The following is a 144179-nucleotide window of genomic DNA, read 5'->3' as shown; positions in this document are numbered from 1 at the left end:
CCATGATGTTCCACACTTCCCCATGTTATAACAGCTTTGCCTATATGTATCCTCTGCCACAGCCTTCTAAAGAAGTTGTCAAAAGCTGAGTCTCACTAAATTAATCTGATAAAACAATTTCAAACCTTCCTAAGGAAACTATATCAACCACCCATTAGAATTGTTTGTGTGTTCAATAATAAAATTGATGTATTTATGGGCAAAACTATTTTTAAAAGATTGGAGAAGTTAGACATTTATGTCACTGTTAAATCACTGTGCTTTAAATAATAAGAGAAATATATTTAAAGGCAAAACATCTTAAAAGAAATTGAAAATAGTCATTTATATCACTATCAGTCATTTTTATTTCCTGTTATTCAGCAAAAGATGATATGTGGTATAAAAAGGGGGAAATTATTTGTATAAATTATCAACGCCAACTCTCTTTCCAAAATCAAAATGAAAACTGATTCATCCTACCCCTCTGATATATAGCTCATGCACTGAAGAGCATATTATTGGCATTTTTCATTAGGCAGGGTTTCCTGATATATTCTCCTCTTTCTATGGCCCCATGGATTAAGGGGAACAATTTTCATTATAAAAACAACCTCCATTTGAACATTGGATTTATCTGTTCATTCATTTAGCACTAGGGATTCAAAGATGGATATGGTTCTGTCACTACACTCAAGGAACTCACAGCCCAGAGTGGGAGCCAGACATCTAAAAAGATTATTACATACAGAATGAGATATGCAATGGCAGAGGAAAGCAGGTGCTTCAAGAGAAGCCAAAAGGGCAGCTCATCCATTTATAAAGGTCAGGGACCTAGTCTGTCTTCTTCCACCATTGTACCCCAGTTTCCCCTCAATATATTCTGATCAAACTGAAGTGAATTTAATTTAGACATAAGCTACATCTACAGGAATTCTGTAGCCTTAAATGAGATGCTTCTTGCCAGTAAAATGAAGAAACTAATATTTACCTCATAAGATTGTTTTGAGAAGTAAATGAAATAAAATATATAGAGTGCCTATACATAATAAGGACTTAATATATTAAGGTTCCCTTACCTTCTCTCTCCCTTCCAACAATGACATCACTACTATATTTTAGCCTTCAAGCAAGAAATATTAATGTATATTAGATTTATTAACAATTATTATATTATATATAATATAATACATAGTATATATCATATATTATATATACTATATATAACAATTATTATATCTAATGTATGTTAGAATTATTAACAATTTTCCCACTTTCACTGATTTCAGTAAATACTCTGCCATGTATTTCTAGTTTCAGTCTATAAAACCCTTGCAGATATATGTTCTAATAGTTCATTACCTTCTATAAGTAATAGTATTTCCATATAATGGGTCTAAATTTGCATCATCAAGTGTCTTTTTTTAACACATTTATTAACTTATTGCACAATTCTGTTCACATGATCCACTCTATAATTTCATCAACTAAGTCCAGACACAAGGAAAACAGTCTATCTTCATTGACATCAGAAAATCTCAACCCACCAGCCCAAAACTGCAGCATAAATTAGTCACCCAACTCAAACCATGAGTGGAGACAATAAGCTGAAAGAAATCAGATCTTGTACTATGTATGGGTGAAATTCAAATGTGGAACAGTAAACATGTAATCACAGAAACCAATATGAAAACTGATACAAAAATGGAGTTCCAACCAAAGCAAAAATGAAATTGCCCTGCAGAGAAGCCTCCACTAATAAAAACATACACAGGACACACACACACAACACATATAAACATGTATGAAAGATAACTTCCTTTAAAGAACTCATAGAAATTATAAAATATAGAAGATATTCATGGTGTTATAAAATTCTGGTGCCAAAAAATACATAATAGATTATGCATTCATGATATATAATTGATATGATATGATTTGATAGAATAGCTTGTGGAAAAACAACTCTTCCTCCAAGAATTAATTAGAAAAATTGAATACAACACCAAAACAAAACCTATTTAAAGGCTAAGAGAGCCACCAACGCAATTTGGACTTGAGAGGCCAAGATGTCAGAAAGGTAACCCAGGATGGACACTTTTACCTTCAAAACATTTGCAAATACTTTGTATGGTATCAGAATTTGGAAAAAGAACTATAAAAGTAGGACTTCTGACAAACTCATCAGTGTAAAGAGACAAAAAGTAGAACTTGGGCCTCCATGGCAGCCAATAATTGAGCACCCAAGTTCCTAAAGAGAAAGAGAAGGGAGAGAAATTGAACACATGATGGTATTCCACCCGAGCATTTGTTGGATGCTTACCCTGCATAGGGCAAAAATCAAGAAGCTAAATATAAAGATGCTGAAAAGAAAATAAGAATTGTTGGCAGTCTCAAGTGCTAAGGAAGCAAAAATAAGAACTTAAGAACTGAAAAGTATAGGGCCCTAGTAAACACCTCATCTGGACTCTCAACTGGAATCTTAAAATGGCAATATCCCAGGGATAGGAACAAACCCATGTTTGTCCTCCATAGAAGGAGCACATCCTGAACTTGTGAGCACAGTTCCTAAATTGATGAAATCTGCACCCATCCTATCTGCCTACCAGACAATGGTGTGAAGTCTCTTTGGATAAAGACAGCATCATCAAGAGCTTCTATAATTTTTCATATATAATACTCATCATTAAATTGAAAATGACCAGGAATGCCTAGAAGTAAAAATAGAGGGGCACCTGGTGGCTTAGTTGGTTAAGCATCCAACTCTTGGTTTTGGCTCAGGTCATGTTCTTGGGGTTGTGAGATCAAGCCTCACCTCGGGCTTCCTGCTCGAGGAGTCTGCTTGGGATTCTTTCCCTCTTCCTATCCCTCCCACTCTGCCCCTCCCTGCACACACACACACACACACACACACACACACACACACACATACCACACACACACACACACAAACACACACACTTTCCCTCTCTAAAATAAGTAAATAAATAAAATCTTTAAAAGAAATAAATAGACCCACAGAGGAGCCACTTATTGGAGTTATCTAACAGAGATTAAAGTAAATGTGATTAATATGTTTAAGAAAATAGATGACAAAATGGAGAATATTAGAGAAATGGAACTTATGAAAAATAATTAAAGGGAACTTTTAAAACTGAAAAATGTAGTAATTCACATTAAGAACTTGGTATCTAGGGCGCCTGGGTGGCTCAGATGGTTAAGTGTCTGCCTTCGGCTCAGGTCATGATCCCAGGGTCCTGGGATCGAGTCCCGCATCGGACTCCCTGCTCCTTGGGAACCTGCTTCTCTCTCTCTCTCCCTCTGTCTCTCATGAATAAATAAATTAAATATTTAAAAAAAAAAGAACTTGGTATCTATATTTAAAAGCAGAAGAGAGGCGCCTAGGTGGATACGTTGGTTAAGCATCCAACTCTTAGTTTCAGCTCAGGTCATGATCTCATGGGTTGTGAGACTGAGCCCCGGGTAGAGCCCCTTGCATGGCTCTGTGCTCAGCAGGGAGTCTGCTTGAAAATTCTCTCCCTCTGCGCCTCTCTTCACTCGTGCACACATGCTCACTCTCTCTAAAATAAATTTAAAAAGCTTTAAAATATGAATTAATAATAAAAGCAAAAGAAATTGTGAATTATAAGGTGGGTCAGGGTAAAGCACAAAAGATAAAAAATAATAATAGAGAAATGAATGCAAAATATATCTGAAACATAATAAAATATCTAATTTATATGTCATTAGAGTCCCAAGGAGGGAGAAAAATGAGAACACAACAGTAGAAATATTTGAAAAGGCAATGGCTCAGAATTTTACAAAACAGATGAAAGACATCAAGCCATCAACTGAAGACATATTACAAACCTCAAAAAAGATAAATATATAGAAACCCATAAATAGACCCATCATAGTAAAACTGCTGGAAACCAAAGATAAAAATATTAAGTCAGGGGCACCTGAGTGGCTCAGTCAGTTAGGCATCTGCCTTCGGCTCAGGTCGTGATCCCAAGGTCCTGGAATCGAGCCCCACGTCAGGCTCCTTGCTCAGCGGTGAGCCTGCTTCTCCCTCTCCCTCTGCCTGCTGCTCCCCCTGCTTGTGCTCTCTCTCTGCCAAGCAAATAAAATTTTAAAAAAATATTAAGTCAGTCAAAGATCCAAATTCTCTACAACACACTCTGTTGGTGAAACTGTGGGAAAACAAGCACTCTCATACACTTCTAGTAAGAATTCAAAATGGTACAATGCCAATGGAGGGGAATCAGACAATATCTAGGAAAAGTACATGTGCTCCTAAGAATCTAACCCAAAGATATAGTGGACAAAATATGAAAAGACATATACCCTGTGTTATTCATTGCAAAAATATTTGAAACAGCAAAAAAAATAGATACAAATGTGCATCAATAATAGAGTGGTTGAAAAAACTGGTATATCCATACAATGGAGTACTCTGAAGCTATAAAAGTGAATGGGGAATATGTCTCATAGAGTAATCACAAGGATATATTAACTGGAAAAAGAAGGGTTTGTACAGTGTGTTACTGATTATCTAAGAAATGAGAGATTTGAAGAATATATTTTTAATTAATTTTTAAATGAAAAAGAAAACCATAAAAATATAAATGATCATCTACATGGGAAGAAGGGAAATGGGTGTAAGGAAGAGGGATATAAGCTAGATTTTGTTAAATATAACACATTGTATAGCTTTGATTTTAGGGCCATGTAATTATTTTACACAGTAATGACACAAGGGTTGTGTGAAAATGGCTCAGGGAGTAACTTTAAAAATCTACCAATGGGCAAATATGGCATAATTTGAGAGTCAGTGCAAATTATAAGTACATTTGTGTGAAATTATACCTAAAAAAAAGTGACTATCATTCAAGGAAATGAGTAAAGCACTAAATTATTTTGGAAAACTTGTAAGTAAAGGGAGAGAATCAAGCATTTATCTGCATTTCTTACATAAACTGTATCACTGGGTTATTATACAATAGAATTCCAACTAAAAAAATTAAAAATGATAGAATTTCATATTTTGGCAACCTCTAATTAATTATATACTCTCTGTACATTGAGCACCAATGGCTGCTAACATCACATAGACCACCATACATTATGTAACTTGCAATGAAAGAACTTAATTCCACCCATGGAGTATTCTTGCCCAAAAACATAAAGCCTGAATCTGCCTCCAACCACCGTATTACAGGAAACACAGATAACTGTGGAACTGTTAAAGAAACCACAGGGCTAGGGACACCTGGACGGCTCAGTCAATTAAGAACCTGCCTTTGGTTCAGGTCATGATCCCAGGGTCCTGGGATTGAGTCCCGCATCAGGCTCCCTGCTCAGCGGGGAGCCTGCTTCTCCCTCTGCCTTCCCCTCCCCCTGCTTGTGCTCTCTCTCTCTCTGACAAATAAATAAATAAATAAAATCTTAAAAAGAAAAAAAAACACAGGGATGCATTTAGCAAAGTACAGACTGTATAAAACTCCACACACACACAAACGACCCCATTTCTTTAACAAATTGCACAAGATGAAAGAAATAAATAACGAAGGAGAGAGAGAGAGAAAGAGACAGGAAAATATCTATTAAAAAACTTTAAAAATATCTCAACCAATCCCAACAATAAATCTTATCTGATTCCTGATTCAAATCAAAAGAATGTTAAACATACACACATATTCACATATGTTAAATATATGTTAAGAATGTATGTGTAGATATGTAAGAATGTATATGTGTGTGTGTATATATATATATATGCACATATTCCCTATATTTTCAAATAATTTGAAGTAGTTATTTGGTCATACTAAGGAACTATTATTTTCAGGCATGATAATGGTATTGTGGTTAGGTGTTTTTAAATAAATCCTTAGCTTTAGAGATACATACTAAAATATATACAAATTAAACGATAAGTTAATTAGTTGATATGTTGACATTGACTCAAAATAATAAGAAAAAAATTGGTGAACTAGAGATTAAAGAAGATTAGCCACAAGTTAATAGTTATCAAACCTGAATGATGGAGAAATGGGGTTCATTATAATATTCTGTAAAATTCTGTAGTTGCTTGAAATTTCCCACAATAAAAAAGCTTTGGCTAAAAGCAACCAGAAAAAGGTGGTGTAAGATATTATCTTCAAAACAGCAAATAAGACTGGAAGCTAGAATACAATGACAAGATTTTTTTTAAGTTTTTATTTAAATCCCAGTTGGCCAACATACAGTGTAATATTAGTTTTAGGTGTACAATATAATGGTTCAACACTTCCATACATCACCAGGTGCTCATCACAAGTGTGCTCCTTAATGAGTGAAGTCATATGGTATTTGTCTTTCTATGACCAACTTGTTTTGCTTAGCATTATACTCTCTAGCTCCATCCACATCATTGCAAGTGGCAAGATTTCATTCTTTTTGATCACTAAGTAATATTCCATTGTGTATGTATGCCACTTCTTTATCCATTCATCAATCTATGGATATTTGGGCTCCTTCCATAATTTGGCTATTGTAAATAATGCTGCTATAATCATAGGGGTGCATGTATCCCTTTGAATTAGTATTTTTTTATTCTTTGGGTAAATACCTAGTAGTGTGGACAATCACAAAATCTTTAATGTGGTAAAGAAATTTTTTAAAAAATGACTGCCAACACAGAATTCTAAGCCCAGTGAAATATTCTTCAAATGTGAAGATATTTCCAGGCATCAAAATTAGAAAATCCGTGGTTAGAAAAAAAAAATCTGTTGTTACCATACTAATACTAAAATGTTTTTAGACAGAAAGAAAATGACCTCAAATAGAAATATGAAAATAGAAGAATAAAGAATAAATTAAAGGATAAAATATGAGTAAAAATGAATACTGACTGAACAAAATAATAGTGATAACCTGTTTATGGGAATTAAAACACATGTAAATTTAAAATCTATAACAAGAGTAACATAAAAGGCAAATGAAGTTACAATATTCTTAAGTACTAACATTGTCATTTTAGTGATAAAAGTACCAATATATATTAAATATCAATAAGTTAAGGATGTATGTTGTCATTTCTAGGATATCTGATAAAATAGTAAAATAAGGTTTGACTAACAAGGCAGTAGAAAAAATGAAATATGAAAATAAATGTTAGATTAAGACAAAAGAGGAAAACAAACAGGAGCAAAAGTGACATAACACGGGAGGAACAAATGAAAAATAAATTGTAAGAAGATAGGAATATATAGAGATATATCATATCTCTATATATAGATAGATAGTAGTTACATTGAATAAAAATGGACCAGTTATGAGGCAAAGATTATGAAAATGGAAAAATCAAAGAGCTTACTACATGTTTAAAGAGAATCATTTTAAATATAAAGACACAGAAAAGTAGATTTCAGAACAAGCAATATGATCAGAGATCATTATATAGTGATATATATATAATGATATATCATTATATAATGATAAAGGGATCAATACACCAAAAAGACATAAAAAGGTTAGAAGTATATGCACTTAACAACAAAATTTCAAATACAAAAAGCAAAATTAATATAACTGAAGGAAGAAATAAGTCCACAATTATATTAGAGAATTTGACACTACTCTCTCAGTAATTACAGAACAAATGGATCAAAAAAATAGCAAATGTATAAAAAATCCTGAATAGCATTACCAACCAACTTGACATAATTGACATTTATGGAACATTGCACCCAACAAAACAGAATTCATTTTCTTTTCAAGTGCACATAGAGCATTCTCCCAAACAGACCATATTCTGGGCCATAAAACAAAATTATACAAAATACCTGACCACAATAGGATTGAACTAGAAATCAATCACTAAAAGATATCTGAAAAGTCCCCAAATATTTGGAAATTGAACACATACCTAACAAACTCATGTGTCAAAGAAGTCTCAGTGGAAATTAGAATACAAAATAAGTCAGTCAGAGAAAGACAAATACCATATGATTTCACTCAAATGTGGAATTTAAGAAACAAAACAAAAGAGCAAAGGGAAAAAGAAAAAAGAGAGAAAGAAGCAAACCAAGAAACAACTCTTAACTACAGAGAACAAACTGATGGTTACCAGACGGGAGGTGGGTGAGGGAATCGGTAAAATAGGTGATGGGGATTAAGGAGTCCACTTGTGATGAGCACAGGGTGATGTATGGAAGTGTTGAATGACTATTTTGTACCTGAAACTAATACAACACTGTATGTTAACTAACTAGAATTATAATACAAATTTAAAATAAAAACAAATAAATAAAGGAAATTAGAACACATTTTTAATTGAATAAAAATGAGAATACAATATATAAAATTTTGTGGGATGCAGCTAAAGCACAACTTGAGAGACATTTATAGCATTAAATACTTATACTAAAAAGGAAGAACAGTTTCAAACCAAATGATCCAACTTGAGAAATAAAAAGAGAGAGAAAATTACATCTAAATCAAATCAACTAAAAGGAAAGAAATGATAAAGATAAAAGCTAAAAATTAATAAAATTGAAAACATAAAGCAAACAGAGAAAAATCAATGAAACCAAAATGGGGTTCTTTGAAAAACCCCAAAATATTGATAAAGCTCTAGCCAGTTTGATCAAGAAAGAAAGACAGGAGACATAAAATCAATACCGGGAATTAAATGGAAGTCTATCAAAACAGATACACTAATATCAAAAGTTTAATAAAGAAAATGTATAGGGGTGCCTGGGTGGCTCAGTCGGTTAAGCGGTTAAGCATCTGCCTTTGGCTCAGGTCATGATCCCAGGGTCCTGGGATCAAGCCCTGCATCAGGCTCTCTGCTCAGTGGGGAGCTTGCTTCTCCCTCTCCCTCTGCCTGCCTCTCTGCCTACTTGTGATCTCTCTCTCTGTCAAATAAATAAATAAAATCTTTAAAAGAAAAAGATTTTAAAAAAGAAAATGTATGGATATATTATTTTCCAATAAATTCAACTTCTTAGATACATTGAACAAATTCCTTGAATAACATAAATTAGCCTCTAGCCTTTAAGCCATCCCAGTTGATACCACAGAACCAAGACAAACTGTCCTCACTGAGTTCGGTCCAAATTTCAGATTTAAGTGCAAAATAAATGATAGTTTTAAGTCACTAATGTTTGGGATGGCTTGTGATATAGCAACAGTAAAACAACAAATGCTGTATTCAAGCACGAGAGAAATATTTGAGTGAAATAAAATATTTACTCAAATGGACAAAAAGCTAGTTCATAAAGCAAGTCAACAAATTTCAAAAGAATTAACATCATTCAGAGTATATCTATAAAATTAATCTGTAAATAACAAAAAATAATTAGAAAATCTCAAAATATTTGTAAATGTAGATTACTTTTCTAAATAACATATGCACAGAGAAAAATTATAATGAAAATTATAAAATATATTTAACAGAATGATAATGAGAATATGACATATTAAAACATATGAAATCCAGCTAATGCTGTGCTGGGTAAAATTTATAATTTCAAATGCATCCCTTAGAAAAAAATAAAGGCTAAAGATCAACTACTTAAGTATCTTCATGAAATTTTTAAAAAAGGCAGAAAATCAGTCTGAAAATAGAAGAATGATGAATACAAGAGCATAAACAAGGACGTATAAGACATACGTATAATAGAGAAAATAAACGAAGACAAACGTTGGTTCTTTGAAAAGATTAATAAAATGGATTAATCTCTAAGAAGATTAATCAAGAAAAAAATGGAAAAGTTACAAATTACTATTGTCAGGAATGAAAGACACAGACTTTAAAAATTGAACAGACTATTATGAACAAATTTAAGCAAATAATTTTAAAATTTTAAAAAAATAATCAAATTTCTAGAAAACACAACTTACCAAAATTGACATAAGAAGAAAGAGAATATCTTAATAGTCTATATCTATACTGATTTGGATGCCTTTTATTTCTTTCTGTTGTCTGATTGCTAAGGCTAGGACTTCCATTACTATGTTGAACAACAGTGGTGAGAGTGGACATCCCTGCGTGTTCCTAACCTTAGGAGAAAAGCTCTCAGTTTTTTTCCCCATTGAGGATAATATCCACTGTGGGTTTTTTGTATATGGCTTTTATGATACTGAGGTATGTTCCTTCTATCCCTACAGTGCAGAGAGTCTTTATCAAGAAAGGATGTTTTATTTTGTCAAAAGCTTTTTCTGCATCTATTGAGAGGATCATATGGTTCTTGTCTTTTCTTTTATTAATGTGGTGTATCACATTGATTGATTTGCAGATGTGGAACCACCCTAGCAGAAGTCATACTCTCACTCTTCACAGATGACGTGATACTCTATGTAGAAAACCCAACAGCCTCCACCCAAAAATTGCTATAACTGATACAGGAATTCAGCAAAGTTGCCGATCTAAAATCAATGCACAGAAATCAGTTGCATTTCTATATACTAAGAATGAAGCAGAAGAAAGAGAAATTAAGGAATCAATCCCATTTACAAATGTACCAAAAACCATAAGGTACCTAGGAATAAACCTAACCAAAGAGGTAAAGGATCTGTACTCTGAAAACTATAGAACAGTCATGAAAGAAATTGAGGACGACACAAAGAAAAGGAATAACATTCCATGCTCATGGATTAGAAGAACAAATATTGCTAAAATGTCTATGCCACCCATAGCAATCTACACATTCAGTGTAATCCTTATTAAAATACCATCAACATTTTTCACAGAGCTGGAACAAATAATCCTAAAATTTGTATGGAACCACAAAGGATTCTGACTAGCCAGAGGAATGTTGAAAAAGAAAACGAAAGCTGGAGGTATCACAATTCCAAACTTCAAGCTGTATTATAAAACTGTAATCATCAAGACAGTACAGTACTGGCATAAAAACAGACCCATAGATCAATGGAACTGAATAGAGAGCCCAGAAATGGACCCACAACTCTATGGTCAACCAATCTTCGACAATGCAGGAAAGAATATCTAGTGGAAAAAAGACTGTCTTTTCAACAAACGGTGTTGGGAAAATTGGACAGCCACATGCAGAAGAATGAAACTGGGCCACTTTCTTGCACCATACACAAAAATAAATTCAAAATGGATGAAAGACGTAAATGTGAGACAGGAATCCATCAAAATCTTAGAGGAGAATGCAGGCAGAAACCACTGCGACCTCAGCCGCAGCAACTTCTTGCTAGACACATTTTCAAAGGCAAGAGAAACAAAAGCAAAAATGAACTATCGGGATCTCATCAAAATGAAAAGCTTTGTACAGCAAAGAAAACAGTTAACAAAACTAAAAGGCAACCTACAGAATGGGAGAAGATTTTTGCAAATGACATATCAGATAAAGGGCTAGTATCCAAGATCTGTAAAGAACATATCAAACTCAACACCCAAAAACCAAAAAATCCAGTTAGGAAATGCACAGAAGACTTGAACAGACATTTCTCCAAGGAAGACATACAAATGGCAACCAACACATGGAAAAGTGCTCAACATCACTCCGCATCAGGAAATACAAATCAAAACCACAATGAGATACCACCTCACACCAGTCAGAATGGCTAAAGTTAACAAATCAGGAAACGACAGATGTTGGCGGGGATGCGGAGAAAGGGGAACCCTCCTACACTGTTGGTGGGAATGCAAGCTGGTGCAGCCACTCTGTAAAACAGTATGAAGTTTCCTCAAAAAAGTTAAAAATAGAGCTACCCTATGACCCAGCAACTGCACTACTAGGTATTTATCCAAAGGATACAAGTATAGTGATTCAAAAGGGCACTTACACCCCAATGTTTATAGTAGCAATGTCCACAATAGCCAAAATATGGAAAGAGCCCAGATGTCCATTGACAGATGAATGGATAAAGAAGAAGTGGTGTGTATATACATATATATATACATATATATATATATATATATATATATATATATATATATACACATACACACAACGGAATATTACTCAGCCATCAAAAAGAATGAAGTCTTGCCATTTGCAATGACATGGGTAGAACTAGAGGGTATTATGCTAAGTAAAATAAGTCAGTCAGGAAAGACAAATACCGTAAGATTTGATTTCACTCATATGTGGAATTTAAGAAACAAAACAAATGAACACAGGGTAAGGGAAGTAAAAATAAAATAGGATGGAAATTGAGAGGGAGGCAAACCATAACTGACACTGAATTTTAGGAAACAAACTGAGGATTGCTGGAGGGGAGGTGGGTAAGAGAAGGGATAGTTTGGTGATAAATATTAAGGAGGGCACTTGATGTAATGAGCACTGGGTGTTATATGCAACTGATGAATCACTAAATTCTACCTCTGAAACTAATTTTAAAAAGCATTAAAAATATAGTCTATATCTATAAAAAATAAATACACTCCCACAAAGAAATCTCCCAGCCCAGATATATTCACTGGTGAATTTTGTCAAATATTTAAGAAAGAGTAACAATTTTACAAAAATGCGCCTATACCCTAAGAAAAGAGAGGTCCATTTCTTTCAGGTCAGCATAACCTTAATACTAAAACCTGGCAGAATTCTGATTTAAATAATTATAAAATAATAATTTTATGGCATTTAAAGCCACTAAGTTTGGGGTACCTGGGTGGCTTAGTTGGTTAAGCATCGACTTTTGATCTCGGCTCGGGTCTTGATCTCAGGGTCATGAATTCAGGCCCCCAGATTGGGAGTGAAGCCTACTTAAAAATAAAAAAAAATAAAATAAAATAAATTTTAAAAAGAAAAAGAAAACAGTCCTGGGGGTTATAAAAGACAAATTAAGGAAATTCCAAACAACATACTATGATAGCAATGACCAATCAAATTAATGATAAAACTCTTACCAAACTGAGCATAGAAATGAAATCCTTAATCTGAGAAAGAGTATCCACCAAAACTTTAGGACAATTCACATATTTAATGATGAAATGTTGAAAGCTTTCTTTCTTAGGTTGGGAATGAGATAAGGATGCCTTCTAACATTATTTTTATTCAACATTGTACAGGAGTCCCTATCCATAAGACAAGGTAAGGAAAAATATTCAAACTGGAAAGGAAAGGAAAGGAAAAAATAAAACTACAATCATTCACACATAAAATGATCATGTTCACAAAAAAAGCAAAACAACCTAGAGGCAAACTATTGGAATTAATAATTCAAGATAAAAACACATTAACAATATGCAAAGAAGATTCTAAGGTGCTGGACATGTATTGTTCTTTGATCTGGGTACGAGTGCATTCATTTTGTGAAAATTCACTAAGCCATTCCATTATGATTTTTTAAATAATTTCATATATGTATGTTCATACTTCAGTAGAAAGATTATTGGGGGGGAAGACACATAAAAGGCTGCATTGAATAATGATTATGAGTGTGTACTCTGAATCTAGACTTCTTCCTGACTCTGCCTTTTCTATCTATGTGTCCTTATAGAAGTTACTTAATTTCTCAACTCTTCAGTATCCCTATCTAGAGTATGGGATGATAGTATCTACCTAATAGCTTACTGGAGGATTGAGATAATGCAAATAAAGTGCTCAAGACTCCCCAGTGAACAATCAGTAATTATTAACTATTATATCCCATAGTCAAGAGATAAACCACAAACTTAAGAAATAGAAGAATTCACACTAGAGGAACAGAAATAATCAAAGAATCCAAAAGTGACTTCAAAATAAGTATAATTAAAAACTTCAAAGGGAAGCCTGGGTGGCTCAGTCAGTTAAGTGGCTGCCTTCAGCTTAGGTCATGATCCCAGGGTCCTGGGATCAAGTCCCATGTTGGGCTCCCTGCTCAGCAGAGAGCCTGCTTCTCCCTTTCCCTCTGCCTGCCTCTCTGCCTACTTGTGCTCTCTCTCTACTCTCTGTCAAATAAATAAATAAAATCTTTTTTAAAAAGTTTCAAAGTATTTCAGAACATAAAAACAGAAATTTATGAAGGACATTTGTAAAAAAATAATCAATTGACTATTTAAAACTTTTTTTACTTTTTTTCTTTTTTTATTATTATGTTATGTATATCACCATACATTACATCATTAGTTTTTGATGTAGTGTTCCATGATTCATTGTTTGTGCATAACACCCAGTGCTCCATGCAGAACATGCCCTCTTTAATACCCATACCCAGGCTAACCCATCCCCCCATCCCCCTCCCCTCTAGAACCCTCAGTTTGCTTCTCAGAGTCCATAGTCTTTCATGGTTCATCTCCCCCTCCGATTTCCCCCCTTCATTCTTCCCCTCCTGCTATCTTCTTCTTTTTTTTTTTAACATATAATGTATTATTTGTTTCAGAGGTACAGATCTGTGATTCAACAGTCTTGCACAATTCACAGCGCTCACCATAGTGCATACCCTCCCCAATGTCTATCACCCAGCCACCCCATCCCTCCCACCCCCCACCAGAAAAGCATAATCATTGAAATAAAAATTTTAGTATACATATTAAATTAATTACATGTAAATTAATTATAGGTGAAAACAATTAATAAATTAGAAGAATAAACTAAAGAAAAACCCTAAATGAAACAAGAAGGATAATAAATTTAAAAAATGAACAAAAACCATGGAAACTACATTTAGATGCTCCATATTACATCTAATCAAAATTCCAGAGGGAGAGAATAGGGAAGAGGTAATGGCTATTCCCATTATTCCGAGATTTTTGAAAAGCAGAAGAAAAATTTGATTCCTTAGATGAAAAGGCATACTGGGTCCCAAGTAGTACAAATAAAGGTAAATTCATGACAAAATATCATTTAAGGGGAGGTCCCTGAGTGGCTCAGCTGGTTAAGTGTCCGACTCTTGATCTCAGCTCAGGTCATGCTCTCGGGGTCGTGAGATTAAGCTCCCGTTGGGCTCCAAGCTGGGTGTGGAGTCTGCTTGAGATTCTCGCTGTCCCTTTTCCTCTACCCTCCCCCCACACACTCTTTCTCTCTCAAATAAATAAATAAATAAATCTTTAAAATATATAGTCTAAAACTTCAGAACATCAATAGTAAAAGAAAGCCTTAAAAGCTCCCAGAAAATTACCTAGAATAGAAAGATAATCATACTGACATAAATTCTATTCAACAACAATAGACGTTATGACATGCTGGAGCAGGCCTGCACCAGCTCAAAAACCTGGTCATCAAAATTCTGGGAATCTTGTGAGCCACTCATTAAAATGTCAGTAGCTTGAAATAACCATGTTGGGAATATTTATACCACAAAAACTGACAAATGCTACAAATCAGGATTCTTTCCTCAACCTCCAGAAATCATTTACCAAAACATTACTGAATAAATATCAGAGATAATAAAAATCTCCAAAATACTGATGGAACATGGATCCTAATATCCTATACTACTTCAAACCATCATTTGAGACAGAGGGGGAAAAGAAAGCATTTCCAACCTAACCGAGACTAAAAAACTCTTTTATCCACAGATCCATGCCAAAAGAAATACTAAAAGCTATATTTGGGTAGGAAAAAAATAAAGCCAGAGGTAAGGAATAAAGAAATCAGCAAACTATATTCTTAAATGCAAACAAGTATTAATGATAAAAGAGTATAAATAATTAAATTTGTATTTAAAAACAATGTGGAATCAAAATCGTTCGCAATAACATGGAAGAAAACAATAACAGTAATCAAGGGGATGTTGGAGGGATGTTTAATAGGCTAAAACTTTGTTGTTAAGGAAGAGGATAAAGCAATTGATTAATTTTTAGACTTTGTTATAAAAAGTTTCCTATGTTTGAGAATACGTTGGAGATAGCCTAACATATAGCACATGCTTAATACATATTTGCTGCATCTACCAACAAAGAAATGAAATCTTTCTTATTTTTCTTGAGTTTAGAAAACAGCACTGCAGAAAATAATGAAGGATTGAGTGCACCATATTCTGTACAAGCACAAAATGACATTAAGATTTGCTGTTCATGGGGTGCCTGGGTGGCTCAGTTGTTAAGCGTCTGCCTTCAGCTCAGGTTATGGTCCCAGGGTCCTGGGATTGAGTTCCGTATCGGGCTCCCTGCTCAGCGGAAAGCCAGCTTCTCCTTCTCCCACTCCCCCTGCTTGTGTTCCCTCTCTTGCTATATCTCTGTCAAATAAATAAGTAAAATCTTTAAAAAAAAAAAAAAGACTTGCTGTTCATTATAGCCAAAAGAGATATGAACATTTAACATCGTAACCATCTGGACATGAAATTATGATAACATGCAATCTTGGTCATTTGTATTCAGTTTTCAACTTGTTCTATTCCTCTTCCATGTCTACATCTCTGAGATGGACTATAAGAGCCTGTTATTCTCTCAAAACAAAATAGTTCTCAGAACATCATGGATCTGATTTTTTTCTTTACCAACCATACTTTAAGTCGTTCTATACAGGATGAGAATTTTTGGCATTGCTGATCCATTTCCATTCGGATGTACAGAAATATAATTGTCTCTGTACCAGATTCTGATAACATGAATTCTCCTAGTCAATTATTCTTTCCTAGAATTATACATTTAATAATGCTGAGATTAAAAAGGGATCTAGAGGGAAAAAAATAGTTGGGGAGTAGGATACAGAGGTAGAAAGTGCTTTCGAGTGGATTTGATTAATTCCCCTGTAACTTGGGTTTTTTTTAACCTTCATACATACAAAGATAAATTTGCTATGGGATATACCATCACCAACAAAGAAATGTAGGGTAATAGAAAATATTGTCCTGCAGTTATTCTGAATTCTGATTTCCTCTTATGAGCTTTCTCATCTACATTATAATGCCTTTAATTTAAAGCAAATTTAATAATATTTAATATGAACAGACTCTGCAAAGTTCTCATTGAAAGCATCAGCTATTGCCCTGTCCTTGCCCCATCCAGCAGTTCCTTGCAACCAGGGTGACCCAGTTTGCCTGGGATATTCCCAGCATACGACTCTCATCTGGCATAAGTATTAATAATGCCTCAGTGCACACTCAGAAGTGTCCTCATTTAGACAAAATTTTATGGTCACCCTCCTTATGAGCACACATCTCTGCCAAGGCCTGCCAGGATTTCTTGACCCATAGAATTGTAAGCAATGAATAGGTATTGCTTTAAGATACTGAGATTTGGGGAGGTTTGTGATAGACACCTGATAAACCATGTCTTTCCCCACCTCCTTATCTCTATTACTCTACTGCACACCAGATCTCATCTTTCTGAGTCTTTTAGGAAGCCAGGAAATGATGCCTAGGAAAGGCTGGCTTGGAACCAAAATGGACCAGTAGGCTTATCTACTGTCAACATTTCCCAAGCCAGCCATGTTCCACTTCTACTTTCCTTTGTCTCAGATAAAATTCTAAGGATTTCTCCATTTCTGCTTTATTTTGCTATACCTCTACCTCATAATTCCAAGGCCACTATCATATCCAGTTTGGTTCTTCCCTCAAGGATCCTAAAACTACAATTTTCATATGGCTATTTTTTAGCCTAAGGAAGATCTGTAAATGTGTGTGTATATATATCTGTGTGCATGTACAGTTTTCATTTATATTCCCTAAATCTCAAAGTCAAAATTACATTTAATTCTATATATGGTGGATTCATACAACATAAATGTCTAATCTCTTTATATGTCTCCCAGTGCCAATTAATAATGTGCCAATTTCCAATAAGAAGCCGCTTTTATTTCTCTATAAAAAATTTTTTAATCCAATTTGATTCATTCGGTAGTCACAATATGAATATGGTACATTGACCTGAAGAGCTTATTCAGTATTTTAAGAGATCTTAACTGTTGTCAATGGCAACCAGAGAATTAGCTTTACATCTCAGACTATAAAAACCTTACAGTCCATCTATATGATGAGCCCAGCAGAGAACTGGGAGGTTTATGACATTTTAATCATTGATAATTTTGGTTGTTGCTGATGAGAACACTTTTTAATGTGAGGAACTTGGAAAGGGTTCCAAGGAGAGTTGCCAAGGTAATTAAAACAGCCTTGTAAATTGGTTTGAAAAATATGCCAGGCTATCAAAACGACCATCAGCCTATCTGACCCTCCCTTCCCTGGCCACCCCATCTATTCATCAGATGTTCTCAGCCTTAATTGAAATTGACAACACAATGATGACAAAAATGTTCTATGGCTCATGCAGCACATACTACTTCATAATCCCATAGAGAATGTGACAATAAATAATGAGATAGATCATTTATGCCCTGCAGACTTCTGAAAGTTTTAGGTAGCTTATGTTAAAAGTGCAATGAGAATAATGCACAAAATTAATATAAAGCAAAAGCCAGGCTTGGGCATTTTAAAATGCATAAGAGAGGAAGTAAAGGAGTAGAACTTAACCCCCCCCAAAAATGCTAAATAAAGAGATATAAGCTACATGGATATAAGTATAGCCTTGACTATATAGCATGGAGAAGAGGTGGTAGGAAGAGAAAGGAAAAATACACTCACAGTGAGATATCATGGGAAGATGGGAGGAAGAGAAAGTGGAAGCAGAGTACCAAAATACACTGGGTCCCAGTCTCCATAAAGTGCAGTTTTAAAACTTCCAAGTGTCTCATTTAATCTTCACAGGAATTGATAAAAAAAAAAAAGTTGATTCCCAGAGCCCTAGTGACTTACCCCAAGTCTCACAACCAGAAAGTACCCAACCTCTATGTCCAATCTAAAGCCATATGACTCCAAAACCAATATTCCTTCTTCCCAAACATTCTCAGTCAACAAGGAATTCATTCAAGGGTACTAAGCAATAGGATAAATAGTTCTATGCAAAGCAATTCTTTCACCCATGCAAAGGTGTTCCTTATGGGTCCATTTTCAGAGGACAAGTATGCTCCAGTGGTAAGACATTTGTATACAGTGATTAGGGCAATAGGATACAGAGTAGGCAAAGAAAATTTGAATCCCAGTAACATCACTTCCTAGCTGTGTGACCTTTAGCAATTTACTACACCTCTTGGAGCTTCTCTGTCAAAGAAGTGAGAGCCATTATGACTAGTTGATTAAATGGTGAAAGGATGACATAAAATAACATGATGCAAATTGCCTGGCATAGAGTTCTGAACACAGTAGAACATAATAAATGTAAACTACAATAATCTATTTTATCTTCACCCCCATATCTATGAGTATTAAGCTAAAATGGTCAATGATTTTATTGAAGTATATACAGGTAAAATGACATGCTCTCTGGGATTTGTTTCAAAATACTTTAGCTTAAATAGGGAGGTGAGGGGAGTATTATGTGAGAATAGAGAAAACAAAACCAACAAATATTGATGACTGTTGAAATTAGGCGAAACTGGTACAGTGAGTTCATTATACTATTCTCTCTACTTTTGTGTATATTTAAATTTTTCCACAATAAAAAGTTTTGAAAAATGTTCATGGTTAATACCTAAAGGACACACATACGTTGGTTGAAAATTGCCAGGACTAAACACTAAGAAAAAGATAAGACTGAATTCAGTGGAAGCCTGGCCTCTTCTCAGAAGGCCTCATGGATCTGCTCCAGGCCTGGAATGAGTACACTCTTAAACCCAAGCTGTGCAGCATGATATTGGAAAGGGATGACATTGTCCTTCAGAAGTTTGAAGATAGAAGTTACCAGACAATCTCCAGAGCTAAAGCTAATTATTTTCCCAACATCATCAACTTGGTTTACCTTCTCCCCATTTGTATCCATTGGCATCATCCAGCATTTTTATTCTTTCTGTTCCTACTATGGACCCCTCCTCCCAAAAAGACACAGCTTCCCTGTCCCATAAACATCCTTCTACCTGCCCAGGATTACCGCCAAAGTTTCTAAAGCAGGTCTTTCCCAAAACTCCTGCAAATGATCTTTTCTCAATGGCTTTGAATATTTGCAATGCATTTCTTGAGTTAAACAAAGTAGCATCTTTTAAAGGCATATGTGCTTTTAAGAAGGAAAACACGTTGTTACCCATTTGTAAAAATTAATTGATCATAAATTAAACAGCATGAGAGTCCAGAGTGTGGAGATTGTGGAAAGGAGAATGTGTTCAGAAAGAGGAGGTCATATTGAGAGGCAAATTTCGCAGTTTAGTTCTACTATGCTTCCCCAAAACTGTCTTGTGTCTATATCCTATACTCCTGCTCCTTACCAAGACTTACCCGTGCATTGTCACATAATAGTCCACTTTGTGTTTTCTGAGCTAGATAATAATGACCAGCTTATACTTGGTAAGGTAAAAATGACTAACACATGGGGGCGTCTGGGTGGCTCAGTCATTAAGCGTCTGCCTTTGGCTCAGGTCATGATCCCAGGGTCCTAGGATCGAGCCCCACATCGGGGTCCCTGCTCCGCGGGAAGCCTGCTTCTCCCTCTCCCACTCCCCCTGCTTGTGTTCCTGCTCTCACTATCTCTCTCTCTCTGTCAAATAAATAAATAAAATCTTTTTTAAAAAATGGCTAACACAGTATACATATCAAGATGGGAACCTCCTAGGGAGACATTGGGCCCATGGATTAAAAACATAATACCTAAGAAAAGATAGAAAACAATTGGTCCTCTATTTCATTCATTAGTGGCATGAGATAAAATGCTAGACTTTTATCTGTGCATTTGTTTCCTGAAATTAGATTGGACTATGAAGGTGCAGCCCTTCACCAGCTAATTTTACCTCTTCATTTCACCATGTCAGTGTGTCATTATACAGCCATATGGGAACTCATCTTAACAAAGTGGATTTTTTTTTAAAGATTTTATTTATTTGACAGAGAGAGACACACAGAGAGAGGGAACACAAGCAGGGGGAGTGAGAGAGGGAGAAGCAGGCTTCCTGCCAAGCAGGGAGCCCGATGCGGGGCTCAATCCCAGGACCCTGGGACCATGACCCGAGCCGAAGGCAGCAGCTTAACAACTGAGCCACACAGGCGCCCCAACAAAGTAGAATTTAATGTATCCCGTTCCCTTTAATATTTTCTCACAAGCATGAGTAGTGACAGGACTAGTATTTCTAGAACCTCTGTAATGATTTGTAGCCAATAGAACAATATCATTATTTCAGATTCATCCAAATTCTGCAATTTATTCAATCATTGTCTCTGGCTCTTTGCATAAGTAGATTGAAGGTATTTGTTTCCAGTTAAATTCTTTTATGAAATTTGAAATTACTTTCAGTATTAGTGATATCTTTGGGAAATCAACAGCTTAATAACAAAGAAAAAATAGCTAAACATCATCTTACTTAGAGATTTCAGCCACAAAAAAGGTTTATTTATTTATTTATTTATTTATTTATTTATTTATTACCAACCCAACCCATCCATTCTCTATCCCTTTTTTATTTTTTTTATTTAAATTCAATTAGCCAACACACAGTACATCTTTAGTTTCAGATGTATTATTCCACAATTCATCAGTTGCGTATAACACCCAGTGCTCGTCACATCTCTATCCCTTCTTTTAGACAGAAGCCATAAAAGGTCAAGTCAAAGCATTGTATTAAGAAACAAGGGAGCTTGGACTTAGAATACACATGGCCAGAGACACTGCCAACCAGGGACTTGGAGCAGATCAGAGGCAGTGAATAATAGTTCTTCAAGTCTGCAATAAGAAATGGCATCCAACAAACCAAAAAAGAGACTCTTAACTATAGAGAACAAACTGATGGTTAAAGAGTACACTTATCTTGATGAGCACTGAGTAATATATGGAATTGTTGAATCACTATATCGTACACCTGAAAAAATATAACACTGTGTATTAACTATACTGAAATTAAAATAATTTTTTTTAAATGTCATCCGATTGGGACACCTGGTTGGCTCATCAGTTAAGCATCTGCCTTCGGCTCAGATCATGATCTCAGAATCCTGGGCTAAAGTCCTGCACTGGGGGGTCCTTGCTCAGCAGGGAGCCGGCTTCTCCCTCTGCCTGCCACTCCCACTGCTTGTGCTTGCTCTCGCTTTCTTGCTCTTTCTCTCTCTCTGACAAATAAATAAATAAAATCTTTTAAAAATAAAAAAAATCTTAAATGGCATCCAATTAAACTACATTGCAAAAAATGGGAGAGAAGCAGAATGGAAAGAGTAAAACATGGAAGAGGCAGAATCTTTAGAATCTTGGTGGAAAAAGTACTGTACCGATGGGAATGGGAAGGTGGAGTATTTCCTGCAGTGGAAGGAACTTACTGACAATGCCAACAATACTTGTGAACCCGAAGAAAATTTAGATTGTCCAGAGTTAATTGAAGCATTTACTAATTCTCAAAAAGCTGATACAGAAAGAAAACCTTTATCTGAGAGTGAATGTAATAATAGCAAATCAAAGAAAAGAGATTCTGCTGACAAACCAGTCTTGATCCCGAACAATTAGTGCCACAGACAGCAGTGGTGAATTAATGTTCATCATGACGTGGAAAGATTCAGATGAGGCAGAGCTGGTGCTGGCAAAAGAGGCAAATATGAAGTATCCTCAAATTGTAATTGCTTTTTATGAAGAGAGACTAACTTGGCACTCTTATGTGGAAGACAAAGCTCAAGAATTGTTTCCATGGCTATATATATATTCATAGCCTTATATATAATCTGGGTCTTGGCTTTTTATATTTATTAGTGTGAAGATATAACAACATTCTAATGAAAATCAAGTTTCATATGTTTGTTGTGCAGTATTATTGGGGGAGTCATAGGGGAGTTTTTTGCATCTATAGCACTGATTACGTTGTGGATCTTTGGGGGTTTTCTGTAACCTGCTTTTTTTTTCAAGTTTTCATTTAAGTCCCAGTTAGTTAATATACACTGTAATATTAGTTTCAGGTATAGAATTCAGTGATTCATCACTTACATACAACACCCAGTGCTCTGATGAGTTCCCCCCTTTAAGCCCCATCCCCTATTTCACCCACCCCCCACCCACCTCCCCTCTGGTAACCCGCAGTTTGTTCTCTATAGTTAAGAGTCTGTTTCTTGGTTTGCTTCTTTCTCTCTTTTTTCTTTTTCCCTTTGCTCTTTTGTTTTGTTTCTTAAATGCCACACTTGAGTGAAATCATATGGTATTTGTCTTTCTCTGACTGACTTACTTCACTTAGCACAATACCCTCTAGTTCCATCCACATTGCTGCAAATGGCAAGACTTCACTCTTTGATAGCTGAGTAATATTCCATTGTACATATGTACCACTTCTTTATCCTTTCATCAGTCGATGGATGTTTGGCCTCTTTCCATGATTCGGCTATTGTTGATAATGATGCTATAAACATCAGGGTGCATGTGTCCCTTTGAATCTGTATTTCTGTATCCTTTGGGTAAATACCTAGCAGTACAATTGCTGGATCATAGGGAAGTTCTATTTTTAACTTTTTGAGGAAACTCCATCCTGTTTTCCAGAGTGGCTGCACCAGTTTGCATTCCCACCAACAGTATAAGAGGGTTCCCCTTTCTCCACATCCTCCCCAACATCTGTTGTTTCCTGTCTTGTTAATTTTAGCCATTCTGACTGCTGTGAGGTGATAGCTCTTTGTAGTTTTGATTTGTATTTCCCTGATGATGAGTGATCTTTTCATGTGTCTGTTAGCCATCTGGATGTCTTCTTTGGAAAAATGTCTTCATGTCTTCTGCCCATTTCTTAACCGGATTATTTGTTTCTTGGGGTGTTGAGTTTGATAAGTTCTTTATAGATTTTAGATACTAACCCTTTATCTGATATGTCATTTGCAAATGTCTTCTCCCATTCTGTAGGCTGCCTTTTAGTTTTGTTGATTGTTTCCTTTACTGTGCAGAAGCTTTTTTTTTTTTACAAGGGTATTTGCCCTTTTTTTTTTTTAAGATTTTATTTATTTGTCAGAAAGAGAGAGCACAAGCAGGGGGAGCAGCAGGCAGAGGGAAAAGCAGGTTCCCAGATGAGCAAGGAGACCAATGTAGAACTCGATCCCAAGACCCCAGGATCATGACCCGAGCCGAAGGCAGACGTATAACCAACTGAGCCATCCAGGCATCCCTGTGCAGAAGCTTTTTATCTTGATGAAGTCCCAATAGTTCATTTTTGCTTTTGTTTCCCTTGCCTCAGGAGATGTATCTAGTAAGAAGTTGCTATGGTCAATGTCAAAGAAGTTACTGACTGTGTTCTCCTCTGGGATTTTGATGGATTCCTGTCTCACATTTACGTCTTTCATCGATTTTGAATTTATTTTTGTTTATGGTGTAAGAAAGTGGTCCAGTTTCATTCTTCTGCATGTTGCTGTCCAGTTTTCCCAACACCATTTGTTGAAGAGACTGTCTTTTTTCTATTGGATATTCTTTCCTGCTTTGTTGAAGATTAGTTGATCATATAGCTGTGGGTTCATTTTTGGGTTTTCTGCTCTGGTCCATTGATCTATGTGTCTGTTTTTATGCCAGTACCATACTGTCTTGATCACTATAGCTTTGTAATATAACTTGAAGTCCAGAATTATGATGCTTCCAGCTTTACATTCCTTTCTCAAGATTGCTTTGGCTATTCAGGGTCTTTTATGATTCTATACAAAGTTTAGGATGGTTTGGTCTAGCTTTGTGGAAAATGCTGATGGTATTTTGATAGGAATTGCATGAAATGTGTAGATTGCTTTGGGTAGTATAGACATTTTAACAATATTTGTTCTTCCAATCCATGAGCATAGAATGTTTTTCCATTTCTTTGTGTCATCTTCAATTTCTTTCATCAGTGTTTTATAGTTTTCAGAGTACAGGTCTTTTACCTCTTTGGTTAGTTTTATTCCTAGGTGTCTCATGGTTTTTGGTGCAATTGTAAATGGGATCAATTCCTTGATTTCTCTTTCTGCTGCTTCATTATTGGTGTATAGAAATACAACAGATTTCTGTATGTTGATTTTGTATCCTGTGACTTAACTGAATTTGTGTATCAGTTCTAGCAATTTTTTGGTGGAGTTTTTTGGGTTTTCTATATAGAGTGTCATGTCATCTGCAAATAGTGAAAGTCTGACTATTCCTTGCTGATTTGGATGACTTTTATTTTTTTTTCATTGTCTGGTTGTTGAGGCTAGGACTTCCAGTAGTATATTAAATAACAGTGATGAGAGTAGACATCTTGTCTTGATCTTGACCATACAGGAAAAGCTCTCAGTTTTTCTTCATTGAAGATGATATTAGCTGTGCCTTTCTCATATATGGCCTTTATTATGTTGAGGTATGTTCCCTCTATCCCTACTTTGTTAAAGATTTTTATCATAAATGGATACTGTACTTTGTCAAATGCTTTTTCTGTATCTATTGAAAGGATTGTATGGTTCTTATCCTTTCATTTGTTAATGTGGTGTATCAGGTTGATTGATTTGTGAATATTGAACCACCCTTACAGGCCAGGAATAAATCCCACTTGATTGTGGTGAATGATTCTTATATTGTACTGTTGGATTTGATTTGCTAGTATTTTGTTGAGAATTTTTGCATTCATGTTCATCAGGGATAATGGACTATAGTTCTCTTTCTTAGTGGAGTCTTTGTCTAGTTTTGGAATCAGGGTAATGCTGGCCTCATAGAATGAGTTTGGAAGTTTTCCTTCCATTTCTATTTTTTTGAATAGTTAGTGAAGAATAAGTATTAACTCTTTAAATACTTGGTAGAATTCCCCCTGGGAAGCCATCTGGCCCTGGACTTTTGTTTGTTGGGAGAATTTTGGTTGCTGATTCAATTTTTTTGCTGGTTATGTTGTGTTTGACTTCACGTTTCCTAGCATTGTGGTCAGAAAATATGCATGGTGTGATCTGTCTTTTTGTGTTTGTTGTGGCCTGATTTTTGACCTAGTATATGCCTGTGGAAAAAAAAAATGTGTATTCTGCTGGTTTAGGATGAAATAATCTAAATATATCTGTCAAGTCCACCTGGTCCAGTGTGTCATTCAAAAGCATTGTTTCCTTGTTGATTTTCTGCTTAGATGATCTGTCCATTGGTGTGAGTGGGGTGTTAAATTCCCCTCTGATTATTGTATTATTATCAATGAGTTCCTTTATATTTATTAATATTTGTTTTATATAGTAGGGTGCTCCCATGTTGGAAGCATAAATATTTATAGTTCTTGTGATTCATAGTTCTTCTTTCTCTCTTTTGTTCAGCTTCATTATTTTCCATTATTCTATCCTCTGTATCACTTACTCATTTCTCTATTTATATTCCTCTACTTCTTCTATCCTTGTGGTCATTACATCTAGTCAGTTTCAAATCTCGGCTATCACATTTTTCATTTCTGCCTGATTGGTTTTTTAGCTCTTTTATCTCTGCAGTAAGGGTCTCCCTGATGTCTTTCATGCTTTTCTTAAGCCCAGTGAGTAGCCTTATGATTGTTGCTTTAAATTCTTCATCAGGCATATTACTTATATCTGTTTCAATTAGATCTCTGGCCATGACCTTCTCTTCTCCTTTTTGGGGGATGAATTCCTCCATTTTGGCATTTTGTCTAGGTCTCTGTCTTCCTCAGTGTGTTAGAAAAGCCTGTTATGTCTCCTGCTCCTGAGAGTAATGGCTTTATGAAGAAGAGGTCATACATTGTCCAGGGCCTGGCACTTCAGTGTCACTGGTGTGTGCTGTGTGCACTCTGCTGCTGTGTTTTGGCTGCTTTATCCCTCAAGTCAGTCATCTTCAGAGTCTCTCCTTCCCTATAATGGGCAGTGTTTGGACCTTGCCAGAGTGTGGAGAGTTTTAACTAGGCATGCTCTGGTCTGCTTGCTAAATGGGACCTGATGCTACTTCCACTAAAACTGAAGCCTTGCTGAACTTTTTTTTTTTTTTTAGTCAGTAGACATAGTACATGCAAATGTCCTGCTGGTCTTCTGGGGAGGGTGCCTGCTGCAGTGGTCCTCAAGCACACTTGTCCAAGAAAAGCAGTACCAGCAGAGCACAGGGGTACAGGACATGGTGTAAGCAGGTTAGGCAGCCAGTGTTGACATTGTGCTGTTTACTAAGTTGGTTTATGCTGAGGGGCGGGGGAGGGAAATGGTGTGCCAGCCAGCTACTTTGTCCCCAGAGAGGGGCCTCCATGCTTGCTGCTCTCAGGGAAGCACTCCCAGAAGAGTGCATACTTTCCCCTCTTGCATCCCAGGCATTTTTCAGATGGCTATTGTCACGCTGTCTGCCTCCAGGATGCTTGCCTGTCTAGAGCAGCGCAGTGCATTTTGGGCTCTATCCCAAACAAGCCTGCTGACTTTTAAAACTCCAAACTTTAGAGATGTGCATAGCGAGGGTTTGTGCTGGTCTTCTGGGGGAGGGTCTCGCTCTGCAGGGACTGATACAGGTTTGACCAAGAAGGGCAGTTGCACCAAAGTGCAGGGGCATGGGATTTGGAGCAAAACAGGCTAAACAGTCAGTGTCTGGATTAGCCTCCCTCAGCAGGTGTCTCTGGGCTTATGCTGAGGGGTTGGGGAGGGAATTGGAACCCTCCAGCTCTTTTGTCCCTGAAGAAGTGCCACCTCTCACAGATGTGTTCCAAGAAGAGTGAACAGTCTCTCCCATGTGCCTTAGGAGATCATCAGACCATACCATCTTGGGCGGTGGCGGGGGGGTGGGTGGATATTGGTTACTTGCCTTCTCTCCAGGAGTAGGACAGTGCCCCCAGGGCTCTATCCTTGCCAAGCCCCCACCCATCTCTAAAACTCCAGTCTTTGAGCTCCTCCTCCCCCCATCCCCCCCCCCCCCCCGTTGCAAAAACTCATGAAAATTAGCCCCTTTCTTTCTCCCAGCCAGTGGCTTTGCGGAAGTCTCCGAGTGCATATCCTGTGTGCTCTTTTCTCTGCAACCAAGGCTCCCTCCCCTCTGTAGCACCTGTGTACATTTCTCCCCCCAAATCATGTCCCCACACTTCCGACCTTCCTCTATGTGGACTCTCCTCTCCCTCTAGTTGTGCAGTTTGTTCTGTCAGTCCTCAGATTGATTTCTTGGGTATTTAGAATGATCTGATATTTATCTGTGTTCCAGGGATGAGGCAAGCTTAGGGTCCTCTTAGCTCTCTGTCTAGCACTGGTTACTTGAATAAATAAAAACTTTCTTAGTTGCTTTCTTTATCAGAAAAGAATATTTGAGGCCATATATTATTTTGACCATTATATTATCATTTGAAACCATGTATTATTTCCTTTGCACTAGAGAACAACTTTTCTAAGTATCAGGGAAAATCTCCATAGTAATTACTCAATCAGAATTTATATTTAACTCCTATATGCCTAAGGACCATTCTGGGTTTTTTGTTATTTGGGTGTGTGTGTGTGTGTGTGTGTGTGTGTGTATAAAACACACACATAAGTGGCTTCCTTTCCTTTTCTTTTCCTTCATTCGTTCGTTCATTCGTTCATTCTTTTTAAACATTCACCAAAACAAAACAGCATTTCATGACCATGGATAACCCATGTTTCTGGGATGCTATCATTTTGAGCAACCTAAGAAATAAATCACTTCAAGTTAAGTTGAAATTTTTCCTAAAGCTCTAACCTTTCAAATCAAATAGATGATTTTGTAATGAATTGGACAATTTAAATATAATATAAATGATTTAAATTGGACAACTTAAAAGCGGTCATATCAGAATCCATGTCCATATCTACAGCTATATAAATGCAAGTTTATTTGCAAAACCCCTTAAAGGAAAATTTTATCATACCAACAACTTCTCCCCCCAAATGAGAAAACTAGAGAAGTCCTGGTGTGTTTTAATTAGGTAAGCAAAATTAGTTACATGGACATTTACAAATTTCCTTTAGTGAACCATTCTTTTGCAAGTTGAAATCCCTAAAAGAGACTGACTAAATGGAACAAAATGGGACTAAAAGGTCATGATTCATGGAATGCCTCAAACTTCATTCATGGAAACCTAATCATAATCAGATGGCTGGAGATGTTGGCAATTGAGGACCTGCTGGAATAAATGGGCGAACAGACTTTCGCAGTCCAAATTCTTGACCTGCATGTGTTTTCTTTATTCCAACTCATTTCTTACACGTAGGCTCAATCTTCTCAGTATTTTGGTTACTGGTTCAGCAGAAGCCAGGAAAAGACAATAACTTTGTAGCAATCAGAGTGTTATCCAACTATATATTGCTTACTTTATTGTAAACAGTAGTCAATAGACAGTCTATATTCAAAAAGAAAAAGAAAAAAGAAACAATGTATTCTTTCCTAAAAATTCTAGATAAATTCTTTGGTCTTTCTCTTTTTTTCCTCATAGATATAACTGAATCCCAGAGATATTTAGATCTATTCCCTTAGTCTGCAATTACCTTCATGGCTTGCTTGTGATTGAAAGCTTTCCCAAAACCATTTGGGTCTCTGCATCACTCCAGTGACCACATGTTAACCTAAGTAACTAGACTGCAGCTAACATACCTCACATGTGTGTTTTTCTTGCTGCCAGTCTTTCATGCCCACACATTATTACTAAGGCAATTCAAAGAACTGTATTCTGAAAAGGAAAAAACAAAATTTTTTGCATGTTATTTTTCCCTTCTAGGTTTCTCACTTCAGTTGAATGGGACATGCTTACAGCCCTAACCAGACTGATTACCCCCTTGTGCTACTCCATCTATATATGTGTAGACTCCATTGTTCCATTGATCAGCCTTTGATAGCAGTTGTTCACTAACCTGTCTATTGCCCCTTCCAGACAAGGAATTTCTTTAAGGCAAGAGTCATCTCTCATATGCCTCTAAATCCCTGGCACAATGCCTGGCACACAGGAAACACTCAAAAGTTAGTGTTGACTGAACATATGACCCATACAACATAGTGTCCTGTGAGGTAAAATCATGTTTGACACAGAGGAATTTTCATATCAACTTTGCTATTCTTTTCTTTATCTTTATCTTTTTTTTTTTAAGTAGGCTCCATGCCCAATATGGGGCTTGAACTCACAACTCTGAGATTAAGAATCACATGCTCTGCGGACTGAGCCAGCCCAGCACCCAATATTCTTAACTTTAACTGCTGGGTGTCTAAACATGGATTTAAAGTACATATTTATAGGGGCGCCTGGGTGGCTCAGTCGTTAAGTGTCTGCCTTCAGCTCAGGTCACGATTCCAGGGTCCTGGGATCGAGCCCCACATCGGGCTCCCTGCTCCACGGGGAGCCTGCTTCTCCCTCTCCCACTCCCCCTGCTTGTGTTCCCTCTCTCACTGTCAAATAAATAAATAAAATCTTTTAAAAAATAAAAATGAAAATCAAGTACATATTTATATTGTTTTGTAGGCCCTTTCCATCGGTCTTCCATTCTAGGAAATTTCCTTTATTTCTCTGAGTATATTCTTCACTCTATTTCTCATTCCAAGAGATTAGATTTTCTCCTAAAACTCCTACTAATCAAATGTTATAATTTCTGTATCTGTTCTCTCTTAACTCCATATTCATACATTTATTTATCTCTTTATCTCTTTGTGCTGTGTTCTAAGAGAAATTTCTTTAGCTTGAGTCCTCAGCTGTATCATTGGTTCATCCATTAAATTTTTTCCCAATACTATATTTCTACGGAAGTAATTTACATACTGAGATATGTACAGGTTTTAAGTATAAAGTTCAATGAGTTTCAGCAAATGTATTGCCCTGTGGGAACTTTGATCCAGTGATTGCTATCCTCCTTTTCCAAAATCTACCTCTTAGAGACTGTTCCCATCAAACTTCCAGGGTTGTTAAAATTTCTAGAAATAATATACATAAATACTTGGCACAAAGCAACATCAATGGATAGTAGCCATGTAACAACATTTTTAATTCCTCTTTGAGAAGACCTAAAAATCTTAACTTCATTGTAATTTAAGAACCCCTCTGCAGATTCATTAAAATATATACTGGTAATATAGGACCAGGGACTGACATTAGAGCTTTGAAGAATAGAAAGAGGAAATAAAACATGCTCTATGGCTTCACAGAGCTTTACCATCTGCTACAATGATTCTCGAATTTAGAGACACATCACAATCATCTGGGGGACCTTGGGGAAAAAATACAGATCTACGCACCACACTAGCAAACTTTGATTCAGCAAATGTGAAGTAAAATCCAAGAATCCAATTCCACTATTCCTACCTATGTACAATGACTCTGATGGACACCAAAATTTAAAAGCCACTGATTGCGTAAATGAGAACTCTTAGCAGAATTTCCTAGTCCATGGTCCAGCATCACAGCATGGTAGGGAAGGGAAATAAAATGTTAGGACTGCAGGGCACCTGGGTGGCTCAGTCAGTTAAGCGTCTGCCTTCAGCTCAAGTCATGATCCCAGGGTCCTGGGATCAAGCCCCGCATCTGGCTCCCTGCTCAGCAGGAAGCCTGTTTCTCCCTTTCCCACTCCCCCTGCTTGTGTTGCCTCTCTCACTGTGTCTCTCTCTGTCAAATAAATAAATAAAAATCTTTAAAAAATAAAATAAAATAAAACATTAGGACTGCTGACCATGACAGTACTTCTCAACACTCATTTCCCTCCACATGGATTATAATCCAAGAATTGTATTCCATACAGCAACACAGCTCAGGGGAAAATGAGGCATGTTGCCAGGAAGGTGTGATAGGAAATAATCCATCATAACTTTCCAAGAAAGTACAGAACCTTCTCTATGGCTCTTAAGTCATAAACTAAAAGAGATCATAGAAATTATTCTGGAATGATGTCACCAAAAGGTAAAGTAGCCCCAACCTAGGTGCCTGACAAAGATCAACAATTGGATAGCTATCCACAAACAACAGAAGCCCCAAGAGCGGTCAGGAGTCCACTCAAGAAAGTTCAGCAACACAACAGAACAAAAAACCTGAGAATAACCACACAAAAAGATAAGGAAAAACAGCTTCATTTTGCCAGCAGCATCCCATTCCCCAGGCTGGTACTGCTCAGCACAAGAGGGAACTCCCCAGCTAGAAAGAGTTCTCCCCAGAAAAGAGAGAGAAGAGTGCTGCCTTTCAGGATCGCTTTGGTTTTACTCCATCCATAGACTGACAAAGCAGAGGTAGTTAGAATTTGTTAGGAACAAGGATGAAGGGCAAGAGCTACCAGCATTGGCCATGGGCAGAAGTGAGATGGTTCCTGGTTCCCTGCTCTGCAGAGGACCCAGCTACTTTCTCCACTGAAGAAACCAGTAACCGCTGTTGCTATGGACCCCTGCAGACTTCACTGATTTTTACCCCACAGGTATTCGCATTCACAGATGCCAGACATCTAAGTCCCTTCTGGCCCCCAATGGAACCTGGGATCCATGTCAGCAGCCAGCCTAGTCCTCTGCAGCTGCATGAAAGCAAGATACAACTAGATACCTACAGCTGACCCACACCACCGTGTGCACACTTGGGGCTAGCTCATTCAGCTGTGTACTTGCATGCCACAAGTCTGACTCTCATGACGGGGCTCTACTACTGTTTGCATGCCCATGGGGAGATCTTGCAGCTGTGGAAGTATATACAGACAGCCAAGGCCCCACAGCTGCTTGTGGATCTGGATTCTGCCCTACCTCCAGTTGGTGGCCTGTACCACTGCATGCACTTATAGCAAGCCCCCCAGCAATGCACCTGCATGCCTCCTGCCCAACGCTTGTCACCAGACTCCACTGCTTTGTGAATGCTGTAGGGAGACCCTGTCACTGCAGGAATGCACACCAACAGCCAAGGCCACCCCAGCTACCAGTGCATCCACAGTTGACCCAAGCTTTGCCACTGGCCCTAGCCCCCACCAGTACACGTATGCCTCCAACCATCCCTTCTCATTATACAAGCAGCTGCAGCTGGCCCCCGTAGTTGAGTGCATGCACACAACCAGCTCTGGCCACCACCACTGCCCATGCTGGTCCTTAGCTGCTGGACCTGGAAGCATTGCTGAGGACCCCAAAGCCCTTGCAGCCACTGTGGAGCCCCAGAACACTTGACAATGCTGTAGACCAAAGCAGCCTAACATCACACCCTCCTGGACCAAGAGTACCTACACATCCCTGTACTTAGTATTCTGCATGACTAGACCCAGGGTCACAGTACATTCCAGCATGCCCCCACCTGGCAGTGAAGGCCTTTCTTTATGGAAGCCAGTTCATAAAATCTTGAAGAGCTGACTGCTTCTCCAAATAAAATGAAAGACAAAAAATCATATGATCATCTCAAAAAATGCAGAAAAAGCGTTTTACAAAATATAACATCCTTTCATGATAAAAATGTTCAACAAATTAGGTAGAGGGAATACACAGCAAAATAACAAAGCCATTTATGACAAGCCCACAGCTAGGATCATATGAATGGTGAAAGGTTGAAAGCTTTTCCTCTAAAATCAGTAACAAGGCAAGGGTGCCCACACTCATCACTCCTATCAAACAAAATACTGGAACAATTAGGCAAGAAAAAGAAATAAAAGACATCCAAATCAGAACGGAAAGAATAAAATTATCTTTTATTGCAAATGATATGATCTTATATAGAGACAATCCTAAAGACTCCACCCAAAAACTGTTAGAACTACTCAACAACTTCAGTAAAATTCCAGGACACAAAATCAACATATAGAAAGCAGTTGGGGGTGCCTGGGTGTCTCAGTCCTTAAGCGTCTGCCTTCAGCTCAGGTCATGATCTCAGGGTACTGGGATCGAGTCCCACATTGGGCTCCCTGCTCAGCAGGAGGCTTGCTTCTCCTTCTCCCACCCCACCCCCGCCCCCGCTTGTGTTCCCTTTCTAGCTGTCTCCGTCAAAAAATTAAATCTTAAAAAAAAAAGAAGAAATCGGTTGTGTTTGTGTACACTACCAACTAGTATCTGAAAAAGAAATTTAAAATCCAATACCACTTACAATAGCATCACAAGCAGTAAAACACTTAGGGATAAGTGTAACCAAGGAGGTAAAGATCTGTACACCAAAAACTAGAAGACATTAATGAAAGAAATTGAGGATGACACACAAAAAAAATAGAAAGAAATCTCACATTCATGGATCAGAAGAATTAATACTGTTAAAATGTCCACAGATAGCTATCCAAAACTATCTGGATTCAATGCAATCCCTATCAAATTTCCAATGGTATTTTTCAAAGTAATAGAAAAAAAATCCTAAAATTTATATAGAACCACAAAAGACCCTAAATAGCCAAAACAATCCTGAGATAGAACAAAGTTGGAAGTATCACACTTTCTGATTTCAAACTGTCTTATAAAGCTATAGTAGCCAAAACAGTATGGTTACTGGCATAAAGATGGATATATAGACTAGTGGAACAGAACTGAGAGTCCAGAAATAAACCCTCAATATGCAGTCAACTAATATCTGGCAAGGGAATTAAGAATACCCAATGAGGTAAGGATTGTCTTTTCAACAAATAGTGTTGGGAAGAATGGATAACCACAGGTAGAAAAATGGAATTAGACCTCTATTTTACATCACTCAAAAATGAATTTGAAATAGATTAAAGACTTAAATTTAAGACCTAAAGTCATAAAATTCCTTGAAAAAAACTTTGGGATATAGCTCCTTGACATCAGTCTTGGCCATTATTTTTTGGATGTGGCAACAAAACCCAAAACCAAGTGAGACTACGTTAAACTATAAAGTTTCTGCACAGCAAAGAAAACCACCAACAAAATGAAAAGGCAGCCTACAGAATGGAGGAAATATTTGCAAACCATATGTATGATAAAGGATTGGGATCTAAAGTATAAAAGAACTTCTACAACTCAACAGCAAGAAAACAATCGAATTAAAATTGGGCAGAGGAGTTGAATGGACATTTCTCTTTAAAAAGACACACAAATGGGGCGCCTGGGTGGCTCAGTTGGTTAAGCGACTGCCTTCAGCTCAGGTCATGATCCTGGAGTCCCTGGATCGAGTCCCACATTGGGCTCCCTGCTCGGCAGGGAGTCTGCTTCTCCCTCTGACCTTCCCCCCTCTCATGTGCTCTCTCTCTTTCTCTCTCTCTCATAAACAAATGGAATCTTAAAAAAAAATGTATTAAAAAAAAGACATACAAATGGCCAATATGTACATGAAAAGATGCTCAACATCACCAATCATCAGGGAAATGCAAACCAAAACTACAATTGTTAGAATGGCCCTTATCAAAAGCAGAAGAAATAACAAATGAGCATGTAGAGAAAAAGGAATCCTGATGCACTGCTGCTGGGAATGTAAATTGGTGCAGCCACTTTGGAAAACAGTACGAAGGTTCCTCAAAAAATCAAAAACAGAATTACCATATGATCCAGCAATCTCATTTCTAGATATATATCCAAAGGAAATGAAATTGCTATCTTCAGATATCTGCTATCCCTCATTCACTGCAGTATTATTCACAATAGCCAAGATATGGAAACAACCGAAGTGTCCATCTAGGGATGAACGGAAAAAGAAAATGTGTCATATATAATATATGTGGCATATTTTATACATATATATAATATTCAGCTATGAGAAAGAGGAAAATCCTGCCATTTGTAACAACATGGATGGTCCCTTGAGGGCATAATGTGAAGTGCAATAAGTCAGACAGAGAAAAATACCATATGATTCACTTCTTTGGTATATTCACACACACCAATTCACTTCTACGTAGAATTTAAAAACATTAAACTCATAGAAACAGAGAGTAGAATGATGGTTGCCAAGGCCTGAGGGGAGTGGAGAAATGGGGAGATGTTGGTCAAAGTGTACATACTTTCAGCTATGAGATGTTCTGGAGTATGTTCTAGAGATCTAAGGTACAGCATGGTAACTATAGTTAGCAATACAGTACTGTATACCCGAAAGTTGCTGTGACATTGGAGCTTTCATATTCTCACCATATCAACAACAATAAAATAGTAATTATGTAAAGTGAAGGATGTGTTAACAACATTATTGTGGTAAACATTTCTTAATACATACATGTATCAGATCATCACATTGTACACCTTAAACTTATACAATGTTATATGTCAATTATATCTCAATAAAGCTGGAGACAAAAAGAGGAATCATTCTGTCCAGTGTATCTCTAATCATGGTCTATGGACCACTACAGGGTCTTCCTAGAGCCAAACACTGATGCTATGTTTCCAGGAAAGTAATGTGGAATTATACATACTTTCTTTTTATATGGTTTAATAACATACTAGTTATTATGAATTTATAAAAATTTGGCATTCACAATTTAAAATTATGACACTACTAGGATGTACTGAGGTCTCCAAATTCAGTGAGAATTCCTTAAACAAGTCTGCCATGCACCATTTGGCGATGTGGGAAGCTCCTCTCTGGCACGTGAGCATGCAGACGGTCAGCACTCCCACGATTTTCAGAAAGATGCTGTTTTGGTGCCTCAGCATTGTAGTCCTGAGCCAACTGTGGTATGCTGCCTTTGCTATCTTAGTTAATATATATTTAGAATTAATTTAATGTCGGGGTGCCGGGGTGGCTCAGATGGTTCAGCATCTGCCTTTGGCTCAGGTCATGATCCCAGGGTCCTGGGATCGAGCCCCGCGTCGGGCTCCCTGCTCCGCAAGAAGCCTGCTTCTCCCACTCCCTGAAGCTTGTGCTCTCTCTCTCGCTATCTCTCCCTCTCTCAAATAAATAAATAAAATCTTTAAAAAATAGAATTAATTTAATGTCTTACTTTTATGAATTATTTTGTTTTCATATGTTCTTGGCATTCTGATTGTAACTTTGTTCCTTTTTTCAGGTTTTTGATACGTTCTTCTTTTTTTTAATACCTGTTATTAGTTTCCTATTGCCCCTATACCAAATCACCAAAAATTTAGTGGCTTACAACAGCACAAGGTTATCTCTCACAGTTCTGGAGGCCAGAAGTCCAACATCAGGGCCACAGTCACTATGTCATAAGGGCTGGCTCCTTCTGTAGGCTCTGAGAGAAAGATCTATTTCATTGACTTTTTTTTTCCAACTTCTAGTGGCCACCTGTATTCCTTGGCTTGTGTCCCCAGGCTCAGTCTTCTGTCCCATCATCACATTACCTTCTTCTCTCCTGTGGTCAAATTTCTCTCTTACCTCCCTTTTATAAGGATGCTTGTTATTACATTTAGGGCCCATCCAGTCATCTCCCCATCTCCCCCATGATTAAGTGCTTAATCATATCTGCAAAGCACCTTTGCCATATAAAATAACATTCATGGGTTCCAGAGATCAAGGGCAGGGGAAGGAGAATAATTCAGCCTCCCATAATAGCTCCTGCTTTTTATTTTTGCTTTCTTGCCCTTTTTCAAGCTTGCCCAATTCCATATCACATTTCCATCCATGTAACACCTACATATTGAGTGACTATTAAGTAATAGGCATGGTGGTAAAAGCCAGATATCAAAGTAAACCAGACATAGTGCTTACAGCGTAGCAAGAAAGCTAACTTTGAACAAGTTGTTACATGTATAATAATGAATGTTGCAGAAGATCAAGTAAAGGGTGCTGTGAATATGACTGATCAGGCAGCTACCCCAAGCTGTGGTGTTAGGGAAGACTTCCCTAAGACTGATATTTGAGCTGGGACATGAAAGATGAATAGGACTAGCTAGGTGGAGGGGTTCAGGTGGGTTGGGAAAGTTCCTTTTTAATTTCTCACTGGCAAAGGGAATGAGTAAGATAAGAGAGCTTTGAAGTTTTTGTGCTACCTACCTAAATATGTGAATAAACTGAGGTCCACAAAATTCAAGTTACTTCCTAAAGGTCCATTATTTTGACTAAATCTTAAAAGTCCTTTGAGAATTAGAAAGAATGATAAGAAGATAGTGTTAAACCAAGAAACTTGGGAACATTCAAATCCTGCCTCAGACCAGCTACTTCTCCCCATCACAGTATCTTAGGAAAATACACCCACAGAGGGCAACCCATGGTTATTATTAGGCTTTGGCCCCAATATCCAGTGCAGAACTCTTTTCGCTTAGGCTGGAAGGGAGCCATAAACCTAAAACCAAAGTTGGACAAGCCCATAGTCTCCAAATGTCTCCCCACAAGATACTAATTACAAAAGAGAAAAATAGTAACTTTTCAGTATAGAAACCTGCAAGACACTACTTTAGCCAAGTGATCAAAGTTAATATCACCAATAATGAAACATAAAAATATCATATATCTCCCAGCATGATGCACTAAGAAAGACACATCATTTCTATGGTTTTCTTGTCAGAAATGCATAATTTCAATCAAGTCATGAGAAAATATCAGACAAACACCAAGTGAGGGATATTCTATGACATAATTGACCAAGGATCCTAAAAAGTGTCAAGGTTACAAAAGTCAAACACACACACACACAAGTTGTCACAGACTGGAGACAAGGGAAACAAAACAACTAAATGCAATGTAGGATCCTGGATGACATCCTGGACCAGAAAAAGGTCTGTACTAAATAAATTATAGCTATGTTAATTTCGTGGTTTAGATAATGGCATTAGTAGCAGTAGTTGTAGTACATAATCTATTATCATTAGGAAAACCTTAGTGAAAGGTAGAGGGAGCTCTTTGAACTATTGTAACTTTTCTGATGTCTAAAATTATTTGAAAATAAAAAGTGATAAAAAGAAATACTCTAAGCAAATTGGAGCCTCAAATTTGGACTTTATAAATGTTTACAAATAATAAAAGCAGGTTAAGTCTCCATGACAAAGTAAGAGCAAGAGAGTCGGGTCTTTCATGAGACTTCCCAAGGTTGGAGACTGCCTCATCTAACAATCTTACACAAACTGACTGAAAAGTACACTGATCCCTGTTACCTAGACCTTTGTTACCTAAATATCTCCAACCAGAACACAAGGGTCCAAAATACATCCTGAACCTTGTAGCCTTAAGGTGAAAATGTCAGATGGGAATGGGCAGGGATGGGTGTAATGGCAAGAAGTGATCAAATGCCCCACTGAGCCTATGCAATTTCATGTTTCTCCCACTGCTAGATTCTTTTTCAAAACTTAAAATTCATCCATTAACTTTTGACCCTATGTTGATTTTCCAACAGGAGACAGGCTAAACCTTAGTTGCTTTGAAAACTGGTAAAGCTATGCATGAATGTCAGCATCAAGAAGGGGGAAATGAGCTTTAGAATAAAGACAACTAGGATTCAGACCCTGGCTCAGCTTAAATTATAGTCTAGATCTGTGACAATGAAGAAAAACTCTTTCTAGGGGCGCCTGGGTGGCTCAGTCGTTAAGCGTCTGCCTTCGGCTCAGGTCATGATCCCAGGGTCCTGGGATCGAGCCCCACATCAGGCTCCCTGCTCGGCGGGAGGCCCGCTTCTCCCTCTCCCACTCCCCCTGCTTGTGTTCCTGCTCTCGCTGTCTCTCTCTCTGTGTCAAATAAATAAATAAAATCATTTTTAAAAAACTCTATAAAATCCTTCTTCTGCATATTGGCAATGATAAAGAGTTGTTATGTAGATCAGATATGATGTGTATGAGAAGCTAACAGAGTTGATGAGTTCACAGAGAGCATTCAATAAAGGATTGCCCAGTTACATGAAAGAGGTTTTTTTGTTGTTGTTGATATATGTTTATTTTTTTTAACATAAAATGTATTATTTGTTTCAGGGGTACAGGTCTATGATTCATCAGCCTTACATAACACCCAGCACTCACTACAACACATTACAGGAAAGAGTTTTTAAGAAGAGTTGGTATTCTAGAGTTTAGAAAAGGGTTATTCTTACATTTTTTTTACCATTCATTTCCATCCTCAGCTACCACTTAATTCTACCTAAAGTAGTAATGTTTAACCTCCAGGAAATCTAGACTATGCTGAGTTCCATGCTGGGCATATTTTCCCTGTAGGGCCTACAGTGGAGGTTTGGATCACTCAAAGTCTGGCAAAAAATTTCCAGATAATTGCCTGTCTACTCAGTGACCTTTTTTAGAACAAATAGAAGAATTAGTATAGATGGAAAAGGCCAACACATTTGAAGTTTAAGAATGACTTTAGCAGATTTTCAAATGTTGGCTTATATTCACTGATAAAGTATCCTTACATACACACTTCAATTAAGCTGATAAACTCAGATTACCAAAATAAACATGACTAAGGGCAGCTATATAAAAATGCTTGTGTATACTGGGAATATTTGTGGAAGGCTGCATAAGAAACCAGTCACAATGGTTGTCCCAAAGCAAAAAACAGGCACAAGGGTCAAGAGCAGGAAGGAGAGTAACTTTTCAATGGACACACTCTTATACTGTGTGATTTTTAAAACCATATTCATATATTACTTGTTAAACACAGTATTAAATATATAATTTGAAAGTAAGAAAAATGTTCCCATAAACCCTAATGACTCCACTAAGCAGCTAGGCAGGTGGAGAATAGGAAGGGGGTCATTGCTAAATTCCCATGACCTACAGGGAAGAATTCCAGTTCCTACATAAATAAATGCATCCACTGTCTTGTCTCCTCCAGGTAACAGACGTGGTGAACAAAACACCTGGGCCAACACTCAGGATACGTTTCTGCAACACCCTTTTTGTCTTGTGCATGGGAGAGGATGCAGCCTTATAAACCAGCCAGTTCCAACTTTTGTGGAGGATCTGTTGTGCAGAGACAGGTACATTTCATCCAAATGTCCATTTGTAAGTAGAAATAAGTGAAAACCCCCACAAAAATGTCACTAGAGGTAAGAACAGCAGAATAAAAATAGAGGGCTGAGCACTGAAATTGGCTTCCAGGGTGGTAAAAAAGTGTTTGCCTTTGGGAGGCCATTAAGCAGGCAATGACTGTCTGCTGTTCTGCCTGCAGCCTCTGCAGTCATGGCTCTTGTGAAGGTGGCTATTAAAGTCTAGATGAGATGTCACAGAGGGGCATCATGAAAGACTTTGCAAATGAACATAAATGGCAGGACTTTCAATGGAGAACTTGTTCTGTTACATCCATGTCCTCTTCCCACCTGAGCCACAACCTGTAAGTCCCACCCTCCCTGACTTTCTGAGGGGAAACTGTTGCAAAGGTCCCAGGGATTCTCCTCACTCTCTGATTCTCATTGAGTACTTACAACAAATCACTTTGCATGGCTTGTAGTCATATTTCAAGCATTAACTCTACTCTTCCATTTTGACGTTATAATCCAATGATCCCTATTTTCTATGAATGAATATTTCAGAGGAGATATATTCATAAAGAAGATTCGGGATGTAAACTGACTAGTTGCTCTGGGGAACTTGAAGCATAAGGCCTTATACTCAGAAGCTGACTATAACATTACTTGTCCGTCACAACCCTTACAATAGAAACTTAAAAAAAAAACTTAAATTCTAAGATACATAAAGTATACAGTTTTAAGTTTACAACCTGATGATTTTTTACATATGTATCCACAGGTATAACCACATCCCAGATAAAGTTCTGACTTCTGTGATCAAAGAATACACCCTGCATGAATGCAAATTGGTGCAGTCACTCTGGAAAACAGTATGGAGGTTCCTCACAAAGTTGAAAATAGAGCTACCCTACGACCCAGCAATTGCACCACTGGGTATTTACCCCAAAGATACAAATGTTGTGATCCATAGGGGCACATGCACCCCAATGTTTATAGCAGCAATGTCCACAATAGCCAAACTATGGAAAGAGCCCAGATGTCCATCAACAAATGAATGAATAAAGAAGATGTGGTATATAAACACAATGGAATACTACTCAGTCATCAAAAAAAATGAAATCTTGCCATTTGCAACAACATGGATGGAACCAGAGGGTATTATGCTAAGCTAAGTAAGTCAATCAGAGAAAGACAATTATCATATAATCTCAATAATATATGGAATTTAAGAAACAAAACAGAGGATCATAGGGAAAGAGAGAAAAAATAAAACAAGACAAAATCAGAGAGGGAGAAAAACCATAAGAAACTCTTAATCATAGGAAACAAACTGAGGGTTGCTGGAGGGGAGCAAAGTGGGGGGATGGACATTAAGGAGGGCATGTGATGTAATGAGCACTGGGTATTACATAAGACTGATGAATCACTGAACTCTACTTCTGAAACCAATAATCCAGTATATGTTAATTAATTGAATTTGAATTTTTAAAAAAGGAAAAAAAATCTTTAAAAAAAAAAGAAAAGAAAACAGTATGGAAGTCCTCAAAAAGATAAAAATAGAAATACCCTATGATCCAGCAATTGCAGTACGAAGTAGAACGGGAAAGCTAGGTTCTTTTCTCACAGGGTCAAAGAATGAATCTCGTGGACAAAGGAGAGTGAGTAAAGTGATAGAGTTTTATTAAGTGAGGATACAGAAAAAGCTCTCAGGAGTGAGGGAGGAGTCCCAACAGGGTTGCCACTGAGGGTTTTTAGGGTTGGTCTTTTATAGAAAGCAAACCAGGGAACTTAAATCTTTTTACCATCTCTGTTGATAGCACCATTGAGTAAGGACTAGTGATAACACCTTCAATGGCTTACTTCCTTTTTGAGGGTCCGGTAATTCTTGGTTGGTCCCAAGTCGCTGTTGAACCAAGACCCCGCCTCTGACCCCTAGGACAGGGTGGTCTGGTTTGTTCCCTTATCTCTGGTCTCCTTACACCTTCGCGTTTTGGGGATTTTTGTGACCCTGATCCCGTGGCCCCCATCTATCTCTCCCTACCTAGCCCCGCCTGTCCCTTACTCAGAAGTATTTACCCAAAGGATACAAACATATTGATTTGAAGGGGCACATGCACCCTGATGTTTACAGCAGTATTATCAAAAATAGCCAAATTATGGAAAGAGCCCAAATGTCCATCAACTGATGAGTGGGTAAAGAAGATGTGGTGTATATATACAATGGAATATTATTCAACAGTCAAAAAAGAATGAAATCTTACCATTTGCAACAACATGGATGGAGCTACAGTAATAATGCTAAGTGAAATAAGTCAGTCAGAGAGAGACAAATACCATACGATTTCACTCATGTGTGGAATTTAAGAAACAAAACAAATGAACTTAGGGAAGGGAGAAAAAAGAGAGGGAGGGAAACCATAAGAGACTCTTAACAATAGAGAACAAACTAAGGGTTGCTGGAGGGAAGGTGGGTGGAGGATGGGCTAAGTAGGTGGTGGGGATTAAGGAGGGCACTTGTTGTGATGAACACTGGGTGTTATATGGAAGTGATGAGTCACTAAATTCTACCCCTGAAACCAATATTACACTCTATGTTAACTACTACAATGTAAATAAAAAAATTGATATAAAAAATAAGAAATATTGGGGGGGGGGATACACCCAGCATGTTTCCATTTAAATGATGTGGAAGAACAGGCAAAGTTAATATACTTGTATATCCACCACCCAGATGAAAATAGAGAGCATTTCAACATCTGAAATGATTCCCTCTTGCCTGTTTTCAGTCAATACCATCTCTACCAGAATGAACTACAATTCTAACACCATGGATTACTTGTGCCTATTACTGAAATTCATCTAAATGGAATCCCACAGTATGGATTCTTTGCATTAGTGATTCACCCAGATTGCTGCACGCATCAGTATTTCTTTTTATACAGAACAGAATTCCACTGCTTGAATATACTATATTTTGTTTATCCATTTTCCTATTGATAGACATTTAGGCTGATGCAAGTACTTACAATGTTGAATAAAACTTCTGTGATCATCCTTGTATATCTTTTTGTAGACGTGTACTAATTTCTCTGCTAGATAGGATTGGAATTACTGGGTCATTGAGTGAGCATTTGTTTAGCTTTAGCAGATGTGACCAAACGGTGTAAACTCTTTTATGAAAGTTCATAGAATTTGGGAAACTATTCACCAATAAGAAGAAAATCCTTTTCCTCCAAATAGCCTTCCCAGGTGCCAACAGCCCACACTGGCCTCTACCTTCCTAACTCCTACCTTCTCTACTTTCCTGACTCCTCTATATCTGCTCGGGGTGATCCAACCTTTATTCCCAGAGTTTGGCCTGGGAAGCATGAGTGATCTGTACTTTTAAATTCTGCACATTTTCATAAGAGAAGGAGCCTCTCCAGAATGACACTTCACCATTTTCTAATCAAGGAGAAATAAACCAACACATAAGAAAAGGTCCAGGACAGGGGCGCCTGAGTGGCTCAGTCGTTAAGCGTCTGCCTTCAGCTCAGGTCATGATCCCAGGGTCCTGGGATCGAGCCCCGCATCGGGCTCCCTGCTCCACGGGAGCCTGCTTCTCCCTCTCCCACTCCCCCTGCTTGTGTTCCTGCTCTCACTATCTCTCTCTCTGTCAAATAAATAAATAAAATCTTTAAAAAAAAAAAAAAGAAAAGGTCCAAGACTATAGATTCTCAGAAGCTAAGGGAAGAGGCAATTAAAGAAAGAAGGGACATTGAGTTAAATTAAACACTTCAAAGAAGTCAAAAAGAATGTGAATTAAGAAAAAAGTCATGGGAGTAGAAAGGATGAAGAAACCAAGAATGGCAATATATTGATGACTGTTGCAGCCAGCTGATTAATATATGGAACTTCAGGGCGCCTGGGTGGCTCAGTTGGTTAAGCGACTGCCTTCAGCTCAGGTCATGATCCTGGAGTCCCGGGATCGAGTCCCACATCGGGCTTCCTGCTTGGCAGGGAGTCCGCTTCTCCCTCTGACCCTCTTCCCTCTCGTGCTTTCTATCTCTCATTCTCTCTCTCTCTCTCAAATAAATAAATAAAATCTTTAAAAAAAATATATGGAACTTCATTATACTAATCTCATTACTTTTGTATATTTTTGAAATTTTCCATAATGAAAAGTTTGGAGGCATTAAATTTAGTCATTTTAAATTTTTGATAACTTTTTAAAGAATAGTTTCATTTATTAGAGTAATTGTCTAAGAAGCATGCTTACAAGAGCATGGGCCATGAGAAAGGAGCAATGCAGAGTCTCTTTTAAGAAGGTCTACCAAGGGGGCACCTGGTGGCTCAGTCAGTTAGCTTCTGACTCTTGATTTTAGCTCAGGTCATGATCTCAGAATCGTAGGATTGAGCCCCAAGTCAAGCCCCAACTCGAGCCCTGTGCTTAGCACAGAGTCTGCTTGTCCCTCTCCCTCTGCCCTTCCCCCCGCTCATGCTCTGTCTCTCTCTCTCTCTCTCAAGTAAATAAATAAATAAATAAAATCTTTTTAAAAAATGTTTGCCATAAACATCTAGAAGGAGATTCTGATAGACTGGGTAAAATAAAGGAATGAAGGAAAGATGAATTGGGCATTTTAAAAATCTGCCTAAATATTGAGTAAGCATGAATATATTTTTAGACAGAGAGATAGAAGCCAAATGATGCTATTCAGCTAGAGACCAGACTGTCAAGAGTAACACATTACAGAAAAGTGTTCCTAACCCACAAACTGAAAAACCCATCCTTCTCAGACCCCAAAATGTCCCATCTGCCTGCCAGTCCCTGATGCTCCCCCTTTCTCCATTCCCTAATGTGGGGGGATGCCATATTTACTGAATAGTCTCTTTGGTGAGTCACCTGATAAAATAAAAAAGAAGATAGTAAAACAACAATTTTGTGACAATCTTTTGGTACTTAGTCCAGTTTCCGTAACAGAACATTTCCTATCCAAGAAGGAAGAGAGAGAATTAGTCACAAAAAAAGTTAACAGCAAGAAGGGTGAAGTGAGGGGCGCCTGGGTGGCTTAGTCGTTAAGCATCTGCCTTCGGCTCAGGTCATGATGTCAGGGTCCTGGGATCGAGCCCCGCATCGGGCTCCCTGCTCAGCAGGAAGCCTACTTCTCCCTCTCCCACTCCCCCTGTTTGTGTTCCCTCTCTCACTGAGTCTTTTCTCATCAAATAAATAAATAAATAAATCTTAAAAAAAAAAAAAAAAGAAGGGTCAAGTGAGATCTCCAATGTGCTCTCAGAACTGGGGTTTTTGAGAACTAAGGTCCAGGCACCCACCCACCAGCTTCCCTTCATGTTGCCCTTGCTGTGCTATTATCAACCAAGCACAGTCTTGCCAGAAGTTAGCTTTCCAAGGCTACCAGTACTGCTGTGGCTTCCATGGAAGAGCTGTCAAGGAATGTGGCCACAATCACATGGGCAGCAGTTACACAGGATCACGTGGCACAGGTGAGGAGGCTTCCTAAGAAAGGTGGAGAGGTTGGTGATGTTGCAAACAAAAGGGATGCCTGAAGGAGTATAGGTCCTGACAGGTTTTGAGGGTATAGGCCAAAATGTCAGCCCCCAGACATACAAGGAAAAGACTGGAGCCACATTTTATTATTTTTACTTCTAATTCACTGAAGAAGCTCAGTAATTATAGTCACGGATAGTGGCCTTCAATTCTTGACTAAAATCAACAGAAAAAAGTGTATGTATGAGTGTGTTTGTATGTATGCACATATACACATGTAATACATAATATGTACAAAATACACTTATACATATATATGTATTTTTCTTTTAATTTTTATTAATATCCCAACCCTTGATATGAAAATCACTCCTCCAAAAAGGTCTCTGGGAAAAAATTCATCTGGCAAATAGCCCCTTAAATGCCCGTATGTTTCACAGGAGCTGTGATCTTAAATGCCTTTTGGAACCAAGTAGGAACTTTAACTGTATGAAGTACCTGGCATAAATAGAAAAAAGTAATGGAATAAAATGAACTGAAACAGAAAATATCAGCTCATTCCACATGGCAAAGTTCAGTGTTGTTTCATGAAGTCTGCATCATTTATGTGAGTGTATGTGTACTGGCTCGCAATATAAAATGTGTTTTTTATTGGGCACCATAATCACAAAAGTTTGAAAGCCATTTCTTAGAGCAGAGTTGTAGGGCTTCTCCAGGGACTAAGCAAAAGGAGCTATGTCTAAAACATCAAGTGGGTGATTTGATGCCAAGTCTTCTTTACAATACAATCAAAGGAAGTGAAGGGCTCATTCCCTCATATGGAAATGATATTGGGTTGCACTACCCAGAAGATATCATTGCTCTCCTCCCCACTATCATCAGCTTTTTGTCTGACAGAACAAAACTGCCTCCTTCATCAAGGTTGGAATCTGAGCCTCCCAGAGTGGCATTTCTTTTTCAGTCTTTCATACAATTTTATTTTCTCCCTTTAACCATAATAATATGGTATCCAAATTTTATCTTAATCAGAGGTTCTGTAAACACAGTCTTATCCAGCCCACTCACAGGCAAGGCAAATGTTGCTTCTTGAAATTGTCCCACCATGGAACCTCCGGTCATCCAACCCAAGTGTCCCCCTTGCCTGGCTTTATCTTCACTATATTGTACAGCCACTTCATTGAATCTCATTGCAGACTTTAACTTTTCCATGGCTTCCATGATTTTCACATGTTTTTCCCACAGAATGTGTCTGACCGGGATGCTTGGGTGGCTCAGTCGGTTAAGTGTCTGCCTTCACCTCAGGTCATGATCCCAGGGTCCTGGGATCAAGTCCTGCATCAGGATCCTTGCTCAGTGGGGAGCCTGCTTCTCCCCCTGCCTGCTGTGCCTCCAGCCTGTGCTCTCTCTCTCTGACAAATAAATAAATAAAGTCTTAAAAAAAAAATGTGTCTGACCTTTACTCCGTTGCCACCACCTTTGGGGCCTTGAGTCTTCTTGTCAGAACTGTTAATCCTGGAAGTGCTCTTTCCCTTGGGTGGCATCTTTGAAACTTGCAGTTGAACTCTCAACTCCAGAGTGGCCTTTGTTTTTTAAATGTGTGATATAAAGGTACTGACATCTTCAGATTTCTCAAAGTATACGAAAAATATTTGCAATATTTTGCAAATGATACCAGAATTCTTGATAAAAAGAATTCAATTTATCTTTTTATCTTTTGTACTTGAAATTAATTCTACCAATATTTTTTCAGGGTTTTTTCTTCCTTTATTTCATATTATTTTGTCAAATCTATTCTTTTTTTAAGTAAACTCTACCTCCAAAATGGGGCTCAACTTCACGACCCCAAGATCAAGAGTCTCATGTTCTACCAACTAAGCCAGCCAGGTGCCCTGTATTTCATATTATTTTAAACCAATCTTGCTGCCCAGAGTCAAGTTAGCATGATGTGGAGGCCCCACTCTGTCCCATTATAGGGCGTTCTTTGTAGGAGTATACATGCTCCCTATATCTTTTGCAATTCCTATTTGTACCAGTATGGTAAACATAAACCTTGATTTCCCTAAATACTGAACTATATTCTAATGAGCTTTGAACATACAGAATACAAGACACTTTGTTCATTTAGCAGAAATGGAATTCCTCAACCAAAAGGTATTATCTTAACCTGGGGGTTGGTGCACAAACTTGATACAAAAAAACATTACACCTTTATTTTCACATCAAACTAAAGTTTAGCACTTTGTTCCATTATAAATGTAGGCAACAAACCTCAATTTTATTTGCAGTACCTATGGTTGTGTTACAGATATTTTCATGTCACATGAAATATCTTACAAATATCTCAAAATATCATTCATACTCATCATTACTTTGAACTATGACAGTTAAATGACCTAACACTATGTCTATTTAATGTGTTAAGTATTATATGTACTGTGATATTTTTGAGATTTTTTTTTTATTCTTTTTTATTTATTTGACAGAGAGTGAGAGCACAAGCTGGGAGACAGAGGGAGAGGGAGAAGCTGAGGTGAAGGCAGACATTTAACCGACTGAGCCACTCAGGTGCCCCAGTGATATTTTTAAGATTTGACAATGTTATTTTAATACAATTGATTTACTTTATAATCCTATATATTTTATGTTATGCATTTTAAAAATTACTGTGAGAAAAATCCATGGGGTTTACCAGATACCTAACATGTGTCAAGTGCTTAGAACATGCCCAGCTCATATTAGCACAATATAAGTTTTATTTAAAAAGAAAAATAAATTTGGGGTGCCTGGGTGGCTCAGTCGTTAAGCATCTGCCTTCGGCTCAGGTCATGATCCCAGGGTCCTGGGATCGAGCCCCACCTCAGGCTCACTGCTCCGCGGGAAGCCTGCTTCTCCCTCTCCCACTCCCTCTCTCACTGTGTCTCTCTCTGTCAAATAAATAAATAAATAAATAAATAAATAAATTTAATGGGTTACTGGTGAGGAGTGACACAGAGTCATGGTCTGAGAAGGCTAGGCAATGGAGGGAAGCAAGTTAAAAAGAAAATGGGAAAAAAATAATTTCACTAAGTAAAACCCCACTATGTACTACGTGATCCCGTTAATACACGTTTATATAATTGTATGCTTATTTATAAAGCAAATCTTCAAAACAAAAGAGCACATTTAAATCTTTTAGGTGTTTGAAGTCACTCTTTTCTAACACTATATTTTTTTGAAATATTTTATTTATTTATTCATGAAAGACAGAGCGACAGAGAGAGAGGCAGAGGCAGAGGAGAAGCAGGTTCCCTGCGGAGCAGGGAGCCTGACACGGGACTTGATCCCAGTCCCCTGGGATCATGACCTGAGCCGAAGGCAGATGCTTAACCAGTTGAGCCACCCGGGCGTCCCTCTAACACTGTACTTAGAGCTTAAAGATAAAATACTCTTCACAAAAAGCCAGGGACAGGGCATCTGCAAAAAGGCAAACTACAGCAAATTCAAACACTGAGACCACACCCTGCGTTTCTTAGTGTAGAACAAGCCCTAGTTATTGAACTATAGCAGATTTTTATTAAAAAATAAGACAGATGGGATTTAAGAAAAACATTATCATCTGCACTGTGAAAATCTCTTTAACCGTGTGGCTTTTGGGCAGCTCACTTAGGGACCAAAAAAAAAAAAAGGCAAGTAACATTTTATAAGATATATTATAAGAAAGCCAAACCACCACCTTTATACTCTACCCACATCCTTCCCCAGGATACCCCCCATCAGCGGCAGACCACCTGGCATGGTGATACTCTCTGAACTTGCCATGTCTGAGATTATTCTCTTTCACACAGTAAAGTCCAAAGTGGGCCTCAGTCTTTCTGAGTTATCTTTTCTGCAAAGTAAAGAGTCATGTCTCAAGGTTAGAGTATGAGCACTACTCACTAGGCTTCTATCCACCCTCAATATATTTTCCTTATGCAGCCAAAACCATTGTTTCTAAACTCATATGTGATCCTCTCAATCTCTCCTTCCAAAACCCTTTTCAGCTCCCATCTCTCTTAAGATCTGGACAAAAGTCCTTCATGTGGCCTAAATAGGCCTGCGCAGCCTCACCTGAGCCCTGCCCTCTAGCCTTGCGCACCACCACACTCCCTGCTTTACTGCTCCAGCATCCCAGGCCTCTCCAGTTTCCTGTATTCTCTGTATCTCCCCCCTCTGAAGGCCCTTTGTATGTGCTCATGCCTCCAACTAGAATGTTCTTCCCACCCTCTTCCCGAAGGTAAAGCTTTTTTGTCCGTCAGATCTCAATGTCAGTCCATGCATCAGTGTATCAGGAAAGCCACCCACACCACCCTGATTACAATGTTTCATCAAGTCAGTGATGCATGTTCCGTTCCCCTTAAGCATGAGAGTATGTCCTATAAGTAAATGGAGCCTCCCAGTCACTGCTGGCCCAGATTAAAGTCAAATTCTTCCAGCAAGATTTGCATTTGTTTCTACCAGTCATCTCAAGGAACTACTAACCTGAAATCCCTTTAAATTATCTGCTTGAGTTTTTTGGACACAGTATCAATGTGAATTCGGATTGAAAACCCTTTAGTACTGACTTGGCATTGGGATTCTTAGGGGAGTCTTATTTTCCTCCTACCACCCAGTGCCAAGATTGAGACCAGCAAGTTGCCCTGCTGCCCCTTACTGTGAGATCATATTTTCCTCATTTACCCTTTTATTGAGCAGGACAGCCCTTTGGTACCCCAGCTAAATGTGACATTCCCTTTTAGGGTTTCCATTGTGGATCATTTTTTTCTTAGTGGTATACAGAATAATCATGCATTATATAATGATTGCCTCTAAATTTTGAAGAAATACTGAGGTTTAAATTCCCCAGCTTTCTTATTTGCCACAGTCATACTTTCAGCTTTGTTCCTATTATGTGACAATTCTATGTCCCTTATTAACACTATAAGCTCCATGAGGACTGGGACATGAGACCTCATTTTTTTCATCACTGCTAACCCTAGAGGCTTACACAGAGCTTGACTTAAATATTAGGTGCTCATTTAATATTAACTGAATGAATGAATGAGTTGATAGAGGAATGGATGAATGAAGGAGATAATTAATACACATACTGTCAAGATCACGGCCCATTTGACTTACCACCTTTCCAAATCAACAAGACCTGTGATCCTTTAGATTTAGTGCCACAAGAACTAGGGTCCCTGGGTCCTGGTATTGAGCCCGGCATCACCTGCTTCTCCCTCTGCCCCTCACCCCACTCGTTCTCTCTCTCTATCTCTGAAATAAATAATTTTTTTAAATCTTTTAAAAAATTAACTGGTGATCTAGATAAAAGGTATAAGGTGTTCACTACAATGTTTTTTCATCTTTTCTGTAAGTTTGACACATTTCAATATAAAATGCCAAGGGAAAAAGTATAAAAGAATGATGTTGTTTCTTTTGATATTTAGGGAAGAAGGAGGTTGAGAAAGGATTTGTGACAGTAAAAAACATAGCAAGGAGAATGGTGGTTAAGATGGAAAGCACTCTACCTTCCAAGAGCTCCTCAAAGAAAAGTGATGCTGGTCTCTTATTTGTACTGAAAGTCCCTTCCTTTCTTGCAGCAAGCAGGTGCTGAATGGTGAGATGTATACAGTGCTTCACAGCACTTCAACTACATTAAGCAATTTGACTGATGACCAATCTGTGAAGGAGGCAGGACAGGCAGTTACATTCACCTTACAAATGAGGAATCAGAACCCGAGAGAGGTTGTATTTGGCTCCAGTAACTACAGCTTAGTACATGGCAGAAGTAGGTCTTAATCCCCAACTCCACTCCATCCTGAGTCAGTATTTTTCCTCCACAACAACTGCTGTTCACAATACCATGACTATTCATTCATTTCAATAACTAGGGGCTGCCTGGCTGGCTGAGTCAGTAGAGCATGTGACTCTTGATCTCAGGTCATGAGTTCAAGCGCCACGTTGGGTGCAGAGATTTTAAAAACCACATTATAAAAAAATAGATGACTCTCATTTCATTGACTAATATTTTTTATGTGCCAACCATATGTTCAGGACTATGGATTTAAAAAGCTGAATAAAACATTTGTTCAACAATATTCATAGAGCGTTTATTCATTCAAAAAATTCTTATTAGGTTTCAAATGTCAGGCTTTGGACTGGGTGTGGGGATACCATGCTAAATGAGACCTTCTAGGGGAGCACTACCAAGAAAGGGAGACCGAAGCTTCAGACACAATGTGAAGAATGCCATCAGAGTGGAAAACACAAATGTTCTGGCCAAATGAAAAACAGTACTTCTCCCTCCCTTAACATAATGATAATCCCACTTTATTGTAATTACTTGCTTTAATATTCACCTTCACCTACTAGAGCATCTTTCCGCTACAACAGTCCCGGTTTATCCACCGAGGGATACCTTCCAAGACCCCCAGTGGATACCTGAAACCGCAAATAGTACCCGAACCCTATATTTACTGTTCTTTTCCTATACATAATGATTTTTCCCTACTTACATACCTATGATGAAGTTTAATTTATAGATGAGGCACAGTAATAGGGTAACCACAAAAACTAATAATAAAACAGAACACTTACAAAAATATACTCTAACAAAAGTTAAGCGAATATGGTCTCTCACTCTCAAAATATCTTAACTGTGCCGCATTTACCCTTCTTGTAATGCTGTGAGATTATAAAATGTCTACGTGATGAGGTGACGTGAGGGGAATGTCGCAGGCATTGTGACGTCAGAAGGAGGCTGCCCTGCTTTACCACGAGGTTAGCGGCAGAACCGAAACCGCGGAAGACCAAACGGGTAATAAAGGAGAACTACTTCACAACCCAAGCCCTGAGCCACAGTGTCAGAAACAGAGGAGGTGCTGAGTAAATATGTGGAAAATAAAGAAGAGGGGGGAGGGAAGGAGGATGGGGGAAGGAGAAAGGAAAAGAAGGAAGGAGAAAGGGAGGGGGGATGGAAGGAATATCTTACTCTGAAATCCGATCTACCCGGTCGGGTTAGGACATTTATAGCACTCTTCTCACAACCCACTTGCCAACCAGCAGGGACCCATGTCTCGTTGTCTTTGATGCTACCTCTCCAGAGAAGTGAGGAAGAAGACACTGTGAGTGAGGCATGTCCACAAAATCAGCAAATCTCATCCAGGAGCCCACAAATGCTCCTGAGGGCAAAGCTTCATGAATTGCTTTAGGTATATCCATGGATGTTTTAGGATAGTTCACAGAACCCTCTCAGTCAATCCCCCTGGCTTTATGCTCTGTTAAGAGCTAGACTTTTTGTCAGTGCTCCTATGAATGGAACTGAAGAGTTGTAAAGAAGGAATTAAGTCATCAGAGCCATAATGTGTGTGTGTGTGTGTGTGTGTGTGTGTGTGTTCATCAATTACCTATCTTCAAGTAGAGACCCTGCAGAAATCAAAGCTCTAGGGCCTCCCACAAATATCTGACCTGTGCCAAGTTTTCAGTATTTCAGCAGAAGAGGAAGAATATGAGGCTAAAGAGTCCGTCAAATATTTTTCCAGCTTATACCTACTTTGAACTACTTTACGCAATTCTGTAATTAGAATTATCATTGTCATTCTAAAGAGTAAGAGTATAATTCAAATGCACAGGATATCACAGGACAATACATACCATATCCTCAAGTCCTCAAACATGAGGATATGAATTGACCAGATCAGGAGAGCTGTGGCAAAATCCAAACCCAAGCTGGGGCCACAATTTCCATGTTCTCAGTACATAGAGGCTTTCTACTTTCGGCAAATTACAACTTCCCAAAGTTTCCCAACTTGGCTAGCACTTACTGTCCACTCCTCAAACCTGAATCCCTTGAAAGCAGAGCTCTCTCCTTTGTCAATTACACCTTTATGTGTTATTCCAAAATGGAAAAGATGAGCTCAGTTCTTTCTCCCTGCTTCCCCATCACCTTATAAAACTAAGCATGTTCAGATATTTCACCAACTCCTTCAGGTATCATATAAGAAGGTAATGCTTATGGGTATAAAAATCATTTAATGCATTAATACATTTTCTGGGGCGCCTGGGTGGCTTAGTTGGTTAAGCAACTGCCTTCGGCTCAGGTCACAATCCCAGGGTCCTGGGATCGAGCCCCACATTGGGCTCCTTGCTCAGTTGGGAGCCTGCTTCTCCCTCTGCCTGCCGCTCCCCCTGCTTGTGCTCTCTCTCTCTCTCTCTGTCAAATAAATAAAATCTTTAAAAAAAAATACATTAATACATTTTCTCAAGGTTAACATTTTACTAAAATCTTTAATTTCCCAAAACATGGAGTGAAAAGGAAAGAAAACTTCTTAGTTAATACTAAGAAGGCATACTGGTTTTTGCCTCTTAGGAAGCAAAGATGACCGCTATTTTCTTTCAAATAAAGGAAAGCAAATAGATGTTCTGGGGCACCTGGGTGGCTCAGTCGCTAAGCGCCTGCCTTCGACTTAGGTCATGATCCCAGGGTTCTGGGGTAGAGCCCGCATCAGACTCTCTGCTCCGTGGGAGGACTGCTTGTCCCTCTCCCACTCCCCCTGCTTGTGTTCCCTCTCTCACTGTGACTCCCTCTGTCAAATAAGTAAATAAAATCTTTAAGTAATAATAATAATAATATTTTGTTTAGGGCTTACAATGTAAGGTATATACTATTATGCCTTTTAATAAATGGAGAAATCATAGCTTAGAATGGTTAATACTTCCCCCAAGGTCATAAACCTACCAGGTGATGGAACTAAAAGTGGAATCCAGGTAGTCAGATGCCCTCAATGAAGGAATAAATTTCAAGGCAGAAAATAATGACTAGTTTCTCACTGCAATGAAAGTATGTTTCCATTAAACCTTAAAATAATTCATCTATCCATAAATATAGGTAATTAGAATATACCTTGGGAGAACGAGGCCTTAAAACATAGCCCCTGGCTCCCTTTCTATGATGGAAAATTTGGTTGTCAGTATTGAATAGTCAGAAGTTATTTCCCTCACAGGCCAAAACCATTTTAAATCTTCTGAAAAAGATAAACATCAAATTCTAAGGTAAAATCCTTTATTTACTAGTGATTGTGCACATTTTCTTGCCATTTGTAGTTTTTTCCTGGGCTTTTTACATTTTTTATTGATCAGTACATAGTAGACATTCATTAAATGCTGCATTGAAAGAAAGAATGAATGAATGAATGAATGAATATCACTGGCACTCTGTCTTGAGCAACTATTTAAGACCTACTGACTGGGTGTGGTTTTTTTTTTAAAGATTTTATTAATTTATTTGAGAGAGAAAGAATGAGAGATAGAAAGCACGAGAGGGAAGAGGGTCAGAGGGAGAAGCAGACTCCCTGCTGAGCAGGGAGCCCGATGTGGGACTCGATCCCGGGACTCCAGGATCATGACCTGAGCCAAAGGCAGTCGCTTAACCAACTGAGCCACCCAGGCGCCCCTGACTGGTGTTCTGATCCTTGGCTATTTCAGTTACCTTTTGCTGCCTAACAAGTTACCCCAAAACTTAGTTGGTTAAAACAGTAACAATTTATCATTTCTTATGTTTCTACAGGTTGATGTGTTCAGCTGGGCAGTTTTTCTGCTCCACATGGTATTGGCTGTATCACTCATGTGGCTACATTCAGTGAGGAGCTGGGCTGGGGTACCTCAGTGTTCTTCCACATGGGATATCTCTATCTCATCTTCTAGGAATTCTACACATGGCCTCTCCGTGCAGCAGAGTATCCTCGACTTCCGTGCAGCAGCTGGGTTCTAGAAGAAAGTCTTCCAAGAAGATCAGGCCCAAAATGCAAACACTTATCAGGTACTCATATGGTTAAACCCAGACTCGATGTGGGAGGGGCCAATGGAGAGCATGAATCCGGGAGGTGGTTCATTTAAGCCACTGGTATAATAGTCTACCTCATAGGCCAGCTTGTTTCCACTTCTTATCTCTTTGGTATGAACTGGTCTGGAATAGTAGAGTTATAATTGTCAGGATCCTATTAGTTAGAAGTAACAAAAATTCAACTCAGACAAACTAAAGCAAAAACCAAAATATATGGACTCATGTAATTACAAATTCAGGCATAGTTGGATCCAGGTACTCAAATATTGTGTTTGGGACTCTTTCCCTCCATGTCTTGGCTCTACTTGAGTCCATGTTAGCTTTATTTTCTGAAAGACAATTGCCATGTGATGAAAAGAAATCAACAATCCATATTTAAATGGTCTTCATAGCTCACAATCTCAGGAGAGAGCCCTCATGACTTTTGATTTCTCCAAAGAAACTATTTCCAATGAGTCAGTGGAAAGGATGCTTTTAGTCCATTTTTTACTGAAAGAATAGTGGTGCCAGGTGCTATTGCTGTATAACAAATTGTTATAAAACTTAAGTGGTTTAAAATGATATAAATAAATATAAAATAAAGTCATTTTATTATTTCATGGTCTCTGTGGGTCAGAAATTTGATACTGGTTCTGTTGGGCAGTTCTGGCTCAAGATCTCAAGTGGTTATAGTCATACAGTGACTGGAGCTAGAAGTGAGTTTGGGGTGTGGCCTCAGCCGGAGCAGATGGGAGCTGGCCAGGCATCTCTCCCTATGTATAGTTTCAGGGCTTCTCCATGAGGTCTTCCACATGGAGCTTCCTGATAGCATGATCGCCTGAGGGCAGGGGGACAGCTTACATGGCAGCGCAGGCCTCCAGCATGAGTGTTCCAACAAGCAAAGTGAAAGATGCATCATCTTTTGTAATCTAGACCCAGAAGTCATGCAACATCACTTCTGCATTCTGTTGGTTGTAAGTGAGACATAAGAGATTCAAGAGAAGAGGAATTAGACTCCATCTTTTGATGGTGGGACAAGTATCTATAAGAATATGTGGACTGAAAATATCCTTTTGGCCATCTTTGGAAAATATAATTTGCCACAGCAGCCTTTATAGGGCTCTGGCTTGATACAAGAGTCTCAGTCCTAATGTATACCTTACATAGGCCCAGGTTATCATGATGCCATGCTACAAACATGTTTCTCTGATTTCAAATTACCTCTTTGTTTCAAGCATCCAAGGACTTCCATTTCTTTTTTTAGAGATACTATTTAGTTGTGTTTCTGTTCTCATATTTTATCCATCAGGCCCATGTGTTAGTAGTGGGAGGAGAAACAGTGTTAGCCCAGTCCATATGCTCAAAACTGGATTTCAACTCTGTTCCTTGTCTCTGGAAACTTCGGTCCCATTTGGCAAAGATTGCCACCAAATTTAAATTAAGTTTATTCTCAAGTTTTAACTTGAGAGAATAAAGTACATGAACCTCGTTAGCTCTCTTGCCAAAGGTGAACCCAGATATAAGAAGTACAATGAGTCTTGAGCAAAATAGAATCATACCTATATGGCAGTGAACTACAGAACATAAAAAATAGAAAAAGTCTTGAAAACAAGAAGAGAGAAAAAATATATGACGTCCAAAGAAACAATTAGTCAAAATCAGTTATTTCAAAAGTAACAATGTAAACTAAAATACAGTGAATATTGCCAACATGTTGACCAAGAATAATTATCAGTTAAAATTCTATACTGAGCTAAAACATTATGTGATTGAAAATGAAAATGAGGGCGCCTGGGTGGCTCAGTTGGTTAAGCAACTGCCTTCGGCTCAGGTCATGATCCTGGAGTCCCAGGATCGAGTCCTACATCGGGCTCCCTGCTTGGCGAGGAGTCTGCTTCTCCCTCTGACCCTCTTCCCTCTCGTGCTTTCTATCTCTCATTCTCTCTCTCTCTCTGAAATAAATAAATAATTTTTAAAAAAAACAAAAAAACTCAACTGCTTCTTTAAAAAAAAAAGAAAATGAAAATGAAACAGACAGATTGAATTAACAATCATTACTCATTGCAGAAAGAACTACTAAAAAGGAAAGGAAGGAAATTAAATCCAGAGGGAAGAAATGAGTTGTAAGAAGCAACGATAAGCATAGAAATTGTAAACATATGGGGCATAAATCAGTTCATTCAGAAGTTCTTTCAAGTCATTAAGGTACAAATTAAAAGGAAGTATGGCCCAGACACATTCTTGATACATTCCTTTCAACATTTATCTGATCTATTAGGTGGTGGTTCATTAGTGCCAACCCTCGCAGAGGTGACCATGAGATACTGTAACTGTACATTAGACATCTCTAGTAATTATGACAATAAAGACATACAAATAGTTACATGCAAATTAAACTCTCAAACAGGTAATTTAAAATATCTATGATTTAGGGGCACACGGGTAGCTCTGTCAGTTAAGTGTCCAATTCTTTATTTCAGCTCAGGTCATGCTCTCAGGGTCCTGGGATTGAGCACCGCCCCCCACTGCCATGCTCAGTAGGGAGTCTGCTTGAGATTCTCTCTGTCTCTCCCACTTGCTCACTCTCTCTCAAATAAATAAATAAATCTTTAAAAATAAAATAAAATATCTATAATTGAATATATTAAGGACTATTAAGAGTAGACAACATGCAAGAACATCTGGATAATATAAGCAGAGAGATGAAAACTCAAAAAAAGAATTAAAAGGAAATGACAGAAGTCAGAAACACTGGAACAGAAATGAAGAATGCCTTGGATGGGCTCATCAGTAGACTTGACATGGCTGAGAAAAAATCATGAGCTTGAAGATAGGTCAATAGAAACTTCCCAAACTAAAAGGCAAAGAGGAAAGAAAAGAACAAAACATCCAAGAGCTGAGGGAAAATTTTATTTTCAAAAGGCCTAATATGTGTGTAATTTGAATACCAGGAAAGAAAAGAAAGAGAGAGAAAGGGAGGGAGGAAGGACATCAATATAAGCTCATTTTTAGTTTAATATAGATACAGATGTTTACACATAGAAATACTTGTAAATATGTGTATATACACAGGATAATATACACATGTATATTTGCTTGCTCTATTAGCTAGGAGGGCATGGAAGCAAGATAGCCCAGTAGCAACTAGCACACTTAGTGCTCAGAACTTGATTTCCAGTACCATTCTCTACTAAAAGGGCTGGTTAGGATTCTTTGGAGAAATGGCTAATTCTATTGACTAGAGTAGAAAATACACAAAAAGAGCCTAGAGCATTTCTGTAGTGCCAGAAAGTTAAAAAGTACTAAAACACAAAACCACTGGAAAATTTTGAGCACCACACTAAAGCAACATATAAAATAAATATCTATGATATAAATAAATATAAATGGGGGCGGGGTGGACAAATCTATGCAGAAGTATTGGAAATAATTTACATAGATACTCTGCTCTCAAAGAGATGGAACATAACTTCCCACTTTTAAGTGTGGGCTGTGCACAGTGACTTCCTTCCATAAAGTACAGTACAGAAAATGGGAGGGAAAGAGGAACCCAATAGCAAAGAAACTTGACAAGCATTACCTCATACAGGTAATTAAGTTTAACATCAACAGTGATAAGTGATGGTGATAGTATGTTCCTTAGATACGATGTGATGGGAAGGGTACTTTACCTCTATGGTCTCCCCCTACAAACAAAACCACAGTCTAATCAGAAAAACTCAGACAAATCTCAACTGAAGGGCATTCTACAAAATACCTGACCAGCACTCCTCAAAACTGCCAAACTCATCAGAAACAAGTAATGTCTGAGGAATCTCTCAGAGCCAAGAGGAACCTAAGGAGACATGACAACTAAATGCAATGTGGTATCCTGGATGAGATCCTGGGACAGAAAAGGGACATCAGGTAAAGGCTAAGGAAATCTGAACATGAACTTCAGTTAATAATAATTTATCAGTATTGGTTCACTAATTGTAACCAGTGCACCTTACTGATGTAAGAAGTTAACAGTAGGGGAAACTGGGTGTGGGGGGCAATATTTATCTTCATAAATTTTCTGTAAACCTAAAACTGTTTTAAAATTAAAAGTTAGGGGCGCCTGGGTGGCTCAGTCCCTTAAGCGTCTGTCTGCCTTCAGCTCAGGTCTTGATCCCAAGGCCCTGGGATGGAGCAGCACTGAGCTCCCTGCTCAGCTGGGAGCCTGCTTCTCCCACTTGCCCAGCTTGTGCGTGCGCTGTCACATAAATAAATAAAATCTTTTTTTTTAAAGATTTTATTTATTTATTTGAGAGAGAATGAGAGAGAGCATGAGAGGGGGGAGGGTCAGAGGGAGAAGCAGACTCCCTGCTGAGCAGGGAGCCCAACGTGGGACTCAATCCCAGGACTCCAGGATCATGACCTGAGCCGAAGGCAGTCGCTTAACCAACTGAGCCACCCAGGCGCCCGATAAATAAAATCTTTTTAAAAAAATGATTGACATCTCAAAAAAAATGATGGGCATCTCTTTAAAAAAATAAAATAATAAAAATATTAAAAGTTTATTTTTAAAATTAAAATTAATGCTACCAAAAGAGAGAACATGTGCACACAGGAGCAGAGAATAGAAGGAATGTAAATAGTGAAAGGTCCAAGGTCTGTATAAACCTGGAGAGTGAATAATTGAGAGCTGATCTGCATAAAACAAAGTCACAGAATTGTCAGAAGACTTAAAGTTTTATCACTCCAGGGGAAACTTTAGAAATGCAGAATCCCAGGCCACGATGGGGGATCTACCAAATAAGAACCTGCATTTTAACAAGATCTACAGATGATTTATATGCACATTAAACTTTAGAAGGCACTAGCTTAGTGGCTATCAAATATAAATTGCCTATCCTCACCTCCCCCGAGCAAAATTCTTCTACTAGTAAATCTCAAGAATTCAGTTTTTCTGATAGACACATTTGCCTACAAAGGTTGATAAACTTGCCTAGGACTGTAATTATTAAAAAAAAAATTTTTTTTTTTTGACAGAGAAAGAGACAGCGAGAGAGGGAACACAAGCAGGGGGAGTGGGAGAGGGAGAAGCAGGCTTCCTGCGGAGCAGGGAGCCAGATGCGGGGCTCAGTACCAGGACCCTGGGATCATGACCTGAACCGAGGGCAGACGCTTAACGACTGAGCCACCCAGAAGCCCCTGTAAAAATATTTCTAAAAGACAAACTATAGCCTAGCTCTCTGAACAAAGAAATTTTTTTAATTGCATTTATTTATTTGACAGAGAGAGAGAGTACAAGCAGGGGGGAGCAGCAGAGAAAGAAGGAGAAGCAGGCTCCCCACTGAGCAGGGAGCCCTAAGTGGGGCTCGATCCAAGGACTCTGGGATCATGACCGGAGCCAAAGGCAGACACTTAACCGACTGAGCCACCCAGGCGCCCCTAGACAAAGAAATTCTTAATCTTAAATTCTGTCCGAGTTAACCATCCCTCTAACAACTTAGAGAGTTAGGATGGGGAGTGCCTTTTTTAAAAGCGAAGTGTGTATTGATCATTTCAAGATATTGATATACATGGGCTTATTCCACATGAGAAAGGAGGCTTTTTCCTCTACCCAGGTGAAGGTGTGTTCACCTCAATCTACAGCGTGGAAAATCAGGCAGAGTAATTACACATGGAATAAGGACTATAAGCTCCAGATTACTCTCAGGAAACATTTCTGAGTCTAAATGCACTTTTTAATTAGCTCTTCCAATAGCATCATGCTAATTGGCTAATTTGGAAATGATATGAGACCCTGTGTGCTTTAAAGAAAATCTGTTTGTTGATATATTTATTTGCACCTGAGACTGTCTTATTGCTGGCAGGACAGATATTATTAAAACAGAATCACCTGCTTATTTTAACCAGATTTTTTTAACAAACACACATGAATTGGATTATCTCTAGGGTTTCAGGAGGAAGTATTAGCATTTTGAGTGATGGGAAATTGCCACTTAGCTGGGAAATAAATGAGCTTTAAATAGATCCCATTATTTTTTACAAGGTTATTATTGTAAATGTTTCATAATAGAAGAAATGCCCTTCAAGTCTATCTTCATTGTTGGTTTATGATTGGGGTGTTAACCTCTAAATAGCCTGGCTCTTCACATCAAGCCACAGTGAGTTTTCATATTTTTAGTATATAAAATAAAATTACCTTTTATTGGTCCACATAATATTTCCAACAAGTTTCTCTATTAGCTATGTTGTGAAGAAAATGTGTTAAGTTTATTTGCCTGGGCTAGGGAATAGTGGCTTTTTAAAATAGTTATGGGTTTAATATATTTTACTATTAACAAGACTGTCCTGAACACTATAGAAACATGGATTCAGGTGAGAACATGGTGATATATTTGGATATTTATTTTTATCTCACTTGAATATTTCACACTGCTTTACTTGTTTCACTAGGAGATGATACTTTATAATCCAAAGGAGCCTCCACTCTAGCTTACTATTTAAAATGTTCCTTTCCAGCCTAATTACTGCCACAAAATAACAAAGAAGAAACTGCATGGATCACCCTGGATTTTGGAAAGTGCAGTGGTAAACAGTCTTCTCTCTCCAGTTTAACATTCTCCTTTTTATTCAGTATTACTGAGCCTCTGCAGCTATTCTGCATTGTGGACGAAAGCTCCTAAGTTTGGAAATGCTAGGGTGTCCCCTACCGTTGCAAATGGGGAAGCACATTTCTTTGCAGCTCCATTCAGAGAACAGGATTCTTCTGAAAAGGAATTTAACCAAAGTTCAGATAGGGCATGGTTAGTCACATGGTGGGTGTGGGTGGAAGGAAGGAAGGAAGGGAAATTAGGGACATATATAGGAAACCTACCTGAGGATATTTTTTTTCAGTATTTGTCAATTAAATTTTTTTGGTTTTATTTAAATTCAGCTGAATTAACATACACTGTATTATTAATTTCAAAGTAGAATTTAGTGATTCATCAGTTGCTTATAACACCAAGTGCTGTCCTTAATACCCATCACCCAATTACCCCATCCCCGTGCCCACCTTGCCTCCAGCTACCCTCAGTTTGTTCTCTCTAGAGAGAAGAGTCTCTTACGGTCCCACTCTGTTTTTATCCTATTTTATTTTTCCTTTTTTATTATTTTTTTCTATTAATTTTTGAGGAAGCTCCATACTGTGTTCTACAGTGGCTACACCAGTTTGCATTCCCACCAACAGTGCACGCAGAGATTCCTTTTTCTCCACATCCTCTCCAGCACTTGTTTTTTTGTGTGGGTTTTTTTTTTATTTTATTTTAGTCATTCTCATATGTGTAAAGTGATAATCTCATTGTGGTTTTATTTGCGTTTCCCTGATGATTAGTATTGTTGACCATCTTTTCATGTGTCTGTGGACCATCTTAATGTCTTCTTTAGAAAAATGTCTATTCAGGTCCTCTGCCTATTTTTTAATTGGATTACTTCTTATTATATTTTAAATTTTATTTTATTATTAATTTTTTTGGTGTTTAGTTGTATAAAATCTTTTTATATTTTGGATGTTAACCTGTCATCTGATATATCATTTGCAAATATCTTCTTTCATTCAGTAGGTTGCCTTTTTTGTTTCATTGATGTTTTTGTTTCTGTGCAAAAGCTTTTTACTTTGGTATAGTCCCAATAATTTAATTTTCCTTTTGTTTCCCTTGCCAGAGGAGACATATCTAGAAGAATGTATCTATAGCTAATGACAAAGAAATTACTGCTTATGTTTTCTTCTAGGAATTTTGTGGTTTCAGGTTTCATATTTAGGTCTGACCCATTTTTAGTTTGTTTTTGTATATACTGTAAGAGAGTGGTCCAGTTTCATTCTTTTCCATGTAGCTTTCCATTTTTTTCAATACCATTTGTCTTCTTCCCACTGTATATCCTTGCCTCCTTTGTCATAGATTAATTGACCATAAAAGCATGGGTTTATTTCTGGACTATTTATCCCGTTCTATTATCTATGTGTCTATTTTTTGCCAGTACTATACTGTTTTGATTACTACAGTTTGATAGTATATGTTGAAATCTGGGATGTGTTACCTCCAGCTTTGTTTTTTTTTTTTTTTTCCAGATTACTTTGGCTATCCAGGGTCTTTTGTGGTTCCATATGCATTTTAGGATTATTTGTTCTAGTTCTGTGAAAATGTTGGTATTTTGATAGGGACTGCATTAAATATGTAGATTGGTTTGGGTAGTACAGACATTTTAACAATATTTGTTCTTCCAATCTATGAGCACAGAATATCTTTCCATCTGTGATTTCTTATTCTTTCAGCAATCTTTTATAGTTTACAGAGTACAGATCTTTCACCTCCTTGATTAAGTTTATCCCTGGGTATTTTATTATTTTTTGGTGCAATTATAAGTGGGATTATTTTCTTAATTTCTTTTTCTGCTTATTCATTGTTAGTGTATACAAATGCAACAGATTTCTGTACATTAATTTTATATCCTGTGACTTCACTGAATTCATTTATCAGTTCTAGTAGTTTTTTGGTGGAGTCTTCAGGGTTTTCTATATATAATATCATGTCATCTGCAAATATCAAAGTTTTACTTCTTCCTTACCAATTTAGATATCCTTTATTTCCTTTTCTTATCTGATTGCTGTGGCTAGGACTTCTAGTACTATGTTGAATAAAAGTGGTGAGAGTGAACATCCTTGTCTTGTTCCTAATCTTAGAGGAAAAGCTCTCAGTTTTTCACCATTAAGTATGATGTTAGCTCTGGGTTTTTCATATATGACCTTTATTACATTAAGGTATGTGAACCTAACCTATTCTATTGAGAGTTTCTGTCATGAATGGTTATTGTACTTTGTCCAATGCTTTTTCTGCATCTACTGAGATGATATCATTTTTATCCTTTCTCTTGTTAATGTGATGTGTCACGTTGCTTGATTTGCAAATATTGAATCACACTTGCATCTCTGGAATAAATCCTACTTGATTGTGGTGAATGATTTTTTTAATGTATTGTTAGATTTGGTTTGCTAACATTTTTTGAGGATCTTTGCATCTGTGTTCATCAGAGTTATTGGCCTGTAATTCTCTTTCTTTGCAGTGTCTTTATCTGGTTTTGGTATCAGAGTGATGCTGGCCTCCTAGAATGAATTCGAAAACTTTCCTTCCTCTTCTATTTTTTGGAATAGTTTAAAAATAGATGTTAACTCTTCTTTAAATGCTTGGCAGAATTTGCCTATGAAGCCATCTGGTCCTAGACTTTTGTTTGTTGGGAATGTTTTTATTACTGATTCAGTTTCATTGCTAATAATTGGTCTATTCAAATTTTCCATGTCTTCCTGATTCACTTTTGAGAGTTCTCTGTTTCTAGGAATTTATCCATTTCTCCTAGGTTGTCCAATTTGTCAGCATATAATTTTTCATAATATTCTCTTATAATCCATTGTATTTCTGTGGTGTCAGTTATTATTTCCCCTTTTTCATTTCTGTTTTATTTGAGTCCTCTCCTTTTTTTGATGAGTCTGGCTAATGACTTATCAATTTTGTTGATCTTTTCAAAGAACCAGCTCCTGATTTCATTGATTTTTCTATTGTTTTCTTAGTCTCTATGTCATTATTTCTGCTCTAATCTTTATTATTCCTTTCCCTCTACTGGCTTTAGGTTTTGTTTGTTGTTCTTTTTTAGCTCCTTTAGGTGTAAGGTGAGGTCATTTATTTGAGATTTTTCTTACTTATTGAGGTAGGCCTGTATTGCTATCAACTTCCTTCTTAGAACTGCTTTTGCTGCATCCCAAAGATTTTGGACCATTGTGTTTTCATTTTCATTTGTCTCCATATATTTTTTGATTTCCTCTTTGATTTCTTGGTTGACCCATTCATTGTTTAGAAGTATGTTATTTAGCCTCCATGTATTTGTGTTCTTTCCAGATTTTTTATTGTGGTGGATTTCTGGTTTCATACCATTGTGTTTAGAAAAGATCCATGACACAATTTCAATATTTTTTAATTTGTTGAGATTTGTTTTGTGGCCTAACATGTGATCCATTCTAGAGAATGTTGCAAGTGCATTTGAAAAGGATGTGTATTCTGCTGTTTGGGGATGGAATATTAGGTCCATCTGGCCCAATGTGTCATTCAAAGTAAATAGTTCCTTATTGACTTTCTGTCTGGATGACCTGTCCATTGTTGTAAGTGGGGTGTTAAAGACCCCTACTATTACTGTATTACTGTCAATTTCTTCCTTTGTGTCTGTTAATAGTTGCCTTACGTATTTAGATAATTCCATGTTGGGTATATAAATATTTACAATTGTTATATCCTCTTCTTGGATTGTTCCCTTTATCGTTATCCTTCTTTGTCTCTTGTTACAGGCTTTGGGTTTTTGTTGTTGTTTTTAATTTTTATTTAAATTCCAGTTAATTAACATACAGTGTAATATTAGTTTGGGGTGTACAATTTAGGGATTCAACACTTGTATACAGCACCCAGTGCTCATCACAAATGCACTCCTTAATCCCCATCACCTATTTAACACATCCTCTAACCTACCTCCCCTCTGGTAACCATCAGTTTGTTCTCTATAGTTTAGAGTCTGTTTCTTGGTTTGCCTCTCTCTTTTTTTCCCATATGATCATTTGTTTTGTTTTTTAAATCTATGTATGAGTGAAATCATATGGTATTGTCTTTCTCTGACTGACTTATTTCACTTAGCATAATATGCCCTAGCTCCATCCATGTTGTTGCAAATGAGAAGATTTCACTCTTTTTTATGGCTGAGTAATATATACACACCCCTTCTTTTTTATCGATTCATGAATCAGTGGACACATGGGCTTTTTCCATAATTTGACTATTGTTGATAATGCTGCTATAAACATTGGGGTGCATGTATTACTTCGAATTTGTATTTTGTATTCTTTGGGTAAATACCCAGTAGTGCAATAGCTGGATTGTAGGGCAGTTCTATTTTTAACTTTTTGAGGAATGTCTGGCAACTGTTTGCCAGAGTGCCTGCACCAGTTTGCATTCCAACAGTGTAAGAGGAACCCCTTTCTCTTACAGAGGAAGAGGAACATCCTCATCAACACCTATTCTTTCCTGTGTTGTTGATTTTCTGACATTCTGACAAGTATGAGGTAATATCTAATTTTAGTATTGATGTGTATTTCCCTAATGATGAGTGATGTTGTGCATCTTTTCATGTGTCTGTAGGCCATCTGTATGTCTTCTTTAGAAAAATGTCTATTCATGTCTTCTGCCCATTTTTAATTGGATTATTCATTTTCTGAGTGTTGAGTTTTATAAGTTCTTTATATATTTTGTTTTGTTTTGTTTTTTTAAAGATTTTATTTACTTATTTGACACAGAGAGAGAGATAGCGAGAGCAGGAACACAAGCAGGGGGAGTGGGAGAGGGAGAAGCAGGCTTCCCCCTGAGCAAGGAGCCCAATGTGGGACTCAATCCCAGGACCCTGGGATCATGACCTGAGCCGAAGGCAGATGCTTAATGACTGAGCCACCCAGGCACCCTCTTTATATATTTTGGATACTAACCCTTTATCAAATATGTCTTTGTAAATACCTTCTCCCATTCCATAGGTTGCATTTTAGTTTTGTTGATTGTTTACTTCACTGTGCAGAAGCTTTTATTTTGATAAAGTCCCAATAGTTCATTTTTGCTTTTATTTCCCTTGCCCCTGGTGGCATATGTCATAAGAAGTTGCTATGGCTGAGGTCAGAGTTTATTGCCTGTGTTCTCCTCTAAAATTTTGATGGTTTCCTGCTTCACTTTTAGGTTTTTAATCTATTTTGAATTTATTTTTGCGTATGGTGTAAGAAAATGGTCCAGTTTCATTCTTTTACCTGCTGCTGTCCAGTTTTCCCAACATATAAGCTTTGTTTTTAAGTCTGATTTGTGTGAGAGAAGTATTACTACCCCAGCTTTCTTTTCATTTCCATTTGCATGGCAAATGTTTTTCCATCTCTTCACTTTCAATCTGCATGTGTCTTTAGGTCGAAAATGAGTCATCATACAGATGGGTCTTGCTTTCTTATCCATGCAGTTACCCTATATCTTTTGATTGGGGCAGTTAGTCCATTTACATTCAGAGTAATTACTCATAAGTATATACTTATTGCCATTTTGTTATTTATTTTACAGTTGTTTTGTAGTTCTTTCTTCCTTCCTTCTCCTTCTCTCTTCCCTTGTGGTTTGATGGCTTTAGTGATATGCTTGGATTATTTCTCTTTATTTTTTGCATATCTATTACACGTTTTTGACCTGTGGTTATCATTAGGGTCATATATAACATTTTATACATATAGCAGTCTGTATTAAGTTGATTGCCATTTAAGTTTGAACCCATTCTAAAAGCACTAAATTTTTACTCCCCCCAGCACCATGTTTTATGTATATGATGTCATACTTTACAACCTTTTATTTTGTGAACCCCTTGACTGATTTTTGTATAATTGATTTTACTATTTTTGTGCTTTAACCTCCATACTGGTTTTATAAGTGATTAATCTACTTTTATTATGTCTGTATTTACTTGTAAAATTTTTTCCTTTCATAATTTCTTGTTCCTGATTATAGCCTCTTCTTGCTACTCAAAGAATTCCCTTTAACATTTCTTGTAAAGCTAATTTATTGGTCATGAGTTCCTTTAACTTTTGTCTGGAAAACTCTTTATCTCTTCTTCTATTCTGAATGATCACCTTGCTGGGTGAAGTATTCTCAGTTGGAGGTTTTTTCCTTTCATTGCTTTGAATATATCATGCCACTCTCTTCTGTCCTGCAAAGTTTCTGCTGAAAAATCAGCTGATATCCTTATTGGGGTTCCCCTGTATATAACTGTTTTCTTTTCTCTTGCTGCTCTTAAAATTCTCTTTATCACTACTTTTTGCCCTTTAAATTATTATGTGTCTTAGTGTGGATCTCCTTGGGTTGATTTTGTTGGGGGCTTTCTCTGCCTCCTGGATCTGGATTTCTGTTTCCTTCTCCAAATTCAGGAAGCTTTCAGCTGTAGTTTATTTAAATAAATTTCCTACCCCTTATTCTTTTTCTCCTCTGATACTCTTACAATGTGAATGTTATTACACTTGATGGTGTTGCTGAGTTCCCTTAACCTATTCTCATTTTTTATTATTATTCTTTTTCTTTTTGCTATTCAGCTTGGTTGCTTTCCATTATTCTGTCTTCCAGCTTGCTGGCCCATTCTTCTGCCTTCTCGAATCTACTATGGATTCCCTCTAGTGTATTTTTAATTTCAGTTATTGAGTTCTTCATCTCTGACTGGTTCTTTTTTATATTTTGTTTTTGTTGAAGGTCTCACTGAGGTCCTCCACTCTTTTCTTAAGTCCAGTATCTTTATGACCATTGTTTTAAAACCTTTATGAGGCATATTGTTTATCTTCATCTCACTTAGCTCTTTTATTATGGTTTTGTTCTGTTCTTTCATTTGGGACATATTCCAGTACCTCATTTTGTCTAACTTCCTGTGTTTTTATGTATTAGTAAAGCCAGTTATGTCCTCTGATCTTGAAAGCAGTGGCCTTATGAGGAAGATGTCCCATGGTATTCTATAACACAACAATGTTCCCTGTTCATCAGAATGAGGTGCTTCAGGGGTGTGTCCTATGTGGGTGGTATGTGCCCTACTATTGTGTCTGAACCACATTTGCCTTCAGTCCAGTCAGCTGCAATGGCCCACTTTGCCTGTTGGGGGCAAGGTTCTGTCCTTGTGCTGTTAAGAGGCCAGTCTGGGGCAATCATGGCCTTATAGTTGGATGGTGTCAGCAGTCAAACCAGATGGGCTGCCTTCAGCCCTTTTGCTGGGGCTATGGTCACAATGAACTGCAGGGCACTCTCCCTGTGTTGTTCCTGGAGCAGCTTTCATTGGTGGACAGGACATGCAGACAAACCAGATAGATACCTGCCCCCAGTCCATCTGTTGGGGCTGCAGTAGCACCAACCTGCAGGATGCTATTCCTGCCTGCCCCCTGAGAAGCCTTTGTTGGTGGGTGGTGTCAGCAGTCAGACTATATGCCTGCCCCCAGTCCATCTGCCTGGGCTGCAGTGACCCCAAACTGCAGAGCATCTCCCTGTGCTGCCCCCTGAGATGTTTTTATTGGTGGGTGAGACCTGCAGTCAGACCATCTACTGGGACTGCAGACATACTGATCAGCAGGACACTCTCTGCACTGCTAATTACAAGGTTCAGCTGCTGTCACTGCAGCTGAACGGGTATGTGTGGTTATCTTCCCCTCTCACCAGGGCAGGAGTCACTTTGCAGTGGTGATGGTCCCTGCTGGGGCTGCTTGCAGGATGAGATGCGGCAGGAGCCACTTTGGAGAGACTCCCGACGAGTAGGGCAGGTTGGATGGGGTGGATCCACAGGAGAACACAGGCGCACACAGTGTTATCAAGGTAGGTAGTGTTTCCGTGGTTCCCACAGGTATCCAACTATCTAGGCTGGGGACTAGGGAGGGAAATAGCATCCACCAGCTCTTTTGTTCTTGGAGAAGTCTCCTAAAGATCTCTGCCCCTCCAGCACACATTCTAAGATTAGTATATAAATCCTCTTAACAAACCAACCAACAAAAACAAAAACAGACAAACAAACCTCTAACTACAGTCCAGGTGCTTTTCAAACTACTGCTTCTATTCTTATTTCCCTGTGTGTGTAGGTGGGGAAGGTTGGGGCGGGGGGGGGAGGGGGTTGTTTTGCTGTCTCTTAAGGGTGATGACTGTTTCTTATTGCCCTTTGGCTCTCCCAGAGGCAAGCCTGCTGATTTTTAAAGTACCTGGAGTTAAGCCCCACTGGTTTTCAAAGTCAAATGTTATGGGGATTAGTCTTCCCAGTGAAGGTCTCTCATGTCAGGGGTGCCTGTTTTGCCAGGTGTGGGTTCTCTTCTCTTGCTTCTCTGTGCTAGTGGTGTCCCTCCCATTTGTGGTTAGTCTCCCTGGGAGTTTGGTTCCCGATGGTCTCTACCCCTCCTACCCTGTTCGATGACCTCCTATGATTAACTGTGGAAAGTTTGTTCTGCCACTCTTCAGGTCATTTTCTGAGTTGCTGGAACTCATGTGGTTGTTTCTAGGTGTGTCTGTGGAACTGAGACGAGGTGAGCCTAGCCTCCTACTCTACCATCTTCCCAGAAGTCTTTAAAGGCTTCTTCTTGGGGCCCCTGGGTGGCTTAGTTGGTTAAGCATCTGACTCTTGATTTTGGCTCAGGTCATGATCTCAGGGTCGTGAGATCAAACCCCACGGTGGGCTCCATGCCAGACATGGAGCCTGCTTAAGATTCTCTCTCTCCCTCTGTCTCTGCCCCTCCTCATGAGCTGTAAATAAATAAACAAACAAACAGGGCTACTTCTTTAGTGACAGTACTGTGTATACAGTAAACAGGAAATGTTGGCTTTCACAAAAGATAAACTGGAAAGTTTCTAACTGCCCAGATGTTAGGTAAGACAATCTTTATAAAGCTACAAGGGGATCCTGGTGATACCACAAGCCATGGAGGTACTCTCAGCCAGACATCTGGCAAGTGAACCCCAGCCAGCAGGCCTGTAATAGCAGAGGCAGCCTCAGAGTACAGCCTGCCACAACCTGAATGTACATTTCAGTTACAATACTAACTGTACTTGTGAGTGGCTGTGGCCTCGGCCAATAACGGATTGCCAAGGCCCAGTGGGAAGCAAGTAAGGCAAGGATTCAATTCTAGAAAAGAGAGTCTTTCCATGTATATAAACCCTTTTGGACATTAGGTAGTGAAACTTTTAATCCATAAGTCAGTTCAGATGCTTTTATCGTAAGGCTCTAGCTTTTTTTTTTGCTTTTTGCTTTTTTTTTTTTTAAGTAGGTTCCACATCCAACACAAACCCCAATGCAGGCTTGAACTCATGACCCTGGGATCAAGACCTGAACTGAGATCAAGAGAGATGCTTAACCGACTGAGCCACCCAAGCACCCTCTGAGGCTCAAGGTTTTAAATAAGGCTTACCCAGATAGGCATCACTAGGTCCATCAAAGCTATCTTGCATTCAAGGGCAGGGAGCAAATTATCAATCAGCTTAACTTGGATTCATGTGGCTCAAGGATCACTCCAACCACATGCCCCACTTTGACGCTGATGATTTAATTCATGGGAAAAAGAAACCTTCACAGAACGTAGGTTTCTGAATCCTAAGCAACTCCAACCCAAGAAGCAATGGAAACAGTCTTGGGCACAAGACTGCAGGAGCCTACTCACAAGAGAATATTGACAATAGGCTGTGATGTAGCAACAACAGCACCTCTAGTCCCTGGAGGCTTGGATTACATCAAGGGTCATGAAGCTTAAAGAGAGAATTATTTCAGATTAGTGGAAACTAAAGAGACATGACAACTAAATGCAGCATGTGATTATTGATTGGATCCAAGCTAGATCAAGAAAAAAGTTTTTCACTGTAAAAAACATTAGCATCATAAAGAATTTGGGGGAAAATTTGAATAAGGTCTATAGATTAGATAATAATGCCACAGTAATAATAATTTCCTGATTTTGAAAATCACACTATAGTTGGCTAGTAGAATACCTTTGTTTTCAGGAAAAACACACTGAAGTACTTGGAAGTACAGTGTGCATGTGCAGATGGGTGGGTAGGTGGATGGATGGATGGACAGAGTTGAAGAAAACAGAGCTGGACAGTAATCAAAGCAGTAAAAGACAGGTTTTCTTCAGGAACTACTGCAACAGGGGAAGAGAGACCTCAGTTAAAGAACTGGGTTCAATTCTGAACATAACAAGGAAAAGTTGGTATTTATAGTCAAGAAGCAGGTTGGGGGAGGTCGGTGCATGGAAAATTATTTAAAGAAGACATCAAGGGTAGGGGTAATTCTTGCTAAACAGACTTAAGAATTTTTGCTAAAGGTAGGCCAAGGTTTTATACATCAAAGATGCGGGATGAGGAATTTGATCAGATATCAAGGTAGGGAGGGTAGTCAGATATCAAGGGTAGGAGGATTCACTCTAGACTTAGCAGGATTCTTACTAAAACTGAGCAATGCAGGCTGAGTAAGGACAGACACAGAAGGATAGATAGATAGATAGATAGATAGATAGATAGATAGATAGATAGATAGATTTGTGTTTATAGATGTTTAATAACGGGCTCTTAATAGGGGGAAAATCCATGATCCATAGCATTTGTTTGTTTCCTTAGTGTAAATACTCCCACTGTAGGTAGTTTCAAACCATCAATGTGGAGTCACTGGATGCAGCAGTGGGAAGAAATGCTCTCAATTGACTAGAGTGAACCATTAACAGTGGTTCTGGGGGGGGCGGAGCAAGATGTCGGAGGAGTAGGAGACCTAGATTTCCTCTGGTCTCAGGAATTTAGCTGAATAGGGATCAAACCATTCTGAACACCTACGAACTCAACAGGAGATCGAACAGGAGAGTAGCAACAACTCTCTGAACAGAGAAGCGACCACTTACTGGAAGGTAGGGCGTGCGGAGAAGTGAATCCGAGGCGATATTCGGGAGGATAGACGGCGGGGGAGGAGGCCTCTGTCAGCCGCTTCTGGCAAGTGCTAGAGCCGCGGAGCACAAAATCGGACCTTTTAGAAGTTGGCTCGGCGGAGGGATGTCGCTGCAGTGGCTAAGCGGGGGGGGTGGAATCCTCCCGGGACAGTGTGGTCCCAGGACCCTCGGGGTCACAGAAAGGCTGGGGGTGCCTGAGTGCGCCAGAGCTCCCAGGTATCGGAGCGGGGAAGCCGGCTGCAGAGACGGAGCAGAGTCGCGGGCTCTCAGCTCGGGGTTGCCATAAACTGTGATCTGCGGCCCAGTCGGGGCACGGCTCCCCCAGCAGGGACCCAACAAGCAGCAGATCCGGGGAGACTCCCCTTCCTTCCCGGGGAGGAGCGGTGCGGGAACGCACTGCAGGGATCTGCTGGGTTTGGAGACTCCGTGCCGGGTCGGGTGCCAGGGATAGCAACGCTCGGTCACAGGCCGGGTGAGCACGGAGTGCGGCCGGAGACCGGGGACACGGAAGTGACTGCTTTTCTCTGGGGGCACACTGAGGAGCGGGGCCCCGAGTTCTCAGCTCCTCCGGGCGGAGATTGGGAGGCCACCATTTCTGCCCTGGTCCTCCAAAGCTGTACTGAGAGCTTGCAGGGAACAAAAGCTCCTGAGAGCAAACCGGAGCAGCTTCCTTAGCCCGGACCGACAAGGGCGGGGCAATTCCGCCTCCAGCAAAGACATTTGGAAACCACAGCAACAGGCCCCTCCCCCAGAAGATCAGCACAAACAGCCAGCAAGCCAAGACCAAGTTGATCGATCAAGGAGAATGGGAGAACTCCAGCGCTAGGGGAATACTGCACATAGCTTCATGGCTTTTTTTTTTTTTTTTTACCATGATTCATTATTTCATCAAAGTTAATTTTTGTTGACTGTTTTTTTTATTTTTCTTTTTCCCTTTTTCAACCAACATTTTATCAATCCCTTTTTTAAAAAAAAAAAACATTTTTTATTTTTCATTTTTAGAGTCATATTTTATCCCTTCATAGTAGTTCCCCTTATTTTTGGCATATATATATAAGTTGTTCTCTCTTTAAAATTTTGAGGTACAGTTTCTTCTAACAGATCAAAATATACCCTAAATCATTAGTGTATGGCTTTGTTCTAGTCTCCTGCCTGATCACATTCTCTCCCTTTTTCCTTTTTTTTTTTCTTTTTTTTCTTAAATCTTCTTTCTTTTTTCAAACAACTTATCTTACCAAGTCCTTTTATAAAATCTTTTATAATTTTCATCTTTACAGTCATCTTCCATCGCTTCATTGTATCAACCCTTATTTTGTACATATATGTCTTTCTTCCTTTAAAACTTTAGGAGGCACTTTTTTCTAACAGACCAAAATACGCCCAAAATCTAGTGTGTGGCACTGATCTATGCACTAGCCTGATCATATTTGATCATATTCTGCTTTTTTTGTATTGTTTTGTTTTTGTTTTTCTTTTTTTTTTCTTTTCTTTCTTTTTCTCTTTCTTTTTTCTTTCTTTCCCTTTCTTTTCCCCTGGTTTCAGGTCTTTTCTGATTTGTATACAGTATATTTGCTGGGGACGTTGTAAACCTGTTAGCATTTTGTTCTCTCATTCATCTATTCTCCTCTGGACAAAATGACAAGATGAAAGAAATCACCTCAGCAAAAAGAACAAGAGGTAGTACCGTCAGCCAGGGACCTACTCAATACGGACATTAGTACGATGTCGGACCTAGAGTTCAGAATCATGACTTTAAAGATACTAGCTGGCCTTGAAAAAAGCGTGGAAGTTATTAGAGAAACCCTTTCTAGAGAAATAAAAGAACTAAAATCTAACCAAATCGAAATCAAAAAGGCTATTGATGAGGTGCAATCAAAAATGGGGGCACTAAATGCTAGGATAAATGAGGCAGAAGAGAGAATCAGCGATATAGAAGACCAAATGATGGAAAATAAAGAGGCTGAGAAAAAGAGAGAGAAACAACTACAGGATCACGAGGGCAGAATTCGAGAGATAAGCGATACGATAAGACGAAACAACATTAGAATAATTGGGATCCCAGAAGAAGAAGAAAGAGAGAGAGGGGCAGAAGGTATATTGGAGCAAATTATAGCAGAGAACTTCCCTAATGTGAGGAAGGAAACAGGCATTAAATCCAGGAGGCACAGAGAACCCCTCTCAAAATCAATAATAATAGGTCAAGACCCCGACATCTAATAGTAAAACTTACGAGTCTCAGAGACAAAGAGAAAATCCTGAAAGCAGCTCGGGAGAAGAGATATGTAACCTACAATGGTAGAAACATTAGATTGGCAACAGACCTATCCACAGAGACCTGGCAGGCCAGAAAGGACTGGCAAGATATCTTCAGAGCACTAAACGAGAAAAATATGCAGCCAAGAATACTATATCCAGCTAGGCTATCACTGAAAATAGAAGGAGAGATAAAAAGCTTCCAGAACAAACAAAAACTAAAGGAATTTGCAAACACGAAACCAGCTCTCCAAGAAATATTGAGAGGGGTCCTCTAAGCAAAGAGAGAACCTAAAAGCAGCAAAGAGCAGAAACGAACACAGACAACAGACAGTTAACAGTCACCTTACAGGTAATACAATGGCACTAAATTCATACCTTTCAATAGTTACCCTGAATGTAAATGGGCTAAATGCCCCAATTAAAAGACACAGGCTATCAGATTGGATTAAAAAACAAGACCCATCAATATGCTGTCTGCAAGAGACTCATTTTAGACCCAAAGACAACCCCAGATTGAAAGTGAGGGGGTGGAAAACCATTTACCATGCTAATGGACACCAAAAGAAAGCTGGGGTGGCAATCCTTATATCAGACAAACTAGATTTTAAAACAAAGACTGTAATAAGAGATGAGGAAGGACACTATATCCTACTTAAAGGGTCTATCCAACAAGAAGATCTAACAATTGTAAATATCTATGCCCCGAACATGGGAGCAGCCAATTATATAAGGCAATTAATAACAAAAGCAAAGAAACACATTGACAACAATACAATAATAGTGGGGGACTTTAACACCCCCCTGACTGAAATGGACAGATCATCTAAGCAAAAGATCAACAAGGAAATAAAGACTTTAAATGACACACTGGACCAAATGGACTTCACAGACATATTCAGAACATTCCATCCCAAAGCAACGGAATACACATTCTTCTCTAGTGCCCATGGAACATTCTCCAGAATTGATCACATCCTAGGTCACAAATCAGGTCTGAATCGGTACCAAAAGATTGGGATCATTCCCTGCATATTTTCAGACCACAATGCTTTGAAACTAGAACTCAACCACAAGAGGAAAGTCGGAAAGAACTCAAATACATGGAGGCTAAAGAGCATCCTACTAAAGAATGAATGGGTCAACCAAGAAATTAAAGAAGAATTAAAAAAATTCATGGAAACCAATGAAAATGAAAACACAACTGTTCAAAATCTTTGGGATACAGCAAAGGCAGTCCTGAGAGGAAAGTATATAGCAATACAAGCCTTTCTCAAGAAACAAGAAAGGTCTCAAATACACAACCTAACCCTACACCTAAAGGAGCTGGAGAAAGAAAAGCAAATAAAGCCTAAACCCAGCAGGAGAAGAGAAATCATAAAGATCAGAGCAGAAATCAATGAACTAGAAACCAAAAGAACAGTAGAACAGATCAACGAAACTAAGAGCTGGTTCTTTGAAAGAATTAACAAGATTGATAAACCCCTGGCCAGACTGATCAAAAAGAAAAGAGAAATGACCCAAATCAACAAAATCATGAATGAAAGAGGAGAGATCACAAGCAACACCAAAGAAATACAAACAATTATAAGAACATATTATGAGCAACTCTATGCCAGCAAATTAGATAACCTGGAAGAAATGGGTGCATTCCTAGAGATGTATCAACTACCAAAATTGAACCAGGAAGAAATAGAAAACCTGAACAGACCTATAACCACTAAGGAAATTGAAACAGTCATCAAAAATCTCCCAAGAAACAAAAGCCCAGGGCCAGATGGCTTCCCAGGGGAATTCTATCAGACATTTCAAGAAGAATTAATACCTATTCTCCTGAAACTGTTCCAAAAAATAGAAATGGAAGGGAAACTTCCAAACTCATTTTATGAGGCCACCATTACCTTGATCCCAAAACCAGACAAAGACCCCATCAAAAAAGAGAATTACAGACCAATATCCTTGATGAACATGGATGCAAAAATTCTCACCAAAATACTAGCCAATAGGATCCAACAGTACATTAAAAGGATTATTCACCATGACCAAGTGGGATTTATTCCTGGGCTGCAAGGCTGGTTCAACATCCGCAAATCAATCAACGTGATACAATACATTAACAAAAGAAAGAGCAAGAATCATATGATCCTCTCAATAGATGCAGAAAAAGCATTTGACAAAGTACATCCTTTCTTGATCAAAACTCTTCAGAGTATAGGGATAGAGGGTACATACCTCAATATCATAAAAGCCATCTATGAAAAACCTACAGCGAATATCATTCTCAATGGGGAAAGGCTGAGAGCTTTTCCCCTAAGGTCAGGAACGCGGCAGGGATGTCCACTCTCACCACTGCTATTCAACATAGTATTAGAAGTCCTAGCCACAGCAATCAGACAACATAAAGAAATCAAAGGCATCCAAATCGGCAAAGAGGAAGTCAAACTCTCACTCTTTGCAGATGATATGATACTGTATGTGGAAAACCCAAAAGACTCCACCCCAAAACTGCTAGAACTCATACAGGAATTCAGTAAAGTAGCAGGCTATAAAATCAATGCACAGAAATCAGTGGCATTCCTATACACCAACAACAAGACAGAAGAGAGACAAATCAAGGAGTCTATCCCATTTACAATTGCACCCAAAACCATTAGATACCTAGGAATAAATCTAACCAAAGAGGCAAAGGATCTGTACTCAGAAAACTATAAAATACTCATGAAAGAAATTGAAGAAGACACAAAGAAATGGAAAAACGTTCCATGCTCATGGATTGGGAGAATCAACATTGTGAAGATGTCAGTGCTACCTAGAGCAATCTACACATTCAATGCAATCCCCATCAAAATACCATCTACTTTTTTCAAAGAAATGGAACAAATAATCCTAAAATTTGTATGGAACCAGAAGAGACCCAGAATAGCCAGAGGAATACTGAAAAAGAAAAGCAAAGCTGGCGGCATCACAATTCCGGACTTCCAGCTCTATTACAAAGCTGTCATCATCAAGACAGAATGGTACTGGCACAAAAACAGACACATAGATCAATGGAACAGAATCGAGAGCCCAGAAATGGACCCTCAGCTCTATGGTCAACTTATTTTTGACAAAGCAGGAAAGAATGTCCAATGGCAAAAAGACAGTCTCTTCAACAAATGGTGTTGGGAAAATTAGACAGCCACATGCAGAAGAATGAAACTGGACCATTTCCTTACACCACACACAAAAATAGACTCCAAATCGTTGAAAGACCTAAACGTGAGACAGGAGTCCATCCAAATCCTAAAGGAGAACACAGGTAGCAACCTTTTCGACCTTAGCCGCAGCAACTTCTTCCTAGAAACATCGCCAAAGGCACGGGAAGCCAGGGCAAAAATGAACTATTGGGATTTCATCAAGATAAAAAGCTTCTGCACAGCAAAAGAAACAGTCCACAAAACCAAAAGACAACCGACAGAATGGGAGAAAATATTTGCAAACGACATATCAGATAAAGGGCTAGTATCCAAAATCTATAAAGAACTTATCAAACTCAACACCCAAAGAACAAATAATCCAATCAAGAAATGGGCAGAAGACATGAACAGACATTTCTCCAAAGAAGACATCCAAATGGCCAACAGGCACATGAAAAAGTGCTCAACATCGCTCGGCATCAGGGAAATCCAAATCAAAACCTCAATGAGATACCACCTCACACCCGTCAGAATGGCTAAAATTAACAAGTCAGGGAACGACAGATGTTGGTGGGGATGTGGAGAAAGGGGAACCCTCCTACACTGTTGGTGGGAATGCAAGCTGGTGCAACCCCTCTGGAAAACAGTATGGAGTTTCCTCAAACAGTTGAAATTAGAGCTACCGTTCGATCCAGCAATTGCACTACTGGGTATTTACCGCAAAGATACAAATGTAGGGACCCGAAGGGGTACGTGTACCCCAATGTTTATAGCAGCAATGTCCACAATAGCCAAACTGTGGAAAGAGCCAAGATGCCCATCGACAGATGTATGGATAAAGAAGAGGTGGTATATATACACAATGGAATATTATGCAGCCATTAAAAGGAATGAGATCTTGCCATTTGCAACGACGTGGATGGAACTGGAGGGTGTTATGCTGAGTGAAATAAGTCAATCAGAGAAAGACATGTATCACATGACCTCACTGATATGAGGAATTCTTAATCTCAGGAAACAAACTGAGTGTTACTGGAGTGGTTGGGGGTGGGAGGGATGGGGTGGCTGGGTGATAGACATTGGGGAGGGTATGTGCTACGGTGAGCGCTGTGAATTGTGCAAGACTATTGAATCACAGATCTGTACTTCTGAAACAAATAACGCAACATATTTTAAGAAAAAAGAAAAAGAAGAAGATAACAGGAGAGGAAGAAAAGGGGAGTATGTCAGAGCAGGAGACGAATCATGAGAGATGATGGACTCTGAAAAACAAACTGAGGGTTCTAGAGGGGAGGGGGTAGGGGGATGGGTTAGCCTGGTGATGGGTATTGAGGAGGGCACGTTCTGCATGGAGCACTGGGTGTTATGAACAAACAATGAATCATGGAACACTGCACCAAAAACTAATGATGTAATATATGGTGATTAACATAACAATAAAAAATTAAAAAAAAAAACAGTGGTTCTAGCACACCACTGCATGATGCTTTGGACTACTTTTGCAAATCTATAAGTCTGAAATTATATCAAAATAAAAAGTTAAAATTTTTGACAAGTGTAAATTACCTATATAATAAATGAATTATAAAATTACTTTTTCTAGAGATTGGGTAAAGCATTTTTAAACTTAGGTCTCTCTCTTTTATAAGTAATGGTAGACTCCATTATAACCATAATATCTAAGTTAAACAGTAATTTTTCATACTAATAGACAACAAGCAACAAAATTCAAGGTCTGTCACAGAGAAACATTGATAGAATATATGTTAATCAAGTTATATCACTGATCAAGTTTCAGTGCTGGCTTCAACCCACACCTGGTGCTTCTGATGTAATAGAAAGAACACACGATGTTGAGGTCACACCCTCCCATCATCCCTACACCTCATCCAGGCCGGGAAATCAGAGGGCCACGGCACAAGGGAGGGAATGATTCAACACAATTTGCCCCTAATAATCTCTGAAGCTACATGTCATGGTGGGTCAGCTGTGTCCTCTTTAAGGACAATATGCTTTTTTGGCCATAGGAAGATAGATATTTTTTAAGTTTTATTTAAATTCCAGTTAGTTAACATTCAATGCAATCTTGATTTCAGGTGTACAATTTAGTGATTCAACACTTACATACCACACCCAGCACCCATCACCACAAGTACACGCCTTAATCCCCATCACATATTTAACCCATCTCCGCACCCACCTCCCCTCTGGTAACCATCAGTTTGTTCTCTATAGCTGAGTCTGTTTCTTGGTTTGCTTCTCCCTTTTTTCTCTGTGCTTGTTTGTTTTGTTCCTTAAATTCCACATATGAGTGAAATCCTATGGTATTTGTCTTTCTCTGACTTATTTCACTTAGCATAATACTCTCTAGCTCCATCCACATCGTTGCAAATGGGAAGATTTCATTCTTTTTTATTCCATTGCATATACATATATACACCACATCTTCTTTATCCATTCATTAGTTGATGGACACTTGTGCTGTTCCCATAGTTTAGCTATTATTGATAATGCTGCTATAAATGGCCAAAGGAAGATATCAAAATTAATGACTATTCTGTCATTGATGGAACTCCAGCTTTTGTTATCAGAATCCTGCTCCCTGTATGTATTTGTTTTCCTCAGATGCTAACAGAGACTGAAAACTTGCTAAGCTTATTATGTTCTGTTATAGTGACATCTAAAGAGAAAAACAACAAAAGGTTGAAAGCAAAATTTTGTCAACCTGGTATCACAAACTAGACTTTGAATTTCAGTCAACCAACTAGAATGCATAGACTTCTGGGACACCTGGGTGGCTCAGTCGGTTAAGTGTCTGCCTTCAGCTCAGGTCATGATCCCAGGGCCCTGGGATCAAGTCCCGCATCGGGCTCCCTGCTCGGCGGGGAAGCCTGCTTCTCCCTCTGCCTGCCCCTCCCCCTGTGTGCTCTCTCTCTCTGACAAATAAATAATATCTTTAAAAAAAATAAAATGCATACACTTCTTAAGCATTCTAAACATTACAAATGTCCCCTATCATTCTGAACTAGGCCTTTGGTAAGGTAAAGAGTTAACTCTAAGCGCTTATCAGGTTCTTTGGTGTTTTACAGAAAACAATAAATCTTAAAAACCCCAAATCAAATTTATTAACAACCCACACAGGCATAGGAGTCCTACTACAGTGATTGCTGAATTCTAATGTAATATCTAAAACCAGAATGGACTGAACATTTTTGATGAATGCAGATTTAACAATTCTTTTGTTTAAATGAATGAACTCCAAAAATATCACATGGTTGTTTTACACTTGACCCAGTCTGCATGTTGTAGCTCATCCAGAACGTTTCTGATGGTTTCAACACAAACTTCTCCTCTGTGATGTTTTTTTGATGCAAGATTCCATACATTTTCAAATTCTTCATCAGAAAGCTTGACACCAATATTATATAATATCTCTGCAATCTAGGGGGAAAAAAACATTTAAAGTCATACTAAGACTTAAATTTGTATTTTTAAAATATCTTTATAGGGTGCCTGGGTGGCTCAATCGTTAAATGTCTGCCTTTGGCTCAGGTCGTGATCCCAGGGTCCTGGGATCAAGCCCCGCATCGGGCTCCCTGCTCAGAGGGAAGCCTGCTTCTCCCTCTCCCACTCCCCCTGCTTGTGTTCCCTCTCTTGCTGTGTCTTTCTTTGTCAAATGAGTAAATAAAATCTTTAAAAAATAAATAAATAAATAAATAAATAAAAATATCTTTATAACTTCTAAGGCTATGGCTGTTTATCCCAAAAAAAGTATGCGCCCACACGTGTGTTTATGTGTGTGCCTGTTACATATAATAATAAGCAGATGTCAAAATTCCAGTATTTTCAATTCAGGAATCATTTTGTTAATATGAATATGAGGATATTCACCTATACTAGCCCATATATAAAATGACTTCCAACTCTTTAAGTGTTTCTGGTTATTTTAAAGGGAGGCAGCTAAATTCAAGCAGAAAGAGTAAAAAAGTTAAAGAAAGAAGACTTCCTGGATTTGAATCCTATCTCACTTCTTGTCACTAGGATCTTGTCTATGTCATGTTGACCCCTTGAAAATTAGTTTCTCTTCTCTAAAATATGATTATTTATAAATGTCTCTTACTGGCCTGTTATAAACTTTACAGTTGTAGGTGTGCAAGTGCCAGAAAGACTGAGCATGCATGAGCAAACTAAAATCCAAGCATATTGAAAACCAGCAAATTTGGTTTAGTAATCTCTCTGCAATGATAATTATTATGGGAAAACATGTTTCTTATGTCCCAGGAAAAATTTAAGAAAGGAAAGATAAGATCTAGCAGTGGAAAGAAATGTTAGAATGAGTAGAGGACATAAAAGATTTGAAAAAAAAATGAAACTGCATTTATTTTTTTTAAGATTTTTTAAATTTCTTTATTCAAACAAGACAGAGTGAGAGAGAGCATGAGCAGGAGGGAGGGGCAGAGGGAGAAGCAGACTCCCCGATGAGAAGGGAGCCCGATGTTGCGGGGGGGGGGGTGCTCTATCCCAGGACCCCAGGGATCATGACCTGAGCCCAAAACAGACACTTAACCGACTAAGCCATGCCGGTGCCCCAAAACTAAATTTAAAAGAGGAAAAACATTTACTATGAGGCATACAGAAAAAAAGCCAAGAGGGAAATGGAAAGAAAGGTTAGACAGCGAATAGGAAAGCCAAAGAAATAGAAAAGTTGCAGAATACATCTATGAAACAGAATCTTAACAACAATTAAAAGAGCCCCTAGAAATGATGTGCCCTCATGGGAAATTAACAGTATAATCAAATACACTTGAAATTCAGAAGAGCAAAGCTGCCAACAATTGCGGTTGTACAGCAAAAATACCTCAGGGCCCCTGTGCAGAGCTGTGATTTCCCCCCATCCAGTGGCAGGTAATGACTGCTCCCACAGAGTGAACTCCGGAAGTGCCCTTGGTCAGTCTTGAGCATCCCAGCCCTCCGCCTCCACTTCCTTTCCCACTCCGCAGGAGGCATCCCTCCCCTAGTTCCCTATTCCATCACAATACACTGATTCACTAATATTTTCCAGAAGCCCATCCACTCTCAAATTAGCATTATTACTCCAACCACTCATCTGGGCTCTTTCTTTTTTTCTAGAGTTAAAGGATGATTTCCTAGTTAAAAGAATTTTAGGCATCATGCAACAAGCAGGAGGTTTTTGTTTCTTTTGGCAACCCTGTACTTTTTTCTCTCTTTTTTTGGATGTAGTGTTCCATGATTCATTATTTGCATGTAACACCCAGTGCTCATTATAACATGTGTGCCCTCCTTAATACCCATCACCAGGCTACCCCATCACTGTACTTCTATTTCATAGGGCCTTTAGAGTAATTAAGGGAAGTGAAACCATCTGGGAGTGTCCCTTCTCTGTCCCTGGGGTGGACCCTGATTTCCTCCTTTGGGAGCAGCCAGTGAGCATCTCCTCTGAGTTTCTTCTCCCTTCTTCCTTCTGTCCCCTACCTCAGTGGGGATGAAATGCTGGAATGAATCTGTTGTAATTAAGGTAGTAGTTAGTAAGTTTTCAAACCATCAACCCTTCATCTGAAGTTACAGAAGCCATCATATGTCTAATTATGTCTCCTCAATCATTCCTAGTTCTGGACATGAAAATTCTGAAGAAGCAGTTGCACCCTAGATTACACCCTGCTTTCTACGAGTCCAGATCAAGACAGGCTGACCAAGCATTGCTATTAATCCTTGGCCCTTAGAATCCCAGTGGCTATTCTGACCTAGCTGGTTGCTCCTGTTTTATAACCCATCTAGGAAGAAAATCACCTAGAATATGAGGACCATGTTTTCTAACAAACAAAAACAAGATACGTGGTCTAACAAATGGTGTGGCGACAGGACAGAATATTTTAAATCAGTGCTTTCACAGATAAGCTAAGACATAAGATAGCAGCAGTACATAAGGAGGGGGCAGAGTGGTCCTTCTCATACTTACCTTTGGTTTTGGAGATATAAAACCACGAGATACTTACACAAGGAAGGGATTGATCCCTTTTGCTTCTTCTCAACTGAGAATAGTGTTGAGTTCCTTAGGGAAATATTTTTCTTTTCATACATGGGTCATAGTGGATATATGATGTAAATTAATGTTTCCTATCATAGAAGAAAAACTGCTCCAAGAATCGTACCAAAATGTCACAACCAAACTGAACGTTATCCTCAAGAATCCTGTATTTGAGGATCCTGATGACTTTTGTAATATCAAAGCTCATGTTTTAAACAGTCTAAAATTAAATAGTTGTTGATAAACATTTTCATCTTTGTGTGTGTGTGTTTTTTTTGTTTTTTTTTTTAAAGATTTTATTTATTTATTGGACAGAGAGAGACAGCGAGAGCAGGAACACAAGCAGGGGGAGTGGGAGAGGGAGAAGCAGGCTTCCTGCTGAGCAGGGAGCCTGATGTGGGACTCGATCCCAGGACCCTGGGATCATGGCCTGAGCCGAAGGCAGACGCTTAACAACTGAGCCACCCAGGCGCCCCATCTTTGTGTGTTTATGTGAAGTTGACATTTCTTTCCACTCCTTTGAAATAATATGCTGTACCTCTTTTTTTGACCTGGTCTTGAAGAAGTCTCTTTCAAACACTCCTTTCTGGCCAAAGATGGAAGGATGTAGTAACGAATAGGCATTGCCCTCTTCACCATAATTAGTTCTATCACTGATACGACGAATTCGGGGGGCAGGAATATCAGACCGAATGGTTGGAACACCATAAATGGGATAACCTAGGACACCAATGGGAAAGGAAAGCAGCCATTCTAAAACTGAGCTGTAAAATACAGTAGCCACCAGCCACATGTGGCAATCGAGTACATACTTGAAATTGGGCTAGTCCAAACTGAGATGCGATGTAAGTATAAAACACACACTGAATTTCAAAGATTATTACCCCCCAAAAAGTGGAATATTTAATCATTTTATATTGATTAATTGTTGAAAAATATTTGGAAGATCTATATGTTATATATAAAGTATATATACTATAAAAATTAATTTCACCTGTTTCTTTTTCTTAATGTAGCTACTAAAAATTTTTAAATACCTATAACTCCAATTATATTTCTATTGGACAGCACTATTCTAAGGGGAGTAGCAAGAGCTCATTATACCAGAATATAAACAGCATGTCTATAAAATCCAGTTAAGAAAAATACATAAATCCTTAATCATGTCCTTAGTCAAAGGAAGTGATCTTAACCCACATAAAATAGTCTCTAACTAACCAAGAGTGCTCATGCTCAATAATGAGATATGAGGTGTTATGAGTTGAACCATATTCTCCCCCAGATTGTATGTTAAAATCCTAACCACCAGTACCTCAGATGTGACTTTATTTAAAAACAGAGCCATTGCAGGGTGCCTGGCTGGCTCAGTTGTTAGATCTTGAGGTTGTAAGTTAGAGCCCCATGTTGGGTGTAAAGATAACTTAAAAATAAAAAATCTTAAAAGAAAAAGAATCATTGCATTTGTAATTAATTAAGTTAAGATGAAGTCATACTGGAGTAGATAGAGTAGGCCGCTAATCCAGTGTGACTGGGAGTCCCTATAAAAGGGGTCATTTGGACCCAGAGTCTCACACAGGAGGACACCATGTGAGGATGAAGGCAGAGATCAGGGTGATGCAGCAGAAGCAAAGGGACACCAAAGATTGCTAGCAATGCACCAGAATCTAGGAGAGGGGCCTGGAACAGATTCTCCCTCACAGTTCCGGAAGGAACCAACCCTGCCAAATACCCTGGCCTCAGACTTTTCAGCCTCCAGAACCATAAGATGAAAAATTTCTGTTGTTTAAGCCATCCAGTTTGTGGTACTTGTTATGGCAGCCCTAGCAAACTAACAGATGGAGAATGAGGATACAGAGAATAGTTCTGCAAAAGCTCTTCAAATATTTGAAGGTAATCTGCTTGTAGCTAAGAATAAGATGGCTCATGAATCTCCTAACACTTGGTGTAGTCTGTGTAACATTCAATGTTCTGATCATCATAGATCAATTTCATTAATATTGAGAGAATCATTTTACTTGGGTCATCATTAACAATAGTTCAGTTTAGCCTACATTTATTGAGACCTCCTGGATGGTTCAAATACAGAACTGAATAAGAGGTGTCCTAGGCTTTGAGAAACAGCCTAATGAAGATAGAGGCTGGGGACAATACAAGGACAGACAAAGGACACTTCTATGTTTGCTGATCTTACTTTTAAAACTCAGAAAATAACGTGACATACTCACAAGTAGAAGGAACAGCTCCTACAACCGCACTGATCTCAGAAGAAGTTGTCTTATAGTGATTAGAAACTTTGTCACTTGGCCTCAGAAGTGTCCGGAGAGTCTTTTCTGAGCTCCCTGGTTCTTTTAAGACAATATCTTCGGGCTTTATCAGGAGAGTTGGTTCAGATTCTTCAACATTAGCCTCAGCAGGGTTTGTACAATCTGGTTTTCTACCTTGAAGCAAAGAGTTGGGGGGTGGGTAAAGTACAGGAAGAAATCACTACGTGGTCTTGCAGCTCTGCAACAAAATCAGTTTTCCTGGTTAGCCTCTCCTTGCTGGTGGACACTGAGACTGGGCTAGGGAAGCCCTCCCCTGATGCCAGCGCCCCACTGTGGAAGAGCAAGGGCAGGCCAATGTCATATACCAGGAAATCCAAATGTGGCCTGTTTCTTCTCGCCAGTCCACCCACTTTACTCTAGAATAAAGCTTTTAAATCAGAAACCAAATGAAAACATGGAACCTATTTTTCCCTTTAAAAAAAAATAGAGTTTATTTTTATATTTAACTTGAACTACAGGATTACCAGAGTGTTTTCCAGTGTTGTGCTCCAAGGAGAGACAGAAGCAGACACATTTGGAGTTGTAAATTCCACACATACCTCATGGTCGTGGGGAGCCCCATGTATTGCAACATTTGGAGAGGCAATGAGAACACAGCGTGAGCTCAGGAACCGATGATATAAATAACCCTCTTCACATCCGTGTATAAAAGAAAACCCTGAGGTAAAACTCAAATTGTAAAACTCTGTCCTTTTGAAGATCTGCTTTGTTGAGTCATTCTGAAATTTAGGAGTAAATTCCTGGCACATCTTTTTCATCGAGCGGGTAGCTCCACAGCGAGCACTAGAGGGCGCTGTGGTCTTTCAATCTCTCGAAGAACTCCCAGGGTTCGGGGAAAGCCCAAGCAAGGGTTGCAAAGGCAAATGGGGCCCCAGTATCAGGTTGGGGTGGGAACCGTGGCAAACCAGAAAAGACATGCCTATCCAAAGTCTGCATCCCCCATTCAGCTTCTGGCAATCATTGCCATGAACACACTCATGCCCTGTGTTCCAAAACCTCTAATTCCCTCCCTGCGCCCCACAAAAAGCAGAAATCTGGGCCAGTATGAGAAAGTGTCTCAAAAACTGTTTGAAAGCCACTGCCTTAGAATACTTACCCCTTTCCTCTAGAAGTCAACAGTAAGTAGAATTGAATATAAGAAGATTCCTGGCAAAACATTCCTGAGCCCCTTCTGACTGAACCACTCACTGACCACTATCTTAGAAGGACAACCTCAAGGACAATGAAAGTGACTTATGAAGTCAGAATCCAAAAACCAGGAACAATTTGAAAAACGATCTGGTTTGAGAACAGGCTTCTGCTTTCCCCCACTACTTCATGAGTTGTGCCAAGAAGAAAAAAATTCTATCTCCCCTTTGTATTTCTGAAAGCACTAGGGTAGAATTGTTTTCTATAAAATCTTCATTAGGTAAAGAAGAACCTCCTGCTGTCCTAGCAGCTCTAATAGAAAGGCCATCTCAGAAACTCATAAGGGTTCACATCATCAATAAGGCCCCAAATTTGGTTTTGGCCTTGCAGAAAGGCATGACCCAGGAATAAAAGTAAAAATAGTAATAGCTTCACCTTTTAGAGAAAAATATTCCAGAGGAGATAGAAATGTAAACAATTTTTTTAAAAAGGTAATCCTCTGGGCACCTGGGTGGCTCAGTCATTAAGCGTCTGCCTTCAGCTCAGGCCATGATCCCAGGGTCCTGGAATTGAGCCATGCATCGGGCTCCTTGCTCCTCGGGAAGCCTGATTCTCTCTCCCCCACTCCCCCTGCTTGTGTTCCCTCTCTGGCTGTCTTCTCTCTCTGTCAAATAAATAAAATCTTTAAAAAATAAAATAAAAAGTTAATCCTCTCTAATAACCAAGATTTGAACATTAAAGTGAACAAAGTATCATAATAACAACTAAATTACAAGAATGTTTGAAATAATACTCAGTGGTAGCAAAGTTAGAGTAAAACCTCACAGATTTGACTGATAAAATTGCAAACTGGTACAATCATTTAGAAAAGCAAAATGAAAATAGTTACTTCTGGGACAATAATAACATTCATAAGAAATGAGATATAATTAGAAACAAAGATTTTTGAGAGATGATTATCATTATAGCGTTACTGATATTACTTTTAAAATATCTGGAAATAACCTAAATTTCAAAGAGTGAGGAAATGGCTTAGTAATTCATCATACATCAGCATGAGGGAACTGAAAATGAAGTTCATAAAAAAGTTTACCATAAAACTATTTCTTAATTCCATAGAAGTTTGAAAGCTAAATTTTAAAAAGCCAAATAAAAATGGTACATTCCCTGTGACTTTATATATATGTGTGTATATAGCATAAATCTATGTGTGTATGTATATATATATAGTTAGTGATGCAGGAGGTCAATGAGAAAACATGAAAATATTTGAATAAAGGTAAAGATTGCTTTTATTTTTCTTATAAAATGTAAAAATAAATTTTCTTATGTCAAATCCTATTTTACTTTTGAGTTTTCCTGGGGGAGGGGAGCTAATTACTCTAAGACAATGGTTTTCAAACAGCTTTCTGAGGAACTGTCTTTCATATTTTGGATTTCGGCGTAAACTGTTTTTGCTTTTAATTTTTTTTCTTTTGAAAGAGCAATACATGGTTCCAAATTCAAAGACATAAACACATAGATTAAAATGTGAGTCTTGCTGCCGCCCTGTCCCTTAGCTACCTGGTTCCCCTTAAACATCATCAAATTCTTTCCTGTCCTTCCACATAGTCTATGCATAAATAAGCAAATAATATGTATATATGTACATATTTTAAATATTAAATATTAAAGTTGACAAGAGTCAACTCCTAGAAAACTGAAAATATAAAAGTCCATTTAAGAATTCAGAAAACCTTCAAAAATTAAATACCTTTAATAATGACCCTCTCTTCATACTCTTTAAGAGGCATTTTATCCTTCCAGTTAAGAAAATTTGCAAATTCTAGGTAGTCAATCAGCCCATCCTTATCCACATCACAGTAGTCAAATAGCTGGTCCAGGAGCTTCTCATCTAAGTGCAAGCTGACCTGTTCACAAGCCTCCCGAAGCTCGGCTTTATCTATCACCCCATCTCCATTCTGTTAGACACAAAGCAGAAAAAGATGAAGCACGCAATCACCTTTAAGAGCAGAGTATGCAACATCTATTATTTCATTTAAGAAAAAGGAGACCTATCACATAAATTCAAAGAATTTGTCTTATTTTTTACATAACAGCAGTCAAATATTAAGCGAGCTCCTCATTGTGTCAACCTGATATGTGCACAGTAATTTCAACCCTGGTTGGAGCAGGGTGTGACTCAGAATCTTTGTTCATTCTACTTTAACATTTTTTTTGCTTTAAAGCATGCTGTTTACACTGTGGCAGGGCAGGTGTAACCGTGATTTGTGCTTGACGTTGCATTTAACCAACAGTGTGTACTTTTTGATAGCTTTCTACATTTTCCCATGCTTTCAAAGTTTTTAACACCTCTGATTTTCCAACTGAGCACTAAATGGTCCTCCACTCTGTTGTCTGGTAGTGAGGGGAAACTGGAGAAGTAGTTGTAGGCCAAATACGGGGAAGCAGAGTCAAAGACTGTTGCCTGCTTGTTGTTAACACTCCTGTGGGCAAGAGGGACATGCTACCAATCTGGCCCCACTCTAACAATTAGCACTAAAATTCATCCTGGTAGGGGTAGCAGGGTAAGTTCCACCTTCTTCCAGACAAAGACAGGAGCACCTACACTGAGTGAGAAAGGAGGGAAATTGATGAAGGCTTTGGGCAGGAACTAGTTGGTTCACTTGGGAGATAAAGAGGTAGTCTACGTCCGTTCCATCTTGAGTGCTCCTGATCTCATCTGATCTTGGAAGCTAAGCAGTGTCGGGCCTGGTTAGTACTTGGATGCGAGATAAAGGGTCTGAACACATAATGCTTGTTTATTTGTTTGTTTTTTAAAGATTTTCTTTATTTATTTGACAGAGAGAAACACAGCGAGAGAGGGAACACAAGCAGGAGGAGTGGGAGAGGGAAAAGCAGGCTTCCCATGGAGCAGGGAGCCCGATGCGGGGCTCGATCCCAGGACCCTGGGATCATGACGTGGGCCGAAGGCAGACGCTTAACGACTGAGCCACCCAGGTGCCCCTGTTTGTTTGTTTTTAAAGATTTTTTTTTTTTAAAGATTTTATTTACTTATTCATGAGAGACAGAGCGGGAGGGAGAGAGAGAGAGAGAGAGAGAGAGGGAGAAGCGGAGGGAGAAGCAGGCTCCCAAGGAGCAGGGAGCCCGATGTGGGACTCGATCCCAGGACCCGGGGATCATGACCTGAGCCGAAGGCAGACGCTTAACCATCTGAGCCACCCAGGCGCCCGTGTTTTTAAAGATTTTATTTATTAATTTATCTGACAGAGAGAGAGTACAAGTAGGCAGAGCAGCAGGCAGAGGGAGGGAGAAGCAGGCTCCCGCTGAGCAGAGAGCCCAGTGCGGGGCTCGATCCCAGGACCCTGGGATCATAACCCGAGCCAAAGGCAGATGCTTAAACGACTGAGCCACCCAGGCGCCCTGTTTGTTTGTTTTTTAAGATTTTGTTTATTTGAGAAAGAGACAGAGAGCAGAGCAGGAGGGAGGGGCAGAGAGAGAAACAGCAGAGCCCATGTGGGGTCTCCATCCCGGGACCCTAGGATCATGACCTGAGCTGAAGGCAGATGCCTAACCAACTGAACCACCCAGGTGTCCCACATAACGCTTGTTAAGGAAGAATGGCAAGAACTGAGATACTGAGATGTCTTATACCTCAGCCCCTCCTGGAGTCCATCAAACCTTAAGCCCATTTGGAGAGGATGGTAAAAGATCTGAGTTTTTTTTTGCAGTGGGTCCTGGCTGCTATTAAGGGAGCTTGGCCCTCTCAGAGAATTTCTGAGACAAACTCCCAAGAGAAAAGATAAATGACTCATTGACTAGTATTCAGCTCTTATGCTCAGAATTAGTTTTAGAATGGTGATGAACGTGATCCCTGGAGAATGAGGAACTGAGCCAACGAACTCTATAAATTCCTGCAGTCAGGTCTCTAGGCCTGGAAAACATCCCTGATGCTTATGTTGAAACAGAATGAGAATTTAAAACATATTATCTTGACAAGGGGGCTGCAAATGCCCTGGACTAAGTAGACTCTTTTATAAAAACCTCTGCAGGCACTCTGGAATACAGTATGGAGGTTCCTCAAAAAGTTGAAAATAGAGCTACCATATGACCCAGCAATTGCACTACCAGGTATTTGCCCCAAAGATACAAATGTAGGGATCTGAAGGGGTACGTGCACCCCAATGTTTATAGCAGCAATGTCCACAATAGCCAAATTATGGAAAGAGTCAAGATGTCCATCGACAGATGAATGGATAAAGAAAATGTGGTGTATATATGTGTACACACACACACACACACACACACACACACATACACAATGGAATATTATGTAGCCATCAGAAGGAATGAAATCTTGCCATTTGCAACAACGTGGATAGAACTGGAGGGTATTATGCTGAGTGAAATAAGTCAATCAGAGAAAGACATGTATCATATGACCTCACTGATAAGAGGAATTCTTAATCTCAGGAAACAAACTGAGGGTTGCTGGAGTGATGGGGGGTGGGAGACATGGGGTGGCTGGGTGATAGACACTGGGGAGGGTATGTGCTATGGTGAGCGCTGTGAATTGTGTAAGACTGTTGAATCACAGACCTGTACCTTTGAAACAAATACATTATATGTTAAAAAGAAAAAGAAGAAGATAGCAGGAAGGGAAAAATGAAGGGGGGGAAATCGGAGGGGGAGATGAACCATGAGAGACTTCATGGACTCTGAGAAACAAACTGAGGGTTCTAGGGCACCTGGGTGGCTCAGTCGTTGGGCGTCTGCCTTCAGCTCAGGTCATGATCCCAGGGTCCTGGGATTGAGCCCCACATCGGGCTCCCTGCTCCGCAGGAAGCCTGCTTCTCCCTCTCCCACTCCCCCTGCTTGTGTTCCCTCTCTCACTGTGCCTCTCTCTGTCAAATAAATAAATAAAATCTTTAAAAAATAAAAAAAAAAACAAACAGGGTTCTAGAGGGGAGGGGGTAGGGGGATGGCTTAGTCTGGTGATGGGTATTAAAGAGGGCACGTACTGCATGGAGCACTGGGTGTTATACGCAAACAATGAATCATTAGAACACTACATCAAAAACTAATGATGTAATGTATGGTGATTAACATAACATAATAAAAAAAAAAAAAACCCTCTGCTGCAAGCCCAAGTCAACCAAAAATGCAAACCCCATAGCCCTAGCTGAAAAGCTATGTGGGATATGGCAATTGAATCAAGGGGTCCTCAAAACTGAAATAGATGGTGCCCACAGTGATGACTTCATTGCCCAATATAGCAATTTGTGTGGATTGAAAACACTGGTGGTTTTTTCATTTTGCTGCATACCGCTCAAAACTCAAAGTAAATATTTCTTACTCTCTGTACTGAGTCATGCCCTCTGCACCCTTGATTTTCCCCTCCTCCATACCCCAACCTCAGCTGCTCTAAGGAGAAAGATGACTAGATGTGGGACCAAGGTCTCCCTGTTCCCAAGGGAGATCAAATGCTACATTCATCTGTTCAAGTATACTATTGAACTTCAGAGGGGCAAAGTCTCAAACTTTTATGGCCTCTGGGTATGGGTGCCAAAGTCATCTTCCTACCCAGTCTCTAGAGGGAGGAGATGTCTGCATTCAGCTAGTGGGATTTGGGCAGGGTTTGTTCAAAGTGGAGAAGGAAAGCTAGCAATATATTATTTCTGTAGCTTCCACTGCTGAATTTATAACTGGTACTGATGCTTTGCATATTTGTATTACTAATGAGCCACATGTAGAGAATGCTATTACCTTTGGAGCCCCATAACCCTAATGACCCCTTTGAGCCTCAGGTCTCTATGACTAACAGTTTGACACTTAGAACCTCTAGGTCTGGTTTACTAACTTGAAACTCAGTGGTCTTCCCTGGGCTGCTGTGGCTTTTAATGAGAGCTATGAATGATCAAAAATGGACATAGTCAATCTACTCAAGGCTAGTCTCATGGCTCTGGCCAATACTCCCCTTGATGAACCCATTATATTTTTACCGACCCTTCGACTGTTACCAATGGCCTGCCTGTTTAGTTTGCCACTTGGAAAACTATAGACTGGAAGATTAAAGACACTGCTTTTTAAGTCTGAAAACTATGGTAACAAATCATAGCTGTTGACTGAGCCATGTCGGTAAGTCATATAGATGCCCATGATAAGGGTCCATTTTCTGCTCATTCTCAGACTGTAATCAAGCTTCTGACTAAGTCTAAACCATCCATATTGCCAACTTTGCTACCTGGATCCATTTTTGTACCAGACATGGTGACACACAAATGATTACAAAGTAAAACACTCTATGTTTATGAGGCAGAGGCTACCGCACCACATACCATACTTGTGACTCCTGACAAAATTTGGCCAATTTGTCTCATGGTGAGGAAGGACACATCACACATAAGACATGGCCTCCATGCTCCTAGCATACTGACTATGTGGAACCTTTGTCACCTCTCAAAACTATTGGTGGTGCATCATACTGTTGACACATTTTCAAGCTATGGAATTACTATTTCAGTTCAATCAGCCAGCTCCAAGCACAAGAGTATGGCCCATGAAATTAATCTGAGTCATGTGTTTTGCTTTCTGGACCATTTTCTGCCTGACAATGTTGTGTCTTATAGCAGAAGTGTTACTCAACAATGAGCTGTTAGTCAAGGTATTCAATGAACCTTTCCTACACCCAGTCATCCAGAGCCATCTGGTAGGACTGAGCTTTGGAATAACCTTCTCAAAAATTGTCTACCTCCCTCACCAGCTTCTGGCTCACACAACCAGTTTTATCATTGAATGCAGCTGTCTCCAAAAAGGAATAATCTCATCTCAGCTACTTCCTGGTAATGATTAAAATAAAAGGAATTGACCCTCAACTCTATGGTCAACTAATCTCTGACAAAGCAGGAAAGAATATCCAATGGAAAAAAGACAGTCTCTTTAACAAATGGTGTTGGGAAAACTGGACAGCCACATGCAGAAGAATGAAACTAGACCATTTCCTTACACCATATGCAAAAATAGACTCAAAATGGATGAAAGACCTAAACGTGAGACAGGAGCCCATCAAAATCCTAGAGAAACACAGGCGGCAACCTCTGTGACCTTGGCCACAGCAACTTCTTACTAGATACATCTCCAAAGGCAAGGGAAACAAAGGCAAAAATGAACTATTGGGCCATCATCAATATAAAAGCTTTTGCAAAGCAAAGGAAACAGACAAAACTGAAAGACAAGACAAAACTAAAAGACAACCGACAAAATGGGAGAAGACATTTGCAAATGTCTTATCAGATAAAGGGCTAGTATCCAAAATCTATAAAGAACTTATCAAACTCAACACCCAAAGGACAAATCATACAATCAAGAAATGGGCAGAAGACATGAACAGACATTTCTCCAAAGAAGACATACAAATGGCCAACAGACACATGAAAAAATGTTCCACATCACTCGGCATGAGGGAAATCCAAATCAAAACCACAATGCGATACTACCTCACACCAGTCAGAATGGCTAAAATTAACAAGTCAGGAAATGACAGATGTTGACAAGGATGCAGAGAAAAGGGAACCCTCTTACACACTGTTGGTGGAATGCAAGCTGGTGCAGCCACTCTGGAAGACAGCACGGAGGTTCTTCAAAAAGTTGAAAATAAAGCTACCCTTCCACCCAGCAATTGCACTACTGGGTATTTACCCCAAAGATACAAAGGTAGTGATCCAAAAGGGCACCTGCACCCCAATGTTTGTAGCAGCAATGTCCACAATAGCCAAACTATGGAAAGAGCCCAGATGTCCATCAACAGATGACTGGATAAAGATGTAGTATATGTATATATACAATGGAATTCTACTGAGCCATCAAAAAAATAACATCTTGCCGTTTGCAACAAAGTGGATAGAACTAGAGGGTATTATGCTATGTGAAATAAGTCAATCAGAGAAAGGCAATTATCATATGTTCTCACTCATATGTGGAGTTTAAGAAACAAGGCAGAGAATCACAGGGGAAGAGAGGAAAAAAATATAACAAGATGAAATCAGAGAGGGAGACAAACCATAAGAGACTCTTAATCATAGGAAACAAACTGAGTGTTGCTGGAGGGGAGAGGGTGGGGGATGGGGGTAACTGGGTGATGGAAAAAAAGAAATAAAAATAAGTTAAAAATTTTAAAAAAGAATAAAAGGAATTGGAATAATATAGACCTGTTTCAAAAATTGGGGACTCTACTCTGACCACTTCTGGACATGATGAGTCTTTTTATTTCCCCTCTCGATTTTAAATCTCCTAAGTGGAAAGTCTACACATTATCTGGAATAATGTTTGATGTACAGTTAGTGTTCAATAAATAACAGAATTAATCCTCTAAGCCAAGAAGATTCATTTAGGAAATCATGGCTTATTTGTTCTGTTTTGTTTTTGTGTTTTTCATTAAAGTAAATCTGGGCATTCAATAGTAGAAGATTCAAATAATCAAAAATTATCCTACAGCTGTACTAGAAGACCCACATCTTATTACCCTCTCAGAAAAAAAAAAGCTCCTGGAGGACAATGAGCACTGCATTGTGCATATTAAAAGTTAACTATTTAAAAGGTATATCAACATTAAATAATTCTCGGTAATTTCCTCCCTGCTTAATTTAATTTTATCATAAGGAATGTGCCTGGTGGTTCACTAAGATAATCAACAGCTATTAAGATGATCGTCTTGCCTATAATTACATTTAAAATGAAGAATTTTTTAAAAAGCAGAGCACTATGTATTGTGGTAGGTTCTCTGATTCATATCACTGCTATCTAAATTTACCCTGCTATCATCTTTGTAAGATCCTTGTATTTGAGTAAAGCTTAAAATGTACTTATTTTAGCTTATATATTTCAATTTTGAAGATTCATTTTTAAATTACCTGTAAATAGCAATTGGTCTCTATTAAAAACCAGAGAAACAGTTGAATACTTACATTTTCTTTAAACACAACTTTGTGAGACATGTAGTGAGTGACTGATTGGTGTTTGTCCCTACATAATTGGTACAAACCTAAATGATATATTTAACCCACTTTTTATTCATCAGTACAATACACACACACAGGCCTGTAATCTAAAAACAAATAAAATGAATGGATTAAACTGAATAAGCCAATGAGTAATCAAGATTTTTTTTAAGATAAAAAATGTGAAGTGTAACTTTTCTAAAATTGTGCTCAACATTGGAAGGGAGATACAAATATCTTTTCTTTTTGAGATAAAATTATTCTTTTTTTTTCCTTCTCCTATCAAGATTATGATGCACTGCATCATTGTAGGTTTATGGGCTTTTATTTGTTTAAATAAGGCTTGTTCTAAAATAGTTTCAGGCTGCCTAGAAAAATAAGTACAATTAAACAGAGCACCAAAATTGAGGAAATCAGGGCAAAGAAAAAATAAAGATGAAATAAAATAAGAAATGTGGAATAAGGAGAGCCTGCTTGGCTCAGTCATTAAGTGTTTGCCTTCAGCTCAGGTCACGATCCCGAGGTCCTGGGATTGAGCCCCACATTGGGCTCCCTGATTGACGGGAAGCCTGCTTCTCCCTCTCCCGTTCCCCCTGCTTGTATTCCCTCTCTCGCTGTCTCTCTCTCTGCCAAATAAATAAATAAAATCTTTAAAAAGAAATGTGGAATAAAAAGAGCACACAGAATGCACGCTGTAAGATCATGTTCACAAACTCGATGTGTTTTGTTGAATTGGCTCTGAGCTTCCTGGTGGCCAAGTCAAAAACGTATTCACCATCAGTACAAAGTTCATGCTGCTTATGAGGGAAAAACAAACCAGATACATAAATGAAGCACAATTATTTCCTTTAGAAAGACTGGGTTTCTTTATAAAGAGGATACATGTGACAAAAATAAATAACAGCCTTATGGACATAGTAACAAAATTGTGCGATGTTTCACAAGAGGTTTGTACGATAGTGCACCTTAGTATAAGCTAAAGGCAGTGCAGCTTGGTGAAAGCAATCCTGTGATGGCCTAAAATGGTGTGAGGTAATTATGCAGGCCTAGATTGATCTGACTTTATGAAAGGACACAATTTAGGTTGAAAATGGAATAATCTTACACTCTCAAAACTGAAACCACACCCTGCTCCCCCAGGGGAGAAGCATTCCAAGCTTGACTTGTACATAGACTAACAGCACTATGTACACATGCTCAACTTTAGGTATAGATGGCCTAGACCCAGGAGTCTTCCCTGGGGATCTATGATGCCACCACCCCCCCCCCCCCACTTTGCTCCCAGCACACTACAGTTAATCTGCCACAGTGGTTCTCAAATTGTATCAGAATGACCTACAGAGCTTGTTAAAACACAATTGCTAGGCCCCACCCTGGAGTACCCAATTCAGCTGGTGGGTCTTAGATTGCACATTTCTAACAGTTTCCCAAGTAACCCTGGTGGTGATAAAAGGACCACACTTTGGCCCACTGATCTACTCCAGAGGTCAGCAAACATTTACAGTCAAGGGCCAAAAAGCAAATATTTTAGGTTTTGCAGGCCATTCAATCTCTGCATCTGTAGTGCAAAAGCAGCCATAGAAAATACTTAAAACAAATTGTCATGTAAAACTATTTACAAAGACAGGTGGTGGGCTGGATTTGACCCTCAGGCCATAGTCTGCTGACCCCTGATCTACACCAACCTGCCAGGATCTATAAGCCATGCATAGTCCAAAAAACTCCATTCAAATACTAGCCTTATCATAGTGCCTGAAGGCTGCCAACAAAGTGTCAAAGTTTTGGTAGTTAACTTTCTTCAAGTGATGTCGCACCGCCGCAATCAGGGCTCTCTGTCTATCCTTGCCTTGAAGATATTCACCCGGAAGTCTGTTATAGATGAGATCACCAGCTCCTATTAAAAAGGGGGGGGGGAGTCTTTTATCTGAATTTAAAGTCTGTTAATATTATTCCCATTCTAAGAAAGAGATCTAGCAAACTGTGAATGAGAAAAACCTCACGCTTAAATCTGATTCATGCAGCATGACAGAAAATCCTTGTGTATAAAAAAGTACATAAAGTAATTAATAAAACTTCATACTTCTGTTTTATGTTACTTCCCTGCTCAATGAAAAAGTTCTGACAAAATGAATTTGGGCCAGGGAGATGGGGGGGGAATCATCAGTCCTACTTGGCTGTCTTTCCTAAGATTTTAAGCCCTTGCCTCTCTGCTTCTTTGCAGACATTTGTCTGCAATGCTGAGGATCTGAAAGATAGGGAGGAGTCCATGTGGAGGCCACTCTAAATGCCTTGAAGTTGACTAAACCTCTGGGATCCCTTGTAAAAACTGAACTCAAATACCCTACTCCCGCCTAATATGAATTTCCAGTCTGCCTTCAGTATGCATATCAAGTTCCTGTTTCTCAGCCTGGCTTCCCGGGTACAACCACCTGCACACCAACCCTCATCCGCAATTCTATTAACTGAGCCCTGACCCACAACCCCCTCAGTTATCTGGAAGTAATAAACTCTCCACCTGCTATATCCCCCCAGACTTGGCCCTTGCTTCCATTTATCATTCATGACTTTAAGGAACTTCCCCAGATTATGACACAAAGAAAGTACAAACATACACACTGTCTATAAGCATTCCTTGCCACTCCCTTTTGGGAAACATTCCTTGGATGTTAATAGTGACAGAGCTCAGACTAGAGTTGACCATGTTGCTTCAGATGAGATGGCTTGGTGGATGTCACAAGAAGGAAACTTTTGCCTCAATTCATTTTCCCCTGGCCTACACACCTCCCTTCCCACTTTCTTAGGTCAGGATCATGTTGGCAGTTGGCTGTGGTATCCTAGATGGAATAATTTAAATCACTACATCCGCTGCAGTTCACAGCAACTAATATTTATATAAGGCCCTATATTAGGCTCTGTCAAGAGTCTCTTTTAATAGGTATTCACTGCACCTCTAAGATTCTTACTTATTATAAAATCAGGAGCTAATCCCACATATTCTGATAAAAGTCACGTTTTTAGGGGTAGATGGGGGTGAGAAGCCCACAGCTAATGCTGGTTCCAGGAACCGGGCAAGTGCCTCAGACCAAAATCAAGTGGGCAAAGCACAAGTAAGGCTCTGTGAGAGGAAATCAAGACAGTGAGAGTGATTTTTGACAAATAAGCAGGACTTCCTCTCCCCATCCACATTCCTGCCTCTGATATAAATACTGGGGTGGCTATTATGTATAATGGAGATCTTCCTTCTTCCACAAGATGGCTCTTGGTTGAGTTTTTATCTTCAGAGGCCTTCCCTCTCTATTAACATGCAAAAACAACCATTTGAATGATGGTTTTTTCAACTCCATCTGGTTTTCCCACCATAATCCCACTATGTGTAACTCCTGCTGAGTGAGATGTATGCTGATATTTTCTTTTGGCTTGGCCCTGAAAGAATAGGTATGAAGCTCATGTCAAATCATTTGCAATTACTCAAGGGTCATCTCTATAGAGCTGAAATCAGGAGCACAAGTTCTGGCCCTGGGACACCCATGACCTAGCTACCACACCATGGCTGTCAGAAAAGCCCAGCAAGCTCTTTAATTGTACTCTGCCTGCAACCAGCTCCCATGAGGCAGTAGTCTACCAGTCTTGGATTTTCCTTTACCTTACCTCTGCTCTGGTGCATTCTTGGAGCTGGCCACAGCCCTTGTGCTCTTCCTGGAGGTGTCTTAACATTACCAATAACTCCAGGCTTAGGGATGAGACATTTTTTGTACTGCTGCCTTTATTTCCATAAGTAAGTGTAAAGGAGAAATCCAGGCCCAGTAAAGAAATCAATATGTTTCTAGAAGCAGGAACTTTCTGCAGAATAAATGCTATTAGTTGACCCCAATAATCATCATAAAAGATGAGAACATAGAGTTAATCTGCATCCATCCATAAACTCCAGGAAAAGTCCAAAGAGGACTTAGAGTCCCCTTTCACAGTTAAACTATGCAGGACCAATGCTGGTACTGATACTTATGTATTTTTAAAATTATTAATGTCAGTGGTTTTCCTTTTCATTTTGTAATACTATCTCATTCAATTTGTAGGGATAACTTTGATCAACTATTAGGAAATTTGTCAATGTTGTCAAATTGTCAAAATGATATACTATGTGTTGGATTCACCAATTCATGCTATAAATATTTGTGAAAAATGTACTGTGTGCTAGACTCTGAGGATCCAACAGACAGCAAGACGGAGCACCCACCAGCATGAAGCCTGCCTTCAAGTAAGCAGAATTTACCACGATTACCTATTTATTTTTCAGGCCAATTGATGGGTTTCCTAAATCATCCCTTAATCACTCTTACAGGTAGGAAGAGCCTCTAAAATGGATAGGCATACATTAAACATGTAACGGTTCATCTAAAAACAGAACTGAAATATAATCTCCTAATTAATGCAATTAAAGATATTCTAAAACACTGTTTCATAAGCTCAATAAATATATATTTTGTCAGTGAGTGGGCTTTAGCTAAAACATTTTCAGTAGCAGTTCTTAAACCTTCATGTACATAAGAGCCTACTGGATCAGAATGTCTGGGCATAGGTCCCCGGAACCTGCATATTTAATAAATTCCCTGGGTGATTTTAATGCTAGTAGACTACAGACTATATTTTGAAAACCACTGATATACAGCCCAATCCTGATAAGCTTTAGCATAGTCTTCCCTTTGAATGTCTACAGTATAGATTGCTTAGAAATAAAGACAAAATCCTGGTAAGTTTCTTCTGCCACTTTATGGATTAATTGATTGATTGGCTGGTGGGAAGAGAGTGGTTCTTAATTATGTGATTGAAGAGTACAGTGGTTTCTCAAACTTGAATGTGCTCACAATTAATCTGGGAATATCGTAAAATGCAGTTTCAGTTTCAGTAGGTCTGGTGTGGAGCCTGAGATTCTGCATTGCTAAGAAACTTTCAGGGGACACCAACACTGCCAGTCTGCAGACCACATTCTAAGTAACAGGGACCTAGTACAATGCTTGAATTCATTAAAAAGCTGCCTCAAATCACCTTGGCTTATTTAATACAGGCCATATTTATTTTCTAAATAAAGTTCTGAGCCTTGGTGACACTTATTCATTCACAAAGACTTTAAACTGTACCTATTTCAAACATAATATGAACATTTTTTTCTTTTTTTGTGCTACAAATTGTTCATTAATGTCAATGTAATATTTTAAACCTTTAAAATTTGAAGTTTGAAAGAAGGAGATGGTGAATTTAACGACATAATTTTGTAAGGATGTTGTTGTTTTTTAAGGAGAAAGTTTGTATATTTACCATACTCCTCAGCACGGAGACAAGCTCCAAATGTGTGGTCTGGGGGAACATTCATTGTTTCTGCAATGCTATCAAAGAAAACAAATCCTTTAGTTAAAATATTCACCACATGGCATCTCTGGAATTTAAAATATGCTTGCCATATGTTTTTAATAGCCTGTATTTCTCCTATAACCAAACTATGAAGATCAAACAGAAGTTCTCCAGCTGATCTTCTGTCTAATCTTTCACTTGCGCAGGCAATGGTTAAAGGCTTTCCCTGGCTTTCAGTAGCCCAGAAAAAAGAAAATTAAGAACATACTCAAAGCAGAATATGGAAGTAGAAACAGACAGGCAGACAGAGACAGGGAAAAGAGAGAGAGAAAAAAATGTAACATGATAAATTAAATTTCTAGTATTCCAGAAATAAAGCTTTACAAAAAAATTCTCCCTCCCTGGTCTCTGAATGCCCACTTCATCTCGGAGGACTCAGCACTTTCCTAGAACCCCAGGCCCTGCAAGAAAGTAAGAGAGTTCCCTGATTGACACAAAAGGATGACTTTCTTACTTAATGGATAGAACCTAACAGAAAACAAACTAACATCTACCAAAAGAGTACTTTTTATATTTCATCCAAAGACGCTATCAATTCAAAATTAATTATTAACTTACGGATCTAAAACTCTTCCAAGTTTATGTTGAAACTTTTCTTTGAAATCATCAACTCTCTTGGATACGACCTTAGCTCCTCTTTTCCTATAAAATCAGAAAACTGTCAAGAATCTTTATTACCTAAGTACTCTTGGCTGCCAAGTACACATACAATGAGGAATGCCATAGTATCATTTGTTCTTTTTTTTCTTAATTATTATTATTTTATTTATTTATTTATTTTTAGAGGGAGAGAGCCCCAGTGGGGAGGGGAGGGGCAGAAAGAGGGAGAGAATCTTACGCAGGCTCCATATCCAACGTGGAGCCCCACACAGGGCTTGACCTCAAGACCCTGAGATCATGACCTGAGCTGAAATCAAGAGTCAGACACAACCAACTGAGCCACACAGGTGCCCCTTGGAATACCATAGTATCATTTGGGCCATCAAAACATACACACAGGGGCATCTGGGTGGCTCAGTCACTAAGCGTCTGCCTTCGGCTCAGGTCATGATCCCAGGGTCCTGGGATGGAGTCCTGTGTCAGGCTCCCTGCCCAGCGGTAAGCCTGCTTCTCCCTCTCCCACTCTCCCTGCTTGTGTTCCCTCTCTCGCTGTGTCTTTCTCTGTCAAATAAATATCTTAAAAAAAAAAAATACACACGGTTTCAAGAAAAGTTATATGCTAAAGAAAAGCTGTATTATAAAGATAAGTTTATAACAGAATATAACATTTTATCTAAATATAACATTTTGGGGGCACCTGGGTGGCTCAGTAGTTAAACGTCTGCCTTCAGCTTGGGTCATGATCCCAGCGCCCCGGGATCAAACCCGGCATCGGGCTCCCTGCTTGGCAGGAGGCCTGCTTCTCCCTCTTCCTTTCCCCCTGCTTGTGTTCCCTCTCTCGCTGTCTCTCTCTGTCAAATAAATAAATAAAATCTTTAAAAAAATTAAAAATAACCTTTTGTCTAAAGACTAAGACAAGCAGATTTAAAATTCTTTCAGTAAACAAAACCAAGGTGTTAACATCATCATAAATGCAATTACTAGAATTTCTAAAAGAAAATTAAGCACCAAATAAATAAATAACCATAGGATATAAACAGATAATTCACATCTAGTAACAAATACATGGAGAAATTATGATTCCCTCCAGTAATAAATCTATAATAAAAGAAAAACAAAGTGGTACTTTGAAAATAGACAGAAAGAGAGAATACCTAACATTAGCACAATGTATGGTAAAACACTTGGTAGATTGCTAGTGCAAATTGCTATAATCCTTTTGGATATAATTTGGTAATATGATGCAAAAAGCATAAAAATGGTCATTCCCTTTTATCTATGTCTGAGAACCAATCCTAGGAAGATAATCCATGCAATAATTTAAAATGTGGGAAAGTTATAGATATAAAAATGTTTGTAGCTTCACTGACTACAAAGGAAAAAAAAGAAGATAAATGTTTGATCATGGAGGGTGATTAAATTATGTCACATTGACAAGAATACACTTTGCATACATTTTAAATGTTGGTTATTAAGAATACACAATATAAAATTATTTCATGTTAAGTGAAAAAGCAGGATATAAAATAGGTTTGCACTCTGATTAAAGCTATGTAAACATTTACACAGGAAGCTACACTAAAAAGAAATACATTAAATTTTGGTGATGGGATTATGGGTGATTTTATTTTGCCAATTTCCTGTAACATAATTTCATTACTTCTATCACTGTGATTAAATGAACAAGGTTTCTTTTGAGAACTGGAAAATTACAACACTACTATTTAATAACATTAAAATTAATAAATTCTCTATTGTTTTGCAAAGACTAAAAACAATGAACATTTAATTCTTAAACTCCATTTGCTTTTAAAACTATTTCCTGTACTATAGAAATACCGAGTTGAATAAATTTCTGGAGAAGAGTGACACTCTGTGGAGAAACAAAAGATGAAATATAAAGTAGTTCATTTCTTCTGTCTTCCTTTACTTCCCATTAGTTCAAAAATGGGGAAAAAAGAACAATATGGGTATAGTCAGAATAAATCAATGGCAGTTTAAGGGCCATAATTTGAACAAATAAAGTTGACACTCTAAAAACCAGTTCCAAAGGGCATAATTAGAAACACGCAGGGATGAAGTGGGTAAGGATTATAAGTCACAGAGCCTACTCCTTTTGCCCTAAAATGCCTGGATTATGTTTCTGGAAGAACTAGGGGGAAGTATCTGTAAGCAGTCACATATGTCGAAATATCCATAACTACACAACATCATTGCACAGCCTCAGAGCATTCACTAAACAACTTGAAATAAAGGCCTTCATGTGAATTTTTTCAGACACACACACTCACCTATCACATGAAGATTCTAACCAATTCTTCAAACCAAAGTCATAAACAGAATATAGATAGAGGTAGCTTTATAGAGGAAATATATTCCTTAAAAGTGGAGTGTAAACCAAGTTTACATTAAAATATAAAACTGAGATACTTAACTCCGAAATTATAATAGAAATCACACTGAAGAATGAAATAGTGAAATAGTAAGATTTTATTTATTTATTTGAGAGAGAGAGACAGAGAGTGGGAGGGGGAGGGGCAGAGGGAGAGAGAAAGAGAGAGAGAATCTCAAGCAGGTTTCACGCTGAGCCCAGAGCCCAGAGCCCAGAGCCTGGAGCCCATCACAGGGCTCAATACCACGACCCTGAGGTCATGACCTGATTCCACAACCCTGAGATTATGACCTGAGCCAAAACCAAGAATCGGACACTCCACTCACTGAGCCACCCAGGTGCCCCAGTGAGTTCTTTTTAAAATCCAGCAAACCAAAGCAATAATGAATTATTGCTTTAGCAATAATGAACCACTTTATATATTTGTTGCTGCAACAAATATAAGAAGTATGATCAAATAAAGCATTGTTCCATAAGCAATGTTTCCTTGGGGGTGGAAACAAGTTGGATGAAAATGAACCCTGCATATCACCTGCTTTTACAAATTCAGTGTATTTTTTTAATTTAGATATATTGGCGGGGCGCCTGGGTGGCTCAGTTGGTTAAGCAGCTGTCTTCGGCTCAGGTCATGATCCTGGAGTTCTGGGATCGAGTCCCGCATCGGGCTCCCTGCTCAGCAAGGAGTTTGCTTCTCCCTCTGACCCTCCCCGCTCTCATCCTCTTTCTCTCTCATTCTCTCTCTCAAATAAATAAATAAAATCTTTAAAAATAAAAAAAGAAATAGATATATTGGCATATAACGTTGAATTAGTTTTGGGTGTACTCAATGTATTTTTCTATGACTATCCCACCAAATCATTGATAAATATGTCTTTGTTAATAACCTAAAAGTTGTGCCCTTAGGATGTTTTTAAGGACCACATGGTCAGGACCTTAGGTTAGGTGTCTGCCTTTGGCTCAGGTCATGATCCCAGGGTCCTGGGATCGAGTCCCACATCGGGCTCCCAGCTCAGCAGGGAGTCTGCTTCTCCCTCTCCCTCTGCCTGCCGCTCCCCCTGCTTGTGCATTCTCTCTCACTATCTCTCTCTGTCAAATAAATAAATAAAATCTATTAAAAAGAAAAAGGACTGCATTGTTGTTAATGTGTTTATTTCAGATCTTTTATAAATTGATAGCAGGTTTATATTTCTAAGCTTTCAAAAATGGATAAACCAAATTTTGTTATCACCCTTTAAGGATTAATTTATATATTATAATTATATATATCTACAATCCTTAAATATTTAAATAAATATTTAAATCACTTCTTGTTTTCCTTTATATACGGTTTAACTGCTTTAATATTAATCAGTTAACAAATACTTGTTTTTGTTTTTTTTTAAAGATTTTATTTATTTATTTGACAAAGAGAGACACAGCAAGAGAGGGAACACAAGCAGGGGGAGTGGGAGAGGGAGAAGCAGGCTTCCCGCCGAGCAGGGAGCCCTACACGGGGCTTGATCCCAGGACCCAGGGATCATGACCTGAGCGGAAGGCAGACGCTTAACGACTGAGCCACCCAGGCACCCCAACAAATATTTGTTATATGGGTCCTTCTTCTGGACTCCAAAGAAAATTATCTCATACAGGTTTAGTAGAATACTTTAAGAACTTATTTGGTGTTTGTGTTTTACCATTATTGTTTTTGAATAATTCAAGTATTAGAAACTCATATAATAAAAAAACAGAAGAGGAATGGAAATCGATATTTCAGGCCCATGATCATAGAAACAGTGCCTATAAACCTGGTATAGTGGTTAGGGGTAGCCTCTGGAGCCACACTGCCTGGGTTTTATTCCTACCCCTAGCACTTCTTAGCTGCATAGTATTGGGTAAATGATTTAACTTCTATGTACCTCAGTTTCTTCATCTGTAAAATGGAAAGGATAAAAATTATAATGCACCTACCTCATGGAGTTATTGGTAGGATTAATTTAATACTATGTAAAGCACTTAGCACTTTGCCTCTGTAACAGGGAGCTCCTATCGACCAGACAGACAAATGAGCTAGGCAGGTTGGGTATCTGTGGGAAGGCAAACTTCCTGTGCACACTGAGACCTATGGAGACTTGGATGGCCAGCATCTTCTTTAAAGAGGGCAGAAGGCAAAACAAATCCACTTCCAGCATTGATGTATAGAAGTGCAAGCACAGTGTATTAGGTTCTTGTGGTTGCTGCAACAAATTCCCACAAACTGGTGACTTTAAACAACAAAAACATTCTCCCACAATTCTGGAGGCCAGAAGTCACAAGTCAAAGTGTCAGCAAAGCTGTATTCTCTCCAAAGGCTCTAGGGGAGAATCTATTCATTGCCTCTTCCAACATTTGGAGGCTATTGGCATTCTTTGGCCTTTCTTGGCCTGAGACCAAGCATGTGACTCTTGGTTTCAGCTCAGGTTGTGATCTCGGGGTCCGGGATCTCAGGGTCATGAGATCAAGTCCCATGTCAAGCCCTATGTCGAGTCCCACATCAGGCTCTGCTCTCAGCACAGAGTCTGCTTGGGTTTCTCTCCCCCTCTCCCTCTGCCCACCCCCTCTAAAGTGAATAAATGAATCTTAAAAAAAAAAAGGAAAAGAAAAGAAAAAAACATGAATAGGGTTAATCTATAGATTACAAACATGCACATATATCTTCAGATCTGCTACTTATAAAGGCATGAAGTAATTTAGAATGACACACATACACAGTATCATGGTTATCTCTGGGAGAACTGGATGGTTTGGAAGACATATCACTGTGTATCTTTTCCTATTAATTTTATGTTTTAACCATGTCAATGTGTTACACCTCTTCAAAAAATAAATTTAATCTACAACTCTTCTCCCATGTGTCATATATCTAATACCTGTTTCAGGACCCAAAATAATTAAACTTACATTTGTAGCTCATGGAGCCAATATAAAGTTTTTGCCATGGCTCTTCCATCATTAAAATGTGGTGTTGGGACCCCATACAAGTTAAATCTATGGAAACTTGATGGGTTATACTTTCGGTTCTTTGCTTCTCCTGTGAAAAAAAAGAGGAAGCAACACAAATAACCTTATCTTGCCAGAAGCACATTATGCTCTCATTGACAATGAAAATGAGAGTGGGAACTAAATGGAATTGTAACAGTGCGAGGATCGCACAGATTTGGCTACCGAGGACAAGCATGCTCCCACATGAGCTGGGAGACTGGTAGGACATGATTCCTGTGTTAATACTTGGTAGGCAAGTAGGGAAATGATGTAGGAGAAAGACATATGGGGCGCCTGGGTGGCTCAGTTGGTTAAGCGACTGCCTTCAGCTCAGGTCATGATCCTGGAGTCCCGGGATGGAGTCCCGCATCGGGCTCCCTGCTCAGCGGGGAGTCTGCTTCTCCCTCTGACCCTCTTCCCTCTCGTGCTCTCTATCTCTCATTCTCTCTCTCTCAAATAAATAAATAAAATCTTTAAAAAAAGGGAGAAAGACATATAAATGATGAATAATGCAGGCCCCATCAATGTTACAGAAATCCTGAAGATCAGGGGAGGTACTGCAATGCTTTGGGACACCAGCTGTCCCTTCCACTCTGCTAAGACCTGAGAGGCTGTTGTTTTGTACTTGCTCTCACCGAGATTTGGTGAGATCATCAGAACATTGCAACCCTCCCATTTCATTATAATCACTTATCTCATATTAGAAACTGAAGCCTGAGAACCCAAAGGGAGGTCTTTATACTTAAGATCTAATACTGTACTTTTTTGAAGTCATGATGTGATATTAGTTTTCTATTTCTAGATAAGAAAAGTAAGACTAAAACTAGAGATCAACTAAAAGGTTAAGAAATGATGGAGACTGGGTGGCTGATGGGGCACCTGGGTGGCTCAGTCGTTAAGCGTCTGCCTTCGGCTCAGGTCATGATCCCAGGGTCCTGGGATCGAGCCCCGCATCTTACCGGGCTCCCTGCTCAGCGGGAAGCCTGCTTCTCCCTCTCCCACTCCCCCTGCTTGTGTTCCCTCTCTCGCTGTCTCTCTCTGTGTCAAAAAAATAAATTAAAAAATTTAGAAAGAAAGAAATGATGGAGATTCAGCCTCACTAGTAACCCAAACAATGTAAATAAAAACAATAATGTAAAATCATAATTTGTCTTTCAGTTAAGTAAAAATAAAGAAGATTGGCAAAGCTCACTATTAAGGAGGATGTGGGGAAATGGAAATTCTAATATACTGTAGGTGTGAGGGCAAATTGGGGCAGCTATTCAGATGGATGGTTTGGCTCTAAGAGTAAATATTTCAAATGCTCATAAATTTAGGAATGTATTCTAAAAACATATATCACATTCACAAAGATATATAGGCAATGTATTTTGTAATACTAAAAAATACAATATAGATACTGACATGAAAAGGCAGCTAAGGTATTTCATTAAATGGGGGGAAAGCAAATAGAAAAAAAGTATATATGGTGAGGAACAAAACACATGTATATACTCATATATGAACACACAAAGAAAGGCATCTGTGAAAGACTGGGAATTATGGGAGATTTTCTTTGTATTTTATAAAAGAAATACGTATTACTTGTAAGGACTAAAATTAAGTGTATTTAAAAGATGTTATATATTTATTGTTATTGAATGGTGCCCTTGACATATTATTTTAAATAAAAAACACTTAATGTATATAGCAGGTTCCCCAGAAGCATGGAGAATATATCCCATTTAACTAAAGATAGATAGCTTAATGCATGCAGGTTAGAAAGATGTTCAATATATCAACTATAGTTATCTCTGGTTAATGGGATTTCAATGTTACATTTACTTTCTCTTTATTTTTTTGAGATATGTATGTATGTATGTATTGTGTATTTGTTTTAATATTTATTTAAGTAAACTCTACCCCCAATGTAGGGCTCGAACTATGACCCCAAGATCAAGAGTCACATGTTCTTCCAACTGAGCCAGACAGGCACCCTAAAGATCTTTTTTTAAGTAATTTCTGCACCCAGTGTGGGGCTTGAACTTACATCCGTGAGATCAAGAGTTGCATGCTCTAATGACTGAACCAGCCAGACGCTTCCCCCCATTTTATCAAGATATTTAAATTCTCTACAATTATTATATATTTTTATAATAAAAAATAAAGCTTGGGGTGCCTGGGTGGTTCAGATGGTTAAGCATCTGCCTTCATCCCAGGATCCTGGGATAGAGTCCCGCATCGGCCTCCTTGCTCAGCGGGGAGCCTGCTTCTCCCTCTGCCTGCTGCTTTCCCTGCTTGTGCTCTCTCTCACAAATAAATAAATAAATAAAATCTTTAAAAACAAATAAATAAAGCTACTTTCATTATGAGAAAAAATAAGGACAATATTAAAAAGATTGGATTCTGTGCCTTTTTTTTAAGATTTTATTTATTTATTTGAGAGAATGAGCACGAGAGGGGGAGGGTCAAAGGAAGAAGCAGACTCCCCACTGAGCAGGGAGCCTGATGCAGGACTCCAGCCCGAGGCAGGACTTGATCCCAGGACTCTGAGATCATGACCTGAGCCGAAGGCAGACGCTTAACGACTGAGCCACCCAGGCGCCCAATTCTGTGCCTTTTCAAGAGGCCACTGAGGCTTCCATAAAAATCAGCAAAGGAAGGTAATGTCAATCATTTTATAGTCCATTAGAGCTCTACTAAAAATAAAAAAAATCCACGCTCATTTTCCTCCAACTGCTAAATGCATATAAGATATCTAATTACAGGTTGTCTATGTGTATATATATATATATATATATATATATATAGTTTGAAAACAACTAAAAGGCATTGGATTTTATTGCACAATACATGCTAAACTTTTTCAAAAAACGAATACAATATTTTCACGAGAGAGGGAGAGAGGGAAGGAGGAATAAGGGAAGGGAGGACTGGAGGGAGGCGAGAAAGAAAAGGAGGGAGAGAGCCAGGGAGGTAGACGGGGTACCAGTAACCAGTGACAGAGTAAGGGGAAGCAGCAGCAGTGTGAATGGGAGGGCAGAGATGATCTCAGGACTGGATGTGTTCAAGTATAGGGGAAGCAGCAGAGAATGGCCATGAAAGAAGAGGATGACAGATTCCAGACAGTAGAGCAATGGGCATAGGAAACAGGCCCAGTTATGAGCAGAATTAGGAGGAAGAGCACAGACAGGAACTATGGTGTGAGGGGATGGAGAGGGAGGAGAAAAAGTAAAGAAATAAGAGAAAGCAAGGATGAGAGGGACCTTGCGTTAGAGTAAAGGGCAAGTCTTGCTTCTAGCTAATGAGGATTGAGTTCATGAATCAATCATACACAATCCACTGGCTTTCTCAGAACATACATCAGTGTCTAATTCCTGGTCTTCTATTACATCAAGATTCCACTTAGCATCAACACGTCAACAATTAAGTTGTATTTCACAGCACTGTAAACATCTAATGTCTTTTAGTTGTGCTAGAGAATAGTTCTAGCCATATGCTACATTAGACAAAATCGCATCATAATAATAGTAATTGAGCCCCGACTATGTTCCAGGCACTATGAAAGCATTTTGCAGGCACTCACCTAATCTTCATATTATTATCCCCATTTAAGAGATTAGACTAGATGATAAGATAAATAAAATATCCGAAGTGTAAAGACAGTAAATGAACAAGCAAGGATTTGAACCTATTCTATTTGATTCAAAAAATTGTGTACTGACCATTACCCAACCTTAGTACTTAGAATAATCCTAACATCTGAATAAGAGCAGTATTTTTTAAGCCCAAAACTAACATGTAACCTTTCTTAGATGTTTTTCCTTTTAATAATACATACATTTCTACATCTTATATACAAAATCCCTAAGTATATGTGCTCCTAGCTATCAGGGTTTATGATCTTATGAATAATAAGTTATTATTTACTGATCACTTATTATATGCCAGGCATTTAACTTTATGCACATAATCTCCTTTATTCCTCTTCACAAATCCTCAGGCATATTTTACACAGGAAGACACTTACCCACATAATAATCATTGTGAGAAACAATATACAGATCATGTCCTTCCTTTCCTTCCTTAAATACTTCTTCGTAGGGTTTTGGTGGATTCACTACATCTCTAGCAGATGATTCTAAAGGAAGAATTAAAGAAATCAGTTTTAAGGTAACTTCCATCTATATAACATATATTTTTTTTAATTTTATTTATTTATTTGAGAGAGAGAGAGTGAGAGATAGAGAGCACGAGAGGGAAGGGGGTCAGAGGGAGAAGCAGACTCCCTGCTGAGCAGGGAGCCCGATGCGGGACTCGATCCCGGGACTCCAGGATCATGACCTGAGCCAAAGGCAGCCGCCCAACCAACTGAGCCACCCAGGCGCCCTATGTAACATATTTAAATTGACTACAACAAATGACAAATGAGGTATGCTAATGACATAAACTACACGGGCACTCTGAGAGAACACAAATATTTAGCAAGAAAGAGGACACCACCTATGTGTTACTGTCCTAGGGACCCCCACTTGGCCTGGCTCACTCCCTAGAATTCTGAAGAATATCAGAACTCTATATTGGTTAACTATTTAGGTTGTCCTGAGCTGTATTCCAACCCTGTATAAATTTCTGATTCTGAGACGCTCAGGACAATTTTGATTTCAGTTTGCTCCAGACTTCCCAAGATGTTCTAAGTAACTCTGAATCACAAGTCAGTTTCAGAAACCCTGATGCCCTGTGAGGGTAGACTAGGTGACAGCTGTAGACTGAAGCATATACCCTAAGTCTGTTTTGATCTGAATATCCATCTTCAAAGTAGCCAAAATTGTCAGGGAAATCACTGGAATCAGGAAGAAATTCTTCCTACTGATCCCAAACCTAGAGCAATAAGATGTTTGTTTAATAGCTGCTTTCCCATGACTGGTGGGCCCCAGTTTTATATACAGTGAATTATTTTGTTTTTATTGTTTGTGTAACGATTTTTAAATATAATTCCATTCATAATTTCGTTCTTCTCTTCCTAACAACATAGATTCAGTGTTTTCTTTTGGACTTCTGCCAAGAATTGCAGTCTGTAAACAAATAGTTAAGAATACCAGAAAGTAGGTCAACTCAAAATAATCCTGTAAAGCAGTACTTTATGTCTGACATATGAACTATTATACCTATGAATAGACAAATACATGTCTTGGAACATTCTTTCTATTATATATTTAAACGAGGTATACCTTGACAGAACTTTCATATTAAATTGTCTAATCCTAGATAGCAGTTATGATATAATTACTGCAATGCTGTAATACCATGTCTACATAAATACAATTTTAAAATCCTATTATAAAGTAAAAAGATACATCATCTGCTCTAAAATACATTTTTTCAAGTTTCAAACTTTAACTGATTTTAACTTTAGATCCGATATGATCACGTTGTAGACTTTCCAGATTTTGCATCCCAAGAGAGAGGCATGATTTATTTCCAGAGTGGGTGTTACTATGTTAAGGAACATAATCTAATGGCCCTTTTGGTGGAAAAAAAAAAAAAAAGATAAGGTTCCTGAGGTAGAGCCTTAATGGGCGCAGAAAAACAAAGAGAACCAAATTTCTTTGCAGGATAAAGAAAAATGGAAGTTGAGGTCTCCTGCGGTAAGACCCCTGGAGAGAGAGGGTAAGAGACATGAAAAAGAGAGGAGGAGATAAATGTGAAGCAGGTGGAAGGAAAAGAAGGCTGGGGCTTCAGAAGAAATAGTGGCCTGTGACCAATTCCATTATAAGCTGTTGTTTGTTGGAAGATGCACTCTCCTCCCTACGTTCTGCTCTACAAAGCTGCCTGCCTTTGACATATGCAGGTAGACATTGTGGATCTGCACGGATGGAGTGCAGTACACAGCATTTGCCAAACTTACTTGTTCCGTGGTCTGCTTCATCAAGAGTTAAGAGTTATGAACACATCAGAAGCATTGATGGAAATAAAACACACAAATGCACGTCCAGGGAGAAGGGATTGAGGACTTCATAGCAGGCTCCAGTATCAACTTTCTTGAATCTCTCTCCTGTCTGTATACCATTCTCTACTATACTCACTGAATCTGCTTCCAAAAGCTGAATTTTTACTGCCTTGGTACACATAAACTCTAAGGATTCTGGGTCTGAGAGTCATTTTCTTGCCATGATCCCATCTTTCATTCTGAATCATCATTTACACCACCACCAAATGCCATGTCAACAAAATATTTATATTTAATCCCATTTTCTAAGAAGACATTTCTTTTCCTTTTTTTTTTTTTAGAAGACATTTCACCAACCAACTCCCCATCACTTTTTTATTACCTCTGATGACTGTTGTCCCAAATGTCGTATTGAGTAAATCCAGGCCTTTAGGTAATCCTGGCGTTTGATCATGAGATTTTCCTAGTGGTGCCCATTGATTGCTAAAATATACTGATTCCTTTTTATCTTTAATTTTCTGTTGAAATGTTGTTATAGGCTCTGGGTTGATCAATACCTTTGCCTAAAGAAATCATATAAAGCACAGATGTAACAACAACAACAAAAAAGCAAAAATCTGAAAACTGAAACTAATCAATAGCTGGAGAGAAGATAATATGATTGTGGAAAAACATTTCACTATCCTTGCCTTTGCTCATCTCTTCAAATGAACTGTCAGCATTGGAGCTATGAAGCTGAAACATTCCTACGTGAACCTTCACTGAGGCTCTGAGGTTTATAAGGAGAGAGCCCTGGTTACTTGACGCAGATTCTAGAAAAGTGGGAATGACAAGTATAAGAACCATGTGATTGCCACCAGCTCTCTCCAGAGGTATAGATCAGGTCTTCAGAATCTAGGTAGCCCAATCAACACAGGTAACATTCAGCCCACTCCCCCAGATTCTATACAAGCACTCTGCTGTGCCTTGAGGTGATATCACCCAGCCTTCATCCTCTTGGTTCTCTAACAAAGCCTGACAGCATTTCTCTTTACTCTGAGAAAATGAAGTGCAACTTGGTTTTTACTATGTGAGGTGAAAATATATAGATTGTGGCTCAGACCATTAATTTCTCTACAGTCTCTTGGCTGTTGCCGCTTGGATTTTTTTCACTACTCAAGAGTAAGAGTGGGAAGGAAATTGGAACTGATGATTTCATTAATACCTCATTCATGCATTTTCACCTTAGTAAGTTAATAATGCACAGGGAAAAAAGGAAAAGAAGTTACCGGTATCGAAATTTTAGATCTTATTCCATGTGTCAAATAAGGAGCAATTGGGGGATCATTTGCTCTGCCATAAAATACTCTTTCAGCTCCAGCAGGTGGATATCTATAGTTGAAAAATTTTTTTGCCTCAGGTGGAGTAATTAGCTACAGTGAGACAAGAAAATAGAATTATTAAGTACAGTTTTTAAAATATTAGCAGGATTAATCTATCCCAATCAGTGAACACCATTGCATGAGTGTAGTAAGTACATGGGGAACTACAGACCCAAATAATGAAACTTCCTAAAATGTGTTTTATAGAAATAAATGTCATATTTTAAAAGTTATATTTAGAAAACAACCAGGAAGTATCCAGGTTAGAAAGCATACCATACATGACTATTCTCTATAGAAATAAAAGGTATCTCTAATCGTTTTTGTAGAGCTAGAAATTGTAAGCCTGGAGTTTTCACTTCGTTGAACAAAATAAATAGAAGGCCTCAAAATACACTAAAGAATCAAAATTGACCACATTAAGTTTACACAACTCTCTTACGGAATGTCAAGAGTTGTCTATCTTAGGTTTACAAAAATGCATATTGATGGGGGCGGCAGATGTCAAAACATATGTCCAATTTTAAAATGTCACAATTAAACGTGAGCTGTTTTCCGAAAAAAATAAATAAATAAATGCATATTGAAAAGGCTCACCCTAGGAAGTTTTTCAGTCAAACACGTGGCAACTCTGTGTCCAATAGGAATAACTTTCCCTGCCTAAGGGGGGAAAAAAACAAATAATTGGTCATTGTCAGGATAGAGAGGGAGCATTTTGAAGAATAGCATTTATTTCGAATTTGGCCTATGCTTCTAATGCTACAAAGTTACTTTCAATGATTTAACACAATTAAGGAAAAAAACCTAATACAGTAAATCTAAAATAATCCTGATTTATAATATAAATAGTAAATGCTAAATATATATAAGTATACCTTTTTTATAGTGCTAGCATTGTCAGTGATTCCATCCAGTTATGGGATCTCTGTGACATGCTGAGGGAGTCAACTTCCAGAAATAATTTAATATCAGTTGTACTATATCATCAGTACAATGGGAGTATGGCTGCATTCAAGCTAAATTCAAGATAAAGTGTTAAGTATTTCTGAGTATGTGTGTTGTATGTTTGCATATGGGTCTATTTCCACCAACACCCTAACTTTTCACATATGTAAATATGTCACTTCTGGCCAAGCTCCTTCAGTGAATGGTCCCAATGCACTTGGCTTCCTTCACTTAATTCTAACTTGGGTCTTAGCTGTCCTTCCTTTGCCCAAGGCAAAGATTACAATTATTCCCAGGGATACACTTTTTATCTATTTCTCCTTTGTGATTTCAAGGCAGCTGATAGTTATTTCTGCAAAGCATAAGTTTCTTTTTTAAAAAAATTTCTTTTTGGGGGGGCGCCTGGGTGGCTCAGTCATTAAGCATCTGCCTTCAGCTTGTGTCATGATTCCAGGGTCCTAGGATTGAGCCCCGCATCTGGCTCCCTGCTCTGTGGGAACCTGCTTCTCTCTCTCCCACTCCCCCTACTTGCGTTCCCTCTCTTGCTGTGTCTCTCTCTGTCAAATAAATAAATAAAATCTTTAAGAGAGCAGGAGCAAGGGAGCAGAGTTAGAGGGAGAAGGAGGCTCCCTGCCGAGCAGGGAGCCCAACAAAGGGCTCAATCCATATCTTATGGAATATTACTCAGCCACCAAAAAGAATGAAATCTTGCCATTTACAACAATGTGGATAGAACTAGAGGGTATTATGCTAAGCGAAATAAGTCAGAGAAGGACAAATACCATATGATTTCAGTTATATGGAATTTAAGAAACAAAACAAATAAAAACATAGGGGAAGGGAAGGAAAGACAAAGTAAGATGAAAATTGAGAGGGAGGCAAACCATAAGAGATGCTGAACTCTAGGATACAAACTGAGGGTTGCTGAAGGGGAGGTGGGTGAGGGGAAGGGATAATTGGGTGATGGGCATTAATGAGGGCACTTGATGGAATGAGCAAGCACTGGGTATTACATGCAACTGATGAATCACTAAATTCTACCCCTGAAACTAATAAAACAGTATATGTTAAGTAAATTGAATTTAAATAAAGAATTTTTTAAAACCCTGAGAGCCAAACAAAAAAATAAAATAGAGCACCTGGGTGACTTGGTTAAGGATCTGCCTTCGGCTTGAGTCATGATCCCAGGGTCCTGGGATTGAGTCCCGTGTCAGGGTCCCTGCTCCACAGGGAGTCTGCTTCTCCCTCTGCCCCTCCACCCAATCATACTCTCAATCTCTCTCTCAAATAAAAAAATAAAATCTTGAAATAAATAAAATAATTTAAAAAATTAAAAACTGAGAGGGGAAAACAACCTTCCCATCATGAGTGTTCTTGGTCTTTGGAGGAACATGGAGGAATCAGGATGAAGAAAGGCAGTGAGACTGACAGTTGGGTGGATGGGTGAATGTGTAGATGCTGGCAGGTGTACGGATAGATTAAATAAATGGATGGCCTGGATAAAAATATAGACACATGAGGTGGTTGGGTGGCACAGTCAATTAAGTGTCCAACTCTTGGTTTGGGCTCAGGTGATGATCTCAGGGTCAGGAAATCAAGCCCCATGTTGGGCTCTGCACTCAGCTCAGAGTCAGCTTAAGGTTCTCTCTTCCTCTTCCTTTGCTCCTCCCTACACCCTGTGTGCACTCTCTCTCTCTAAAATAAATAAATAAATCTTTTAAAAATATATAAATAGACACCTGGATATAGAGGGGTTGTGAAAGATTTATATTAAGTGTTGAGTGCAGAATTCCTCTTAGGGAGAGAACCATCAAGGTTTAAGAAAGTATCCTGATAACATCTCTGGGTATAAAACAGGAAACCCACAGACATGATTAGACAGAGAATTTAATTGTTTTGCTAAAAAACAGGAAAAAATATGAACTATTGATGGGCTAGACTAAGGAAGGAAGGATTAGAGGACACAATAGATAACACTGAGGAGAAGGTGGGAGGAGGAAAAGATCTTGCAGAAAGTGAGATGCCAGGTGGCACAAGACAAGAAATCAGCCAATGAGAAGCAGTCTAGCTTTAATGCCAAATCTTAAGTAAATTTTACTCACACTGTTATGGAACCTGGACTGATGACCCAACGGAAGAACCAAGCAACACTCAGAGATCTTAGAGGATAGGAGGTTTATTTACTCCGGCGGGCTCAGAGGACAGTGGTCTCCAAAGGTCTGAGCCCCGAGCACAAACAAAGGGGGCAATTTATACACTTCTACTTCCACATACTTGGCACTTTTGGTGCATGCTTGAAGCAGGGCAGGAAGAAGAACCTGGATGAGCCCCGGGGCAAGGACTGGGACTCTCTCACTGGCTTGGTTGGCCATCTTAGGACACAGATTTTCCTTAGTTTAGAGGGCATCATTTTCATCTTAGAAGCGAGAGGAGGGGGCCAACGAGGGGGGTGAACCAAGGATAACATTGTCAGAGGGTATCCCACCAAGTTGTCTGCTGGAGTGATTCCCACCAGCGATGTACTCATTCTCCATATGAGTGGGGCATCACTCCCAGGGAGGACTGAAAGATCAGCTAAAAGACTGACAAGCGTGCATGATTGAACGTGCCAGGTGATGCAGATGTATACACCTTGATCACAAGCCAGAAAAGTGTTGTTAGGCACACAGACCTGACTGTGGCCCATGATGGGAAAGGAAGAGTTGCCACGCAGCAGTACCAGAGCCAGAAAGGGATAATCTGTGGTCCCCGGTGCCGAGGTGGGAGGTGACACAGTAGACTGGTTGAGGTGACACCTAGGTATTGGACAGGACTGGGCTTCCTACATATCCAGCAGTCAGGCACTAGGGGTGGATTTGAGCAGTTAAGCGCTTGGTGGGAGGCATCAATCATACTAACACTTGTGCTATAGATGCTTGCTGTGTGTGGATGGGGGACCCAGGGATATGCCAAGGCGAGTTATTTTCTGTTTGACTCTGAGGGTTGACTGCAAGGCTTGGGGTGAACATGAACTTAATCATAAACTTGGCCATAGGGTCGGTCCCTATAGAGTGATACTGGCCCAACAGGAGAGTGATTCCTATGGCCCACGATGAGACACTGGGTTCTAGGACTGAGAGAGTGAGCAGTATACAGTGATTGTTAGGGCAAGAGGATGGGGTGGCGCTGTGTGACAAGGAAATCTGGATGTCACTGCACTGTTTGAGGTGCCACCACCCATTGACCATTGTTTCATTCCCAGCCAAGTTGCCACCCAGGACTCGCATCCCCAGGCTTGTGAGCAGAGCCAGGGGCAGGGGTTTGGCTGTTGAGATGTAGGGCCCCTACAGATGTAGATAACTACCAGCCAGTAAACTCAGTGAGGGCCATGGTAGGAACACCATCTACAAGGTTCCCAGGAGGTATCAAGAAGCTGGCATCCAACAAAACGGAGGTCAACCTTTGGTGTGTGCCCATTCCAGGTGGAAGAAGTCAGTGGGGGCACTGGTGTGGGATTGAGGGGGATAAGCTGGAAAGTCCATTTGCCAGTAATGGTGATACGAGAGTTTGCCCCCCTTGCCTGGCCAGGCAAGCTAGAGGCAGTGAGGAGGAACAGCATACCAGGTAGCAGAGGACCAGGACTGACTGGGGCGAGGAAAACCATGGTTGAAATGCACTCAGGAGTAGACAGCAGAGGGCCAGTAAAAGTGGGATCTATGACCTTAGGTAGAGGGAGCCATCATGGCTAACCTGTTAGCAGATGAAACCTGTGGACATGTAAATGCAGTAATACACCCTAGGGACACATGAGAAGCAATGACAATAGTAAGCCTCTGGGGGAAAGTCCTGGCATCATCCACCATCCCTTTTCAGTCAGGGTGTCCCCCTCAGCCATGGCCCATTCCTTTTCCTTTTTAGTGTAACTGGGCAGAGGGACTTCTTCTAGGGGTGTAAGGGCCATGGTGAGGGAAGGAGCTCTGTCTATGTCTTCACTGGCTGCAGTCTTGGCTGCCTCATCTACCAGATGATTTCCCCGCACTATGGTGTCATCTCCTTTCTGGTGTCCCTTACAGTGCAGGATTGCTACTTCCTTTGGAAGCCAGATGGCTTCGAGGATTCTCAGTATCTCCTCCTTGTTCTTGATAGCTTTTCCTGCGGTGGTTAGGAGGCCCCTTTCCTTGTAGATGGCTCCATGTATATGTACAGTAGCAAAGGCGTACGGAGAATCAGTATAGATGTTGACTTGCTTGCCTCCACCAAGGGTGAGGGCTCAGACTAAGGCATATAATTCAGCCCATTGAGCGGGCCATCCAGCTGGTAATGCCTTAGCTTCTAGGACTTCAGTGGTTGTGGTTACAGCAAAACCTGCTTTCCGGGCACCCTCTTGCAGGTACTGTTACAAGGATGACCTGTGGGTTTTCGCAGAGGAGCCCTTGGTATTGTGCTAGCCGAAAGTTGGAAAGGAAGCGTGTCCCTGTGCATTCATGAGGGACACAACTGCATGAGGGACCTTGACATTAAGTTCTTGCCCCCGGGTAAGTTTGTCTGCCTCCTTGATGAGTAGGACTGTGGCTCCCAGCACTCTGAGGCATGGTGGCCATCCCGTTGCCAAGGGGTCCGGCTTCTTTGACAGGTAAGCAACTGGCCGTTGCCAGGGTCCAACAGTCTGGGTGAGTACCCTGAGCGCTATTTTTTCCTTTTCATGCTCAAAGAGATTGAAGGGTTTTTCTACATCTGGTAGGCCCAGGGCTGGAGCCTGCCCCCGGGCAGTCTTTATCTCTGTGAAAGCGGTTTCTGCTTCCTCAGTCCAGGCAGGGGTTTCTCGATCTGGTCCCCCTAAGAGATCATAAAGGGGTCTTGCTATTGCCGAGAACCCAGGGATCCAGATGCGGCAGAATCCCGCAGCGCCCAGGAATTCTCGTAGGCCCCTTTTTGTCTGGGGTTGTGGCAGGAAGATGGTGACCCTTTTCCTCTCTGGCCCTAGTTCTCTCTTCCCTTGGGTGAGGAGGAAACCAAGGTATCAAACCTGTTGTTGGCAGATTTGTGCCTTCTTTCCTGAGACTTGGTATCCTGAGTCTGACAGGATATAGGAGGGCCTTTGTGCCTTTTGTGCAGTCTTCTTGTGTCACTGGTGAGGAGAAGGTCATCTACATACTGGAAGAGGGTGCATCATGTGGCCTCTCTTGGGAAGCTGGCAAGGTCCGCAGCCAGTGCTTCCCCAAAGAGGGTTGGTGAGTTTTTAAACCCCTGCGGGAGGCTTGTCCAAGTCAGTTGCATCTGGCATCCTGTATCAGATTCGGTCCATTCAAAAGCAAACAGTGGCTGGCTCTGGGGAGGTGAGCAGAGGCAGAAGAAGGCATCCTTCAAATCTAGGCAAGTGAACCATCTGGCTGACCCTGGGATTTGGCTGAGGAGGGTGTATGGCTTCGGGACCACTGGGTGCAGAGAAATGGTCACCTTGTTGAAGGCCCGCAGGTCTTGAACTGGTCGGTATCCCCCTCCTGGCTTCTTGACTGGCAAGAGTGGCAATCAGGCAGATAGAGGAATTCATGTTGGACCTTGTGGCCCCTGAGTTCACACTAGCGAGCCTAGCAAAAGGGCTGTTGTATTGCCCACGTCTTGGTGGCTCCAAGGATGGTTGCAGTCCTTTTGCTGAAAGGGGCCACTGGGGAGGTGGTAACAGAGAGCTCGGCCCCAGTATCAACCATAAAAATCACTGGTTGGGGCACCTGGGTGGCTCAGTCGTTGGGCGTCTGCCTTCAGCTCAGGTCATGGTCCCAGGGTCTTGGAATCGAGCCCCACATCGGGCTTCTCTGCTCAGCGGGGAGTCTGCTTCTCCCTCTCCCACTCCCCCTGCTTGTGTTCCCTCTCTCGCTCATGTCTCTATCTGTCAAATAAATAAACAAAAAGTTAAAACAAAAAGTCACTGGTTAGCCCCCCACCTTAATTCTGACCATGGGCTCATGGGGGCCAAGTAGGAAAGAGCCCGATCCCCCTCAGTCGGAGTCCTTTTCCACAAGGCCTATGAGGTCTTCCTCTTGGGGTTCTTCCTTGTAATGGCTGGGCTTTTGAGCCTTTCCCCATTTGGAACACTCGTTTTTCCAATGCCCTTTCTCTTTACAGTAGGCACATTGATCCCTTGCCAAGGGTGTTCTGGGCTTCCCCCCTTTTGGTGGTTGGGGTCTCCCCGTCTTTGTGTTGTCCTTTTCTTTCAGGGTGGTGGCGAGGAGGCTGACTTTCTTTTTAATCTTTTTGTTGGCTTCCTGTTTGGCTGCAACCTCCTTGTTCATGTAGACCTTATTGGCAATCTCTATTAGCTGGATGATGTTCATCCCAGCGAAAGCCTCTAGTTTCTGAAGGTTTTTTTTTTTCTGATGTCTGGGGCGGCCTGAGCCATGAAGGAGGTGTTTACCATTTGTTAGCTTTCCTGCGCCTTGGGGTCAAATGGATTGTGTATCCGGTAGGCTTCACATAGTCTTTCGTAGTAGTCCTCAGGGGACTCCGCTGGTTGTTGAGTTACCGAGGATACCTTAGTCATGTTCATAGGTTTCTTAGCTCCTGCCCGGATTCCCCAGAGGAGGGCCTCCTGGTACCGGCGGATGTGGGCCTGTCCCTCGGTTGTGGTGAAGTCCTATGCTGGGCACACTTCAGGTGCGGCCATATTAGCCCAGGCAGCAGGGTCGATGACTCCCGCTGGTGCATGCTCTTCCAGGTACTGCCATGCACCTTTCATTATTCTCTTCCTTTCCTCTTGTGTTAAACAGGGTGCGGAGTAACTGTTGGCAGTCTTCCCAGGTTGTCCTATGAGTCTGGAAGAAGGATTCTATGAGGTCTACCATGGCCTGTGGTTTCTCAGAGTAGGATGGGATGTTGTTTCCAGTTGAGGAGGTCGGTGGTGAAAAAGGGCTGATAATACATCATGGAATGGCCGGGTTAGACCGTCCCATCTTCATTGTGCCTCTTGGGTTCCCATGTCTCTCATACTGGCATTTGGAGGACACTTGCGCCCAGCCTGGGGCACAACCTGGTTGTGGTCCTGGAGAAAGTGGATCCTTTGGGCCTGGGGGTGCTGGTGGATCCTCTAGGCCTAGGAGCACCTGTGAAACTGATGCCAGTGGAGTGTCTGGAGCTGAAGAGCCAGGTGTAGATGGTCTTGCGGGTATGTATGGTGGGGGCAGTATTAGTTCATCCTTGGGATTTCTGGCTAGGATTTGTGGAGACTAGGACTTTTGCTGATTTTCTTTAGGTCGCTTGGATGAGGCAATTAAGACCCTGGCCTGTCCCTGCCTATTGCAAGCCAATCGCACCCAGGGCGGAAGGGTCTGAGCAATTCCTAGCCAGGAGTCAATGTACGGAAACTGGTCAAGGTGTCCTGGTTCTCGTGTTACAACTCGCCATACCCAATGAATCGTTGGGACATCCAATGTCCCTTCTGATGGCCACCTGACATCAAAGGTGGGCCATTCCAATTCAGATAGGGTTCTCAACTTGCCAGGGTTTGTCCTGACTCCATAGTCTCCCAAAAACCCCTTCTTGAAATTTTTGATCATGGTCTCTAGAACCTTAGGTTTACTCTGCCCTGACCCCATGGTGATGTCCCCATGTGTGGTGGTGCCGAGACATACAAGTTGGGGTGCCTCCTGAGGTGAGGAGACCAATCAGATGCCTGTCTGGCCATGTCCTGAAGGAGTTTGGGTGAGTCTTAGCCATAGCAGTCTCAGCGTTGTGACTTATGATCAGAAATGATGCTGATGCCACCATAGACAGTATGCCATTCACCACGGAATCGCAGACGGGACCACTCAGACTCCATAGGCTCCTGAGGACCTTAAGGGTGCCTGCCCACGGAGTCACAGAATCAGTCTGCTTGAGCAAGTCAGGTCAGACTGCACATTCACTCACACATTCACACTCCAGAAGTTATTACATTCCCTCCCTGGGGATCCCTACCTGTGAGACCTCTAAGAGGCCTCTGGGAGGTGATCAGGCTCCCCTTCCACCCCAATGGGGGTGGGCCTGTCTGGGTCCTGGAGCCCCAGGCCTTCCTGGAATCTGACGTCGGGACCAGGTCCTCACCTGCCAAGTCTCCTTGAGTCCGGCAGGAACAGCGGAGCACAACCTCTGTCACTGCCCCACCGTTGCCCTAAACCGGTGGCAACAATGGGTCAGTGCGGTTGGGTTTCCCGGTCAGGGAACCAAATGTTACGGAATCTGGACTGGATCGCCCAATGGAAGAACCAAGCGGCACTTGGAGATCTTGGAGGATAGGAGGTTTATTTAACACCAGCTGCTCAGAGGAGAGTGGTCTCCAAAGGTCTGAGCCCCGAGCACAAACAAAGGGGGCTATTTATACACTTCTACTTCCACATACTTGGCACTTTTGGCGCACACGCAAAGCGGGGCAGGGAGAAGAACCCGGATGAGCCCGGGGCAAGGACTGGGACTCTCTCGCTGGCTCGGTCGGCCATCTTAGGACACAGATTTTATTTAGCAATACAACTACATTATGTGAAAAACACCTTGTGTAAAAAAGGAAAGGGACTGTGTTGTAAATTGGGCTAAAGCAGAGTACAGAAAAGGGAGGAGAGATACAGGTGATTTTTAAATCAGCTAAAAATTGTAAGAAATCTCAGAGATATCAAGGATCATAAAGTCTCTCCTGCTATTCCTGTTATGGGAGCTCCAGGCATTCTTTTAAATATCGAAAGGAAATTGGCCTCATTAGGCTGAAGAACATGGGAATACTCAGGCAGCTGCTTATGTGGGTGATAGAGATAGAAGGAAGAATGGATTAATTGATGGATCAATCAGTCCATGGCCTGATAGATAATTTGGCCCTCATCGACTTCCCTTCCAAGTGTTTGACAGTAGATAGTCTAGGTTTTCATCACTGTAAACATTTTTTGGACATAAATGCCCTTGGTATTCCTCATAGAGTTGCCCACATGAAAAGCAATTTGACTACAAATCAGTAGCTGTGAGTAGGTTGATGTCCTCATGCCATTTGACTGGGGACACAGAAATGGAAGCCATTATATCTGATTTCTATCTACAGTGTCATAATATGTCTGACAACTCTCCCTCACCCCACCTCAGTCATGTCTTTTTACTTCAGTTGTTCTCAAGGATACCTGTTCACCGATTTGAGGTATGAAGGGTAGCAGAATAAGGATTATTGTGAGCTGATTATTCTAAGAAACAGCAGATGAGAAAGAAGTGCTGAAAATAGGAGTAGAAGTTACCCTTCATATTTACATTTTACAAAGGAAAGCATTTGTAAAGGTGTCTCCCTCTCTGTACCAGGAAGAAAAAGATGATTCTAAGTCTCCAGTCTTATCAATGGAGAAGCAATGACTTAAATCTGCATAACAAACTTTACCCTTATTTACCATGTTTTTCCTGGCAACCTCCCATAACTGACTTCCCTTTGCCCCAACATCTTTCTTTTGTCTTTAACTTAAGATGTTAATTAAGGAGGTGGCTTGGGCCATCTTGGGCAGTATAGCCCACGTATGCATGAAGTATATATATTTAAAAACTTCTGTTTGTTTTTCTCTAGCTCGTCTGTCTTTTATGACAAAGGGTCTCAGCCACGAACTGGGAAGGGTAGAGAGAAAATTATTTTTCCTCCCCTATAGTTTCTCCACTGAGCCCCCCACACAAATATGTTTTTTTCTTCATAGCCTACACTTTGAATCTGGCTATTCCAAACATACTCTCCAAGTTTGGTGAAAATTTGTTGTCATTTTTCCTATGGTCCACTAAGAGGCAAACAATGAAATTGTGTTTTATTTATATAGACATAAATTAAACACACTATTATAATAGGCAGATAGTTAAATAAATTATGGTATTTTCAAATGATATACTATTATAGAATCATTTAAAATGATGTATATAAATAATTTTGAATAGTATAAAAATGTTCATGACATAATAGGAATTAAAACAAAGATGTAAATTTGCATCATACAAATACACAGAATCACATCTCTGTATGCAGCAGTACACACAGAACACAGAGAAAAAAAGTTGCTGGTTGTGATTCTACTTGAGAGGTGAGATTACAAGTAACTTATTTTCTTCTTTGTACTGTTCTCAATATCTTATTACCATGTATTGCTCTTTTATAAAGCAAAAGAAAGCAATAAAAGGTTACCAAAAAGTCTATAATCAACATCAACTAGAAGAAAAACAGCAAGAGCACTAGAAACTAAAAATGGTAAGTACATCCAGACCCAAGACAGAGTTTAGGAGCAGCTTTCATGGCCACCTTGAGTTCTACTTCTGAACTCTAAAAGGTAGCCTAGGGTGATCCTAATGACCTCCCTAACCTGAGAAGGAGAACACTGATCTTCCTGGAGACTTTCTGTTGCCACAGGGGGTATCAGGATCCAGCCAAGAAATGCAAACAAACATTAAATGTAACCCTATCCCCTAACAAGCCATAAAACACACTCTCTAGTACTGTGAACTCCTAGCAGGGACCTCTTCTTGCACCACCAGGGAGGGGTAGAGCTCCTTAGCACTGTTTCCCAAACTTTAGTCCCATGAACACTTACTGTCAATGGATATATTTTTTAAAATTCTGCTGGCAAAAACTTGGGAAATGTTGGATTACTGATGTACATTTTAAATCTCAAAAGGAAGAATCATTTAGTGATTTCCGTTATTTTGACCTTGGAGGTTTTATTTATCTGTGACACTAAACTAACCTTGCATGAAAAGCCATATAGGAAACCCCAGCTGGAGTTTCATTTTTCTCAGTGTTTCTACTACTGACCTCATTTATAAAAATTAAAGTCATATTTTCCAAGGTTGGCAATCAAAGAAAAATCTCCATATAGGTAAGTCAATGGGTTTTTGATAACATAAATCTTGTCCTCTTTCTCTTAAAGATTTCTTTCCAACACCTCTCTCTCAACCACAGATTGATTTTAGAAGAAAAGGTGCTGCACCCTTAATTCTTGGGTTGAAACTTACATTAATGCCCCACAATATAACTAAGGCCAGCCTGGAATAAACACTTTAATAATTACTAGTAGATTTTTCTTTTTTTTTTTTTTAAAGCTTTTTTTTCTTTTTTTTTTGAAGATTTTATTTATTCATTTGACAGAGAGAGACACAGCGAGAGAGGGAGCACAAGCAGGGGGAGTGGGAGAGGGAGAAGCAGGCTTCCCGCCGAGCAGGGAGCCCGATGTAGGGCTCAATCCCAGGACCCAGGGATCATGACTTGAGCCAAAGGCAGACACACGACTGAGCCACCCAGGTGCCCTACTAGTATATTTTTCTAAGGAGAGAGAGAGAGGAAGATAAAGTCTCAAACCCAGGGAAGAAAAATGAAAACAAACTGTTTTACCAAATATATTCATCTACATCTTTGGGGTTCCTGCAGCAAGGACTCCCTACCTGATTTATCACTCACCTCCATATAGTATTGTTTTGGCACCTATCACCAAGAAGGATAAGCCCATGCACCCTCAAGTTCAAGTCAAACATTTATACATGATACAGATACAGGAAGGATGCCATCTTGTCTGGTTCAAAAGCATTAGAAGAATGAATGCCTGTTGTTATTTTCTTTCTTTTTTTTTTTTTTTAAAGATTTTATTTATTTACTTGAGAGAGAATGAGAGATGGAGAGCACAAGAGGGAAGAGGGTCAGAGGGAGAAGCAGACTCCCTGCTGAGCAGGGAGCCCGATGCGGGACTCGATCCCGGGACTCCAGGATCATGACCCGAGCCGAAGGCAGTCGCTTAACCAACTGAGCCACCCAGGCGCCCGTTATTTTCTTTCTCTTTTTCCAAATTAACTTTTGTCTAAGTAATACATGTTCTTTGTTCGAAAATCAAAGTGTTGTAATAAAAAACAGCATTTCCCTGCCCCGTTTGTACCTAGTCCTACCTTCTAGAGCCAACTGTCTTCTATACTTTCAGCCATTTCTTCTGATATTTATCTTCATATTTCTAAACCCTTATACTGCATATACTGATTACTTTTAGACGATATTGCTACCCCTTTATGGTGAAGAAGGTTGTAGCTCTCTTACACCGTCACTACTTGCCCTCTCTCATCCTCAATATGGGTACATCACACTTTCTGATAAAGCCAATGGTGTTTATGTTATCATAACTGTTCACTGTTGAACCAAGAAGGTATATTATATACCATATTATATTATACCATGTTATGTTATATTAGTTTTTCCTAATCGTTGCCTTTGCATTTGCTTTGTTTTTTAATGTGTCTACTTCTAAATTTTTCCAAATGCTCCAACTGATATGTCAAATTCCTAGAGTGTTTTTGTTTGTTTTTAATAAACTCTCTCCTATAACCCTTCCTCCCCCTGCTTTAATCTTAGCTGGTTGGTTTTAGGGCTGGTGCAGAGCTCTTGTCCTAGGAATTTTTCCTTTGCCATTCTTCAGAGCTAGATTGCCCATTCCCTAACTCCCAACTATTCCTCCTTTGGGCTTATACCCCCATTTCACTGAAGTAAATTCTTTAGTCATTTCCCAAGAAAGAATGCATAAAAAGCCAACTTCTGATTCTTTGCATCTATTAAAAACAAAACAACAGGCTCAAAATGGAGCCACTTCTGCTTAGCCCCATGTCCAAGTCAGCAAACTAGGACTTGATGCCTAACCTAATTGCAGTCTCAGCCATTCCCAGGAATGGAATTTTAAATCAACCAGTCTGGAATTTCCTGATCAACTCTACTGAGGTCATCTGCTTGATAGACCCCACCATTTCCCAAAGAAAGGTGACCTTACCTGTAATAATCCTGTCTCTTTTTATTAATGACTTCCTTGTCCCTACCCCCTTCTGCTGATAAAAACCTTCCATTTTGTACAGCTCCTCGGAGCTCTCTTCCACTTAGTAAAGGGATTAATAATCCCTTTATTATCGAAATTAATAATTTCGATAATCATGGATTATCGAAAAAAGCCCATTAGATCTTCAAATTTACTGAGCTGAATTTTTTTTAACAGATTCTTGAAAATATCTTTATCCTATCCTTATATTTGGTTAATAGTCTGGCTAGGTATAAGATACAAAGTAGCAAAAAATTTTCTCAATTTTGAAGGATTATGCCAATGTCCCTTAAGAGGTGGTCTGGGGGGGCGCCTGGGTGGCTCAGTTGGTTAAGCGACTGCCTTCGGCTCAGGTCATGATCCTAGAGTCCCGGGATCGAGTCCCACATCGGGCTCCCTGCTCAGTGGGGAGTCTGCTTCTCCCTCTGACCCTCTTCCCTCTCGTGCTCTCTAGCTCTCATTCTCTCTCTCAAATAAATAAATAAATATCTTAAAAAAAAAAAAAAAGAGGTGGTCTGGGGGGCACCTGGGTGGTTTGGTCAATTGTGTCTGCCTTCGGCTCAGAATCAAGTCATGATCCCGGGGTCCTGGGATCAAGCCCCGGGTCAGGCTCTCTGCTCAACGGGGAGCCTGCTTCTCCCTCTCCCTCTGCCTGCGGCTCTGCCTGCTTGCTCTCTCTGTCAAATAAATAAAATTAAAAAAAAAAAAAAAAGGTGGCCTGGGGCACCGACCTGGCTCAGTTAGTAGAGCATGCAACTCTTAATCTTGGGATTGTGAGTTCAAGGCCCACAGTGGGCAAAGAGATTACTTAAAAAAAAAAAAAAGGTAGTCTTGCTATTTAGAAGTCTAACGCAGTTCTGAATTTTGTTCCATTATATGTGACTTTTTTCCCCTTTGGAAGTATTTAGAATCATCTCTATATCCCTAGTTTTCAGAAATTTCACAGTGATCCATGATATGGGTCTTCTTTCCTTCATTTGGAATTAACTCCTTACAATCTTGATTTGTATCCTAAATTCAAAGAAATTTTGCTGTATTTCTTTGAAAATTTTCTCTACTTCATTTAATCTATTCTCTCTTTCTGGACCTACTTTTAATCAAATGTATCTGAATATTTCTAATCTTTGTTTTAATGTCTGGGAAATGTCTTTGACTTCATCTTCCTGATTTCATTGAATTTTTAGACTATATTTAGTTCTGAAAAGTTCTGTCTTTTTAAAAGTTGTCATCTTGTTTTATGGATGCAACAGCTTTTATCTCTCAAGTAACCTTTTCTGTTTACATTTTCCTCTGTTGCCTCTGTGTTTGTGTGTCTACTGTTAGCTTGTTTTGGCCCTTTGCTTTCAAGCTGGAGTCGGATCATTATGTTAAAAAGTTACGCACTACAAAGATGATTAGTAGCTCGGTGTGTGTGTTGCAGGACTTGTTGAATCTTGGGTTTTCCTATAAGGTGATCAGATGATGAGGCAGCCTTTATTTTGGTGGAATCCCCAGTATCACTTTTTTTCCTCTAGACTATTCAGAATTTCCAGAGAATAGTAATAATGGTAATAATAGTTCACAATTATAGAGTACATAGCAATGTGCTGGACATTGTTCTAAGTGTTTTATATGTATTAATTCATTTAGTACTCAGTGATTTCCACAAAGTAGGTGTTACCACCATCTCCGTTGTGAGCAGAATGAGGCACAGCGAGGTTGAGTGGCTTAATTATACTGCTTAATATACTGGCAGACCCAAGCAGTCTGGCTTTCAAATCTCTACTCTTACTCATGATCCTCCACTGCTTCTATTCATGGCCTGCTGGTGAGAGGGCTGGATTTCTTCCTACTGCTGGCCCTCCAGGGGTCTATTGGGAGAGGAAGCTAGGGAAACCGCATTACAGAAAGTACAGTTTTACTTATTAATGTCCCATTTTCAGCATGGAACTATATCCCTTACTTATCTTGGCCTTGGCATCTTTGACTATAAAAACTGCTTTGGGAAAATAAATCCACAGATTTGGTGGAAGGGAGTATCTGCTGGTGCAGAGAGGTAAGGAGTCAGGGTAGCATAGGATGGAAGAGTGGAACTAGAAACCCAACTGTGCTGAATATGAACTTTCAACTAATCTTTTGATTTTTAGATCCAAGCTTTGCTATGCCTTCTTTCAAGGCCTGAGCTTCTCGGGGATTATTCCAGGCAAACTAGATCATATATGGTGGAAATTACTACCTGATTTCCCTCAAATTTCATTTTCTTGGGGCGCCTGGGTGGCTCAGTTGGTTAAGTGACTGCCTTCGGCTCAGGTCATGATCCTGGAGTCCCAGGATCGAGTCCCACATTGGGCTCCCTGCTCAGAGGGGAGTCTGCTTCTCCCTCTGACCCTCCCCCCTCTCATGCTCTCTCTTTTTCTCTCTCTCTCAAATAAATAAAATCTTTAAAAAAAATTCATTTTCTTCTGTGCTACAAAATCATTTGCCATGTCTCCATTTCCTCTTTTCTAAAGTTTATTGAAATTTCTTAACTGTTGTCTCTCTTCTCTATTTCACTTTTCCTTATGGTTTACTATCTTTTAAAAAAAACTTTAACAGGCATCAAAAATCAGAAAATTAGCATTGATATAATATTAGTATCTAATTTAAGGACACCACTTAAATGCCACCAGTTGCTCCAATATTGTCTTTTATAACAAAAGGAACAAACCCAAGATCACAGTGTGATTGTTTGGTTCCTCTGAGCGGCAGATACCATGCATAGACATATAAGAGATTTATTAGGGAAAAGTCCTGTGAAAGATAACGGGGGAGGAGTGAGTAGGGAGAAATTTCAGAGTCTGGCTCATTGGAGTCTGCTTAGGATTCTCTCTCCCCCTCTCCCTCTGTCCCTCTCCCAGCTCACACACTCATGAACACACACACTCACTCTTTCTCTTTTTCTCTCTCAAATAAATAAATAAATAAATAAATAAATAAATAAATAATAAAATCTTGAAGAAGAAGAAGAGAGGAGGAGGAAGAGCTTCAGACTACCTCACACTTCTGAGAAAATTTTGGCCAGGCCAATGAGACTATGTTTCCCATTAAAGAAATCCTGTTGGGTGAGAAGAGTCCAGTCCTAGGATCCTTGCCATGCTCAATCACTGGGAGCATCTGTGCTGCAATAGCTTCGTGGAGGCAGCGGGAGGAGGAGGCTATCAGTTGCCATGCTCCCCACAGCAGGTCCTCTTGAAGGGAACATATGAGCCAGGCACCTCCATAGCCACCACACCTGCATAGCATTTAGTTGTCATGTCTCTTTTGTCTCCGTCAGTTAGGAACAGCTCCTAATACTTCCTTGTCTTTCATGACCCTGACATTTTTTAAAGACAGGCCAGTTATTTTATAAAATGTCTCTCACTTTAGGTTACTAGTGTTTTCTTATGATTAAAGTTACACATTTTTGTCAGGGATATCACAGAAACAATGCTGTGTTCTTCTGTCAGGGAGGACACACTGTTAATCTGTCCTATTCCTGATAATGTTAAGTCACTAAATGAAGGCGATGTCTGCTAGGTTTCTCTTCTGTAAAGTTATTTTTCCTTTATAATTAATTATTCTATGTAAGTATCTAGTTCCTCACCAAACTTTCACCTACTGTTTATTTTTTTTTTAAGATTTTATTTATTTATTTGACAGAGAGAGGCACAGCGAGAGAGGGAACACAAGCAGGGGGAGTGGGAGAGGGAGAAGCAGGCTTCCCGCGGAGCAGGGAACCTGATGTGGGGTTCCATCCCGGGACCCTGGGATCATGACCCGAGCTGACGGCAGATGCTTAAGGACTGAGCCATCCAGGTGCCCCTCACCTACTGTTTAATATTCATTGATGATTCTTGCCAAAATCATCACAACTATAATGATAGCCAAATGGTGACTTCCTAATTCCATCATTCCATCCATATTTATTAACTGCCGTTATACTACAAGGAAGCTTTGTTTTCTTGCTATTTATTCAATAATTCATGTATTTACATCAGTCTGGGATCATGGATGTCTATTTTACTCAATGGCAATTTTATTCAATGCCCCAAATATAATAGTTTGGTCCACTAATAGCTTTTTCAAGCTTACTTCTGTGCCCCTTTAACATATCTGCATTTTTCTTTGAGAATTTTCTTAGTTTTGGCTCTTAAAGATGTTCCAAATTCATATTTTAGTGCACCAACCCTAGAGTCAGTCATTCCTCCAGAGTCCTGATTCCTTTTAATACAGAATGGTATTTAAAAATCAAAATCTGGTTTTGGTGTGCTCATTGCTACCAGATAAACATTGCTTCTAGGTCCTCTTAGAGGATAGAGGTAAGAAATGTATGTATGTATATACATACCCACACACTAGCATCTGTATCAATTTTATAATATTCTGTTTTGTTAAATACATATAGATACATAGATATGGATTTGGACATGGACATATATATATATACCATGAGTTTCCAGCCATACCTCCAATTACAATCCAATACAACAGGATTCCTTCTAACCTCCTCCTTTTCATACTGGTAACTTTTTTCTCTATCAGTGAGAAACCTGGCTCCTATTGTCCTCAATATATCCTCTTATCTTCTCAGGCCCTCTGTATGTAACCAAATTCCCAACTGCACTGACCACCTCCTCACTCAGCCACCCCCTTTCTCAGTTCCTAATCACACCAGTCCAGCCTCATTTGGCCACCTCCTCAGTCAGTCCCCACTATTACAGCTTTCAGTGACCATCTCATGTGATTGGTTCCCAAGATTCAAGTCAACTCAGGAAGGTTGATACAGGACATTTTTTTCTTTTTCTTTTTTTTTTTTTAAAGATTTTATTTCTTTGAGAGAGAGAGAATGAGAGATAGCACGAGAGGGAAGAGGGTCAGAGGGAGAAGCAGACTCCCTGCTGAGCAGGGAGCCCAATGTGGGACTTGATCTCGGGACTCCAGGATCATGACCTGATCCAAAGGCAGTCGCTTAACCAACTGAGCCACTCAGGCGCCCAATACAGGACATTTTTAACTACTGAAGACCCACTGACCCATAATCATCATGCCACCTTCCTCTCGCCAAACTCAGTGTGGGCTAGCATAATGGTCCCATCTCTCCCACTGGGCCTTGGTCAAGATCACTCTGTTTTACCCAGAGATATCCTTAATTCTGAATATCTTGGAGAAAAAGTTAGGAGTGATAACATCAATTTCTTTCTGCTCAAAAGGCCCTGAACCCATTATGCAAATGAAACCACCCACTTCTCAGAATTCTGCAGACATTGGTTCTTTGCGAATTCTGACAAAATAAATATTTTCCCCAAATAGCTATGAGGTACTCTTAGTGAATGGGAAAAAAGAGGGCACCCCCATTACATGACATTTATCATATTATAAAATCATGTGTCGATTGGTCTCAGGTCTATAGACTTTAAGTTCCTTGAAAGCAGGCATCTTTGTAGCCACAATGCCTAGCATACTGTCTAGTCATTGTAGAAACTATAATTTTTTTTTTTTTAAAGATTTTATTTATTTATTTGAGAGAGAGAATGAGAGACAGAGAGCATGAGAGGGAGGAGGGTGAGAAGGAGAAGCAGACTCTCTGCCGAGCAGGGAGCCCGATGCGGGACTCGATCCCGGGACTCCAGGATCATGACCTGAGCCGAAGGCAGTCGCTTAACCAACTGAGCCACCCAGGCGCCCGAAACTATAATTTTTTTAACCTCTATTTGAACCTCTCCTCCCTTTTTCCCCTTTATACCTCAGGGTTCAATACCATTTACCAATGCACTTTGTAAGGTTCAGTTGTTCTGTCTAATCAGTGTTTCTGCCATAGTCAGTGCATTAATGGAGATCAAGGGACAGTCTCAGGATATGTTGGAGAAATAACCATTATAGAGATTTTGATCTCTACCAGAGTGCTTTCTGAGAGCCAAGAGTTCTTTTATGGGCTACATGGAGAGGATTTCTTTACCAGAGCCTTTTTAATTCTTGAAGGACATTCTAAAAAAATCTCTCAGCAGGCCACCATTTCTTGGAAACTTTTCCTGAATACAGGTCCTGTGCTACACCAATGACTGTTTTACTAGGACTAGAAGGCTTAATGGGGGGTCTCATAAATCCTTTACATACAGCCCAACACCAACTTTGGGCAGCAACTTCAAGCAACAACAGGATGAGTGTCCTTCCCATGAGATGTGTCTGCTCTCCTTCCCTCAACACCAGAAAGGCCTCTGACTGAGATGAACTCCCCAATTCCCTGAATACATCCTGATGCAAAGCAATTGTCCTCCAGGATTGATTTTAGCAGTCTCTTCACAATAGGAATTTCCATCTGAACACTCCTCATAGTCATGTGCTTGAAACTGGGTTTTTCAATTCACCCAAATGCACTTCCTTCCTTCTCTGAGACTGTATGAACTCAGGGGCATCAAATATGTTACTATCTCATCCCTTGGTGAGGATGTTGAGGGATCTCCTGTCCTTCCCCTTTCAGCTGTGTGAATTCTACCAATCCTACCAAGAAATAGGTAATATACATAATGGATAAACAGTTACAAGCATAAAGACAATTGGAAGTAGGGAAGGCTTCCCAATTCCTTTTATACCAGCATTAGTCTCATTCCAAACTCAAAGAAATATGGTACAAAAAGGAAAACTACTGTTCAATCTTACATGGGATCATAGATGCAAAAATACTAGTAAAATACTAGCAAACCAAATCCTGGAATATGTTATAATAATAATGTATCAAAACCAGGTAGGGCTTAGCTCAAAAATATGAAGATGGTTTGCTATTAGAAAATTAATGATTTTAATTTGGAAAAAATACATATTTCAGCAAATGTGGGGAAAAGCTCTTCAAGGTTCAAACTCTATTCCTAATTTTTAAACATTTTTAGCAACCTGGGAATGACTATAGGTATCCTTAATTTGATATATCAAATATCAAATTTGATATATCAAATATCAAGTCTCCAGCAAAAATAATACTTGATAGTGAAACATTAAATCATTCCCATTAAAATTTGAAGAGACCTCACTTTGAATATTGCATTATTGATCATAAGCAATTCAATGAGATGGGAAATAGAGGTAGGAGGTATATATCCTGAAGAAGGAAAGACAAAGTATCAATATGATTGCCTACTTAGAAAATCCAAAAGATATAATTGTTAGTTAGGGTGCGGTGAGAAGTTACTCAAATAAGAGGTTTGAAAACTATCAGCAGAAAGGAGGAGGGGAAGGGACAAAAGCAGGAAAGGGATGTGTTTTGTTTTGCAGAACGAACAGTTCCAGCCAAGGAGATGCCCAACTAGGTGTTTAACCTGATAGCCCCTTGCTAGGTGTGTCTCACCTGGTAACCTCTTACTTGAGCCACTTTGAGCTGAACTGGAGCTGAGGACCTGTGCAGAAGCCCCCGAGTTGTCCTAAGAATACCTTTAGTTCATTATAATACTAAGTTCTCCTCCTATGAGCAGAGTTTCTGTCATTTTTTGAACATACAATGTATGCACTAGCATGTTAACATGCTAGGCATGTGCAATTAAACCAAAAATGCATATGCAAGCTCCCTGCCCCCGGCCCCCATACACTGAATAAAAGCTTCCTATACTAACCCCATAGGGAGACAGTGCTTTGAGAGCTATCTCCCTGTCTTCTTACTCGTAACAATAGATTCTTTGCTTTCAACATTTCTTTGGGTTGTGCTCAATTTGTTGCACCCCAAGCAACAAACCCCTTGAGTTCACTTACATAATGAGAAGCAATTAAGACTAATAGGAGTTGACTAAGATGACCATATATAAGAATAAGAAAAACAAACATATGGAACAATTTTCAATCTTATCACAAATTCAATAAGTGTGCATTAAACAATGCCTTTACAAATCATTATTAATTTTTAAAATTTCGTGGTACAATCTTTTAGGAAGGGATTTGGCAACAGTAACTAGAAAAAGATCCATTCTTTGGCTTCTGCTGAAACTCTACCCTAAGGAAATATTCCAAGACATATAAAAAGATATATACATAAAGATGTTCACAGGCTATTTTTATAGAAAAATCTGGAAAAAAATCTAATGTCCAACAAGAGAGGGAGTGAATTAGCTAAAAAATCATATATTGGCTTAAAGAAATATTTTTTATCATTAAATGATCTTTTAAAGTCTCTGTAATAACACTGAAATAGTATTAAATGATACTTAGTGAAAAATCAAGAAAAACAATTTATATATTTGGCATAACAACTACATAAAAGCACATTTAGAGAAAAGTGTCACAAGAAATGTAGTATAGTCAAGAATTCAGACTTTTTTTTTTAAGATTTTATTTATTTATTTGACAGAGATAGAGAGAGAGCACAAGTAGGCAGAGAGGCAGGCAGAGGGAGAGGGAGAAGCAGGCTCTTCACCGAGCAGGGAGCCCGATGCGGGACTCGATCCTGGGACTCCAGGATCATGACCTGAGCCGAAGGCAGTCGCTTAAGCAACTGAGCCACCCAGGCACCCAAGAATTCAGACTCTTGAGTCTGAAGTTATGACTTCAAATCCTGGGGCTACCATTTCCTAGCTATATGACCTTGGCCAAATTATCTAATTTGTCTCAGTTTCCTCACCAGTAAATGGAATTTAATAATAGCAGCTGTCTCATAGGATCGTTATGACAGGAAATGAGTTTATACCTGCAAAGCTCCATGAGTAGTGACGTTGATATGGTAAGCTGCTAATAAACATTCATGTGAATGCAGCAGAGTACAGGTAGGCATTGTGTTAGGGTGGTAAGATTCTGGGTGTTTTCATTCCTATTTCCTAAGTTTTCTAAAATATTACTATTTTTGTTTTATAGCAAAAATGGATATTTAAATATTAAAAATATTATTTCTAGTCCACACTAATCTCTTCTCTTAACTATACCCTAATTCCACTTCCTTCTGTTTATCTAGGATCTGGTTCCACCTATTATTTCCTTTGTGTTATCTCAAACTCCTATACCAATTCACTAAATAATTATATAGATTCCTAAGTGGAATCTTTACTCCCTTCTCTTCACTGTCACACTTCTTAAGGAAAAAATAAAATTCACAATAACTTTCTCCAATTTGAATTTCCCATTACTCTTCAGTATACTGGAATTTGAATTCTCTCTCCATTATGCCATTCTAACAACTTTGCTAATTTCCTTCATGCCCAAAACTAATTAATCTGCATCCCTTTACCCTATCACAGGTGTTTTAACACTGCTAGTCACTTTCTCCTTGAAACTGTCTTCCCTGTCCTATTACACTTAGAAAGGAGGATGTGAGGGGCACCTGGGTGGCTCAGTCGTTAAGCGTCTGCCTTCGGCTCAGGTCATGATCCCGGGGTCCTGGGATCGAGCCCCGCATCGAGCCCCGCATCGGGCTCCCCACTCCGCAGAAAGCCTGCTTCTCCCTCTCCCAGTCCCCCTGCTTGTGTTCCCTCTCTCGCTGTGTCTCTCTCTGCCAAATAAATAAAATCTTTAAAAAAAAAAAAAAGAAAGAAAGAAAGGAGGATGTGAGAGGAGGGGGAAGCACAGGTTTTATAATTGCCTCTGTTGGAAACCAGAAGCTTATAGCTGCCCATGTTTGAGATCAGGTCTGAAGCCATAGACTGCAGAACCAATCCAGAAAGAGGAAGCAGCCATGGCCAAGTTAAAGAGTGTGGCTGGGGAAATCCAATAAGGGAACCAGAAAGCAAAGTGGGTCAAAGACAAAAGAACCCGAGTCCCAGGGATACTTTTCCTGGAGCCCAACACGGGGTTTGAATTCACAACCCCGAGATCAAGACTTGAACTGAGATCACGAGTCGAAGGCTTAACCAACTGAGCTACCCAAGTGCCTCTGGATGGCAATTTTTAACAATATCATCTTCTACAAAGCTTTCAGAACTGTGCTCTCCTCTCTATTCTTTCTATTTCTACATTAATCTTCATCCATAGTTACTTGGATAAAGCCTTCTAACTTTTTCCTGTCATCCAATATTGCCCCCTTCCAGTCCACCAGTACTGCTGATATCAAAATTATCTTTCCAAAAGGCAAATTTTATCCACCATTGCTTCTGTTTCCATACGTTTTACCCCTGCATTCTGGACATTTAGATTTCTTCCACATATTTCTTTTCCATCTGTATCTCTTAACACCATGCTGGATAAGAAGAGTTGCTTATATTTCTCAAATACAAGAAACTTTGGTTATGTTCTCTGCCTTCCTTTGCCAAAAGTGCTCCAATCTTTTTTTCCATATGACAAATTAGTTCAAATGAGCTCAAATATTTCTAAATTAGCTCAAATATTACTTGCTCTGCAAAGCCTTTCCCATCTCCTTCAAACAGGGCTGCCCAATCTTTCCACTGAGCTCTGTTCTTAGAGTATATTTCTATTAAGGAAGAATCACATTTGTTTTCTATTCATTTGGAAACCTATATAACATTTATTTAGTTATTGATCTCTAACATTAGAATGAGTATCTAAACCTAGAGTGTATGGATAATGTATTTTTTGTTGTATATTGCCCTGTATCCAGCAAAATGGCCACCACCACCACAAGTCTTTGCTGAAAGAATGAGTAACTCACAGAATAAATAATCAATGGGGGAATTTTTTTTTCTTTTTTCCTTCATTACATGACTACTAGGATACAACATGTATCTTGGTGAAAGGGTTGAGGAAATGCAGTTTGATAAATAAAATGAAGGTCAAAGGAGAAAGGCAGGAGAAATCAAGAGGAATCACCAGTGTGCACAAAAACAAAGCTGACATCTAGGAAGGGAGGCAAAGAATGAGAAGAGCTCAGACAAAGTGAAAGCTGGAAAGAATCCAATGGGACAAGGAATTTATCAGAAGCTCAGTGAAATCTCTGCAATTTGACTCCATGAATCCAAACAAGTCTCATCAGTTTATCATCTTGATAAAGACACAGATATACAGAGTTCTTAGGGAAAGTACTAGAAAAAAACACTTACACTTGGCCAGCAAGGCATCCGATCAAAAAATTTCCCAGAGTATATGGGTCTGATGCGATCTGGAGGTTCTACTCCTGGTTCAGTGTTTTCAGCCTCCTCTCTCTCTTCAGGTTGTTGGGCAAACTGGCTCTCAGAAGGTTCTATCACCAAGTCTATTTGGGGCCCTGTATTATCTGGTTCTTCTAGTTTGGGTAGACCAGTGTCCACCTCAACAGGAGGCTTCATCTCTGCACTGGGCTTCACCACCACACAGGTCTCTTTTCCCAGTTCCTGTCTAGATTCCATATCCAAAGTAGGCTGCTTCCCCAGTGAAGCCCATAACCCTTCAGAGGAACCAGCCACAGAACCTCTCCTGCTCCCTAGAGCCTGTGGACTTTCGCATACCATGCCCGAGTGAGGCTGTATTATCCTTCCAGAACACCTTCCCAGAAGACACTCATTTTCTAAGCCCATTCTTCCTGGCAACATATCTAGAGAAGATTTTGTTTTCTGGGAGGCTGAGACCCCAGATACTCCTAAATTACTACTCTCCAGGAGGGTCCTAGAAAGATTCTGTCTTTTCAATTTCATTTCAAGCTCCTTGCTCAATGGAGATTTTGTTTCTGGTGATGCTATCCTCTCCTCAAATTTATTACTACCCAGGAGGCTCTCCCTACATGAGGAATCTTCTTTTCCTAATCCCACTCTGAACCTTAACTCCGTGGGAGATTTTGTTCCCATGAGAACTCCCCTCTCTCCTAAGTCATCCTTTCTTTCGTGGGTGAGACCAACCTCCATGCTCTGGGGAGATTTCCTCTCAGACACCCTCATTCCTCCAGCGGCACTCATCCCTAAGGGGAAAGCTGTACCTGTCTCAAGGGAAGTTCCTAATCCCTTGTGGTGCCCCAAACCTTTAGGGGACCCCACTCTCACGAAAGAACACATCTCCACTCGGACTCCCTGCCCACAGCTTCCTGCCTACCAATTCACACCTAGCGGAGTTCAGTGACGAAAAGCAGATGAAGGTCTGTTTACCGGGTTACCTGGGAAACAGGGGCGTGGCTTGGCGCGCAATTGTTTTCACCAGCCTGGTCCCTGCCCGTTTCTCCCACTCTTGTCTTGGTCCGTTTCTCTCCCTCTCCTTTCTCTCCCCTTTCTCCTTCTTCCTCTCTTTCCCTCCCTCTCTTCTCTTTTCTTCCTCCTTCCTTACTAGATCTGGATGGCAAGAAAACTTGAAGGATGTGGTCTTGGGCACTAGAGAAAATGCTCACCAACTTCTCTTTGGTTTTGCAAGCAACTCAGCCCCCTGGGATGGGTTTAGCCATGGGCTTCCTCCCGGCCATTGGCCTATTAATTTTACTGGCGATCAGGGAAGAAGTAGCCATTTTTCTGGTGGTGACCATTAATTTTAGGTCCGTCCTTGTGCAAGTACATGTGTACTGCATGTATTTCTTTTAGCCTAAAGAACTGCCTTGAATTCTGTGAAATTATATTTGGTACCTGTGGTAGAGAAACAAAGTCTTTGAGAACATTTACACTTTAATAACTAGGCTTCAAATAGCATTTAAATATATTAAAGTTTGAGATGTATTACACAGTAATGCATATCGACTTTTAAAATACTGTGGCAGGGCGCCTGGGTGGCTCAGTTGGTTAAGCGACTGCCTTCGGCTCAGGTCATGATCCTGGAGTCCCTGGATCGAGTCCCACATTGGGCTCCCTGCTCAGCAGGGAGTCTGCTTCTCCCTCTGACCCTCTTCCCTCTCGTGCTCTCTATCTCTCATTCTCTCTCTCTCAAATAAATAAAATCTTAAAAAAAAATAAAATAAAATAAAGTACTGTGGCAAACTCAAACTCCTTTTAAGCATTGGATTTTTAAAAAGATATTTTATCTATTTGAAAGAGAGTGTGTGAGAGAAGGGTGAGGAAGAGAGGGAGAAGCAGACACTCCGCTGAGCAGGGAGCCCTATGCAGGGATCCACCCCAGGACTTCAGGATCCTGACCTGAGCCAAAGGCAGAGGTTTAACTGACTGAGCCACCCAGGGGCTCCAAGGATAGGATTTTCTTTAAGTTGGCGTCACACCTTTGTCAAGTTTTAAGTTTATTTATTTATTCTCTTCACCGAGGGTGGGGCTTGAACTCACAACCCAAAAGTCAAGAGTTGCATGCTTTTCAGACTGAGCCAGCCAGGCTTTGTCAAGTTTTAATGAAAGTGTATTTGGTGAATATTTGTCATGTTCTACACATACAGGGGATACAGAGCACCTAGCTCAGAATCTGAATGGAATTTATAGGATTCCAGGCTTTTAGAAACTATGAAAAACTTGTAAAATTAAAAAAATTTTTTAAATGCTTAGGAGAGGGGTGCCTGGGTGGCTCAGTTAAGGGTCTGCCTTCGGCTCAGGTCATGGTCCCGGGGTCCTGGGATCGAGCCCCGCATCGGGCTCCCTGCTCGGCGGGAAGCCTGCTTCTCCCTCTCCCACTCCCCCTGCTTGTGCTCCCTCTCTCGCTGTGCCTCTGTCAAATAAATAAATACAATCTTTTTAAAAAAATGTTTAGGAGATATTATTTCACACTTGAAAAAAATTGTATACTGTAATTTTCAGATAATTAATATATTCTTCTTCCCTTAAGCATTTTAAATGACTTGATAGCATGTAAATGAAGGCATGTCTATGTACAAGCATTCATTAAATTCTTTCATTTTAGGAAGCCTGGGTGGCTCAGATGGTTAAGCGTCTGCCTTTGGCTCAGGTCATGATCCCAGGGTCCTGGGATCGAGTCCCGCATCAGGCTCCTGCTCCTTTGGAGCCTGCTTCTCTCTCTGCCTCTCTCCCTCTCTCTCTGTCTCTCATGAATAAATAAATAAAATCTAAGAAAAAAAATTCTTTCATTTTACAAAAAACTATTGAGTACCTACTTTGTGTCAGTGCTAGGAATATTTGAAATATAAGCCAATCACTATCTCTTGGAACTTATATTCCAGTAGGGATAGATAACCATCAAGTAAACCAATAAATAAGATCATTTCATATAGTGACGTGTGTAGTGAAGAAAACAATACTTTGATATGAAGGAATGCTACTTTAGAATTGGTGGGCTTAGAAGTTACTTGAACTGAGGCTTGCATTAAGCCCTGCAAAGACAAACTTTTTAAACATGACTAGCTCAAGTTCCCATAGTCCTTTTCTCCATTGCCTTGGCACCATGCCTACAATTCCTTAAGTTAGAATTACCTTTAGGTTTGTCTCAGAGAGTTCCAGTTAAAAGAATATTTACCAGTCATTACCATCTTTGATTCATTCTTCAACTACACAATGGTGGAAAGATTTCTTGGAAGAGAAGGTAGAAGATGTATGGTTAAGAGTGCTGCAGATGATACATGCAAAGTGCTAGGAATTTGTGAGTGGGTGTTCAGAGATTTGAGAGCAAAGGAAGCACTGAGGGCTGTGTTCAAGTCTATAACTTCATTTAAGGCCTGTCCACTTTATAGCTTCCTTAACAAATTTTATCAATTAATAGGATTCCACATTTGACACTAAAATATATACAATTATCAGTCCTCCTCAGTTACCTGGGGTGAGGAAAAAAACACAGGCATACTGTGAGTGGCAGCACCAAGAACGAAGCTTTACTGTGGCATATCAGTCTCTCCAAAATT

The 144179-nt window shown here is 39.4% G+C and overlaps 1 protein-coding gene, 2 long non-coding RNA genes and 1 pseudogene across 5 annotated transcripts; 2 read left to right on the top strand and 2 right to left on the bottom strand.

Annotated features, from left to right (window-relative positions):
* Positions 1 to 21989: 21989 nt before the first annotated feature.
* Positions 21990 to 22529, top strand: LOC113916001 (annotated as a pseudogene).
* Positions 22530 to 49665: 27136 nt separating this feature from the next.
* On the bottom strand, positions 49666 to 52598 carry LOC113916459. Its single transcript, XR_003517949.2, has 3 exons — positions 52520 to 52598; positions 51451 to 51602; positions 49666 to 49790 (listed from the first exon to the last, which is right to left on the bottom strand). It is a non-coding gene; the product is annotated as an uncharacterized LOC113916459 (long non-coding RNA).
* Positions 52599 to 55490: 2892 nt separating this feature from the next.
* LOC113916628 lies at positions 55491 to 84926 on the top strand. The gene is made up of 5 exons (XR_003517992.1): positions 55491 to 55526; positions 55625 to 55739; positions 62235 to 62303; positions 69989 to 70141; positions 84810 to 84926. It is a non-coding gene; the product is annotated as an uncharacterized LOC113916628 (long non-coding RNA).
* Positions 81094 to 141999, bottom strand: EFHB (EF-hand domain family member B). Of its 3 annotated transcripts, XM_027583241.2 has the most exons (13): positions 140539 to 141992; positions 116442 to 116504; positions 115752 to 115895; positions 114866 to 115046; positions 112564 to 112674; positions 108474 to 108603; positions 103124 to 103207; positions 102473 to 102540; positions 98899 to 99053; positions 89917 to 90124; positions 86937 to 87149; positions 85250 to 85431; positions 81094 to 82106 (listed from the first exon to the last, which is right to left on the bottom strand). In XM_027583241.2, the coding sequence occupies exons 1-13, from the start codon at positions 141460 to 141462 to the stop codon at positions 81933 to 81935; spliced, it is 2637 nt and encodes an 878-aa protein (XP_027439042.1). In that variant the 5' UTR covers positions 141463 to 141992; the 3' UTR covers positions 81094 to 81932. The 3 variants fall into 3 exon arrangements, with proteins under 3 accessions (XP_027439042.1, XP_035582806.1, XP_027439043.1); XM_035726913.1 differs by lacking the exon at positions 85250 to 85431 and having other exon boundaries at positions 86933 to 87149; positions 140539 to 141995; XM_027583242.2 differs by lacking the exon at positions 85250 to 85431 and having other exon boundaries at positions 81949 to 82106; positions 140539 to 141999.
* Positions 142000 to 144179: the final 2180 nt, after the last annotated feature.

Source organism: Zalophus californianus, chromosome 1 (genome assembly GCF_009762305.2).
Source record: "Zalophus californianus isolate mZalCal1 chromosome 1, mZalCal1.pri.v2, whole genome shotgun sequence".
NCBI classification, from domain to species: Eukaryota; Metazoa; Chordata; class Mammalia; order Carnivora; family Otariidae; genus Zalophus; species Zalophus californianus.
This window is presented reverse-complemented; position numbering and strand designations above follow the sequence as displayed.

What these genes read in the sequence shown, in the direction of transcription:
- EFHB (XM_027583241.2), bottom strand. Translation starts at nt 141,462, where the DNA reads ATGTGTTCTTTCGTGAGAGTGGGGTCCCCTAAAGGTTTGGGGCACCAC. An exon ending in TGGGACAACAGTCATCAGAG is followed by an intron (nt 112,675 to 114,865) that starts GTAATAAAAAAG and finishes TTCTTCCTTTAG; the next exon opens with AATCATCTGCTAGAGATGTA. An exon ending in AGACCAGGTCAAAAAAAGAG is followed by an intron (nt 82,107 to 85,249) that starts GTACAGCATATT and finishes TTTTCCCCCTAG; the next exon opens with ATTGCAGAGATATTATATAA.